The following is a 144,179-nucleotide window of genomic DNA, read 5'->3' as shown; positions in this document are numbered from 1 at the left end:
ACTGAGACCAGAGGTTTAGTCTTCCAAACTTTCAGACTCATGCTGGAGCCCCTCCTAGGGGAACTTATCTGTCTCCAGAATGTGTGCTCTGGGCTGGCCATCAATACCCTAATTAACAACTAAAAGCCATCAATACCCTAATTAACAACTAAAAGCCACACATAACAAGGCACCACATAAAAGCTATGCATAGAATAGCCCAGTGCACACATTCTAGAAAAAGAGAGAGAGAGAGAAATTCCGTGAGAATGGACTCCATTGCTGCAGTTCCTAGAATAAAAATTAAAAATTAAAAAAATTATTGAGACATTTTAACAACGTTTGGCTATAAAAATGTGTTATTTCTTTAGCATATCTGAAATTACTACTATTTCTGTGGTATAGCATTTTATAACATATTAAACTTTCTTAAAAGATTTAGAAAACTTAAATAGTGCCTTTTTGAGACTTACATAACTAGGTAGATACATGTTGAAATGATATGCAAGTATTCTAATATTTGTGTGTGTGTGTGTGTGTGTTTCACGGGTAACACGGTTTCTAGGAGTTAATTTTGTATTATCTTTCCTTTTCATGTCACTGATTGTATAAACCATTTGAGGAATTACAGGATACAAATGTTTTAAATAAATAAAAGATTACATAATCTTGAATATTTAAATGAAAGAAAGCTACACATATTTCTACCCTATTTGGTGTATAATTTTGCATGCAATTATGGCTATATGAGTCCATTGCTATTATGATTTTTACTAATCTTAGAAGGACATGTATGTATGCAAAGGGTGTGGGCATTAAAAAAATCAAGATTGTGACTGCAACCATGCAATGAAAGCCTGGCCCCTTTGTAACATGTATTAAATACAAAATGCATTTTGAAAAAATATGGTTTTTTTTCTTGGTCATATCTGCCATCTTGACTCCAAAGATCCTTGCAAGACATGTACTATATCTTAAACCAACCCATTTCTGATAATCTTAGCAATTCTAGAACATTGACGTCTGAAATTATCTTTTTTGGGCTATTTGATCAAGTAGCTTTGCATTTTGCTTTGTTTTTGGTTTTTATTTGAAATCTTGAAACTTTGCTCTACTTACCTTAATTCATGACTTTTCATATAATGGAACACATTTTACAAAACAAACAGGTGAATGAATACTAAAGTCAATGTCATGGAAAGATAACCATGGAAAAACTGAAGGTAGATGAGGATGAATGAACTGAAACAAAGTATCACTTTGTGTGTGTGTGTGTGTGTGTGTGTATATATATATATATATATAGCAGTTCGAAAGCACGTAAAAAATGCAAGTAGAAAAATAGGGACCACCTTTGGTGGGAAGGTAACAGCATTGCGTGCGCCTTTGGTGTTGAGTCATGCTGGCCACATGACCACGGAGACGTCTTCTGACAGCGCTGGCTCTTCAGCTTTGAAATGGAGATGAGCACTGCCCCCCAGAGTCGGGAACGACTAGCACATATGTGTGAGGGGAACCTTTACCTCATATATATATTTATTTATTTTATGGGGCCGGACCCACCTGCATTTCCTAGACCAACACTAAGAATAGATGTGTATAAAATCATTGGCCATTAATAGTGTAATGGTTAATATACCAGGCTAGAAACTGGAAGACTATAAGTTCTAGTCCCATTTTAGGAACAAAGCCAGCTGGTTACTTTGCGTCAGTCCTTCTCTCTCATCCCTAGCAAACAGGCATTGGGAAAGAAGAACTTCTGAAATCTTGCCAAGAAAACTGCAGGAACTTCTCCAAACAGTCTCCAAGAATCAATCCTGACTCAGAGGAGGAGAGGAAAGGAAAGGAAAATTGAAAGTATCACCAATTATAATATCAGGCCAAATAAACACTTCAAAGAAGTAGCATCTGTAGATCTACAAGTAGTAGACTAACATTTCCTTAGGCTATAATGCAATGCTTTATCACCCTACTGGCATCTTCTTCTCATAACTCAGCAACAAAACCAAACTACAAAACCAAACCAAACTACATTTGAAAGTAGGACTTTTCCAACCAGGAAGAGAGCAGTATTACTAGTAATATTTCCTTTTCACATCTTCACTGTGGCTCTTTGGCTCTCTATTGTATTTGGATACAGAATGCATTTTCCAAGGTAGTGTAATTGATCTCTCAGTAATCAAGACAATTACAAAATTCACATCTCTTTATTCAATTTTACTTGTTAACCAAATTGCTTTTAATAATGGTTTTAACATAATCACTCAGCTTTATATCTCTACCCAAGGCCCCTTGAGTAATGCCATGGATGTCCTATCCTAGTGACTGAAGGTTGTTGGAATGGATGGGGCAAAACAGGTTCCAACTCAACCCAAGCAAGATGGAGTGGCTGTGGGTATGTTAGAGACAAGATGCTTCCCTCTCTGATTCTGGATGGGGTTGCACTGTTCCAAACTGATTTTGTTCACAATCTGGGGGTCCAGAGAAGGTGGCAGATGTGGTTAGGAGGGCCTTTGCATACCTCCAAGTGGTGTACCAGTTGTGCCTATACTTCAATTAGGAAGCCCTGCTCACAGTAACTCATACTCTTGTGACCTCCATATAAGGGTACTGTAACACACACTACATGGGACTGCTCTTGAAGACCATTCGGAAACTTCAACTGGTGCAGAATGTGGCCGTACAAGTAGTAAATAGTGCCAGATATATGACACATATAACACTACTTCTGCATGAGATGCATTTTCAGACGCAATTCAAGATGTTGGGAGTTAGTTATAAAGACCTACATGGCTTGGTACCGGGTACCTAAGGGATCCTTTTTTTTCTAGAGTCTCTCCTCCTGTCCACTTAGGTCAAGCAGAATGGGCATGCTGCAGATCCTGTCAACTGGTAAAGATCAAAAGTTGAACTACGTCTGCAGTGGGCCCTGCTCTTTGGAACATCCTCCCTTCAGAGATCAGAATGGCCCCAACTCTGTCAGCCTTTCATAAGGCCTTAAAAACTTGGCTATGTTTCTGATCCTGGTTTGCTGAATATGTCAAAGGCCCTGTTTCTGGACTATATTGCTAATGGGCCAAATACCTTGCTCTTGAGTATCTTGAATTAGATGTTTTTAATGTTTTTTTTACTGTTTTTATTGTTTTAAAATGTTTTTTTTTAAATTTTGTAATATTATCTGAATTGTAAGCTGTCCAGAGTCATTGACTGAAATGGGCGGCCCTGGAAATTGAACAAACAAATAAATAAATAGTGATTTTAATTTAATTGTATTTTTATTATATTTTACAACTCGTATTTTGTTATTTGTCTAAGATACCTTGAGTCCTGTATAGACAGATAAAATTCAAATTTAATTTATAAACAATAAATAACTGCTATAAGGAGGTGCTGCCACACTGAGGTTTAGGCAAGTCTGCAGTGAATGGGAAAGTTTTTCATTTTTATTTATTTGGATGCATATTGAAATTGTTTCTTAAGAGCAGAGGAAAAAGGGGGAGGGGAAAAACAATACTTTAAAAACAGAGGACAGATTTATATGTACACTAAAAATATTGCCTTAATACTGCTGCAAACAGGAAATGTTACATGCCAGGCAAGCAAACTACCAAATATCTCTGTGCAATTCTGTTCAAGCAATTTGTGTCCCCACATTTGCTATGAAACTGATTGGCCAAGAACTAGGTTTAGATAAGAATGCAACTCTCAGAGTCTTCAATACTTTCAATTTTAAAAACTACTCTAGAGAGAAAAAAGTAAACCCAACCATGTGCTACAATAGTAAAGTTGAGCCAGCTGTGCTTCACAGCTGGGAAATCACAGGGACCGCTACCTGTGGAGCAATGTTCATTAATAACTAATGTTATTACTGTGTTTCCCTGAAAATAAGACCCTGTCTTATATTTTTTGAACCCTGAAATAAGCTCTTGGCCTTATTGCCATGCGCTCAAAAGCCCAATTGGATGTCTTATTTGGGGGGAAACAGGGTAGTAATTCACATATTCTTGTTGAATATTTACTGTCAAATTGCAGGAGAGATGCTTGTGAGATTATTTTTTTTTAAATTGCCAATGCCAGAATAATTTACATGGTCTTTGGTGGATCACATCCAGCAGTGCTATAAGATTGCTTGGTCTGGCCCTGCCCATTGCTTTTGAGAAAAAAAATATTAAAATAAGTAAACAAAACCTTCATTATGAAAGTTCCAGACGGGCCGCCAAACACAGTAATATGAAAAGGGTGTGGCGATGAAAGACAATGGATAGTGTTTAATTGAGAGGCTCCCTTGCCTGGAAGGCCTGAATTCTTGACCATGGATGAAGGAAGTGAAGAGGAAAGACAAGTTATGGTTTCAGAATAAAGGCCCAGCTGGAATGTTGGGTGATGACAATGTTTCCTATTGAGGGAAAGAGGTGTTATGTGGGTGGCAGTCATGACATACATTTGGAAAAATTATTTACATGGGTGTGTCAGTTTGAAAGGAAGTTAGAGTGACTCCTTGTTCTTTACACCCAGATTTTCACATTTGCACTGAAATGCCTGTGGCAAGATGGCCACAAGGCCAATATCAAAGAATAGGATCCTTACACAGTCCTCACTTGATGACTGCCCTGTTTAGTAACCATTCCAAGTTATGGTGGTGCTCAAAAATAACTCTGCAACCAGTCCTCACATTTATGACCATGGCAGTGTCTCTGTGGTTATGCGATTGAGATTCAGGCACTTTGCAACTGGTGGGACATTATCATCATCACAGCATCCTTTGGTCACCATTTGCATGCTTCACAACTGGCTTCCAACAAACAAAGTGAATGGGGAAGCCAGCAGTAAAATTACAAGTCAAGGTCACGTGATGTCTTGCTTAACAAAGACAGTTGATTAACTTAATGACTAGTGGAAGTGAGGTAAGTCTTTCATGGTCACATGTCTTCTTTAATGATTGTCACTTAGCAACAGAATTGCTGGTCCCAATTGGCAAGGACTGCCTGTACTCATACATAAGGGAAAAAGGAGTGATGTTTGATCACATAATCACAATTTTTAAACTTTTTTTGATGTTAACTGCCACTGGAAATCCTTGCAGCAGTTCTTGACATGTAGGTGTTTTTTGGTGTTTTTTTTTTTGCAGACAATTGCACTAGTATTTGGCTATTGGAAAACAAAACTGTTTTATATTAAGAAACATGTTTTTAACTTCTATTTCAAGCTAATCATGGTTTAGCTTTATGTCTAAATCCTGACAAACTATGGCCTTGATTAGTTACCTTTAGGTAAAGGTAAAGGTTCCCCTCGCACATACGTGCTAGTCATTGCGAACTCTAGGGGGCGGTGCTCATCTCCATTTCAAAGCCGAAGAGCCAGCACTGTCCGAAGACATCTTCGTGATCATGTGGCTAGCATGACTCAATGCCAAAGGTGCCCGGAACGCTGTTACCTTCCCACCAGAGGTGGTCCCTATTTTTTCTACTTGCATTTTTACGTGCTTTCGAAACTGCTAGGTTGGCAGAAGTTGGGACAAATAACGGGAACTCACCCTGTTACTCGGCAGCACTAGGGATTCGAACCACTGAGTTACCGACCTTTCGATCGACAAGCTCAATGTCCTAGTGCCTGAGCCACCGCATCCCTTGGTTGCCTTTAAGCTATGGTTTATGAATCTGATTTGTTTCAATAAAAGACAGTAAAGAACAGCTATAATGGTAGGATTCAAATATGACACAACACTGCAATTTACAAAGCAGAATAAGAAACTTGTAGGTCTTTCATTTCTTGAAGCTCAAGACCATCACAGTATCAATAATTTATCATTCTTATGCTAAATCCAAACATTGCTTTAATTATTACTGGTGCTACAAAATTTTGCTAGCATTCTGCTAAGACAAAAGTAGCTGCCAAAATTGTGGAAACCTTTTGGAAAAATGTATTTTCTAAAACTAGCTAATAACACCACTTTTTTTGGAGTAGTACCATAAAATTATATATCAATGGAAAGATAATTTAATCAAGAATGTAATGTAATAACTTTTATTAAGGATTTGCAATTAGAATAGCAGTTACAGTATAACGAAGAAAAGTGAAACATGTAGAAAAAACAAGATATACAAAAATTATCACCGTAGAAAAAATAAGATATATAAAAATTATCACCATGTCAGTTAATACTTAGTTGGGTAACCTTTAGCATGAATTATGGCCTTACAATGTCTTCCCATGGTGTGAACCAAGTCTTTTAGTTCTGCAGTTGTTATAATGTGAAACCCAGATTGAATGATTGTTTCTATTAACTTCTATTAACTTTTTATTGCTGAGTCGCTTCTGACTAACAAGTTTCTTTAGTCAGCTCCATAGATTTTCAAGTGGATTAAAGTCTGGGCTATTCCCAGACCACTCCAGCAGTGGAATATGATTAACTTGAAACTCCAAAAAAAAGGGGGTGTTATTAGCCATCAAACCTCAAAAATACACTTTTCCCAAAAGGTGTCCACAGTTTTGGCCACTACTGTACATCAAGGCAATGTACTAAGCCAATCCAAACAATATTTTAAACTGATTTTGAATCCTGCAGTGTGGTTTTCTAAACAGTGATATATGGTTTAGTATATTGTGTAATCTTAACCCAATGTAATTTATCCTGCAAACCATGGATTAGTACAATGTGAAAACTAGATTTTGGTGTCCTTGCAGTTTGCTTAATGAAACACTATAGGCTTCCTCTGAAGAAAGACTTGTGAATCTGGAACTAGATTTTCAAGGCATGGAGTTACATGAGAACAAGCTCTGATTGCCCTGTTAAGCTACGTTAAGTGATGTATAGCTACCTGGAAGGCTTATTGGGTGGATCTGTGGGAAGGGCATCCCTTTGCACAGGTTAAAATGTGACTAATTCATCTTTCCTTCCTTCCCCTCTCTTATTTTTCATTACTTTTCTATGACTGCAAGCACACATCTTAAAACAGTAAAACCATAAAGACACATCCTAACTCTAATTAAGAACATAATAGGATTTAAACAACATCCTGCCAAACAGATGGCAGGCAAAGCAGAGATATTAACAGCATGTTGGAGCAGCTTTCTGAAAGATGATTACTGTATAGTAGAGGCCAATTGGATTTTTATTTTTTTTTGGTGGGGGACATTAATGATGGAGGAGAAGACCTGCTTCCAAGCTCCCAGCTCCTAAATTGAAAAGTACTTGGCAGGATGTTACAAAAGATAGGTTGAAAAAAGTCAGGATGGTGGGTGCAACAATGGAAATTGCCTTTTTTTTAACCTTCTTTGTACCCAGAGTACCATCTTTTGAGTAGAATTCACAGTCCAAATAGAATTGAAGACAGGAAGAAACCATCCCCATAGGTTCTGAGTCCTTCCCCTCTAGGACTTCTTCAGTTAAAATCAGCACCTTAAACCTATCAGAAGCCAAAGTAGCTTTTGCAGTGTAGGTGATCTGGTTTGTGTTGGTCAGAACAGGAGGCATGTCATTATTGTGTAACTTCCTCTCCACCGTGGCCTTGAGGAGAAAGGATGCTTTGGGACACGCCTTCATTTGCAGTAATTGAAGGTATCCTTCCTAGCTAAAAAGCTGGCCACAGTAGAAGCTTAGCCTAGTTCTAACCTAGCAACAATGCAGACTTGCCTCAGTTTTGGCCTCCTCTCAGCACTGATAGCCGGTGGTGAGTAGCTCCTTCATTGGTGGTAGTGGTATAAATTGGTGAGGAGGGGGGAACAGTGGTTCCTTCTATGGGTACACATACACAGATGCTTGGAAAGATTGACACAATATAATTTATTTATTTTTCTATAGAGATCTGATTGTTAGGATTGGACAAGAGAATACCGAGTGGGATTCATGTTCCTTGGTTTAGAACAGGGGTCTCCAATCTTGGTCCCTTTAAGACTTGTGGACTTTAACTCCCAGAATTCCTCAATGAGCTTTGCTGGCTGAGGGACTCTGGGAGTTGAAGTCCACAAGTCTTAAAGGGACCAAGATTGGAGACCCCTGGTTTAGAATACAGTGAAACCTCATATTAATGGACTAATTGGATGGGGGAGATGTTCCTTATTCCTTTAAACCTTGTAAATTGAAAAGTAAAGCATTGTAACCGTGCAAATGATGCAACTGAAGTAATGTAAACAGTCTGAGAAATGACATCATTACATAGATGATATAAATAAACAATCACATTATTTGGGCCACTTATTTAAGGATTTTTATTGTGCAAATGACCAGAAGATCTGGTCAGGATCTGATAAATCAGTTTTTCACAATGGAAAACCATTTTTGAAAACCTTGCTATGAAAATGCAGGGACTTGTCCAAGCAGTCTTTCAGAATCACACAAGATTGAACAGGAAAAAAAAATATTTACATGACTTGTAAGAGTAGAATTCTGTTGTTACAGTGTTTGCTGGCTCTCTGAAAATCTTGCCATTTGGTCAGGCATTCTTTTTTATTGAATGGCTAGGTTTTGATCTAATGCCTTGTTTTATCTGCTGTATCCCTTTCAGGTTTTATTATTTCAAATATGATTTCTTACTGCTTGTAATTCATACTTGTTTTCAATCATCTAGCTGCCTTCAGGGAGTACATTAATATTTAAAAGCTCAGATATAGGCATTTCTTAGCTACATCATTAACAAATAAAATAATTATATGTTCTTCATTTCTCTATATATCTCCTTCTGGCATCTCACTGAATGACAGATTTATTTGTGCAAATTTGCCTGATCTATATAAGGTTCTGAGGATTTCACTTTCTTGCAAATTTGTTTGTATTATTTGCAGGAAAGAGTATGTATAATGCAACAAGTTTGTGAAATGACATAGCATACAGAATAATTGTTTGATCTAAACCAGAGAAATGTTTTGCTAATGAGGCCAAGCTGGTTTATGAACAGGTTTATGAACAAGTAATACATCCTGGCAGTCATGTGCTTCCATTTATCCCTGATCTCTATCCAATCCAGAATAGCATTGCAGAATAATTAGTTCATCTGTAAGAAGTATGTGGGCTCATTTAATATTGCCCCAAATAATACAAACTTCTTGCGCTCTTTTTTTTTACGCATTGTTGGAAGAAATATCCATCTGGGTTCAGTTCCAAGTGGGGACAAAGACACTGGAAACATGGAGGCTGCTTGGAAAGATGGTTTAATGGTGGTCAGGATCACATGGCTTGAGTTCCTGAACAGAAAAGGGCTGAGATCCTGTGTGCTCCCTGGCTTTATGCTTTTTCTGAGCTTTGAACTTTCTGGGGCACAGGAAGATTATCCTGATTGGTTGTCAGACCCCCAGGTGGTCTAGGGGTCTTAGCTTACATTGTAGGTTGTCCCTCAAGCTTGCCTGAGCCTTGCCATGTGGTGAGTTTCTGTTCTATTGTGTTGCAAATGATGGTCCATTAACAAAGGTGGGGGGATGAGTTTCTACCTCTGACCCATTGACAAAGGTGGGGGGGAAATGAGTGAGCTTGGTTGAGGCTTTAATGGCCCATTGACAAAGGTGGGGGGGGGAGTCAGGAAGTTGCAGGGAGCTGCTTTGTCTTTAAAACATGTTTCTCCATTTCTCATCCAGGGAAATATATTCTGCCTTTTTAAATATTTTCTAAAATATTTCATTCTTCTAGGAGGGGGGTGGGTGCTAAATTCCTACAACGTCATATAAATAAATGATTATCTATATATATATACATTCATAGCTCATTTTAGTTAGCAATGGGAATTGGAAATAGTTTTGGTTATGAACCCTAAGGGGACATTTCAGACTTCAGAATTAAGTAAATGTAATAATTTCTCTTCCAAAAATTAAATAGGTATATATAATTGACCATATTTTTCTCTCTGCATTCTCCAGGTATTGCTCTGAAATGTGAAGTTTGCATCGGTCAAGGTCACAACTGTTCCGGTAATATAGAAGTATGTCCTCCAGAACATGATTTTTGTGGCATTACTGCATTTGAAAGTGTATTGGGTAAGTAACATTGGAAAGTGGGTTTTTGTAACCAAAATTATATGTTGATTTCAGTATATTCATATGTTTTGAGTGCTGTTCTGCTCTTGAAGGTTGATGAATAAACTTAAAAAAAGAACTTCCATGAAGAATTGTGTGTGGCTGGCTAATTTGGCACAACAAATACCAATTGCATGTTAGAAAAATAAATCCTATAAATAAAACAATAAAAGTTGTTTGAAAATGGAACCATCTTGAAAATTTAAAAAAAGAGAAGGTGTGGGTGACCCTTCAAACAGAAGCCACACAACCACTTACCATGGGATACATTCCTGCATGGAGAAGGGGGTTGGACTCATTGTTTGATGGACGACTCAAACTGCAAAAGTTCAGCTGGCCATCAGGCAATAAAACTTTAGCCATATTCTCACCATTAGGAGACCATCTACAGTTTTGCAGCCCTGATCCAATAATCCTACTGCATAACCCCTTCCCACTCTGATGCTATGAAACTACAATGGGACTTCTTGATGGAGACTTATCTTTCTCTTATGTGCTTTGACCGGGGAGAGTTGGGTATCCAAGAGGGTAAAGGTTCACTTGTAAAGGTTTAATAATACTTTATTTGTCCACCCATTTCATTTGTTTTAATGATTACTAAATTTATATGCCACATGACTCTGTGCAATTTTGCATGCTTGAGTTATTCTGCAATTTGTTTATTAGTAAACTTGGCTGGAAGGTGAAGAATAGCAATAGAAATAATTTATAATAGTATTTTTTACATTTGTTTATTAAACAAATTTATATAGCTGCCCATCTCACACACACGCTGACAGAAAACAATATTTAAAAATCCATAGTTAAAAATTCACAGTTTAAACCTCTACCCCATATCTCACCTCACCATCCACTTGATTGGCTCCAAATGGGATTCCCAAGCTTCCTGACAAAACTGTGTCTTTGGGCCCTGCAGAAAAGCAGGGTGGGAGCCAATCTTATCTCTGGGGAAATAATATTCCAAAATGAAGAGCCCTACAGAAGAGGCTCTTTTCCTGGGTCCTACTAGTTATACTTTCTTAATAGATGGGATCAGTGGTGGAATTCAAATTTTTTTACTATCGGTTCTGTGGCCATGATGTGGCTTGGTGGGCATGGCAGGGGAAGGCTACTGCAAAATCTCCATTCCCACCCAACTCTGGTGCCAGCCAGAGGCAGTATTTGTGTTGTGATTCATCAGCAGCCTTCGGAGCTGGCAATGGAGTCGGACAGCAATGAGGCTGAGGTGAGACCAGGGCCATGGGGTAGTGAGTGCTCCCCTCCCATAAGGCTTAAAACAGACCAGCACCAGTGTTTCAGCTTTGCTGGAAAACAACGTTGGAGCTGCGTCTTCTGTTTCATCTTCTGCTTCGTATACGTCTTTTTGTGGCTTCTGGACGGTTGCCAGGAAGGGCCTTTGGCAGTTTGCCTAATTGGACTAAGGTTTGTGAGATAACTGAGGAATTTGTGTTGGGAGGCATTTGTTTTACTTTGAGCTGAACGACGCTGGAAATGAAGTAATTCCCAGCTGTTCGAATAAAGTTTGTTTTTCCACGGACTAAGTTTATTACTACCTACTTGGGCCTGGGTCACAACAATTTGCCGGTTCTCTGAACTACTCAAAATTTCTGCTACTGGTTCTCCAGAACCTGTCAGAACCTGCTGAATTTCACCCCTGGTTGGGATCCACAATATATTTTGCCTTCCTACTCTGGTGGGCCAGGTAGATGTAGCTGGGGAGAGGCTGGGGAGAAGCAGTCCTTGACCTAAAGTTTAAATTGTTGATGCAGTCCAGCAGTGAGAAATCCTACAGGAGGGGAGTAATATGATGTGGGAACTCAAATAGGAGGCCCTTTAATCTAGCTAACTAATACTAGGAGACTAGATGTAGCCTTATTTATTTTATTTATTTATTTAATTAGATTTTTATACCGCCCTTCTCCCGAAGGACTCAGGGCAGTTGACAGCCATATAAAACCATAATAATAAATATAATAAAACAATAATTAAAAAACCTATCAAATACGGCCCTATATAAAATACATATAAAACAATAAAACCAATTGAATTAAAACCCCAATAACAAGAATTAAAATTCTAAAATTCTATGCCAGTCCTGCTTGATGAAATAGATATGTCTTCAGCTCACGGCGGAAGGTCCAAAGGTCGGGAAGTTGACGGCGTCCCGGGGGGAGTTCGTTCCAGAGGGTAGGAGCCCCCACAGAAAAGACCCTTCCCCTGGGGGTCGCCAGCCGGCATTGCTTGGCCGACAGCACCCTGAGGAGTCCCTCCCTGTGAGAACGCACGGGACGGTGGGAGGCAAACTGCGGCAGAAGGCGGTCCCGTAGATATCCCGGTCCTAAGCCATGGAGCGCTTTAAAGGTGGTAACCAATACCTTGAAGTGCACCCGATAGACCACAGGCAGCCAGTGCAGCTTGCGCAGGAGTGGTGTTACATGGGAGCCGCAAGCGGCTCCCTCTATCACCCGCGCAGCTGCATTCTGGACCAACTGGAGCCCTCAGGTGCTCTTCAAGGGGAGTCTCATGTAGAGAGCATTGCAATAGTCCAAGCGAGAGGTAACTAGAGCGTGAGTGACCATGCATAGGGCACCCCGATCAAGAAAGGGGCGCAACTGGTGGATCAGGTGAACCTGATGAAAAGCTCTCCTGGAGACGGCCGTCAAATGGTCTTCAAAAGATAGCCGTCCATCCAGGAGCACGCCTAAGTTGTGCACCCTCTCCATCGGGGTCAATGACTCGCCCCTGACAGTCAGCCGCAGTTGCAGCTGACTGTACCGGGGTGCCGGCATCCACAGCCACTCCATCTTGGAGGGGTTGAGCCTGAGCCTGTTTCTCCCCATCCAGACCCGTATGGCCTCCAAACACCGGGACAGCACTTCGACGGCTTCATTGGGGTGGCCTGGGGTGGAAAAGTACAGCTGCGTGTCATCAGCGTACAGTTGGTAACTCACCCCCAAACCACTGATGATTTCACCCAGCGGCTTCATATAGATGTTGAACAGGAGAGGCGAGAGAATCGACCCCTGCGGCACCCGACATGTGAGGCGCCTCGCAGTCGATCTCTGCCCCCCTGCCAACACCATCTGCGACCGGTCAGAGAGATAGGAGGACAACCACCGAAAAACGATGCCTCCCACTCCCAAACTCCCCAACCGGTGCAGCAGGATACCATGGTCGATGGTATCAAAAGCCGCTGAGAGGTCTAATAGGACCAGGGCAGAGGAATAACCGCTGTCCCGGGCCCTCCAGAGATCATCAACTAATGCGACCAAAGCCGTCTCAGTGCTATACCCAGGTCGGAAACTGGACTGGAACAGGTCTAGATAGACAGTTTCCTCCAGGTACTGGGGTAACTGACGTGCCACCACACTCTCTACAACCTTCGACACAAAACGAAGGTTGGAGACTGGACGATAATTTCCTAAAACAGCTGGATCCAGGGAAGGCTTCTTAAGGAGGGGTCTCACCACCACCTCTTTCAAGGCGGCAGGGACAACCCCCTCCAACAAAGAAGCATTAATAATCCCCCAGAGCCAGCCTCACGTCACCTCCTGTGTGGCCAGCACCAACCAGGAGGGGCATGGGTCCAATAAACAAGTGGTGGCATTCAGCCCTCCCAGCAACCTGTCCATGTCCTCAGGAGCCACAGGGTCAAACCCATCCCAAACCGTCTCAACAAGACGAGTCTCTGACGACTCGCCTGGATCTATCCAATCAGCCTTAAACTGATCCTGCTCATAAATCAGATTAAACTAATTGAATCCCCTTTTATTAGCCACAAGCATTTACAAAAGGGTTGAAGTTTGTGGCAACAATACTACAATACTGCTTTTAAGGAAAGTAGCAGGTTTCTGGGGATGCTCATGCCAACAGAACAGAAGAGAACAGAAGAGAACAACAGAACAGAACAGAACAACAGAGTTGGAAGGGACCTTGGAGGTCTTCTAGTCCAACTTTAGTTCTCCAAGAAAAAATCCTGAGAAGAAGAATGGCTAAGAATATAAGGGCTGCTTATAAAACACACATTTCAAACCTGGGATGGCTGCAGGGATCAAGCTTCGCCGACTGCTGCATCTCTGCCTGTAGTGGCAAATAGGCTACAGATATTATGAAATTGTGTCACTCTCGGTGCAATGATTAATGGGTGGTGGAGATTCTATTCCCAAATTGTGACAACTGAATTAGTTAATAATGGTTGTATGATGCACCAGTCACCAGTAAAGGTCTTTCCTGGTTAGTGATTTTCAAGGTCAAACCACATGTTATCCGAACAGGGTGCTACTCTTTGTATTTACTGTAATTTTAAATAGGCTTTGCTACTTTTAGTATCGGCATATTCTCATTATCTGCTAGAAATGTCAATTTATTTTCCTCCCTGCAGAAGAACTTCAGGCTCAGGGGATTATTAAAAGCTGTGTTCCATCAAGTATCTGTGAAGGTGGTTCTGCTCACATTAATCTGGGTAAAAAAGGAAGATCAAGGACGAGTGTTTTTTGCTGTAAGCACGATGCCTGCAATACAGATTTTCCAGTCAAATGTAAGTATCTATCCTGAGCTTCACTCCCTTGTGCTTTTGTACAAATGATTTCACTCAAGGAACATTTATGAAAAGCAGAATGACCAAGCTAAGAGTGGGCTAAAAAAGAAAAATTAAATATAACCAGATAGCCTGACAAGAAGGAAGAAGTCAGCAGGGAAGATTTCGACCTCCCACACTCTACAAGGAATGGCCCTGGTTCAAATTTGATTAAATAAATGTTAAAAAGAAATTGGGGAAATACATCATTTCCATATTATTCATTTTACGCCCAAGTGACCAGCAGACCCTGACACATGTTGTTAGCTTGTATTTAGAATAGAATAGAATAGAATAGAATAGAATAGAATAGAATAGAATAGAATAGAATAGAATAGAATAGAATTTTTTATTGGCCAAGTGTGATTGGACACACAAGGAATTTGTCTTGGTGCATATGCTCTCAGTGTACATAAAAGAAAAGATACGTTCATCAAGGTACAACATTTACAACATAATTGATGGTCAGTATATCAATATAAATCATAAGGAGTGCCAGCAACAAGTTATAGTCATACAGTCATAAGTGGAAAGAGATTGGTGCTGGGAACTATGAAACGATTAATAGTAGTGCAGATTCAGTAAATAGTCTGACAGTGTTGATGGAATTATTTGTTTAGCAGAGTGATGGCCTTCGGGAAAAAACTGTTCTTGTGTCTAGTTGTTCTGGTGTGCAGTGCTCTATAGCGTCGTTTTGAGGGTAGGAGTTGAAACAGTTTATGTCCAGGATGCGAGTGATCTGCAAATATTTTCACGGCCCTCTTCTTGATTCGTGCAGTATACAGGTCCTCAATGGAAGGCAAGTTGGTAGCAATTATTTTTTATAAACTTAAACTTAATTGTACACTTTTGGAAGGATCATTGCACAATCTTAAACCTGTACATAATCTAAAAAGTGAACTTGTTGCTCTCAAGGTGGCATGTCTTTCCATTTCCACATTAACAGATGGAGCAGAGGAATGAGATGTAAAATGTTTTAAACTGGAAATGGCTATTCCCACCTCTTTGGAAGAGTTAGGACAACATTGTTTTGAATTGGAAACCCGTCTTCAGGGATCCTGTCCTTCTGGCAAGGTTGGAACAAGGAAGACGAATATTGACATGACAGTGAAGTAAACAAAAGAGAGGGAAGCATCCCAAGGCCATTAAAAATTTCAGAAAATGCATTTCTTTTTTTAAGATCATAGTGAAAGCAGAGACAGCATAAAAAGGACATTAAAAATGACTCACTAGATATATGTAACAATATATAAATGGGTAATACGCCCTGTGCACATTTATAACAATTCAATGAACAATCTAAAATGAAATAGCCTAAAGTTATCAATAAAAGCAGTCAAAGGAATCCTTTATAAGAAGCATTCTTTCATTCACTGGGCTCATTTCTTAGGGACAAAAAAATTGCTAGAATAAACATAAGAATTATGATTGATGAGGAACATGAATCTTAAAATGCTTAGTTTATGTTTACTTCTATTGTGAGTGGGGGGGGGGAGATCCTGATAAAGATAGACCAAGGTACAAAATTGTTTAATCTTCTGTAATATTGCATCAACTGATTAATTGAAACAATTCATCTTGAGCTCAAAACAAAGAATTCCCTCACCCAAATATTTAACCCATAGAGATGTCATTGTCTTATTTAATTATGCTGTTTGATATACTGTAGTTTCCACAATTTTTCTATTTATTCAGTGCCAGAACTAGATACCAAGGTCAATGGTCTTCGGTGCCCAGCCTGCTATGCTTCATTTCCTGATTCTTGTAAGGATGACATTGTTGATTGTGTTGGATCCGAGTCTCAGTGCATTGATTTGGCTGGATACATATATTTTGGTAATTCATTCAGCATTTTATATGGGTTCTTATGGGATTTGATAAAGGCTGCATCTTAGAAAACATCCATTTCTTTTAAATAAAACGTATACAGCATGGAGAACCTTATGTAAGGCATGGAAGATTAGATAATAATAATTGTTTGTGTCTAATGAAACATATCCAAATATTTATCCTATGACAATTTTATGCAAAAAGTTTTCAAGTAATTAAAGAGTTTACTGAATTTCACTAAATTTCCTCCTAGTATCTTGGCTATGTCAGTTAGCCACTATGGCCAATAGTATTAAAAGTCACCAAGAGATTTTGTTATGCAGAACATCTATCAGGGCAATGAGGTGGTCTCTGAGCAAACTCCATCTCTCAACCCAGACTTGTGACTATCTAGATCAGGGGAGTCAAACTTGCGACCTGCAGCCTGGATGCGTCATGCGCTGCCCACGCCTGGTTTAGCGAATGGGAAAAAATCACGATACGTCACGTGATGACAACATGATGCCGCGAGTTTGACAATCCTGATCTAGAAAATCAATTTCCAGTAAGAATTCTGAGGTTGCAGTACCATTGCCTTGACTATTCATGTGATAATAAATATTAGCCAATCAGATGCAGGGATGTTGTGAAACTCGGAACTCTGGCTTTCACGGTGTTAATCTCAGGAATTCTTTGGCAGGACATAGTCCTTGAAGGCTCTTATATACCAAGCCAAGGACAGGTCCAACAAGAAAATAATGGCATGGACTAATTCAGGCACTGTCAATTTCCTTGAAAGATTAGTAGTAAAACTTGTTTGGAGACATTATTAGAAGATGCATGAAACACCTTGGATGTTTTTTAAGTATATTGCCAAAAGGAACATGAAGTCCAACATGAATCTAGGAAGTTAGAGGTAAAGAACCACATCAGCAGCTAATGACATTATGCAGGCATCTGAAATCTTGAGCTGGAATGTAGTCTTTAGCCAGTGTTTCTCAACCATGGCTCTTGAAGACATATGGACTTCAACTCCCAGAATTCCCTGGCCAGTATGCTGGCCAGGGAATTCTGGAAGTTGAAGTTCATACTTCAAGTTGCCAAGGTTGAGAAACATTGTTTTAAGCTATTTATCTGGTATTTGGAATCTGAACTATGAACTCTGCAAAATACTCATAGGAACATGACAGGCAGAAATGAATGTTGTGCTCATTCAGAGATACAGATGCATTCAGGTCTTGTTCTTGCATTAAGATCCAATAACATGACCAATTGAATGTTGCCAATCAAATGTCATCAGTAAAATAGATGAGAAAGCTTTCAGCAGATATGGAATTTACATTTATAAAGAAGAGGTCTTAGATCTTTAAACAATTGGGGCATTTCTTTCTAGTGCAATATTTGTAAAGTATTTTGTATCTTTGAATCTTCTCATTTTTCAGATAGATACTTGGCAGCGCTTAGCTAACTTTGGCTTGTCTTCACAAGATGAGCAAGCTCACACATGGATAGTACCTAGATTAGATACCTTCAGAATATCCCAGGGTTATAAAATATATGGGACAGGGATCAAAACAATCTCAGGAAGCTATGGCAAACGGCTTCCATGATGCTGCCAGGAAAACAACGTAAGTCAAACTTGAAAGAAACTTTGCTTTGGACATGTTGCTGTAGATGAAACTTTCATTCAACATGCCAGGACTGCATTTAAAATGCAGGGCAAGGAATCAATTTTTTTGAGTAGCTAAGTGTGGAAGTTGGCATGATGGATTAGAACGATGAGACCCTAATTGGTATCTCTACTCAGTCTTAAAGTTCACTAGCTTATTTTAACCACAGACCATGTCACAGCCCAAACTTACCTGGGAAAATAAGATAGGAAAGGGGAAAATATTAATTCTACCTTAAGACACTGGGAAAAAGGCAAGATAAACTGTGTTAGACAAATTGCCCAGCCTAGTTTGAGCTCTCCTGACCTGACAATCTAAGCAATGCCCTCTAAACAATGTCAATATTAAGTGATCCCACTTCTGAAGGAGCTGGCAGACCTGATCTCATAACCATTGAACCATATTTTTCAAAGATCCTGAAGCACTGGGGAACTACAAGATGAGTGTAAAAGATCAGATGTAATTCCCATCTTCAAAAAAGGGAAAAAATCAGTTTATCGGCCTGACATCAATATCTGGGAAGATTCTGGAAAAGATAATCAAGCAACAAATCTGTGAACACCTAGAGGCAAACAAAGTCATAATGAGAAGCCAACATAGGTTTGTCAAAAATAGATCATGGCAGACAAATCTTATTGCATTTTTTGACAATGTGACAAAATTAGTGAAGCAATGAAATACTGTGGATATAATTTACCTGGACTTCAGTAAATTTGATAAAGTAGACCACAACCTACTACTTGAAAAGATAGAAAAATGTGGATTAGACAGTATCATCACCAGATGTATTCGTAACTGGCTGACCAACCACACGTAATGTGTACTTCTCAATGGAACTGTATCTACGTGGAAGGAAGGATGCAGTGGGGTACACAAGGCTCTGTCTTAAGCCCAGTACTCTTCAATATTTTCATCAATGATTTAGACAAGGGGATGGAAGTGGACCTAATCAAATTTGCAGACAACATTAAATTGGCAGGGATAGCCTACACTCCAGAAGATAGGCTCAAGGTGCAGAAGGACCTTGACAAACTTGACTAGGGGGCTTTATCTAACAAAATGAAAATCTATGGGGAGAAAAGTAAGGCATTTAGGCAAGAGGAACCAAAAGCAAAGGTATAGAATAGGTTGTACCTGGTTCAATAATACATAGTATCTGTGAGAGGGATCTTGGCGTCCTAGTGGATAATCATTTAAATATGAGCCAGCAGAGTGTTGCAGCTGTCAAAAAAACCAGCACAGTCCTATTTCCCGGCAGTTAAAAATTTCCTGCTTCAGCAGGAGGTTGGACTAGAAGACCTCAAAGGTCCCTTCCAACTCTGTTAAACATCTTTCTGATGATCCTTTCTATTTCCCATAGCATTTCAGATCAATATTAGGTGTGGAATAAAAACTTATTTTTCTGCAACTATTCTGGACAGTCTTGCTATTTACTCCAAAATATGTCAATGCTCATCATAAGAGGTCCAAAATCTGTGGGAGCAAAAAAGTCCCAATATTTCAGGCAAATGGCTGGCAAGTTTCAAAGTATGTTTTAGGCCCACTACGCCATTCAGCTAATTTATGGGAAATATTCTGAGTTTATAGAAGCAAAATGAGTTAGCTGAGGCAATACGGTTGATACTGGGTGTTGATCTGTTGTCTGTCAAAAGTTTTATGTTATTGTCCTCCTTTATTACACTGCTCTCTGTTTATTAGGTTGCACAGGATTTGACTGTTGACTATATTTAATTTAAAGGAAAGGATATGAATCATTCTCTCAAAATACAAGTTATAAATGCAGCAACTTGGTTCCTTCAGAGAAGGAAAGTCGTCTGGAAGAAGTGGGTGTAGATTACAGTATTTCTTTGGTCTTGAAGAAATGGATTGATGTGTATCTGTTGCCCCCTTGTGGTTAACATGCATTTTGTAATTTTCTGTCTTTCTAAACACCAGAAGAAACATCTACAAAAGTTGCCATGAAGGGCTGCACTACCCATGCTGTCTGCGATGCTACCATTGGAGGTGCAGCAACATTTAGCCAGGCCAGTTCAGCAATCACCAGCCTTGTATGCATGCCAGCCAGTAGCAAGGCCAGCAGCTCTCCTGGACCAATGGGACTCTTCTTTTTAGTCATGATGGGCTTCCTGAGGCTGCAGCTCGGATCCTAACGAGCCAAGGGTGTTTATGAGCAAACGATGCAGATGCTAAACCAAAGATGTTAATCTTTGGGTCTCTGGTATCACTGATGGAAAAATTCTGGATGAGCTGAGCATAAGTTATTAAGGCCTAATCCATTATCATGCTGGTTGTTTATATTTTATAGCATCTATTAAGGAAAGCGGTTATTTAACCACCGGTTCTGATTTGAATTGATCGTTATCATGGTCATAGCAGTTGGTGTAATACTGACATATTGATGTGATGGTCAAAGACTGAACTCATTGTTCATCTCTTAGGATCATATTTGATACAGCATTTTTAGCCTTCTCATTCAATTTGATGGGACTTGAAAGGGCATGTGAAAAAAAAATGATGGGCTGTTTTTTCAGGCAAGGTTGAAAAATTGGAATCCTTGATCTTAATTCTCAAACAGTTGCGAGGGTCCCGTTCTGCACTGTACAATAATCTCCCAAGCTGTATGCAGCTACTTAAGCCCTCAATAAAATCCCAAGGGAAAATGTAATATAACAAGTGAAGTCTCCAGAGCCTTTCTCAGCTCTGGAAAAAGCAGGGGCACTTAAAGGGAATGTCATCTTGCAGTGATATATGTTTGAAGATTCTTCTACTGTAAGATCGTTTCCTCACTGACACTGGCCCCATGTTATTTACTGCTGCTGTACCTTCGTGATATTTCATAAATATCCTCATGGCTGCACCCTAGAGTTGTAATTGATGAAGGGAGAGACATGTGAAAGGACCATCTGACTGATGGAGGGAAATTGGTCCTCCAGCTTCTTCCCTCCACCCTCTTTGCTTCTTCCACAATATGGGGGTGGGGTGGGGAGATACTAACCTTCTGGGTATTCCTGAAGGTACTCAGGGAAAGAAGAATATAAACCAAGGAATTTGAGGACTTTGACTTCAGATGGCAATGGAACAATCCAAGGAAAAGTGAGATGAGATGAAGCAGAGGCTCTCCAAAGAGAAGTTCTCTTCTTTGCTACTGTCCTTGAAGCATTTTGACTGAAGCAGGAACTGAGCTGAAAGTTAAACTTTCCAAAGCTTTTGACATCATAAGAATAAAGGGGTGCACTGCTCTGAAGCCGATGATGGCCCACGTGTGGAAGGAGCTGGGGGAAAAAAAAGAGAGAACGTTGTATAAAAACAGATGCCTTTTTGAGGGAAGAACAGATTTTACTTCAGAATTAGTATAAAGTTTTCTCCTTTCACACCAATGTTAGAATCTTTTCTGTGGCAAATGTGAATTTTGAAGAAATTTGAGTTGCTAGATGCAGAAGTGGTCTTCTGGCTATTGATACTAAGCCATAAACCCGACTCTCCATCATGTTCCCCTACTTATTGTAATGAATGAATATGTATAGTCATTGACATTAAACAAGAACAACCATTTGATTAAATCCTTGATTGAATTTGGCTTCTAACCAGTTTTTTTTAATTCATTAAAGATTAAAATCAATGAAAGAAACAAAACACAGGACATTGATTTATTTGTTTCTTAAACTTAGAGGAAGATTTTATTTATTCTGGATGTACTTTGCCACCTTGTTTTAAACCTTTGATCAATGCTTAGCTTGATAGATGAGAATAATAATGATTTTTAGTTCTGTTTCACATATTACCTCTTCTTTGCTAACACTTGGGCAAAAGTATTAACCTGAATGTCACGAGTTTTAGATGCAGAATAGTTATAGTTGGCATTTAGGAAACAAATACAAGGTATCTAATCCCAAAGTCTCGATGGGTCTTGATGTAAAATGTCTGACTCTTTTTAGCGGAATCTTTTTTTTTAGAATTCATATTTTTACCTGAAATGAAGGTAAAATGAATTCCGGGGCTGATTTAAGTTCACATTGCAAAATCTTTCTCAGGACAAGGACAGTATTGCTGCAATATAGATCTGGATCTATTTTCCAGATCTAGCTAATTAAGTTATCCAATTATCAGTTTTCAATTAGAGATTATTATGGTTTCATTCATTTTAGCATTGGAATCATGGGTACATGTGGGATCAAGATAGCGATCATGTTGGTGCAATCAAAACTCTGTTATTTACAAAAGAAAAAATGGCTGAAATTTCAAGCACACCAATCTTGATGTTTTTTACCATACATGCTGGGTGTCTCCCACTTACCAATAATCAAAATTTTGGGATTCACCAGTATTTAATTAATGCTGGTTTCCATAGAAGTCAGTCACTAAAATTTAATCACAGGCTGGGTTCTATTGGATATACATAGTGCTCCAAAGTGTCAGGTACATGTGAAAAACACCATGAACTCTGTTTTGCATGACAGCCAACAAGCCTCCAATGTGCTGGAGAGAGACAGAGACAAACCCATATGATTATTTTAATTTCAGAAGTCTATATTTTTATTTTGTTAGTCACAACAGTACATGTGCTTTTAGTAAATAATGGCATTCTTGTGGAGATCCTTATCTGAGGTCTTTCTCATTTATTAATACTTTTGTTTATATTTTTATTCTTAAAAAAAAACTTTTCCAAGTTGGATATTTCCTATTCTTTATACATGCATAGCACTTTAAGCCCAGGTGTGTGTGTGTGGGGGGGGGAAGTCTTAGTGTTGTCAAGTCTAGGGTGAGGAACCAAGAAATTCTAGAATTGAAGGCTAATCTGAGAAACCAAAGCAACATGCTAGAGAAGATGGTGATAAAGCACTGGGGAACTGCAGCCAAGAAACCCCCACAGCAGTGGTGAAATCCATTTTTTTTTACTACCAGTTCTGTGGGTGTGGCTTGGTGGGCATGGTGTGGAGTGGTGGGTGTGGCAGGGGAAGCATACTGCAAAATCTCCATTCCCACCCCACCCCAGGGGAAGGATACTGCAAAATCTCTCAGCGGCTTTTGATACCATCGACCATGGTATCCTGCTGCACCTGTTGGAGAGTTTGGGAGGCACCGTTTATCGGTGGTTCTCCTCCTATCTCTCTGACCGGTCGCAGACGGTGTTGACAGGAGGGCAGAGATCGACCGCGAGGCGCCTTACTTGTGGGGTGCCTCAGGGGTCGATTCTCTAGCCTCTCCTGTTCAACATCTATATGAAGCCGTTGGGCGAGGTCATCAGTGGCTTTGGAGTGAGTTACCAGCTGTACGCTGACGATACGCAGCTGTACTTTTCCACCCCAGGCCACCCCAACGAAGCTGTCGAAGTGCTATATAGCCTGGAAGCCATACAGGTCTGGATGGGGAGAAACAGACTCAAGCTCAATCCCTCCAAGACGGAGTGGCTGTGGATGCCGGCACCCCGGTAAAGTCAGCTGCAACTGCAGTTGACTGTTGGGGGCGAGTCATTGGCCCCAATAGAAAGGGTGCGCAACTTGGGCGTTCTCCTGGATGGACGGCTGTCGTTTGAAGACCATTTGGCGGCCGTCTCCAGGAGAGCTTTTTACCAAGTCCGCCTGGTTCGCCAGTTGCGCCCCTTCCTTGACCGGGATGCCTTATGCACGGTCACTCACGCTCTTGTCACTTTTCGTCTGGATTATTGCAATGCTCTCTACATGGGGCTATCCCTGAAGTGCACTCGGAGGCTTCAGTTAGTTCAGAATGCAGCTGTACGGGTGATTGAGGGAGCCACACGTTGCTCCTGTGTAACACCGTTCCTGCGCAGTCTGCACTGGCTACCTGTGGTCTTTCGGGTGCGCTTCAAGGTGTTGGTTACCACGCTCCATGGCTTAGGGCCCAGGTACTTACGGGACCGCCTGCTGTTACCTTATGCCTCCCACCGACCCGTACGCTCACACAGAGAGGGTCTTCTCAGGGTGCCATCCGCCAAGCAATGTCGGCTGGCGGCCCCCAGGGGAAGGGCCTTCTCTGTTGGAGCACCTACCCTCTGGAACGAACTTCCCCCTGGTTTGCGTCAATTACCTGACCTTCGGACCTTTCGCCGTGAATTGAAAACACACTTGTTTATCCAAGCGGGACTGGCTTAATTTTTTAAACTTTTGAATTTTAATAATTTTAATTGGGGTATTTTATGAATTTTATGGGTCAAATTTGATAGTTTTAAATTTTCGGCCATTTATAGAATATGTTATTTAAATTTTTGTTTTAAGCTGGCTGTACACTGCCCTGAGTCCTTCGGGAGAAGGGCGGTATAAAAATCTAAATAATAAAATAAATAAATAATAAAATAAAATCCCCATTCCCACCCCACTCCTGGGGGAAGGATATTGCAAAATCTCCATTCCCACCCCACTCTAGGGCCAGCCAGAGGTGGTATTTGCCGGTTCTCTGAACTATTCAAATTTCCCGCTACCGGTTTTCCAGAACCTGTCAGAACCTGCTGAATTTCACCCCTGCTCCATGGACATGTCCAAGTAGTCACTAGGATTGTGATCTCCATTAAAAGTAAATTTCTTTACAATAACACTAGATGAGCCAACATTCCACCGTCCTTTGAAGGTAAGAGGCACCATTGCAATTCAATGTTTCTGCTTCAACATTTGACTGTAAAGCCTCGGACCCTCAGTTATCTTCAAACCACCTTTCACATGAAGTATCTTAAAGGAGATGCCCATAATGAGTAGCAAATTTATATAAAACAGGGAAAGGAAAGTGACTCCTGGTGGAATGAAATATCTGTGCATACCATAACCAGCAATTGTTGGACGAATGATGATCGTTGCAACTGTGTGAGTATAACAAACCATTAATGCTGGTTCAATTTTTATATATTTTGTAATAAACGTATAAACCAGAACTTAAGCCACCTTTATCAAATATCACATATTTATTTAGACTTCCATACAAATATTAAATGTAAATACAATTTGAGCATCATATTAGAACTATGAAGACATAAGTTTACATACTGGTTAGTCCTTGACTGACAAGCAAAGTTGGGACCAGAATTTCCATTGCTAAGCAAGGCAGTTAAGTGACTTGGGTCCATTTCTTGCAGGGTTGTTGCATAGTTAAAATGGAGTCAGAGGGTTTTTATCTCTAGGGCAGGGGTCGGCAACCTTAAACACTCAAAGAGCCACAAAGGTCCTAACTGGAAGCCCCCATTCAATTCTGGAGCCGACCAGAAGTCCAGTTCCCCCATCATAGTCTCCTGCTAGCGCGGCATCCTTTTTCCTCTGCCTGTCCTAACCGAAAGCCCTATCAATTGTGGAGCCGACCAGTAACAGGGAGCTGCAGCAGAGGGATGAAAGAGCCACATGCGGCTCCAGAGTCGCAGGTTGCTGACCCCTGCCCTAGGGCATCCTTGTGGCTTCTTCTCCATACACAAGTTGCTCTGCAGTAAGGATGCCCAGGGTGGCAGTAACTATACTAGACGTTGTAGAGGTGAAAAATATTGGTCTGTTGAAAGCAGCGTCCAAATGAGAACATGCTTAAATGATACTAAATTATTGAGATGATTAACTGAGAATACACACATATTCAAATGATGTTTTGAAATAAACAACAGCGACCGAAGGAAGTGCAATAGAACAGGGGTCTCTCCAACCTTGGCAACTTTAAGACTTGTGGACTTCAACTCCCAGAATTCCTCAGCAAAGCAAAGCTGGCTGAGGAATTCTGGGAGTTGAAGTCCACAATTCTTAAAGTTGGCAAGGTTGGAGACCTCTGCAATAGATGATGAGGGAAGCTGAGAACGTACATAGCCACAGCTGGGCTCTATGGAAAACAAAGTCAGCGAAGCATGAACTATATAGAAAACCAGGAATGGATTCCACAAGAAATTGGAAAGCGCCAAAGTAAAGAAAATGACCTCCCACCAACACCCCGGTTATATTATTCGTAATGTCTTCTACACCAGGGGTCTCCAACCTTGGCAATTTAAGCCTGGTGGACTTCAACTCCCAGAATTCCCTAGCCAGCTTTGCTGGCTGGGGGATTCTGGGAGTTGAAGTCCACCAGGCTTAAATTGCCAAGGTTGGAGACCCCTGTTCTACACACACGTTATTTAGTAATGAATGAAATGCAGCACATTCCTCTTAAGCCACTTCCGCCCACGGAACTAACATAACAAAGAATCGTATGTTGCACCACGCACTTGTTTCCAGATTCAGTACACGCACCAGTCCAAACTTTATTCGATTAAAGTCACAGCGCGCCACGTATTTCTCGTGCTTTCCCCTCAATCTCTTCTATGTGCTATTATTGGCAAAGAGCCGTCCGATTATCCAATCAGAGATGGAAAGGCGTGGACAAGGGCGGGAATTGAACAGTTGTGTGGCTGGTTGCTTCTCCCCCGCCTTCTTTGCACTGCTTTTCCCGATTGGTCCGACTCGACGTTCTGTGTACACATTCAAGCCAATAAGACGTTGTAGATTGTCTTCTCCTTCCTCCAAGCACTTTGATTCCCTACCCCCCTTGCGCCGAGTGGTAGAGTTTAACAGAAGCTGTAATTTTTTTTTATTTTTTATTTTTATTTTGTCACAACATTATATACAGGAACATATATTGAAAGGAAACAATAGGACAGGAACGGTAGGCACTTTTGTGCACTTATGCACACCCCTTAATTCGAGTAGGAAAGTTTTTATCTAAATACCGTTTGACGTTTTTCTTGCAATATGAGGCTGAATTGTTGCTCTAGAAGTGAGGCTTCCCGTAGGCTAAAATAAAATTCGGAATAATATTATTGCAAAGAAGAGATGCTTTTAAGATCTTCCTTGCCAACTCCCATTGCCTAATTTCAGATGTTTTGAAGTGACTGTGCTTTCTTTGGGGAACTGGAATTGCTTTCTGCACATGGTCAGAGGAGCAGATTTTTTAAAATTGCTTTTTTTAGAATAGAATAGATTTTTTTTTCTTTGCACATTCCGAGCTTAATCTTACTAGAGACATAGGTCTCCCCCTCCCTTTTTTAATGTTACATTTTACACCCTTTTTTTGGAGATAGTACACAAAATTTGCAGCGTTTTTCATTTTAAATGAAAATTGATTATCTAAATTTATTCAGACCAGTATTTTTCAACTCTTTGGCAACTCTTACAGTGTGAGGACTCCCAGAATTCCCCAGCCAGCTAGAGAATGGTATCTAAATCTCTTCCAGCTGGATAGGAACATTCTCAAATTCATTGTTTTTCGAACTTGGCAGCTTCAAGATGGTCATGCTGCCTAGGGGATTTCTGGGAGTTGGAGTCCACAGCATGCTCAGAGTTTTATCTTATTCTTGCTAGATCCTTCAACACTGATCCAGAAATTATTTTCTTCAGCAGGATTTTCTGGATTGCACCTAACAGGTAAGAGAGCCCTGGATTGCATCCAGCAGGTAAGAGAATGATGTTAAGGGCAGCATTGGGTGGTATTTCAAGAAAATTGTTTTTCTGTGCTTATTCAAGTCTAAAGAATTTGAAGATTAAAGAATCTAAAATTAAGACCTTCCATTATTAAAATATTCTCACAAATTGCTGTAACTTCACATGTCCATGGATAAGTTCTGACTACTGTTTGCCATAAGAAGGAGAGTCAATAGGTAGAGAAGTGGTTAATTCTAACTAATTCTAACAGAGACTTGGGTTCCGGACTGTGATCCCAGAGATCATTGGATTGCAGCACTTTGGACCAACCTTTCTCTCTTAACTCAGTGTTTCTCAGCTTCAGTAATGTTAAGATGTGTGGACTTCAACCCTCGGAAATTCCCTAGCCAGTTTGAAAATAACCTCTACAGTAAATGTCTTCCAGCTGGATGGGAACATGCTCAAATTCAGTGTTTTTACAGCTTGGCAGTTTCAAGATGGTCAAGATAGCTGAGGAATTCTGAGAGTTTGAAGTTCACACATCCTGAAGTTAGCATTCAGCAACTTTCTTTAGTTCCAGTTCAGAAACGTATGCAATTATTGGGAAATATGGTTGTTTTAACCAATGAACTATAGCAAAACAAACTAGAGTTGGAAATAGTGGTTGGATTTTGCCTTACTTTGGTAAATCACAGGTGATCGTTTATCCTTGTCAAACTAACAATTGTGAGCAGTTTGGATTTGAAAGAAGATGCTTTTAGTTTCTTCCTCTGGAATGGTCTTGATGACTGGAAGAAGTTGTACTCTGTCTGAAGCTTAAATAGGCTTGTTCACATAGTGCTCAGCTACAGTTTAATGTTAAACTGAACCAGGATGATGATTGCTCTATTAAAGTTTGTGAGCTGTAGCATCACTTCAGGCTGTCCTAAGCAAAATAACAATTGATGTCTTGATCCTGCTGGCTCCCTTCTTGATGCATGTTTTGTTTCTTTAATGAACCACATACCAGATATTTGCATTGTGTTTTCAAACAAAACGATGGCAGCTGGAACAGCCTTGGTTTATGATGGTGAAATGATGAACCATACGCTACTTTGGGAAGAGTAAGTACAGCTTTTGTTGTTGTTTCATTTAAGAAACCTCTACTTTGCAATAAAAGGGAATTACAGGTACAGGTTTTCCTTGAGTTACAATGGTAATTAGAACCAGGACTGCCTGGGTAGGTGAGGCCTGGTACAGGATGTGCAGAAATTGGGGGAGAAGATGCAGATGTGTGTGAGTGAGTGAGTGCAGCAAGGCCCAGGGAAGGAAGGCATAGCACAGTGTGCTTAAAAGCTAGGAGATGGGGACACGCCAGAGTGACTTGTGATATTCCTTCTGACTTTCCTTGTGGGAGGCTGGCAGGGAAGGTTACAAATGATGATCACATGCTTGCTGGACAGTGCAATCATTCAAGTAAGCCAATTGCACTCAGCCAGAGCTTCAATTATAAGTATCCCTCATTGAGTATAGTTTCAACTTTGAACAGTTGCTGAGTGAGTGGTCTATAAGTGAGGATTACCTGCATGCGTGTTTGATTCAGGGAAAAGAAAGAATGCCAACCTATTACAGAAAGGATATTTGAGTCCTGGGAAAGTAGAACAAAACTTAAAACAATTCCAACTTGATACTGTTAGGTATAAATTGTAAAAGAGTTTTGACAGACTGGAGATTCTGTTATAGTATTCTAACCACATTAAGATACATTCCAAGATTCCTAGCAATTTCTATTTCCTGAACTTTACAGATTACACAATCTTGAAAACCTGTCAGACCCTCTACTTCAATTTATACATATCCTAATTAATATGAAATTGTTTTGTGTTTCTTTCTCCTAACTTTATACTTTCCCAACATTTATATATTATCTGCAGTTGCATGTACATAAAGAATGGAGCCTTTTGCATTCTTTTAAAGTATTTGAGACAAAATAACCAGAGCAAGTAAAATTTATGTTACTTTTGGTAGTTAAGTGTATGCGATGATTTGAACATGGCTTATTTCATCTGCATTAAAATAAGATGCCCTGACATGCACTGCCTGCCTGTCCTTGACAAAAAAAAGTTCCTTAACTTGGGCTACAAGGACCCAGTCATGGTTTTTTTTCTTGGCAGGAATACAGACGTGGCTTGTCATTGCCTCCTTCTGGATTCTCTTTTTGACATCTCGGTCTACTTTAGGATTTCCTGGTCCCATCCAAATTCAAACTAGATCTTATATTTCCTTCCTTAGCCTTGTAAATATCACTTTCTGAAGTAACATCGCTGGAGGAAGTTGAAGAATAGCTCACCTGAGATCCTGACACTTAGTTTTCTTCTTGCGGAAGGACACAATGATGCCTTTTCTGCTGTTAGAAGAAACCAAGAATAATGGTTTATTCTGACAGAACGTAATAGACAGTTCTGAGACTTTTTCCCAATAATATTTTTTTAGGCACATTGATCAGTAAACTATCAATTCCAAAGTTTCACAGAACTTTATTAATCGTGCATCTCAGTGTGGTCCCCACAGCTGTGCTCCAGGAAAGATTTAATACCCTGTTTCCCCCCCAATAAGACATCCCCTGATAATAAGTGCAATCGGGCTTTTAAGAGCATGGCAATAAAGCCAAGCGCTTATTTCAGGATTCAAAAAAATATAAGACAGGGTCTTATTTTGGGGGAAACACAGTAATATACCTGTGGTTCTGAGGAGATGAGACATTCTCACTTCTTTTTTTTATCTATGCCAGGATCTAAAGACTGAAAATCTTTTTATAAATAAACCCAGAGAATCAGATCTCTCTTCCTTGATTCTGCGGCTAGCTAATAAAGACCAGGCCAGGTTCTGTGCTGCAGCCTATAAGATTAGACCAAAAGGCAATATGGGAACATTATTGATTACAATCTGTTCTTTTGTCCTGTTGCTGACTGGTGTGGTTTCATGATTTATGTTTGTTGCACCACTGGAATATTTTGTTTTTTCAGCAATTATTGATAAGGCTTTATTGTACTCTGTTTATGATGCATGTTGTTGATGTACACACTCCTACAAAAAATGCTCATTTGTTTTATGCTGGTTTTTGCTTCTGATAAACATTAACAAAGGAACTCTTAATTCCAACCAGATGTGACTCTGCTTAGCTTTCTTCAAGGTCAATTAGGTGTTGTGTCACCTATAATGACATTTGATCCTTATATGATGTTGATTTCCCTACAATTTGGGATGTTCTGCTCACTTATAAAAGCACTGGTGCCTTGGTCCCTACTTAGCCTTTTTTTTAGGTCAACCAGGCTGGCTAGATGATGCTAGTGTGTTATGATGCATGTGCAGATTTTTTACATGCATGAAATATGCTAATGACCAATACGGCTTTTTATTTCTATTTATTCAATTTCTATAGCAGCCCCTATATCTGCTATTGACTATCAGTCAGTGGAGCATCATGATCAGAAACCTGCATCGTTTGTATGCTTGTGCATTGTTGCGGGGAGGGGCTTTGATACTGATACATGCACCCTTGCTCTGGATACTATTGCATGCTTCAAAAAGAAAATCTGGTTTTGATTCTGCTTAATCCATTGCAGGGCTTCTCAACCTTGACAACTTTAACATGTGTTGACATCATAGCTGGGGAATTCTGGGAGTTGAAGTCCACACAACTTCAAGTTGCCAAGGCTTAGAAATACTGGTCCATTGTTATCATAGAATCGTATAGTTGGAAGGGACTTTGAAAGTCTTTTAGTCCAAACCCCTGTCTAAGGCAGGAGTATCATGACAAAGTTAATTGCCTTGCTCTTAACAACCAAGGTAGGACTCTTAATGGGGGGCTCTTTTGCATCATTCCAACCTCCAGTTTAAAAGGGTTTTAGTTAATATCTGAGTTATTTCATTATCAATACTATACTAAAGGTCACATTCCTTCCTTCACCAGTTTTTTTTCTTTCTAGTAATCAAAAATATCTTCTTTCTTAGCTGCAACATAGATTTCTAATGATTTCACTAGGAACCTAAATCTTGGTCTCATTTTTAGCCCAACCTGTGAGGTGGAGGTCCCCGAACGCCTTTCTTCCTGCCATGGCCGCCTTCAGCACTATAACCTGATTGAAAGATGCATTTCGGTCTCTGCCAGAGAAGGAACTGAGAGTGAAATCATGCTGATTCACAGGTATGCTCCGAGTAATTAGATAGTTGCCAAAAGCTAGGAGTATTTTAATTTCAGGAAAATTTCCCAGTATGGAATAGATTGCAGGGAAAGAATCAGGCAAAAAAGCAGCAAACAAAATATCAACCTATAGATAAAGAAGCTATTACACTCCAGTGTAAAACTTTTACACACTACTTCTACTGTATATAAACCTCTCCCAGCATATGCACAAAGAGATTCTCTTTATGTTTTGTTTTGTAATCTGGAATTTTTTTTTATTTATTTAGTTTGTCAAACATGTATAAGATAACAGATACGAGTGTAAACATAATTATGAATATATAAAATGGATATGAATAAAAGGAAACATTAAGACAGGGATGGTAGGCACACTGGTGCGCTTATGCATGCCCCTTACAGACCTCTAAGGAATGGGGTGAGGTCTACAGTAGACAGTCTAAGGTTAAAGTTATGGGGGTTTGGGGTTTTTGTTTTTGTTGAGCGTATGGGTCATTAAGCTCATTATCCTGATAACTAGAAAAGGTCATTTGCTGGACAAGCTGCAAAGAGGTAACATTCCATTCAGAAGTGGATTGTGTTGAGATCTTAGAAAGAATGTAGAGTAGAGCAACAACATGATAAGTGAACTGAAGGCTAAACCATATGATGAATGATTGAGGGAACTAAGGATGATGATATGGTAGCAGTCTTCCAGTACTTGAGCTGCTGTCAAAGAGAAGAGTCAATTTATTCTCCAAAGTACTTGAGATCAGGACAAGAAGTAACCAGAGGAAATTCATTAAAAAGAAATCCAATCTAGAATTAAGGAGAAATTTCCTTGACAATGAAAACAATAAGTGGAACGGCTTGCTTCTGGAAGTTGTGGTGCTCCATTACTGGAGGTTTTCAAGAAGAGACTGGACAGCTATTTGTCTAGAATGGTATAGGATCTCCTGCCATGGACGGGTTAAACTAGAAGACCTCTAAGGTTCCTTTCAACCCTATTATTCTAGATTCTATGTTCTTTAGCTAAACCTTGATTTCTGAATATTTAAATTACTCTTCCAATGAGTTTTCTCTTGACTTCTAGGAGCTCTCTCCTGCTTCCCTTAGCTATGACACCAGACCATCATCCCCTCTCTAACGGCTCCCAGCTTTTCCACTCCCCACAGTTTCTTAGCATCAACACTGATGTAAATATCATTATTCAGATTAATCCACAAAAAAAGGGAAAAAGGGAATATATGTTGGGATGAGTTCAAGGCTGACATTAATTCTCTGTCTCTTAAACTTGGGAGATTTATTGTTGCGCTGAACTGAGCCACAGTAAGGAATGAAGCATCAGTAAGAAATGTTATTTTGCATTACTAAATTCAATGCATCCTAGATGTCCCAAAGATGCTTTTTTCTGGAGGCAACTGAACTTTCTTGTTTTTTGTTTTGAAGACATTTTGCTTCTCATCCAAAAAGCTTCTTCAATTCTGACAAGACAGTGGGGAATGGAAGGATTTATATTCCTTGCAGACAGCTGGTCATCTGCATTCATTTAGCGGGTGGTTGAAGCACTTGTAGGTTTATTTGTGTCCTCAGGATTTTCCCAACACAGATGACCCTGAGGACACAGATAAACCTCCAAGTGCTTCAACCACCCGCTAAATGGATGCAGATGACCAGTTGTCTTCCATTCCCCACTATCCTGTCAGAGCTGAAGAAGCTTCTTGGATGAGAAGCAAAATGTCTTCAAAAGAAAAAACAAGGAAGTCCAGTTGCCTCCTGAAAAAGCACCTTTGGGACAACCATGACCTGGATGACTAAGAATCTTTACAGACTAATGCATCCTAGACTTAGTGTTCTAATCTTTTTTTTAAAAAAAATCCCTCCCCCCAAAATGGCCACTTTTTACATGGCCACTCCTGATAAGAGAAATGGTTCCAATATAGTTTTTGGCTCGGGGCAAAATCAGTAATCAGCCCAGTTTATATACATATTGGTTCAGCATCTTGTCTCAGATCTCAGTTGGCTTACTATAGATAGCTGTCCTATCACTTTATCTGCAACCAGATTCCTGATTAGCAGAGTAATAGAGACAGCAGCATTTGAAACTGGCTCGCACCCCCTATGTTATGTCAATGGGTGACACCATATTTCTTTTTCTTTTCCAGTATGGATTATCTGGAAATTGTGAAGAGCACTGAGAAAATGAAAAAAGAAGAGCTCCAAAAAGTCTCTGCTGAATATGATGCTGTTTATTTTCATCCAGTATGGAGCCTAATCGAGAATTCTTCCTAGATATAATATTCCTTAGTCATAAACTTTCTCCAAATCCAACTTCTCCAAAGTATTCTTCAAAGTTTTCCCCAAATCCTGCTATCCACCCAAAGAGTTGTGGAGCGGCTGTTCTTCAAAATTAAATTAAAACATATTGTTCTTAACTCATAAATATTTCTAAAGGATCCAGGGACATTTTGGAGGAGATGGAGAGTCTTTGATGACATGGTTGCAGCTGTCATTTTGACTTTTTACCTTTCCAATGGAAGGCCTGAAAAGGATCTATTGCTTTTGCTACCACCACTAAATCCTTTCCTGATTTAGAGATGTTTTTCCCTCTATTTTTTAAAATCTCTACCCAAACTTATGTAACTGGAGTAAGATGCTGAACACCACAGTGATTTTGTTAATGTTTGCAGAAGGAACCAAATTTAGCCGTTGTTAAATAATTTAAAATGGGTTTCCAATGGCCACCCTTAACTTTAAACTGTTCCCAGAGGCGCACGCTTTTACCTTCCCTGGAATATATGTTCATAAACTTGTCCCTTTGAACAGGTGGAGCTTTTCTTATGGCCAAAACTCCAAGCTTCCTCCAGACCTATCCTTCTACCCATCTCCCCAAATTCCTATTTTCTTAGTCCTCCTACTCCTGGGAATATAAATTGGGAGGAGGTGACTGCTGAGTGATTCTTTGAATTACAGTTTTAATACCCAATGCCTGAATGAGGGGAAATTCAGTGTTGTCGAGTGCCAACCTGTTCCCATCGCTCCAGCCTTCATTCATTCTTCTCAGAAACTGCAGTAGAGTCTTTGAATCATGAACTTGTTCTGTTCTTTAGACAACATATCGTTGTGCCAAAGTGGCTGTAGGAGCAACACTGCAACTGGTAGACGCGGTGATGTCAGGAAAGACCCGTAATGGCTTGACTCTAATAAGGTAACCAAATTGAAATGTTCTCTAGGTCAGGGGTCTCCAACCTTGGGAACTTTAAGACTTGTGGACTTCAACTCCCAGAATTCCTCAGCCAGCTTGGCTGAGGTATTCTGGGAGTTGAAGTCCACAAATCTTAAAGTTGCCAAGGTTGGAGACCCCTGCTCTAGGTGAATGTTCTTTGGTACAGTTTATATGGTTAACTGACGCAATCATGCTTGGTTGCAGGCCTCCAGGTCATCATAGTCAAAGGAGTGCAGCCAATGGATTTTGTATCTTCAATAATGTTGCTATTGCAGCAAAATATGCTCAAAGAAAATTCGGCTTGCAAAGGTGGAGTATATCTATTTAAAATCACAAATCCTTGAAGGTCTTACCTTTTTAATGAATGTTGTTGGTTCATGCAGGATCCTCATTGTTGACTGGGATATACATCATGGACAAGGAATTCAATATGCATTTGATGATGACCCGAGGTTTGTCAATTACTTGTTCTTGGAGATGTTGCAGCAAACCTGAGTACTGCATGAGTTTCAGAATTTGGAAATGAATTACCAATGAACTTCAGTAACAGATAGCAGGCGTCAAGATATTTTGATAGCTTTTAGTACACAATTATGTATCATTTTGGTTTTAGGCAAATTGTATTAATTTTGCTATAACCTATACCTTATAGTAAAAGGTGGCTCAGGGGCTAGGATGTTGAGCTTGTCGATCAAAAGGTTGGCAGCTCGGCGGTTCGAATCCCTAGTGCTGCTGTGTAACGGGGTGAGCTCCCGTTACTTGTCCCAGCTTCTGCCAACCTAGAAGTTTCGAAAGCACGTAAAAATGCAAGTAGAAAAAATAGGGACCACCTTTAGTGGGAAGGTAACAGTGTTCCGTGCACCTTTGGCGTTGAATCATGCCAGCCACATGACCACGGAGACGTCTTTGGACAGCGCTGGCTCTTTGGCTTTGAAACGGAGATGAGCACTGCCACCTAGAGTCAGCAACGACTAGCACGTATGTGCGAGGGGAACCTTTACCTTTTTATACCTTACAGTCTGTGTGTTTAATGTTGTAAAACTCCCTTCGGTGTTGAACTAAAATGATAGATAAGGTCCTATTCAAAGATAAATAAAAATGAAAACAACTGATTAAAAGTATACGTGTTATTGTGAGATAGATTTACAAAATGGATGGCACTCATACCAACACCCACATTTTTGCGGGAAACTTTAGTTTAGCGACATCTTAAAAATTACTCTGACTCTATAACTATGTAAAATTAAACTCTTTGAGAACACTTTATATTTAGTGAAAATTCATAGATTTCAGACTTAGTTCAGCTGTTCTGTCCTGGGATAAGCACTGCTGAGGGTAGTTTGGTGTATCAGCAACTTCATTAAATACTACTTTGTTTTAGTGTTCTCTATTTTTCCTGGCATCGGTTCGAACACCAGAACTTTTGGCCTTGGCTCAGCGAGTCTAATTATGATGCGATTGGTCAGGGGAAGGGAAAAGGATTCACCATAAATGTCCCTTGGAATCAGGTAAATGTTGTTTAATAGCACTATAATATAAATAGATGTTAAACTCTAGCAGTCATGCATTTGATGCAGTTGTGTTTTTAATTCCATTTAAACACCTAATATACATATTTACAGCCAGCTCAGAACTCATTTTGTAATTAGAATAGATTTGTGTTCTCATATGCAGCTGATGAATTATGCACAGGGAAGCATGGTTTCCGCTGAAATACCGTAATTTAACAAAAACACTCATTTTCCTACTCTACTGTTTATAAAAAAATTATTTGTAGCACGGAATTTTAAGAAAAATAACAGTTTTATTACTGCGGTAATATTAATGAGGGCAGCATTTGAGGCAAAAAGAAAAAAGTAAAATGCAGATTTTATATTGTCAGATGGAACGGAATACAAATTTTAAAATGGCCATATAATTTTCCTTCCTGGGGATTTGGAAAACTGTTTGCTGAATACATTTTAGAATTTGTTGGAGAAGCACAATGCTCCCCAGAGACAATTTCCACTAAGATATTTGTGGACTAATAGACCTATAATATAATGGCAGTTTGCGTTTGTTTGGGGGTTTTTTTCTTTTCTGTTTTAAAAGAACTGTTATTTTATATTATGCTTGGCTTTGCAGATTGGAATGGGAAATTCAGATTATTTGGCTGCATTTCTTCATGTCTTGCTTCCGATAGCTTTTGAGGTAACTTGAATTCTGCGCCTTCCCCCCGTCCCCCTAATTGCAGATGCTATTTCAAAGTAGAATAGTAAAATACTTTTGTATAGTATCAGAAATAATCTTCAACTATTTAAAAGCGACAATTTCTTTTTTTTTAAAAAAAATTACGTTTAGGATCATCTGCAGGAAGAAGGCCCAAAAACCAAGACAGCAACTGTACTACACTCCCCAGATTTGTTGTTGTGCTACAATTATCTCTGCATAACGAAAGCTGCTAGTTTTTTTTTTAAAGAGACTATGAGCCCCTTCACAAATGTTACAACTCCTGAATGTTATTGTACAATTGTGTAACAGAGCCAATTCTCTGACATCTCTGTAGTGGTGTGAAAGGAATAGCTCCAGAGATGCTACAGGTAGCCCTCAATTTACAATTGCAACTGGGCCCAGAAGTTCCATTAGTAAGCAAGGAGGTTGTTCGGTGAGCTGCACTTCATTTCAAGGGCTGTTAAGGGATTCACATGATCATTAAGCAAATCCTGCTTCCCCCATTGACTTTGCTTGTCAGAGGAAGATTGGGAACATTGCCAATAGTAATCTGCATGACCCCAGGATGGTACGACTATTTTAATTTTTATTTAAAATACAAATATTTTTATTTTAAAATTTATTTGTAAAATAAAATATTTTATTTTACAACCAAAATTTTAACCTTAGACTGGCCACTGTTGACCTCACCCCATTCCTAAGAGGCCTGTAAGGGGCGTGCATAAGAGCACCAGTGTGCCTACCGTCCCTGTCCTAATGTTCCCTTTAATTGTATTCATTTTATGTATTCAATTCATGCTTATACTTATATATATTATCTAATACTTACTCGACAAATAATTAAAAAATGAAAAAAAAAATGAAAAAAATCATCTGATCAAGGCAGGAGCCTTACACCATCCCAATGAAATTGTTGCCTAATCTATGTCAAGCATTAAACTTAGATCAGACAAAACAACAAGAACAACAACAAACTATTGTAAACACATGCTGGTTGCCAAATTTTGATCACATAACCATGGGGATGACTGTAGGAGCATAAATCACTTTTTTTAAACTGCTGCTGCAACTTCAGTCACTAAACAAATGGTTGTAACTCAAGCTCGTTATCTGTAACGAGAATGCCCTTGGTCTTCACTTTTCCTTGTCCATTTGAGATCCATGGTTTTAAAATGAATGGAAAATCTAGCAGCTCAAACTGCTATTGGGACCGAATTGGACAAGAAACAAATGAGCAAGGAATGAAGAAGATGTGAGGTCTGATTCGACAATTTTGGTCCTGCATATTCTACAATAGTTAACCGGAGGGATGATTTGCATGCAAATTCTTCCTAGCCAAAAGGCAGCAATGCAGGGAACGTTTGTGGGTTGCTTTTAGTCAGCGTTTTTCAATTGTCTGGGGAATTCTGAGAATTCCACGCATTTTCAAGTAGCTGAGGTTGAGGAAAAACTGCTCAAAGGTTTTATGAAAAGTTGGAAAGGGAGCAGTAGATCAGAAATCAAATCTTGATTAATTTAAGAAAGTAGGTGGTTGGACAGGCCTTGAAATGCGTATTGAAGAACCTGTGACTTTCCAGATCTTGATGAATTACAACTCACATCTTTATGCTATGCACATTATATTATAATATAAACTCTGTATTGATTTTTTTCCCCCCTAACTGTAGTTTGATCCAGAACTTGTTTTGATTTCTGCTGGATATGACTCTGGAATAGGCGATCCAGAGGTAAGCTCTTTTCTAGATACTGTTTTTCTTTCTTTTTTCTCGTGAAAACAGGCCACATTTAAAAACAAAAAAACCCAACCCTTTGTTTCTGCTTGTTTTGTTTTTAGGGGCAGATGAAAGCAACTCCAGAATGCTTTTCCCATCTTACCCATTTTCTAATGAATTTAGCTAATGGAAAGTTGTGTGCAGTTTTAGAGGTATGGATTTTGTTATAATCTGGTTTCCAATGTAATAAATGCTATCCACTTTTTAATTAGAGGTACTGTTCAAATTTTTCTAGGATTATGAATATTCACACATTGACACAAATCTCAGATGCTCACTGGTCTATGAATACAGGTAGTCCTCGACTTATGACATATCACTTAGCAATCAATCGAAGTTCCAGTGGACCTACCTGAGGGATACTTACAACCTGAATTTGAAGTTCCAGTGGCCACCCTTCCTCTCACAGTCATGTGACCTCACTTTGTGTACTTGGCAACCAGGCCACCTAGGCTATTCCAGAGATCATAAAAACATTTGAGGTTTTGGAATATTGAGATAATACTATTACCTCTTACAATTATATCATTTATTTCTTTATGAAATGAGATTTTAATATTTTTTGGTACTTTTTTCCTAATATTTTTTATTTCCAAAGTTGAAATACAAAATTAGAAAAAAAGGAAAAAAAGATTATATAGCAACAATAAAGACAAGAACGGTGCATAAAGCAGAATGTCAAATATACACATAAAATATCCCTTCTCACTGAATACTGATAAATAAGTTTCAACAATAATAATTTCCCTCCCCTTGCAAAGCAAGTCCACAATTTATAACCTTCTACCTCTTTATTTGCAAAATTACTATATAACATTAAAAATATTAAAGTATAGAAATCTAGTAATCAGCCAATTTGATCTACCATCTATTATATAAAAAAGCAATTAACAGTAACTCTAACAACAAAGCTAAACTTCAAAGCACTCTGTTAACAATCTATTATTGTTTTTAACTCACAGAAAATCCAGAAGCGTCTTCTAATCTCCCATAAATGCATTACAACCATTGTCTCTGAACCTTCCAGGATCAAATACCATAGGTTTATTTTTAATGGGAAAAACAATTCCTTCCAGCTTATCATCTTTACTTTTCTTTATAAATGAAAATTTTTCAAACAACTGCTTCTCATTCCTCAAAAACATAGATCTCTACTGAAAATATTTCCATAACACTTGTTCAGTAAATTTTCCTACACATTGGAATGCAATGTTTCTTGGCAGCTGTCTTCTGTTTCATATGTAATATTCAAAATCTTTACTCTATTGTTACTTTGATTTTAATATAGTCCAGATCTGTCTTATTCTCAAGCTTTCACAGCAGGATGCAAAGTTTCTTTCCCAGGAGAAAAAAAGTAAATGTTCCATAATAAAGTAACCGTAGAAGAAGCCAAGATAAGAATTTCCACAGTAGAGAATAAATGAAAAAAGAAAAAAAGGGGGGAAAGTTCCCATCTTTTTAAGATAAATAAAACCAAGGATAAATGCAAAAATAAAATGAAGTAACAGAGTTCTTTTGGTGTTAGGCCTTTAGTAAAATACAATATCTGGTATAAATCAAATCAAGTCACTTCACCGTGAAGAGGAAACCCCTCACACTGCTGACTTCCTTGCAGTGAAAGAGAAAGTATTTTAAAATTCCAAAATATAACAAAGAAAGTACACATTTGTATACCAACAAGAAAGTGTAAAGCACATCAGCATTCAGCCAGGCTGTTAACAATTAAACTTCAAAGCTTCAAAAAGTGATATTAAAAACAGGCACATCTAAAAGATACAGTGACAAGAAAAGATGGTGACCTGAACCTCTGGCTGCTCTTAACAAGAATTGCAATCCTGTGGATTTTCTTCCAGAGCAAGTACATAGTCGTCCAAGGGTCATTGTGAGTCATTCCTAGTTGCTCCCCTTCAAATCTGGCAAGCTGCTGCCGAAAAAACTGGCTTTGGCAGCAAAATCGGCTGTTTGTCAGCAAGGAGAAAAAAGCACTCTGCCGCTCAGCACACAATTTTCTCAGGTTCTCATTCCCCCCCCCCCACATCATAATTGAAGAGATTTAGGTTGGCTTACAGCTAGTCCTCAGTAACTGGACTGGAATTTCTGTCAATAAGCAATGGCAATCATAAAGCAAGATGTCACATGGCCGTACTGCTTCTCCTTCCTAGTATATTCTTGCAGGTGCAGGGTCTGCTTTTCGGATAATTGAACACCACTTTGCACGATCAGCTGCATCTCCAGGGCACAGGCCCACGGCTTGCATATCTTTGTTGATGGTCTCTTGCCATCTTTGTTTTGGACACCTGCGGGGGCACCAGCCATTAACTTCTAACTGGTAGGCAGTCTTGGCCACGGTGGAAGGTGCTGTTCTCTGGACATGTCCATATCAGCGGAGCCGGCTTTCTCTCACCTTCTCTGTAATTGGTGCCACACCAAAATGTTATCAAATGGTTGTCATTTGTGATGTGATCAAGAAGGGAGATGCCTGATATCCAACGGAGCATGACTGTACTGCTTAACAATTGCAATTCTGGCACTTCTGGTTGCCATTGTTAAGCAAATCCTGTGCCACTGTTAAGCCCAATGTCATGTGGTTGCCATTTGCAACCTGCTGCCGGCTTCCCCATTGACTTGGTTTGTAGGAAGCCAGCAGTGAAGATTGCAAATTGTGATCATAACTTCAGGACACTGTAACATCATAATTGCAAGCTGATTCCTAATTTCCTAAATCACAATCATGTAACGGCATGGATGCTGTGACAGCTGGAACTTTGAAGACTGGATTTAAGTCTCATTTGTTGAGGGCCATCATTAATTTGAATTATCACTGAACAAGCAGTCCTTAAGTGAAGAAGGTGATTGCATCAGGTGTTTGGAAACCAGCACACGCTGGTGCCTTATAAATACCACTTGTTTTATTTTCTAATAATTTAACGTACGGATGTTGTTTGCTTAATCTTTGCTTGGAATTTTGTATACCTTTATATTGTACATCTGTTTGTTTTTATTTAGGGTGGATATCACTTACGGTCACTCTCTGAATCAGTCTGCATGACTCTAAAAGCTTTGCTTGGAGATCCTTTACCTCCTCTGTCTGGTGAAATGATGCCATGTTTAAGGTACATGTATGACAATGTTCATGTGTGTAGGCCAGTAGTGGGATTAAAATCCCATCGTTATCAGTTCACTCATGGCCGTGTGTGCACTCATGCACGCGTGACACTTCTGCACAAGCGCAGAAACTTCTGCGCATGCACAAATACGTCTGGGCAGGTGGGCGGAGCCTCCTGCCGCCATTGCTACCAGTTCGCCCGATCCAGGGGGAACCGGTAGCAACCCACCACTGGTATAGGCATGTAATAACTAAAAAGATAGATCTGCATTGAAAAAAGGCCAGTTCTAAACAAGCATGTGGCCGGGACAATCTTATAAAATTATTTCCATTAAGGGATTGTCAAAAAAGCCAAAATGGTGATCACGCAATTGAAACCACTATCAGAACTTTTTTTTATTCCCGTGTGAGCATTTCTGAACATAGGATTCCACTATTTTGATCTTTTGAGTCAGGCAACAGTGCAAAGTCCAGCATGTATTTAGTTTTTTACTAGTCTACCCAAGCCCTGCATTTAAATGCAGCTTGTAACAGTTTTATGTATGCTAATTTCTAGTAGACAAACCTGTGAAGATTTTACAGTGGAAAGATTGGATGTTCATTTGGTATGTACCTGTTCTTTTGGTGTTAGGTCTATAAACCATATTGCATTGTTCCATCATAAAATCATTACTCAGTGAGGAAGGTATGTTTTTAATCTGTTCTCCTTAATTGGATGAAATACCATGGATGAAATTGGATGAAATACCATGGCTAGGTATATAATCTTTTTAATTTGAAGATTTCATATGGTCCACCGTATCTTTAAACTAGTGTTTGTTAATCTTGGCAGCTTGAAGATGTGTAGGTTTCAATTTCCAGAATTCCCCGACCAGCATGCTTTAAACTTTGGATGACAAAGACAGAAGCTCATATAGAAATGCTACCCTAAAGAATGGGAATTTCTAGTGACCTTCACTCTCTCTCTTGATAAATGGCATAAAATATAGGCAGTATTGGATGAGATCTCTGAAACTGGTGCAGGAAGCATCTATCCACAAGGTATTTACTTGTGCAGTGGATTACTCCTCACTGTTTGGAGGTGGTTATAGGTAATTTGAAAAAAAGTAAAGGTTTCCTTTCCAGTCGTGTCCGATTCTGGGGTGCAGTGCTGAACTCTGCTTCTTGGCTGAGGGAGCCAGTGTTGTCCAAAAACATTTTCTATGGTCATGTGACTAGCATGGCTATACACCAAAAGCACAAAGAACGCTGTTACCTACATGCTTTTGAACTGCTATTTCAGGAGTGAAATCGAGCAGGTTCTGACAGGTTCTGGAGAACCGGTAGCAGAAATTTTGAGTAGTTTGGAGAACCGGCAAATACCACCTCTGTGTTCTGTTTCCCTCCCCCAATACTCCCAACAAAGAGTCAGTCAAAGGTCTCCTTTTCTAATTTATTTACATAGATAAATGTCCTGGCCACGTCTACCCCCGGGCCTGCCAAGTTTCTGGAGATAACGAGGAAATTATAGATAAGGCCAGAATTACTCACGAATATATTCTTCCCTCCATTGAGACAGTTTGCCCGCGCCAATTCATTGCTTTGTCCAAGACAAAAAACCAGGAAGTCCCGCCTCCTATTTATAGTCTCTGCAGATGTTACTGCATGACAATCATTCCTTGGCTTTATCCCAACGCTTCCTCTGCTGCGCGCGCCGGTCACGTCTGCGCAGTCTTGCATCACTCCAAAACTGTTCTTGGGGCGTTGCCAAATCAGAAGAAGGCTCGAGAGAATCAGGCCTTGCCGGCCCCTCCTCCTCCTTTTGAGTGGGTGCCAGGGAGGGAGAGGGCCCAGGAGAAGCAGGGCTTGCCAGGTCTTCTCCCTCACTTTCTGAATCATCCGAGTCCAGGAGTCCGGGTCCAGAAACCTGGGTCACAACCCTCTGGCTGGCCCTAGAGTGGGGGTGGGAATGGAGATTTTGCAATATCCTTCCCCCAGGAATGGGGAGGGAATGGGGATTTTGCAGAATCCTTCCCCTGGAGTGGGGTGGGAATGGAGATTTTGCAGTATCCTTCCTCTGCCACGCCCACCAAACCACACCACACCTACCAAGCCACGCCCACAGAACCAGTAGTAAAAAAAATAGAATTTCATCACTGTGCTAGTTAGGTAGGAATGGGAATTCACTCTGTTGTTGAATGAAACCAAAAGTGTAGAATTACCGTATATACTCGAGTATAAGCCGAGTTTTTCAGCACGTTTTTTGTGCTGAAAAGCGCCCCCTCGGCTTATACTCGAGTCTACGTCTCGATGTACTTCGGGAACCCCGCACAGGAGACGCCAAAGAGGCGGCGAGATCGTCCGGCGGGATTTGCCCAAGGCTGAGCAGTTCGCCGCGCGGACCCGAGCCAAGCCGGTCCCAGTCCAGCCCCTTCCTCTTGCAGCGAGTCCTTTCTACCGCAGGCAGCTAGCTCTCGTTAGTGCGCGCGCACGCGTACTTATTCCTATGTGGACACACACGCGCACACCCCCTCACGCACAATTACCCACGCCTCCTTTTCGCAGAACCAAAAATAGCCTCGCGTGCTTATTGCGCCCCCAGCCACCCACTCCCTACTCCATTCTCTTTCTCTTCCGAGCCTGCCAAGAGCATCTTGCGAGCGGGCAGGAAAGGCCTTTTTGTGTGTGTGCGTGTGTGTGCGCGCCTGTGTGCCCTAGTCCCCTTCCTTCTCTTCGGCGGCGCTGGAAGAGAGAGAGAGAAAGGAGGGGCCGTTCCTCCCCTTCTTTCATTCTTTCATTCTCTCTCTCTCTCTCTTTCTTTCTTTCTTTCGCCTGGCCGAACTGCTTTTGACGGCGCTGCGCGGAGGCGCTTGGCCGTCTGTGGAGAGAGAGAGAGAAAGCCGGGTGAGGGGCGGCTACAAGCCGGTCCCGGGAAAGCGGGATGGTTCCTGTTCACCCTGGCCTCCGTCCTCCGATCTTCTGCGCTGGGAGCGAGCGAACGGCTTCGGGCACCGCCGACTTTGGCCCTTTAGCAAGGAGGAAGGTGGGAGGGAAGCGGAGCTGCCGGCTGTGGCGCTCCGCTCGGGGCCGCCGCCGCCGCTGCCGCCTGGAAGAGGGGGGAGGTGGCCTTCACGCTGGAGAGGGTGGGGATGGGGGGGTTGAGGGGCGTGCAAGAGGAGCGAGCGTGGAGGAAGAGGAGGAGGCGACGGCCCCGCCGGGACAGCGCGGCTTCTAAGACCAGCCCACGCTCCGAAGAGGGAAAGGGAGCGAGTGGGTGGGTGGCTGGGACGAGACCCCCACCACAAACACACACACACACGCCCCGTGAGACGTCTTGCTTGCATGTCACACACACGCACCGCTCGCTGGGAAAAAAAAAAGGATGGATGGATGGATGGAAGGAAGGAAGGAAGGATGGATTGATGGATGGGCGACCGCTTTGAAGCGCAACCCTCCTCCCGCAACTAAGGGGGGGGTCAATGTTTTCCCCAATCCTAGGGTGTGGGGAAACAGTCATTCTTTCTTCCCCCCTAGTCTCTCCCGAGATCGCACTGCAGCGCCCATCATCCCCAGCCGGCAATCTGAGCTCGTGCCATCGATGTGGTCCTTGAACTTCCCCCTTCTTGTTTCTAACCCCGCCTAGGATGGCCGGGCGTGGAGGTGTGGTGGTGGTAAACGGCCAGGAGAAAGCTTTCGCTCTTTTCGAGAGGTCCTCTTGGAAGGCTGCCTTGGAAAGGGAAAGTGGGAGGGGCAGAGATTTCTCCCTCAAAGGTCCCCTTGGAAGGCTGGGTTGGAAAGGGAAAGTGGGGAGGGGGCAGAGATTTCTTCCTCGGGTCCTTCTAGAGTCCTTGAGAAACTGATATCATACAAGGTTAATAAATTATACTCCTCCTCCTCATTGATGAGTTTTTCATCCTGAAATTGATTGAAACATTGTACCATCATATGCTGCCATAGTATAGTGTTAACAACATCTGTAAAGATGATATATGAGCATGACACTAAGTTTTTTCTATATTTCCCCCTTTATTGAAAAACTTCCATCATGCTTCTTTCTGAAAACAAAGGTCATTATAATATACCTCATTATATATTTGATTTGATGATATTTCAGTTAATAAATACCATTTAAGGTGTTAAGCTTCTTTTCTTTTTCAGCAGCAAAGTGAATTACAACTTTAAAGAACTTTATTACTTTATATTCATTTATTTTAAGTATAGATTTTAGATTTTTAAACAAATATGTTTAGAGCTTTTATATCTTTCAAGTTATTCAAATTATCCCCTCAGCAGGTATATAATGGCATCCAATTCCAATATCATGTTGGGGTTTTTGAGCAAGGGAGGAGGAACGCGAGCACCGCCTTTTGCGCTGGCATTCCGGGATTTCCCTTTGTTTAGAGCTGGGAATCCTCCTTCCCCCTTTTGCACTTTTATTGTTTTTCGTTCAAATAAATATTCATGTTATTTTACTTGGCTCTATCTTTATTTTTTACATTGACCAGTAGCTGCCTCATTTCCCACCCTAGGCTTATACTCGAGTCAATAGTTTTTCCCAGTTTTTTGTGGTAAAATTAGGTACCTCGGCTTATATTCGGGTCGGCTTATACTCGCGTATATACGGTACATTTGTTCTATTCCAATAATTCAAGTGTCTCTGTAGGTTTGCTTAATTGCCTACAAATATGCCAATCTATATATCCAAAAGAATCTCTTATATGCTTATATGAAAGAATTTTTTCAACAAAATAGGTAGAGTTGAGCTCTTTTTTTTTTTTGAAGTGTCTACTTATTGGAAAATCCTGGGAATTACAAAGAATGGTAGAAAAATTCCATATACAGCCAAATGGGATATTGAATATTGATATATCTACCTTATTATGCTTTAATAATTTTATTTCATACAAGTTTATTTTAGATACAATAGCCTCACATTTTTGTGGCATTTATCATTACAAACAACACTTATACAGATTCTTAGTATTAAAAAATATAGAGGTTTAAAAAACATTTTTTAAAGAGAATGTGTATTCCATTTTATCTTTTTTAGTGCAAGGGAATCCATTCAGAATGTGAGGGCTGCACATAAGCCATATTGGAAGTGTTTGACACATGAAGGTAATGGCAGGAATTGCCTTTTTTTCTGATATACTGCTGCAGATATTGAAACATTTCTGGATTTAGTTTACTGTCTTTTTCTTAATTTACAGAAATCTCACTCATCAAGTTTAAATATTCCAAAACAGATTCTTAAATAAAACAAGTCATCAAATTCCTATTTCAATTTAGAAACAGCATTAGAAACTAGGTTGGCTAGATTTTAACATCGTTGGGTGATAAAGTCACATAAATGGACAATACGTTGACTAAATTAATTTAGTCAATATAAATTAACAACTTGTCCTAAAGTTATTTCTTCTTCTTCTTTCTGAATTGTCAAATGAAAGATTGACGATATAAAGGATGGCAGTGGCAAATTTAGCATGAATAACTATGACAGTATACTTGGTTGAAATAATCGGAGCTAAATTAATTTAAAAGAATATGAGTGTACTTAAAAATATGCTGCATGTACTGAAAGTGTATACTTAAAAATATCAACCAAAAGAAGTGTTTTTCAGAATGTGGGATCATAAACACAATGAGTTGCAGTAAGGACATGATGGTTTGATTCATTAATGCAGGGCTGTCAAACTCCCAGCCTGCAGGCCAGATGCGCCACGCCAACGCCCAGTTTAGCAAAGGGGGGGGAAAAAATCCCGATATGTCACGTGACACAACTGTGACAACGTGAGTTTGACACCCCTGCATTACTGGAACTACAGCTTCTTTCTTGTAGCAGTTGGGAAAATCCCAGCTGCTTTAATCAAGTACTGTGCTCCCTCGACTTTGAAACATTTCTTCCAACTCATTTTCAAAGTAGTCACAACCCATCTATCTGACTTGTAGATCATAGTACGTAGCTCCAGCAATAAGAGGATTGTTAAATATTATACACGAGGCAACAAAAATGTAAAAACTGTCTATTTTTAATATGTTTTCTACTAAAAACAATAATGTTAAAATTTTGAATCATTTCAAAATGATTCAAAATCATTAAATGATTTCAAATCATTAAACAAATCATTTCTGAACTAAATGCTCCCCCCCAAAAAAATCTGTTCAGAGATTTGAAAATGTGGCAATACCCAAGCCCCAAGTATAACTAGCATAATCAACTTTCCATAAATTGGCTAGAATTTTGAGGGTTGTAATCCCAACAGATCTGGAGGCCACCCTGTTGGAGGAAAACAAGCATAATTTGTCTTCAGTATGGAGACAGGCTGTCTTCTCTTGTTGTTTCCAGATGTAACTCCAGTGCAAGATCTCAGTACTATATCCTGTCAAGCAGAGAAAGCTGAGCTTACACAGACCAATGTGGAACTCCCAAGTCCTCAAGAAGCTGGAAAGGGAGATGTCAACGAAGTCATCAGAACAGATAGGTTTTTGGAGACGCATATGAAAAGCATTTTGTCTTTGAAACCTCCTATGAAAACAGCAGCCGCTGTTGATGAGAGTGGCACACACCTGCTCCCACCAAGTGTTCACATTCCAAAGGGACTGGATCTGAAAGAGTTCAAAACTACTATTAGGTTAGCCATACTGTTCACCAGCTCAGAACAGGGTGTATCATGATACAACCAAATATTTAGTGTTCAGCTTGCGATGAAAAAGAATGTTCAGCCTCTCCAGTTAAAAGGATTGGTAGCGAAAGCTTGTCTGTGTAAAGTACAGGAAGTCCTCTACTTACAACAATTCGTTTAGTGACCATTCAAAGTTACAGTGAGTAACTTTTGAAAAAAGTGAGTTATGACCATTTTTCACACTTGCCGCATTCTCCATGATCATGTGATCAAAATTTGGATGCTTGGCAACTGGTTCATATTTATGACAGTAACAGTGTCCTGGGGGTCATGCGATCAGCCTTTGTGACTTTCTGACAAGCAAAGTCAATGGAGAGGCCAAATTCACTTAACAACTGTGTTGTTAACTTAACAACTGCAATGATTCTCATAACAACTGTGGGAAGAAAGATTGCAAAATGAGGCAAAACTTACTTAACAAATGGTTCACTCAGCAACATAATTTTGGGCCCAACTGTGGTCGTAAATCAAGGATTACCTATAGAAGATCAAGTAGAAGTGGCCTGGGATTATTTATTTACTTCGCAAAATTGTAAGGCTGCCAAACTCACATAGAGTTGTTTCCGGGTGTCTTATAACATTTAAAAATCCCCCATAACAACAACAACAACAACAACGACAAACCGTCCCTCCCCACAGTGATAATCTGTTTTTCCACACTTCAAAAGTCCTTCTATTATGTTGCAAGAATAAATTGCTATGGATTAATTAATGTTGCAGTTAACATAAGATTCCTCCTGAATAATAGGGACAACACTTTTAGTGTACAGTACACAGAGTAATTTATAATTTGGGCAACTTTTAGATGTCCATTAAGAGGTCATAAATTCAAACCTCAGCATGTTGTTCAAGCAGTACAATTGTTCCAAATGTTGGTGTATAACCATCATTCAAATATATGTATTTCACAGTGCATTTGATGTGAAAAATATGAAAGAAGCAGCTCTAAACTCACTCTTGAACATGCTGGCTGTCCTTAACAAAATCATTGAAAAGGAGGTAATGTTAATCATTTGGAAAACTGGGTTAATTCGAAATGACATATTTTCTTCTAGTTAGTTTTGAGGAGAACTAAGCATTTTAGTCCAGTTGCCTTTTTTTTTTCCAAAATAAAAAAACACTTTTGATATGTTTCTTTTTTGGTCATTTTCCTGGTAGCATAGCATCTTAGATGTAGAGTGGTGGATATCACATTATGTCTCTCAAGCAATTAGGATGTAAATTCATTCTCTTTAAAGAGATATATCACAAGTTCCATCTGCATGCTTAACTACCCAATTATTATATGGATGGTTAACTCTTTATATTCTCCTAGAACAATGTGTTATTATCCCATTACACTAATTGCTGCATAATTTCTCTATTACTGCTAAGGTAAAGGCTGCATATATTCCCACCTTGGGCATCATGCTGTAATGTAAATGCTAATGCTAGTAATAATAACACATTTCAATTAACTCAGTAAACCTGTCAACTGTGTAGAGAAAAGACTAACCTGGGTTACAGAGGTGTGAATTATTTTTTTTGAAACCAGTAAATCACATCTTATGAATAAATATTAAACCTTTTTGCTAGAGCTGGAAAAGCTTGCTTGATGTCAAGCCAGGCTGTGTGCCTACAGTAGATGTCCTCAGGTAACCACAATGACAAAGAAACAATAATGCAGATCTTGGCTTTTGTACTTAAGTTCCAGTGTGGAATATATTGTAAGTCCCAAAGCCAGCTGGGTGACTTTGGGTCAGTCATTCTCTCTCAGCCCAATTCACCTCATAGGTTGGAAAAATTTGTTGTTGGAAAATAGGAGGCGAAGGGAGTATTAAGTGTGTTTACTGCCTTGAGTTACTTTATAAAAACAGTTAAAGGCAGGATAAAATATTTAAATAATATTTGTGGCATCATATGTATTTCATTATTTGCCTCCATTTTCTCTATACTGTATAGCTGTGGCCATATGACTTGTATACTTTTGTTTGTTTGTTTGTTTGTCAAACATATACAACATAACAAGAATAGGTATGAACATAAACATAAACAAAGGAAGTAAATACAAATAAATGGGGACAGTAAGACAGGGATGTTAGGCACGCTGGTGTGCTTATGCACGCCCCCTTTACGGACCTCTTAAGAAGGGAGTGATGTCCACTGTAAACAGTTTGAAGTTGAAACAGGGTTTGAGGCTGTAACAGTGGAGTCAGGTAGATCATTCCAGGCGTTGACCACTCTGTTGCTGAAATCGTATTTCCTGCAATTGAGTTTGAAGCAGTTTACCTTGAGTTTGTATCAATTGTTTGCCTGTGTACTATTGTGGTTAAAACTGAAGAAGTGGTTGACAGGAAAGACATTGTAGCAGACAATTTTGTGTACTATGCTTAAATCAGACTGCAGGTGGTACAATTCCAGATTGTCTTTTGTAAATTAAATGACAATAAATTCTCTCTTTGCACAGTTAATATGCCCAAATGAATAGTAGAGAGGTGCTGCTAAATTATTAAGGTAAAGGTTCCCCTCACACATACGTGCTAGTCGTTGCCGACTCTAGGGGGCGGTGCTCATCTCCGTTTCAAAGCCGAAGAGCCAGCGCTGTCCAAAGATGTCTCCGTAGTCAGGTGGCTGGCATGACTCAACGCCAAAGGCACATGGAACACTGTTACCTTCCCACCAAAGGTGGTCCCTATTTTTTCTACTTGCATTTTTACGTGCTTTTGAAACTGCTAGGTTGGCAGAAGCTGGGACAAGTAATGGGAGCTCACCCCGTTACACGGCAGCACTAGGGTTTCAAACCACTGAGCTGCTGACCTTTCGATCGACAAGCTCAACGTCCTAGCCCCTGAGCCACTGCATCCCCTGTCAAATTATTAGTGTTTAGCTAATTAGTTAATCAAATTTCTTTGTGCTAGCAATATGCTTTTTAGAATTGGAATCCTTCCGTTTATACTTGGAGAAGCCTAAGTTTCTTTCTATTTGTCCTTTATCAAAATGTTTTCTTAATATTGGTTGATTGAAATCAGAACACGAATGTATCCTGTAAATAGACTATACATTCCTATTTGGTGCATTACTAAGATTTAACTGACTGTTTAATTTAGGGAAAATATGTCATCAGACACTGGTGTTTGCTGGTAGCCCTTCAAATAGAGAGCCTTCTCTAAATGTAATAATGTAATAAAGTTATTCTTTTTGTGGCAGAATAGGAACATATCCAGACTTAATAACATATATGCTTTTAAATGTCCAAATATTTTGGTTTGATATAAATTTTACGGTATTTGCAGAGACTTTATTTGTTCTTATAACTACACCAATCTAGACAGTCATATGCAATGAATGTATACATATAAGGCAATACAGCTATATAATCTTGACTTTAAGTAACATTAAATAAAATAGTAACATTTTAATTATTATCACGTTATTTAGGTGACCAATGGGCTTGCAGTTTCTTCTACGCCTTCATTTTCTTCTGCCATTGCGGTAGCACATTGTAGAAACCTGAAGGTACAAAAGTAGGTATAAGAATGTTGTGCCTAATACTTTCTTGCACAGTTATGTATTTAAAGGACAACGTAATAAATTATTATTCAAAAATGATTCAAAGATATACTTTGAATGTCACATAAAGGCAACACCTCCCTACTATTCATTGAAATTGTTAATTTTTTTTAGCCATCTGCCTGAGCCTGAAAAGAAGTATTAATGTTTTTAGGAATCATACTAACTTTAATTAGCCATCTTCTGCAAACCAAGCATATTTTTTCAATGGGATCCTTGGTGTTCTCTGAACTTAGTGGTTTTCTTGCAGAGTTTTCATTACCAAATAGATGTTAGCTAGTTTGGGAGTGAAATGTCTGCAAGAAAACCACCAAACTCAGAGAGCACCGATATTCTCTTTTAGCAACACCTTTTCAAAGCGTGCACAACGGAGGTGGTATTCAACAGGTACTGACCAGTTCTGGAGAATTGGTAGCGGAAATTTTGACTAGTTCAGAGAACCAGTAAATACCACCTCTGACTGGCCCCACCCCCATCCATTCTCTGCCTCCTGAGTCCCAGCTGATTGGGAGGAAATGGGGATTTTGCAGTAACCTTCCCCTGGAGTGGGGAGGGAATGGAGATTTTACAGGATCCTTCCCCTGCCACCAAGCCACGGGCACAGAACTTCTTTGACAGGAAGGACATTACAATAGATGATTCTGTGAGTTAAACTTAGGAACTCCGTCGCCTTCGACAAGACCTAAGTTTAACTCACAGAATCATCTATTGTAATGTCCTTCCTGTCAAAGACTACTTCAGCTCTAATTGCAATAATACAAGGGCAACCAATAGATTTAAACTTAATGTAACGTAAACCGCTTTAATCTAGATTGCAGAAAATATGACTTCTGCAACAGAATCATCAGTGCTTGGAATACTTTACCTGACTCTGTGGTCTCTTCCCATAATCCTAAAAGCTTTAACCAAAAACTTTCTACTATTGACCTCACCCCATTCCTAAGAGGACCATAAGGGGCGTGCATAAGCGCACAAACGTGCCTACCGTTCCTGTCCTATTGTTTTTCTTTTCTTCTTCCTATATATGTTTATATGTGTATATACTATATAATCTTTTTGTATGATGTTGTGACAAAATAAATAAATAAATAAATAAATAACTGGTAGTAAAAAAATTTGAATTCCACCCCTAGTGCATACCTCTAAATATTGTCCCTTTTTTGGCTAGTGCTTTCAGTTCTTCTTAACGTTGTCTACTACTTAGGGACGTGGGGAAATTCTTGACAGATTTTGAAAAGCAACGACTCTGTCATGACCTGGACCATTTTGTATACATATGCACTCCAACGAGTGAACAGTACTCATTTCTATATGAATAAATTCCATTTAACATAGTGTGATATTTTTTTCTGAGTAGTTTATTCAGAATTGCACTGTGTGCAATTTGATCCATTTTAAGAGTACTATGAATGTATATGATAAGGAAGATGCAAAAGACTATATAGTTGTGGTGGTAGAAAGGGACTATATAGATATACCTAGGAGTTGGATGGGCTATGGTAAAAAGCAGAGGTTTGCTGGTACTGAATGAATACAGATTATATTACTTTGATAGAAATAAATTAGACTGCATGTCCATTGTTCATAATGCATCATATTAATGTAGGAAACTTTTGTCATATATGCTATAATCCTTAAATTGTTTTTTATAGTTAGCATATTGTCAGAATTATACATATAGAATTATAAAAGAACTCTTAAATTTAGAGGTTTAGATTACCAGTTCCTTCACTGAATTTTCAGGATTTGTTTTTTATACTGCAATTATAATGGTAGCTGGCTATACATGGTTAATTTTGTTGGACTGTCAACTATGCCAGTTATTTTATGTAATCCATTATCAGATTACCTTACATAGACAAAGCTATTTATCATAAAGTTTTGTCTACTGGTTAAGCAGGGTTCTACTTAGTTTTCTACTGGTTTATAATGGGAGTGCAGGTGCGCACTCCTGTAGCATGCGCAGCTCATCCATGATGACATCCGGGTGGGTGGGCAGAGCCTCCCACTGCTTTTACTACCAGTTCACAAGAACTGGACCGAACCGGGAGCAACCCACCACTGTGGTTAAGGCACCGGGCTAGTTCTAGTCACGCCTTAGGCCAGTCAGTCTCTCTCAGCCCAACATACCTCACAGGGTTGTTATTGAAAGAAAAAGAAAGAGGAAGATGTATTTGGTAAATTTGCCACCTTGAGTTATTTATAAAATAATAAAGGTGGGATATAAATGAATAAATATTATATATATGCAGAACAGATCTTGAAATATTTTGTTTTGCAGAGTCCTGTGTGTATTTGTTGGTGACATGGACATGAAAATGGAGTTGGATGATGAGTAAGCCTCAGTATTTCAACCAGTTTATTTAAATTTGTGCAGTTGGTTCTGAAAATGAAATTCTACTAATATCAGTGGGGCTTCATAAGAAAATAATGGAACTTTGAATCTGTTTTTTTTATTAGAATAATTTTACATCTAAAACATGTACTTGACTATAGTAGTTCTTTACAGCTTGTATATTTCCAAGATATGTATATTTGCTTTATTTTATTATTACCAGGGTGGCAACCATTTTATAAGATAATATTTATAGAACCTATTTCTTTAATATTTTACAGCAAAGTCCTCTTGATCAATATTTGTGCTAAACATTTTGAACAAGTTAATACCAAACACAATATCTCTCTCAACTGGAAAGAAGTAGGTGTGGCATTTTATGGTGTTGGTTGTTGTTTTTTGTCACCCAAGTATGATTTAGTGAGAATGCAAGGACATAAATTTTGAGTTGAACTATATATACAGCAATTTTCACTGTGAAAATTTAGAGCGTGGATGACATGCAAATGTTTGAATATTGTGGTCTAACTGAGAATTCTGCCTGCTGGAAATGTACAGTTTGCTACCTAGAGTCATGCTTTGAGTTGGGTGGGCTATAAATTTAACAACCAATCAATCAGTCTTGTAGCAAATGCTATAAATATATTTGGGATAAACTGAAGAACTGCTAAGATGGAAGAAATTGGCACAACATCTTTAGAAACTCTGAAACTTTAGCACAATCTTTAACCCTTCTCTTCCCTGCATGAATTGGAAAGGACTGAGAAAAAGCACAATTGTAAAATAGATGAATGGTTTTTCCCACTACTGACTTCCACATAGTTTTTATGGACATCTGAATCAAGGAAGTCTGATTATATTAATCACACATGAAAAGAGTTGTGTGTTTGATCCAGGGGTAAAATGCTCCCGGGTTGAAGTGGCTCGCGCGGTCCGGTAGCGATGGCGGCTGCTGGTTCGGAGGACCAGTAGCAAAAATCCCTGGCCCCGCCCCCCCTGCCTCTGCTGAGCCGCACCATCTGCAGAGGTTTTTTTTTTTACTTTTAAAAGCCGGTTTTGCTTCAGCCGAAACATGCCTTTAAAAGTAAAAAAAAAAAACCTTTGAGGATCCTGCCCCTCAGCTGAGATTGGCAGAGCCTTTAAACTTACAATATTTTTTTTTAAGTCTCCTCTGGCGATCTCACCTGAGTTCCTCATCAGCAGAACCTAACTTGTACTCTTACTTGTAGAAAACATGTTTTCTACAAGTAAGAGTAGAGATTCTAAGACACTTACCTGATTACTGATGAACGCATGGCTCTTTTTCCAGCCCGAAAGCAGTTTCACTTTCAGCCAGACAGAATCAATTGCTTAGCTAATCTATTTCCTCAGTAATCAACTGGCTGGCTTTGCTGGCTGAGGAACTCTGGGATTTGAAGTCCACAATAAAATAATAAAATAAAATATTTGTGCAGCTTTCTGAGATTTGATGTGTTTCTGTAGTGTTTCACTCTAACTACACAAACACACAAAATCTCAGAAAGCTGTATGTGGCATTTTGTGTGTGTGTGTGTGTGTGTCAGTTGTGTGTGTGTAAAGTGTGAAAGTTGGTTTTTGAGCTTTTTGTGGCTCTGTGAAGTGTGAAGTGCAGCTGCTTTTACATTGTGTGTCAGTTTAGTTGTGTTGTGTGTGTGTAAAGTGTGAAAGTTGTTTTTGGTACCTCTTATTGTTTTTTATACTTTGTTAATTATTTTTATTATTTATTGTTATTGGCCACGCCCACCCAGTCATCTGACCACCAAGCCATGCCCACCAATTAAGCCACGCCCACAGAACTGGTAGGGAAAATTTTTAGATTTCACCCCTGGTTTGATCACTCTGGGTTCCAGGAACAACAAAAGTGTGTTCATGCAGACCTATTCAACCTATTCAGTTTATCACAGCCATAGACCATAGACCAGAACAAATAAAAACACTCCAAGATTTTACTAATGAAGTTCAGCAGCAAAACAGCCAAATTTCAGCAGCATAACTTTGGGGGTTTTTTTACAGCATGAATCAGGGGTGGGATTCAGCAGGTTCTGACCAGTTCTGGAGAACTGGTAACGGAAATTTTGTGTAGTTTGGAGAACCGGTAGTAAAAATTCTGACTGGCCCCGCCCCCATCTATTCTCTGCCTCCTGATTCCCAGCTGATCGGGAGGAAATGGGGATTTTGCAGTGTCCTTCTGGATTGGGGAGGGAATGGAGATTTTACAGTTTCCTTCCCATGCCACACCCACCAAGCCACGCCCACCAAGCCACACCCAAAGAACCAGTAGTAAAAAATTTTGAAACCCATTACTGGTATGAATGCACATAATTTAAATGTAGGAAGCCTCCAATGTTTAAAGCAAGAGACTAAACCCACTCCCCATCCCCCCTCCAAAATCCAAAACCCCTCTTCTGGTGAAGTCATAGTCAGCAGAAGGTGAACAGTTTCCTACCCCTACCTCACCCCACATAGATGAAAGTAAACCTCAAGCTTCTGAGCATTCATATACTTAATTATTGGGCTGGAAAGAACTGCATGTTAGTGTTATGGTTGGATAGATCTCTCAGTTTTTTATCCCTTTACACAAGTAATATGTCAATATACCATAGTTTCTATATTGAGAAATTAAGAAATTTAATTTTGGATATTTTTAATATGCTAACATTTCTTACTAAATATAGAATGGAATGGAATGGAATGGAATAAATAGAATGGAATGGAATGGAATGGAATGGAATAGAATAGAATAGAATAGAATAGAATAGAATAGAATAGAATAGAACAGAACAGAACAGAACAGAACAGAACAGAACAGAACAGAACAGAATTTTTATTGGCCAAGTGTGATTGGACACACAAGGAATTTGTTTTGGTGCTTATGCTCTCAGTGTACATAAAAGCTAAAATATTTTAAATTTTGTTTATTTTTGGAAGGATCCTAAAACCAACAACTTCTTCTCTGCTACCTTTGGATTTATTCTTCCAGTTGCATACAGCTATCAGCCTAATTTAATCATTGTAATTGTTGGACCCAACCAGAACCTTGGCAAAAATAGAATTTCCTTGCTTATTAGCTTATTGCAAGGATTAGCAGAATCTCAGATTCTTGCTGTAATTCAGGTAAGGAGTAGGTAAGTGGTTTTACAACAAAATAGCTTATTTTTTTAGAATAAAGGATCCAGGGGAAATGCACCCCATGCATGCATGTGCCCCCACACAAATGCGCTCTGCCCCTTGAGCATGTGTGGCAGACAAATGACCAGCTGGCCGGCGGGAAACGCAGGTGCATGCACAGTGGAATTGAGCTGGGGTGATGGCTTGCGTGCCACCTCTGGAACACGTGCCATAGGTTCATCATCACGGATATAGACAGATACTTATGTAAGGATTCTGATCTCACAAATTGCTGAGAGATTTCTTGGGAGTTCCACCTCACAGTTGAAGAAGCCTGATTTATAGTATTAAAGATAACTGACTCTTAAATGGATATATTCAACACATTGCACTAAGCATGGTGTTTCATTGTGTCTTACCAAATAAAACCAATTTGTTTGGGTTTGCAGAACATGCAAAGCTATAAACCAAGATTTACCAACCACAGAAGTCTAGTTATACAATTCACGCAACCAAAACCAAGCAAGCTGTATTATGGCTTACTCAGTAATTCAACACAGCCATTCAATAGAGTACAAATTCTCAGAAATGACACTGCAAGCAATAAAATGTTTCTTTTTCTTTTTTGGAAATCAGTACACATTTATGCAACTGTTTTACTTTATTTTTAAAGGATACTGAAGAAAAAATAATGCAAGATATAGCCAACATCTTAACAGGTGACTTTATACCCAACTTTGAGAACTTTGCACCAGATTTACAGGAGAATGTGGAAGTGATAAAAGAATTAAGAGCACAATTTCAACAGGAATGGAAATTGCTTCAGTGTTCAGGTAACCAATCAGAGATGAATTAAAACAAAATGTAAATCTTCATTATATTTAAATATCTTACTGCCTAGATTTGAATTACTTGAGGTTAGAGATTCTCAAGAGGAAAAAAAGATGCATTTTTGTTACAAAATCTGACTACTTTGTCTTTCTGTTTTGTGTAGCAAAGAACTTCAAAGTTGAAAAGTAACCTTGATTTCAACAATCTCTTTTCTTCCACAAGAAAACAAAATCAAAAAACAGAGCAAGATATGCTTTATGAATAAAAGGGCACAAAATTTTTCTGAACTGATTTTTATATAATTTTTATATTGAAAACTATTTTTCAGCCTGTTAACTTCAGAAATGCTGTTGGTTTTTGCTATAAAGACTTTTAAAAATTTTATACAATAAAATGTATAAATATTTTATATGTTCTGTATAAATGTATGAATATTACATGAATACTGAATGAATGTATGAATAGAAGGGAAACTCATCAAATTTGCAGATGACAATAAACTGGCAGGAATAGACAGCCCTACAGAAAATAGACTCGAGATCCAGATAGATCTTGACAGATTTGAACACTAGGACCTATCTAACAAAATGAAAAATAAGGAAAATAATAAATTTTATACTTAGGCAAGAAAAATCAAATGTACAGATATAGATTAGGTAAAACCTGGCTCAATAGCAGTAACAGAGAGAGATATTGAAGTCCTAGTGGACAATCACTTAAATATGAGCCAGTAATGGGCAATGGCAGCCAAAAAAAGCCAACACAGTCCTAGGTTGCATTAAGAGGGTTAAAATCAAGATCACGTGAGATATTAATACCATTTATAAAGCCTTAGTAAGACCACCCTTAGAATACTGCATCCAGGTTTGATCACCCTATTATAAAAAAGATGTGGAGACTCTGGAAAGAGTGCAGAAAGGAACAACAAAGATGATTAGGGGCTGAAGGCTAAAACACAGGGGTGAAATCCAGCAGGTTCTGACAGGTTTTGGAGAACCGGTACTGAAAATTTTGACCAGTTTGGAGAACCGGTAGCGGAAATTTTGAGTAGTTCAGACAACTGGCAAATACCACCTTTGGCTGGCTCCAGAGTGGGGTGGGAATGGAGATTTTGCAATATCCTTTCCCTAGAGTGGGGTGGGAATGGAGATTTTGCAATATCCTTCCCCTAGAGTGGGGTGGGAATGGAGATTTTGCAGTATCCTTCCCCTGCCACGCCCACAAAGCCACGCCCACAGAACCAGTAGTAGAAAAATTTGGATTTCACCACTGCTAAAACAAGAATGGTTGTAGGCATTTGGTTTGTCTAGTCTAGTGAAAAGAAAGTGACATGATAGCAGTGTTCCAATATTTGAGGACCTGCCACAAAGAAGAGGGTATCAACCTATTTTCCAAAGAAGGGAAGACAAGAAACAATGGATGGAAACTAATCACGGACAGAAGCAACCTAGAACTAAGAAATTTCCTAACAGTGAGAGAACAATTAACCAGTGGAACGGCTTGCTTTCAGAAGTTGTGGGTGCTCCCATCACTGAAGGCTTAAAGTTACCAAGATTGAAGACCCCTGCTGAAGTTCGGTTTTCGTGGTCCTGAGTTAAATGGCTTGTGTATGTTTCCAACAATACGCACCCGCTCCCCCGCCCCAATCGAACAACCTCCCATCGCGCGTTGGCTATAGCAGGAGTCTCCAACCTTGGTCCCTTTAAGACTTGTGGACTTCAACTCCCAGAGTTCCTCAGCCAGCTTTGCTGGCTGAGGGAGTCTGGGAGTTGAAGTCCACAAGTCTTAAAGGGACCATGGTTGGAGACCCCTGCTATAGCAATTGACATGAACGTGCTCCACGGGTGGGTCTCCGATATCGAAGGGATGGAACTGCAGGCAGGAGGTTTAAGATTTTCAAGTTTCACTGAGAAGACAGCAGTCCGCGGACAAGAAAGGGGATTTGAGGAATTCTGGGACTTGAAGTCCACAAGTCTTAAAGTTTACCCAGGTTGGAGACCCCTGTCATACAGGGTAGCATCCCAACATAGGACAGCGATAATTGCTGCTTCAGGCCTGCGCGCCTTGCTTAAGCTCCGCCCGCCGCCTCCCAGCCAGCCAATCGCCTCCTTTCGCCCTTCACGCTCCGCCTTGTTGAGCGGCGGAGCCCCACTTTCCTCCCTGGCTGTCGGGGTGAGATCATCGATCCCAGCCCCCCCCCCGCCTATTACGTCCCTCCCTTCTCTACCAGGCGGCCCTTCTGCGCCTGCCTGGCTCCTCCCTCCTGCGGTAGCTCCGCCTCAATCCTGCTGTTTCCTTCGTGCCCCGCGGTAGGTCGGCTTTTCTTTGAATTTTCAGCGTTGGAGACGGAAGGTCTCCCTGACTGACGACCGGGGTAGGAGTGGGGAGGGGAAAGGTTTTTATTATTATTATTATTTTATTTATTTTTTTGGGAGAAGAGGGAAAACGGCGCCTTCTCGACTCGGCTACTCCAGGCTCGTCAAGGGCGGACTCCCCGGTATCCATTGCCCAGTTAGCAGCTCCGGTTTTCTCGCCTGCCTAAGTTTTCAGTCAGCTCGGCCCGCCGGCGCCGTTGGTTAACCCACCAAAAGACCCGGACGACCACCCTTCCTGGAGACCGCAACCGGGCCCGTGGTCCGCCAACGCCGGCTTTGCTTTTTTCCCTCCGACGCCATAGAACCGTCCGCGTTTTGTGTCTCCCCGCCCCTTCCCTCCACTTTTTTCCAAATTGGTGGTTTCTAGGATACCGAACTATAAGACCCATCATCCCCAGCCAGCCTTGGGGCGTGCCGATGGCGGAGAGGAGGCGTTGTACATCGCTACTTACCTAGGGACTCCTACCCGTCGCCAGGCTACGGTAGTCCCTTCTCTGCAGGGGAAGATAATCTGCGAGGTAGCGGTTGTAAATCAACTGAAAACAATTATAAATAATAAAATAATGTCCTCCTGAACGTCAGGCACATCCTTTCCATTTCGGATCTTTTTTTTTAAAGCCGTATTTAGCCTTTATTTGTCAAATTTCAAATTGGCAAAAATACTAGAGCAAGGAGATAAATCTGTGCATTGTAGAATGTTTACCATTTTTTTTCCAGGTTTTGTTTTATTTATGTAACACTCAATTTTCATCAAACATTTCTGTTTCTGATTTCTGACCATTCTTAACAGTATTTATTATTTACCGTTATTTAGAGACTAATTTTTTTTAGTATTTGTTTCAGTATCATTCTTGGTTGTATCTTCATCCCATGCAAATCTCTCTGAAAATGTTCCTCATAATTCCCTCTGTTACCTCTTCATTCTAAATCATTTTGTCATTTTTACTTTTAATTCCTTTGGACAGTGCTGGAGGCTCTGTGTTTCGGCCGCTCTATCCATTTACAAAACATCTTTAATTTTCATCAAAAATGCTTCTGCAGCTTTTGTTCTGACATTCCTTGTTGTCTTTGACTGCCTTCTTTGCAGTGTTCAGTGTAGACCCTAATTCAAAGCATTTCAATTTTTTGCTACAGTTCAATTTCTTTTCCACGGTCTCTTTTAGTTCATCATTGTACCAAGTCATCTAATTTGCATTTGTGCTGGGCAGAAGCTGGCATCTAATACTTTTTATTATTGCATATTTTTTTCATTCTAGTTTTGTTCACTTCTTTATCGTGAGAAAACTTTTATCTAAACTAATATTTCACCTTTTTCACTCATTCTTAAGGCTCTGAAATGACCCAGCCTCTTTTCTGATATTCCCTTGACTTTTTTCCCGCCCATCCAATCATATAATTTAATAAAATTCTCCTAGATTGTATTCATTCATAATGTTGCACAAATCTCTGATTCTACGATGGAATGTAATAGGCAACTATCACCATGGATTTCTACTTTCATAGATGCCATTGATTCATGCCTTCAGAAAGACCTGTCTGTCATGCATTTTAGCCTTATGATTCATAATAATCTGTTGATGGCTTCTTTGTTGGGGTCCAGGCTTCCAGGAATTCTATGGCTCCTCTGTTTGCATGGTCAGCTATTTCTTAGCGTTTCCAGTTAAATGTGTAGCCTGGGTAGCTGTTGAATACTTCCCAGTTCTTCTTCGCAGTTATGTATACTTCATTTTTTTTGCTGTAGTTGGCACCCCATCTGCCCTAGGTAGTGTGCGATATAAGCCCAACAGTTGATTCTATATAAAGAGTGTGTGTGTGTGTGTGTGTGTGTGTGTGCGCGCACGCGCACGCTTTCTTGGTAGGTTATGCATTTAGTTTACGCTGGATTCTTTACTATCATACTCGCCCCTTTTTCTCTTGCATTGTTGTTATAGTTAATGTTTTGCCTAGAGTAATAAAGTAAATAAGTGTAATCTTGAAAGAAATTACAAAAAATAGTGTCATAGCCTAATTAAAATAAGCAGAGACTTGTCCAGGCTGTCACCAGGAGTCAAAAACTAACCCCCAACGTGCACACATATAATTCACACACACATAACAAAATGTGCCTAGGGTCTTCTGAAAAAAGAGTAGAAAGTTTTAATTAAAGATTTGTGTATTAATTAGACTAAAAGATTTAAAATAGATTATTACTCTGACAAAAACCTTAATAGTTACCTGAGCTGCTATGACAGTGTTATGTTTGCAACATTCTTGCTACTTGCTATCTAGTAGTGGGACATTGCCAAAGTCTTGGCTGTTAATTTTATAATGCAGAGAAAATCAATAGAGACAGCATTAATTATGTTAATAATTTTTCTTTCTTTCATTTTTTTTAGGAACACAAATCTATGCTTGTTTGACTATTAGTGCTGGATTCATTCTGAGTTGATTGTGGATATCCATAACTGATGGGACCATGGAGGGTATTACAAAACTATTTGGTGACTTGTGTGAGGCTCACATAGTATCTGTGTCAACAAAGGTCCATTTGAACAAAAGAAAGAGCAGCAAAAAAATTTCAAGGAAAAGTCTCCAAAAGATTGTATATAATACTTTGTTTGCTAAGCTTTTTCTGGATGAAACCCACAAAGTTTCTCAATCAAATTTTTCTAAACTCCCTGTGAAAAACAAAATATTAATGCTGTCTTTCAATTTGAGAGTTGCTGGACTGAGCTTAGAAGCAGACAGGCTGGAGCAACTAGTAGAGGAATTAGAAAAGTCTACTTGCTTACCATTTACTGAAATTACTTCTATTTTGGATTTTCTGGTACAGCTTGCAGGAACTGGGCCTCCTCATTGTTCACCTCTCAAAAAGGATTATTTCGTGAATAACAAATATGTAGGAAGAAACACTAAATATCAAGGTTATGATTATTATGATGTTAGCATATTTGAAGCAGATGTGCAAGCTTTTATTGCAAATGAAGAACTTCAATGTAATGATACAATTCAAAAGACCTTGCAAATTATGGAGGCAGCACCTGGTACAGGTCTTCCTATGGTAGAACTGTTTTCACAGAATTGTTCAATGGGGGACAGATATGAGAGAGAAACTCGGGTCTCGCTCTTTGGTGCTCTCATTCATAGTCGTACATATGATATGGACATCAAGTTGGATTTGCCACCAGTGCCTGACAATGCAGATCTGTCTGGACTTGCAATCAAGGTATAAGATTATTTTGTCTATGCCAATATTGGTCTTAATGAACTCATGGATAGTTATACTTCCTCCATAGAATACAGGTGACATTGGCTAAGAAGCACCACTGTCTCCATTCACTCTAGCTCTGCAATAAAATTATTAGCTTATTGGAAGGATAAACAAAGACAAAAATGTAGATTTTCATTTTCATGCATCTCTGATCTGATGCTGGATGTTTCCATCTTGAAGTATAATGTGATTTACATAAATATACTCAAGAAAATCAGTATACCTTGTCCCTGTCTCAACATTACAAAATGTTTCTTGACCAGTAATATGTTTCTGACACACAAACCAATATTTCACAACAACGTAGGGTTCTAAAATGTTTTATTGCTTTCTTTTATTGATACTATTTATTCCTGTTTGAATGTTATAGTATAGCAATATTGTCTCATACGAGGTATTTTTTATAAAAAGTTGGATACAAACCAAATCTAATTATTAAACAATTTGTTATAAGCTCTACTTTTATTAGAACAATCCCAAAGCACAATTGTTAAAAGTAATAATGTAGGAACAGTAAAGGAGTATGTTTATATTTGCAGGTTCCCCAAAGTATTGATCCTTCTGAAGATGAAGGATTCCAGTCAGCATCCAATCTTACTCCAGACTCTCAATCAGAACCCAGTGTGACACCAGATCTTGATCTCTGGGAAGCAGCACTTACTTATGGACCTAGTAAACGACGGTGCTGGGAAAGAATTGGATTGTAAGTATTTTGCTTTATATTTTAAAAAAGTGCTTGTTGTAATGAGCTATTTTGCAGCAGCAGGATGCTGCAATTAGTACAATGTTCCATTGTTGTCTTTTCATTAGATTTCATACTATAGTTCAATTTCCAGAGTTACCTTGCTGATAAACAACTAAAATCTATTTGTTTGCAGTAAATGGAAAACTGGAGAATGGCAGTCTTTGGATCCAAAATATCACATTCATATCTAAGTTGTTCAGTTATGTTTTCTTCCTCTTTACATTTTTGGTAGGGGCAAAACAGAGGAAATGTGTGGAGTTGCACACCTAATAGTGTGGAGGCTATAGTAGTAAAGAAAAACTGATAAACAACATGCACATTTGCATTCCTTTGGATGATACATAATTGTTGATGAAAAGGAATGCATAGTAACAGGATTCAGAATATAATGTATCTTATCTGACATTTTCCAAAAGTATAACTAAAAAAAAAGTAGAAAATTGTTAAACTAATCACCAATTTTTTGATTATCATAATTACTAGTGCAGTTCTGAAGAAAATTGTCCAATGTTTTATAAATGAACAGAACATTTGAATCCAAATCCTTTAAAAGGTATTTTATATACTGGTAAATGAGTTGACTTTCAACCTCCTCCACACACACAAAAAGCAGAGGTTGACTGACATACAAATAAAGTAAGACGTCACCCTCCTGCTGGGTGCTCAAACAGAGCACTCCGTGTTAGAAGATTGTAAAAGTCAGTGAAACAGAAAATAAATCACTGTTCACTGAGCTTAGCATAATCTCTGGGTGAAAGAGATTATCAGAATTGTGGAAGAGTGGCAGGTCTGACAGGGGGTTTGCTCTTAAGAGCGAATTTTCCTGGATTTATGACCCCACCGAATTCCACTCCTTCCAACTTCAGCACGCCCTGTTTTATCAGGAAAAGGAGAGGAATGTTGCTTCTGCTCTAGAGAACTTATTAAATTGATTGATATTCCAAGCAGACGGGAATTTCACAAGCGTTCGAACTTTGATGTAGAATCAGCACGGCAAGTACCGACTCCCTTTTTGAAATTTGAAACCTTTCTTTGTCTTTGATTAATTGACTTTTAAAATGGCGTCTAAAAGTGAAAGTAAAATTTTTAGTACGATGAAGCAGCGTTACTTGTGGATTGTTACAAACGGAGTTTTTTATACTGAAAGGAGGGAAGGAGAGTTATTAAGTTTGAATTCCTGATTCTTTTGAAGACAGAATGGCAGCTAAACCTTTAAAGCCTTCTGGAAGAAGGGATCTGAACCAAGTCTTGAGGAAATATTGAAAGAACAATTAAAACTTTCTGAAGATAGGCAAAAGAGATGATGGAGAATTTTAATGCAAAAATAAGAGAAGATATTCTTATGGCAGTTCAAGGACTGAGTAAAAAATTGAAGGATTGGAAGTGGAAATGCAACAGATCTCTCAGTCAAATAAGTATTTAGAAGATGAAATGAAAGGTGTTCAGAAAAAAGTGGATCAAAATGAAGATCAGGTTGTGATATTACAATATAAACTTATGGAAGGAGCTCTTAGAATTCGTGGTATGCGAGAAGAGCGTGAGAAGACTTAAGAAAAATTATATCAGAAGCATTGGCTGAATTTATTGAAGCGGACCCCAAGAGGTAGCTTACCAAATTGATAAAATATATAGAGTTAATTCTTGGATTGCAAGACAGAGAAAGCTTCCTCGGGACATTGTGGTTTATTTTGTGAAAAGGACTATGAGAAATCAAATTCTGCAAGTTTCATATCAGACAACTTTAAAAATTGGAGAACAGGAGTTGAAGGTGTTGAAAGAGATTCCTTCAAAGATGTTAAGAGACAGGAAGGAATTTGCTTTTTTTACACAAGAACTTAAAAAACATCAGATTCAATTCAGATGGGAGGTGCCAGTTGGACTGACACTATTCTATCAAGGAAGGAGATATAGAATTGACACGGTTTTAAAGGCAAAGGATTTTCTTTCTACAGTTTTGAAAGTCGAAATAGAAGTGATAGAAAAACTTCAAGAGACTCAAGAAGGCGTGGTGACCCAAGAGCCTTTATTGCTGCCAGTATTAGAGGAACCACAAGAGCAAAGGGTGACAAGAGGAGCCCTTAAGCGTAAAGAAGAGCAACAGTCTCAAAGTAAAAGTCAGGATCCCATTATGGAAGCTGTGGGAGGAGCTAGACGGAAGATACCGGAGGAGGAGCTTCCGTTGTCTGCTTCAAAGCTTCAGGAGGCCAGTAATGGCAAATAGAATCTTGTCATGGAATGTTAATGGCTTGAATTCAGCTCAGAAAAGAAGGAAAATATTTCACTACTTGAAACAATTTAAAAATGATGTGATTTGTTTGCAAGAGACACATATAAAATTATCAGACCAAAAATATTTAATTAATTCAAAATTGGGTAACCATTTTGTTGCATCAGCTTTGGAAAAGAAGCATGGAATTGTTGTATATATCAGGAAGGATATACCAGCTAAGCTAATTGAGGCAGATATTCAAGGAAGATTTATTGCTATTGAACTGGTGATAGATGCAAAAAAGACTTTGTTGATAGGTATTTATGCACCTAATCAGCAACAAGAAAAGTTTTACAAAATGTTACATGAGAGGTTGACCCTCTGGGATTATAGTTCGTTTATTTTATTAGGAGACTGGAATGGAGTAATTGATACAAGAAGGATAAGAGAACTTCCTCCAAGAAGATACCTATACATGCAAAATTACCAAAATCTTTTTTTGAAATGATGGAAGACTTTGAGTTTAGAGATATATGGAGGTTACGGAATCCAGATGAGAGAGATTTTACTTTTTTTCTGATAGGCATCAATCTTTTTCACGCATTGATTTTATTTTAATTTCTAATGACTTGCTTTCTAGGGTGAAGAAAACGAAGATATTTCGAGGTGTTTAACTGACCATAGCCCAGTATGGATGGAATTATTACAAGGGAAAAAAGGTGGTAGAACATGGAGGTTGAATGAAAATCTGTTTAGATATGAGGATAATGTAACTTATTGTAAGAAACAGTTAAAAGAATTTTTTGATTTTAATATGTACAAAGGGACACCTATAGGAACTGTGTGGGAAGCGAGCAAAGCGTGTATTAGAGGGATATTGATTTATTTGGACAACAGGCAAAGGAATAATAAACAAAAGCAGCGTAGATATTTGGAAGAAGAAATTCAAAGGAAGCAACAGTTATTAATTCAAAACCCACAAGATCATAAACTTAAAGAGGCTATAAAAATATTACAGAGTCAATTTAATATGTTAATGGCAGACCAGGTGGCAACGAATATACAATATGCTAAACATAATACTTTTTGTAATGCAAATAAACCTGGGAGATGGTTGGCATATAATTTAAGGAAGAAACAGAAAGCACGTGTCATACAAAAAATAGAATATAAAGGTAAAGAGATATACCAACAGGATAAAATTAAAAAGGCATTCTCAGAATTTTATACTGCACTATATGCAAAAGACAAAATATTGAATAGGGACATTTATGATTATTTGAAAGATTATAAGGTTAATATTCTAACATTAGAACAGAGGGAGGAGCTGAATCGGCCGATAGCTATTGGAGAAATAGTGGAGGCAATTAAACAATTAAAAATGGGAAAAACCCCTGGTACAGATGGTCTTACAGCAATTTATTATAAAAAAACACAGGATGAAATATTAGGCCCACTTAAAGAATTATTTAATCAGATACAATTAGGAGTGGGAATACCCCCGTCATGGAAAACGTCTTTTATTTCACTGATACCGAAAGAGGAGCAAGACTGCTCTAAACCTGGTAACTATAGGCCGATTTCACTTTTAAATAATGATTATAAGATTTTTGTAAAAATAATAGCAAATAGATTAATGTTAGTTTTACAACAAAGAATTCATACTGATCAATCTGGTTTTATAAAAGGGAGGCAGATGAGGAATAATGTTAGACAGATTATTAATATATTGGAATATTTGGAAAAGAAGAATACTTCAGCGGCACTTATTTTTTTGGATGCAGAGAAAGCCTTTGATCGATTGCATTGGGATTTTTTATTTAAATTAATAGAGAAAATGCAATTTGGAGACTGTTTTATTAGAATAATTAAAGCGATTTATGGAGAGCAAACAGCACAGATTATAGTAAATGGTAGTTTGACAGAAGTTATTAAGATTGCGAAAGGAACAAGACAGGGATGTCCCTTATCACCATTATTGTTTGTTTTGACTCTGGAACCATTATTAGATAAAATACGAGAATTAATGAAAATAGAGGAATTAAGATTAGACAATATGAGTACAAAGTTAGAGCTTTTGCAGATGATGTAGTGGTTACGTTAATGAATCCTATAAATTCAAGTAGATTTTTGTTGGAAGTAATTGATAAATATGGAAAGGTATCAGGATTTAAAATAAATCAGAAAAAAACAAAAGTGATAATTAAAAATATGTCTATACAACAGAAACAAAAACTAGAGGAAATGACAGGATTTGAGGTAGTAAAAAAGGTTAAATATTTAGGGGTCTATATTAGCTCATCGAACAAGAAACTTTATAAGAATAATTATGACTTGCTATGGCAAAAAGTTCAGAATGATATGAATGGCTGGAAGAAATTGCAGTTATCCCTATTGGGAAGGATTGCGGCTATTAAAATGAATGTGTTACCTAGATTTTTGTTTCTGTTCCAGATGATACCTATAATTAAAAAGGATAAAAATTTGGAAGATTGGCAGAGTGGGATTAATAAATTTATATGGCAGGGTAAAAGGCGAGGTTAAAATGAAAATAATACAGGATTCACGGGAAAGAGGTGGTTTAAGAATGCCTAATTTTAAACTATATTATGAAGCAGTAACCCTTTCAGTAATAAGTGACTGGTTTAACTTAACAGAGGAAAGAATTTTGAATATAGAAGGTTATGACTTGTTATATGGATGGCATGCGTACTTATTTTATGGAAAAAAGTGGATAGGGCTTTTAAGAATCATGTGTTGAGAAGTGCTCTTTATGGTCTGGAATAAATATTCCTATAAATTAGATTATAAGATTCCTATATGGGCGAGCCCTAGACATGCAATAGAGAATATAAATATAGAACAGAAACAGGAAATGATTACATATAAAGAACTTTTGTATGCTGAAGGAGGTAGATTGCAATTAAAATCATTACAGGTATTAAATGAAGAAGGGAGGAATTATACTTGGTTTCAATATGGGCAAATAAGTGCTAGATGGAAAGAAGATCAAAAAATTGGTATAATGCAAAGGGAGGAAAATTTAATAAAGCAAATTAGAAATCAGACCCAGGAGCATATAAAGAGATTGTATAATGTGTTGCTTGAAATAGATTCGGAAAAGGATTTGGTAAAGGATTGTATGATAAAATGGGCACAGAATATTCAGGAACCAATAATGTTGGAAACATGGGAGAAAATTTGGGTTAGAAATGTTAAGTTTACACAAGCACAGAATTTAAGGGAAAATTTTTATAAGATGTTTTATAGATGGCATTTAGATCCCAAAAAATTATCATGTATGTATCCTAATATCCAAGCGAAATGTTGGAGGTGTGATTGTGATGATGCTACATATTTTCATATTTGGTGGACTTGCAAGAAAATTAAGGTCTTTTGGATAAGAATTTGGTGGATTATTCAAAATGTACTGAAGAAGAAGATAAAGTTCCTGCCACAATTTTTCCTTTTGGGAATTATAATGGATTGTACAGGGATTGAGACTAAACTGATTTTGAACTTAATAACAGCAGCAAGACTGTTGATTGGACAATACTGGAAGAAGAAGAGATACCTACAATAGAAGAATGGATATTGAAAGTTATTAACTTGGCTGAGATGGCTAAAATCTCAGCGTTTTTAAAAGACAATACGCAGGAAAGATATTTAATTGAATGGAAAAAATGGATTGATTATCTACAAAACAGATATCAGATTAAGAAATATCAGATTGCCTTTGAATAATTAGAAAGTTATTTTATGTAATGGGGGGGGGGTGGGGAGACGAAAGGCTTGGGTGGTGGTTATTTGGATTGGACTTTACCTTGTGATTGACCCGGGAAGCCGGGGGTGGGGGAGGGAGGGGGATGTTTTGTTTTTGTTTTTTTTTGGGAGGGAGGGGGAAAAAAGGGGGAAAATGTTTTTGTTTTTTTTAAAACTCTTTCAATAAAAAAAAAAAAAAAAAAATAAAGTAAGATAATTTGCCAAAGAAATTAAAATTAATTTATTTGTTCTTTTTTGTTAGACTATATTTAATGCCACAGGTATTAAATAATATTTAATAAAAAGGTCTTCTCAAAAAGAATTGTGGGCCATAATGCTTAGATGCTAGTAAGTTGGAAACAGCTTGTAATCTACATCTCTTTATAACATGGTGGATACTTATGCATGATTCATAGCTTAGCTATACTGAAGGTCAAACAGAAAAGGAAAACCGTATATGTTATGTATTATGTATATACATATACATGATTTTGTCAATAATAGTTTTCTTGAGACAAACTGGGTCTCAGTTTCAAAGGTAATTCAGACTTCTAGTTTTAACATTTTTGTGATTTTTCCTGACAGTCCACCTGGGAAAAAAGAGGAACCATATCTTTCAGAAGCTGGAAGAGAAGCCTTTGACAAATTTTGCAGACTTCGAGAACAAGAACTGCAACTTTTCAGCAATACTAAATTTCAGTTACTACAGCGTGTATTAGTAAAAGAACCAGAAATTGTTAAAGATGTGTTAAATGTTCTTATTGGAGTTGTATCCACTTCTTTCTCATTTAATCAGGTATAATATTTCAGTAGGGTATATAATAGCTTTATTTTTAATAGAAAAATCTTTGTATGCATTTTTGCATTATATTATACTGGACAAAGTTGCCTAAAAAAAGTATACATTTCTCAATTTTGAAAAATCTATCAATGGTATTGTTTAATGCAAGTGTTGTGTCTGCGCCCCCCGAGCTGGGCCCCCTGCCAGAAAGTGATTTGGAAAGTGAGGGGGAAGGGCCATCAGGACTTAACTCTGGAGCACTGGCTTCCCTGGCTCAGCTCCAGGAGCCAGAGGCAGGCCAGGTGGAGGAGATAACGAGGCCTCCGTCCCCTGACTCTTCCCCCCCCAGGTCACGCCTCCAGACCCGGCTGATGGCAATCAGGCCTGGCTGGACCCTAGGTTTCGTAGGCAGGAGAGGCGGGAACAACAGAAGCAGGGGTGGGCAGGCCTAGGAAGTGCTGAGTCACGGAGCCACACCCCACAGAGTATAAAAGCAGTCCTGGCTGCTCTGCTGCTCCGTGGCAAGCAAAAATTGAGCTGAACTCTTTGACTCGGAGAAGTGAGTTGAACATTCGGCCTGGACTGCTGGCTTCCTGGTTGCTGGCAGCCCCAAGATAAAAGGGAGACTTTGGCAAGCAGCTGCAGATTCCCTGCCAGGAATGATAGCAGCCGTGAACTCAATTACTGGCTCGTTTAGCCAGCTTGCGTGGCTGAGGCCAGGAGGGGACTGAACAGCAAGGGTCCCCAACCCATGGCCCACTACTGGGCTGTGTGCCATTTTGAACTGGGCTGTGGAAGCGGGCGAGTGAACGGGTGGGCATCCCCATTTGCGTGAGCAGTAGATGACTGTGTGTGCTATTCCCTACCGCTTGCTTGGAACCATGCTCTCTTCCCCCCCAACCCCCCCAGTCCACAAAGCTGGAAAGGTTGGATTTGGTTTAATGCCACTGATTTAGGAACAGCACCATATTGTGAGCAGAGAGACTAGTTCACAAAATGGACCTTATTTTCCCCCTCTCTTTTGCAATACTTGTCCTCCCTCCCTCCAAAATATTTCTAAGGTGATTCAAAAGAGTCCTCTATCCGGAAATAAATTTTGATTGCTGTTGGTGAGGAGGTTTAGCGAAAGGAGAATGGTTCTTCTCAAGCGAGATGTTTCCATAAATGGAAATGGACATTGGACTGCTCCTACGTTTTGCATATTCTTGGAAGACATGATTATTAAAAAAAACCACTAAGTAAAAGAAGTGAATTATGTAAGTACCCAGTTTTATACTGTGGAAAAGAATACATTAGTTGCCGATTTTAAATGCCCACATTATTAAATTAATTTGTTGCTACTTACTAATGTTTTAAATTGCTCTACCTTTTAACTATTACAAGTAATTTCATAAACTGTCCAGATTTTTTTTGAATGATTTAAAAATATATTATCAAATATTAATGGCCATAAGTTTGATTTAACTTTAAGACATGAACTGTGTATTCAGTAAAATTTAACTTTTTGTTGCTACAAAAGAATATTTACCATATATTTACTGATTAATTATCAATACCCTAGGTCAGTGGTCCCAACCTTTGTGACACCAAGGACCAGTTTTGTGTAAGACAATTGATTCATGGATCCGGGAGAGGAGGAGTGTGCAACCTAGATCCCTCAAATGCGCAGCTTGCAGTAGGGTTCTCACTCCTATGAGAATCTAATGTCTGATGATCTGAGGTGGAGCTGAGACAGTGATGCTTGCACTGGGGAGCAGCTTGCAAATACAGATGAAACTTCTCTCACTTGCCTTCAGCTATGTGGCCTGGTTCCTAACAGGCCATGGACTGGAACCCTCCATGGCTCAGGAATTGGGGATTCCTGTCCTATATAATCAAGTTCAGGCTATAATTTATTTATTATAAAGACATTTCACAGAAACATATAGAAAATAAATGTTCTAGTGCTCAACGGTCTCCAACCTTTCCGACTTGACAGACTGGATGTGAGGGGAATGGTTTCATATGTGTGCACATCACTTTCACAAATGCAGCATCCACCAGTTCCGAACAGGTTGCGGGCCCCTGCCCTAGATAGTAAAACCTTCCTATTGAATTAAAATACAGATTTAAATTACTTAAAGTGTTGTATTTAATTTTACTAGAAGCTTATATATTCTTACAATGTCAAATTAGTATTTAGCATTGAGGTAATATTTTCTTAAAATTATTAACAGTATTCAGTAGTTTTTTATTTTAAAAATTAATATAAAAATAGTACATTTAAATATTCACAGTTGGATTTATGAGGACCTGCATTTGTTTAGTAAATCTTTCTACGCTGTGCATTTTAGTAATTTCCTGTTATTTTCCCAACTTTATAGGCAGTTCAGATATTTGTAGTGAAACAAGGCATTTATGTCTCTGGAACTTCACCTGAAAGTATGAACTGTCTATTGTCAGAAGTGGCTGAATATGGAACATATTACACACGGCTGAGCCGTTTTTCTGTTCAACCAGTTCTAGACTCCTCATACAAAAAAGGGCTTGTATTTCAGGTAATTCACTTGCAGTTTTTATTATTAATTTGGTTGAATATAGTCTTCTCTTTACCTAATATCCATTAGTAAAGTCTGGTATGTTCTCTGTTTTGGAAGAAAAAATTGCCTTTTATTCTTATGCTGTTCAATTAAATCCCGGTTGTACAAAACTCTTCTTCACAAAGTGCAGAGAGAATGAGGTGTTGAGAGTAAGCAGAACCTTATTCATGCATAAGCTTAACTGTTACATTTCACTTGGGATTCAACCTGGTTATGAGATTCTTTATAGAGTCTCTTGAGATCATAATACATTGGATGGGACAAAGCAAGCTGCTATTGTGTCCCAGAGGATAGTGCTGCTGTCTCTACAGAAACCATTAGATCTCTAACAAGGCCTAAGCTAGCTTTTCTTGGATTTGCACTTCCCTGAAGAAACAGGTTCATTATTCAGGAGTTGTTCTGGATTCTTAGCTTCCTGCTTGATAATCAGGCAGAGTACTTGGCTAGTGGAAGGCTTTGCCAAGCTTTGGTGTAACATTTAAGGCAGTTTTTGGATAGGAGGTACTGGTAACAGTGTCTCATGCCTTCATTAACTTATTAACCTCATTAACAATGTAGCATTGTCTCTGCATACAAAAACACATGTAGATTCCTGTCTTAAACTTAGCCCAAAATACCAAATAACTGAAATAAATATTCCTTACACTGTATATCTACACATAAAGACACAAAATAGCCAAGGGAGCATTCACATGTCTTTGTCTTAGCATTGTACCATTTGTTTTGCATTCTGTTTATTCTCACAAATGCCTTCTATGATATGCTGTTCTTGATTTATTCAGCAACCAACATTCAGATTCATATTTGTGCCAAAATTCTATAATGTAACCTAAGACTAGAACCAGTCAATTTTGGCACATTTTGGTGGATATATCACAAGGAATGCAAAAGCCCAGTTCCATTCCATACTGCTTATGCTATTGTATAAATTCAGGGATCCCCAAGGCTAGAGTTTGCCTTAGAATTCAACATACTGTTGTCCATATCCCACAAAATTGTAGGTATATGTAGTGTACAGAATATATTGTTGACTATGTTAGGTAGAAATCTTTCTGATTGCCCACTGCTATATATTTGTAAGTGGATATAAATTAAACCAAGTTTTTTTAGCTGCCATTATTTGGTTTTGACTCAGTGTATTGTAGCCCTCATGGTTTATACTGTAAGAATTGGTAGTAATTCAATTGTGTCTCAATTATCAACTGTGATTAAGTAAGCCATAACTTAACATGATATAAAAATTCATTTGTTCATGCAGAGAATGTGTGCTACTACTGAACAATGGTTTTATGTTTCAAAAGATTGGTGTCTTAAGCTGTAGTGTGTGAAAAGACCCTTATCCTCTGAAAAAAATCAATGTATCCTATCGCCATTTTCCAGTTTAGTAAACTATGAGATACGGTGTACTTAATATTTTTAAGTTTAAAAAACCCTTTCTTTTTACTGTTGTTAGGCATTCACAAGTGGACTGAGGAAATACTTACAGTACTACCGAGCGTGTGTTTTGTCCACACCCCCAACTTTAACTCTTCTAACAATCAGCTTTCTCTTCCGAAAACTAGGACGACAGTTAAGGTAACATTCTAGGATTAATGTAATAGGACAGAAATGGAAGACTGAACACTTTTCAACAGTGTCCCAGAAATAGTGGTGTGAAAGGTGCTGCCTTTATTTTAACACAGGGGTCCTGAACCCCACCTGGCTGTGACCCACTACTGGGCTGGGAGACATTTGGAAGCAGGCTGCGGAAGCGGCATGCGCACATCCCCATTTGCACAAGCAGCAGGCAAGCACGTGTGTGCATGCTTCATTCACGCAAACGGCTGCTCATGTATAACTATCCGCTCTGCCCTCCCCCCGCTGGTTCACAAAACCAGAAAGGTTGGGGAACTCTGCTTTAACAGCTTACTGTAATTTAGTTGTAGCTGCTAAATAAGCTGCTAAAATAAGTTCCTGAATTAAACATATAATTTTTATGACTAAGAAGATGTTGTTATGACCCAGTTTGTCCTCAAGAAGTGTTCAACAAATGGCCCTCCAATGACCAGTAAGGCTCCACCCCTGGAGGCAGTCACCCTCAGTCCCCCAAACAACAGCCCATATATTACCAGGAAAGTCCAGTCATAAAACAAGTGGCAATCCTCAGGGCACGACAAGGTACACGACAAAGACAGTTCTGAAGGTAAAACAAAGCAGTCCACAAGACTAAGGCAAGACAAACAGCAGTCCTCAAAGCAAAAGCGAAAAGCAGTCCTTGAAGCAAGGCACGAGTCAAAGCCTGGTTTAGATTCTAGAAGGCAAGATCTCTCATCATTTGTTTGCCTTAACAACTCCATAAAAACTCCATTAAGAATGCAAGGTTCTAATCATCATCTTCAAATATCAGGGTATAGCTCAGAGCTTATCTTGTCTGCCCAGTACCTTAGACAGTTTTAATACTCTGCAAGTGATTGTGCAAGTGTAACTGCTTTGTCTTTTTGTTAAGGTATTTGGCTGAACTCTGTGGCATAGGAACGACTGCTGTGGGAGCTGGTGGAGGCACCAGTACTTCCTTTCCAACTGTGAGTACATGGGTTTGTTTCTGTCACAGCAATATTTATATATGTATGTATGTATGTATATGTGTGTGTGTGTATGTATTTATTTATTTATGGCTTGATTGGAATAAATAATTGGTCTCAACATGTTTAGTGGCCATGCATTTTAAATGGTTTGAAGGGATTTCTATACTATTCAACTTGTAATATTTGTACTCATCAATATTTGAAATAATATAACTGAGCAAAAAATACTGTGTACTTCCCCACCTGTTGAGAGCCTGAATATGTAACTACTAAAACAGGCTTACTTGAGGAAGGAAGCAGCTGTGAACAGTAGCTTTATCCTGTTGATTTCTTGGATAGAGCAGGCAAATGAGTCTGAACTGAAAAAAATGTAAGTTTTATGCTTTGTACACAAACTGGCTTGTATGTATTTCAGGGAGTTAAACTTCTTTCATATCTCTACCAAGAGACTCTTAATAACTGCAGCAGTGAGCATTACCCAGTTCTTCTGTCCCTACTGAAAACAAGTTGTGAACCGTACACAAGGTAGGAGCCATGCATTGTCACAGTGATCTGGCAAAATGATATAATGGATTTCTTAGAGCACACAGATTTTCCCAGTTACAATAACGGAATCATTTTAGTAATCCAATGTGATATCATATTAATCTTACATACAACAGCCATCCTAGAATATCATTTTTTAAAAGGACTTCCAATGTTTTCTGCTTTAGGTTTATCCACGACTGGGTGTATAGTGGTGTATTCAGAGATGTGTATGGTGAATTCATGATTCAGGTGAATGAAGATTATCTTGGCTTTAGAGGTAAGCTTTCTTTGACATAATGTTAGATTTATATCCCACGTTTTGTTCAGGAACTCAGGGCAACACAAATAAGGCTCCCTCCACTCATTTTTCTCCAACACAACAGTTATTTCTATAAGATTTGTTGGATTGAGAGAGAAATGGAACCTAATGAGTGAAAAATATTTGCAACACAAATGCCATTCAAAGGAAGTTGCCTTGCTTGTGAAGAACAAATGGATAATATTTGGGTTCTCACTGCATTTTATTGCTTTAAAACCGTGCCAAAATGATATATTTCGGAACTCTTCTTGATATGTCATACTTCTTTATACTTAGACAAGCATTACTGGACCCATGGATATGTTTTGATTTCTAAAGAAGTAGAAGATTGTGTTCCTGTATTCTTGAAACATATTGCTAATGATGTATATATTTGTGGGAAAACTATAAATTTACTGAAGCTGTGTTGTCCCAGGGTAGGTATGAGAAGTTAATTTATTATTTTGTTTAGTATATTTGAAACACTAACTCTAAGGCTATTGATATAATTTTAGAGGCTGTGTATACCCGCAGTTGTTACCATCAAATATGATATTCATTCTTTGAATCCATGGGCAAGAGGCATTATTTTTCTGCGATACTGAAATTGTCTAAGAGACTTGCTGAATTAGAAACTTTTCTTCTTTTTTCCAAAGTATATTAGCTGGAACCTAGCAATCATTAGGAGATTTTTTAGTTTTCTTTCTTTTGTACTCAAAGGATAGAGATTTTAGGGAATGCTTTTGATAGAATGATAGATTTCTAGAGTGAATATAGGGTCATTTTGTCCATATAATGCCAACTCCTACTCAGGGTGGGATTGGAAGTTACAGCCCTTTCAAACAGATGATAATCAAACTTCCACCCAAACAAATTCAACGAAGGGGAGTCAACCAACTTTCACTGATTTTATTGCTGGATTGTTCTTTCTGCTAAGATTTTTCCCTCCTTAGATTTATTTGAAATCTTATAATTTTAATCTTTTATTCTACAGCTTGTCCTCTTTTTTCATTCTGATTTTCTATGAAAATTTCCTTCCAGTATTTGAGAAATACTGTCATGCCTCCTCACTTCATATTTTATCACTGGTAACATGCCCAGCTCCCTTAGTCTCTCTTCCTAGGGCTTACTTTTGAACCTGCTAATCATCCTTGTAGCTGTTTTCTGAATCTGTTCCAAGTTTTCAGACTCTGTTAAAGTAGTGCCCAGAACTGGATCTAGGGCAGAAAGTACATCTGACTAAAGCAAAATAAACTAGAACAATAATTTACTGTCATTTAAAAATTAGACTTCTGTTGATACAACCTAAACCTGCCTTTGCAGCCTATCTCAATGCTGATGTAATTACAATCACCTTCTCTTTCAAAAATATATATATATATCTATGAATACAGTTTTATCCCTTATTGAGAGACATGCTTTCTTTTGGAAAGTACAGTACTATCCACATCTTTTCCTTGCTTCCTGTAGTCTCTAAGCAGGGTTAATATTTACAATTCCTTTTCCCTGCTTTGTATGTATTTATTTATTTATTTATTTATTTATTTATTTATTTATTTATTTATTTATTTATTTATTTTGTCATAACAATATATGTAGGTATCATACAAAAAGATTATATAATATATAAACACATATATGGGTAAATATAAGGAGGTATAAGCATATATGTATATAGGAAGAAGAAAAGAAAAACAATAGGACAGGAACGGTAGGCACGTTTGTGCGCTTATGCACGCCCCTTATGGTCCCCTTAGGAATGGGGTGAGGTCAATAGTAGACAGTTTTTGGTTGAAGATTTTAGGATTATGGGAAGAGACCACAGAGTCAGGTAAAGTATTCCAAGCACTGATGATTCTGTTACAGAAGTCATATTTTCTGCAATCTAGATTAAAGCGGTTGACATTAAGTTTAAATCTATTGGTTGCTCTAGTATTATTGCAATTGAAGCTGAAGTAGTCTTTAACAGGAAGGACATTACAATAGATGTGAGTTAAACTTAGGTCTTGTCGTAGGCGACGGAGTTCCAAGTTTTCTAAGCCTAGGATTTCAAGTCTGGCAGGATAAGGTATTTTGTTGTTTTCAGAGGAATGGAGAACTCTTCTTGTAAAATATTTCTGGACACGTTCAATTGTATTGATGTCAGAGATGTGGTGAGGGTTCCAAACAGGCGAGCTGTATTCTAGAATTGGTCTAGCAAATGTTTTATATGCTCTGGTTAGTAGTGTGGTGTTTTTGGAAAAGAAGCTACACAAGATTAGGTTTACAACTCTTAGAGCTTTTTTTGCTATGTAGTTGCAGTGGGCTTTGGCACTTAGATCATTTGACATGAAAACTCCGAGGTCTTTAACAGGAATGGGGTCATCTCTAAGGTAATGTCCATCTAGTATGTACTTAGTGTTTGGGTTCTTTTTTCCTATATGTAAGACTGAGCATTTGCTGGTTGAGATTTGGAGTTGCCAAGTTTTAGACCAAGCGGTTAGATGATCAAGGTCTTTTTGAATGATAGATGTATTGTCTGTGGTGTTAAATAGTTTGACATCGTCAGCAAAGAGAACACAATTACTTGAGATATGGTCACAAAGATCATTAATGAATAGTATGAAGAGTGTTGGTCCAAGGACGCTGCCTTGAGGGACGCCACTCTTGACAGGAACAGGATTTGATAAAGCATTGCCAATTTTGACCACTTGTTGTCTGTTAGACAGAAAAGCAGATATCCATTTGTGAAGGGGTCCTGAGATGCCATAGGATTTTAGTTTTAGGAGAAGTTTATCGTGTACTACTGAGTCAAAAGCTTTGCAGAAGTCTATGTAGATTGCATCTATTGTTTTGCCTTGATCAAGATTTGTAGTCCATATGTTTTTACAGTGGAGTATTGCTTCTGTTACCTTTTGAATAAATAGTATAATTCGCTTGCTGTGTTGCAGACATAGTCATTTCACTCAGCCTCTGTTGTACCTTCCATATTCTGTATTGAGAACTCAAGGTCATGTTTATTTCCATACTCCAAACATTAGTACTAACATTGAAGGGCATGAACGTGATGAACTAATGTTGTTTCTCAGTTTTCTTTGAGTGGCTTAAGAAGCACAATTTTTGCATTACACAAATCTCTTTCTGTGGTCCTTCAGCATTTTTATTTCCACTTTGCAGAGGATTTGGTTTCAAGCCTTTTGAACTTTGCCACACTTTGTCCAAATATTTTTTTTTACCAATCCTTGTTAGGTGCCAACAATCCATCATCTAGATAATTCAGATTGCGGTCCTAGAAAGCAGATTTCTCCCATTCACCCCAATTTATTTATTTATACCACTTTTGTTTGTGTGACCAATCATGTTCAACATAGGTGGAGGTCCTGGCTGTTTTTTTACAGTATTATTTATTCCCAAATGTATCAGAAGGAGGTTATAATTGGTATTGGATTTGATAAGTCTTGTAAATTGTTCTGTTCTATCCTTTATCTTTACTGCTTCAGGCTCTTATAGTAAGGAATTGCTAGCTTGCATGGCTGTTGTTTTTGTTTTCTTACAAGGTGCAGTTGCATAGTCCAAGCTAGGCAACTTTAAGACTTGTGGACTTCAACCTGAAGTTGACAAATCTAAAGTTGCAAAGTTTTGAGATCCCTGCTCTGTGTTTTAGGGGTTTCACGTCCTGTCTCCTTTTATGTCATGATTTCCATGAAATTCTAGAGTTCATTTTATTTGCAGGTTCCTAAAAACTATTTTTTTTAACGAGCGGTCAGAATATCTTCTATATTGCTTGCTTTAGATTATTTTTTTATCTTCTTCATAGTAGAAACACAGGAGGAATAAAGCCCATCAGATTCAGAAAGTATAGGATTGTGGCCTTTAAACAACGTAGGTAGCTAATGAAAAGTTAAAGGTGTATAATTTAAAAACAAAGTTGGTTTTAATCTTTCAATTTTTGCAGCACTACATATGCTGGTCTGATATTCCTGTTCCTCGGATTTCTGTAACTTTCTCCCTTGATGAGTTAAAAGAGATTGAAAAAGATTGTGCAGTCTATGTAGGTCGAATGGAAAGAATTGCTCGCTATAGTACCATCAGCAAGGAAGAAAAGGTAAATATATTTAACAGAATAATTTCACACTGGAAATTATTCCATTATATTGTCCAGGATCTAGGCAAAATCTAGACAAGATTTTGGTTTCTGAGTGATAACATTTTGAATTTCAAATTTACTAATTTATTTAATGTATGTCTCCTTTTACGATATAACATTTGGAAATTACAGTAAATCATATGGATTTTCTCCTAGGTTTTGCGCATGGAAATTGAGAAACAGGAGTTAAATGCTCATGCTCGAGAAACAGCTAGCAAAGCTCTCAAAGCCATTACTGGTAATTTATACTTGTCTTTGCAGTCTAGTTGAATTTCTTCTATGTTTTTTTCTTATAAAAATATGCATTTTATTTTTAGATCAACAGATATCAGAAAAAATGGCACTGGATGTAAAAAAACGTGAACAATTTCAGAAGTTGAAAGAACAATTTGTAAAAGATCAAGAGGTATGTTTTTATTCATCTGAAATGTACATTTTCACTAGCAGCTGTGTGTATGTGTGTGTGTGTGTGTTGTTTGGGTTTTCTCCCGTGTAAAATTGGAAGTGCCTTGGTGACGTTTCGACGAAGTCTCATTCGTCATCTTCAGGCTTCAGCTTCGTGCTTCTGGGAGCAATATATATATAATTTGCCTGAAAAAATATACAGCTCAGTATACAGTCTTGGAAAATTATTCTGAAAATCTTTCTGAATATTTTGATAGCGTCGACGTACTCTGAAACAGGAAGAAATTGATGATGATTTTAGTTATGCTCGGGAACTCAGAGAGAGGGAGAAGAGACTGAAAGCTTTAGAAGAAGATTTAGAGAAAAGGGCAAGGTAAGGAAATCACAGTATTTCATGTTCAGATTTTTTAGTGATCAAGAGCAGATTTAATTTAGCATTTTATTTATTTATTTATTTATTTATTCGCATTTTTATACCGCCCTATCTCCCGAGGGACTCAGGGCGGTTTACAGCCTGATAAAAAACATACATATAAATACAGAATAAAACATCAATTAAAAAACTTATTAAATAAGGCTGAATATTTAAAATAGCAATAAAAGTAATAAAAACCCCAATTAAAACCAAATTCAAAATTTAAAATTCTAGTCCACTCCTGCGCAAATAAACAGATGTGTCTTAAGCTCGCGGCGAAAGGTTCGAAGGTCAGGAAGTTGCGAAGTCCTGGGGGAAGTTCGTTCCAGAGGGTGGGAGCCCCCACAGAAAAGGCCCTTCCCCTGGGTGTCGCCAGTCGGCAGTGCCTGGCCGACGGCACCCTGAGGAGTCCTTCCCTGTGAGAGCGCACGGGTCAGTGAGAGGCAATCGGTGGCAGCAGACGGTCCCGTAAGCATTGACAAGAATGTTTATTTTTTATGCTAATACTGAAAATCTCTAAATCATGAATGCATAACTTAAAAAGAGATGGTTTGAAATACGCTGAAATACAAATGCAGCACCTCTCTGCAGCTCATTAAATGAAAACAGAAGCAGTTGCTTTCATGAGCTGGTAGAGAGAAGCTGCATTCCTGTTCCAAACTGTTCTGAAACACCTCGTCTAAATCACATCTGAAGCATTGCATGGTCCTAGTGTGCCATATTTTTGTCTGTCGAGTTGTCAAACGTAGTGATGAATTCAGCCAATCTAATGGATCATGCACCACTCATCAGAGTAAACTATTAAAAGAACACACGCTGACAGAAGTACCAACTGAAGTGTATTTTTACTTACAGTACAGAACTGTGATAGAGCAATATTAATCTTGCCATCTGACACAGCAACACATGGCAGTTAGCGTAGATTTTTTTGGTAATTATTTTGTAAGCTTTGAACACTATAATTACATTACAGGTAACTTCATTAAATTGAATTCCATGAATGTCTATCTTGCTCATTAATTTGGACCGTTAGGGCTGAATTTATTTTGGAAGTAATGCAATTTGTATTAATCAACTTTGCTAGTTTTGCTCTGCTTTAATAGTATCTTTGATCTAAGATACCAATGGTATTTTTTTTTCCTTTCCATTTAGACAAGAGTTAATTGACCATTATACTAAGCTGTCTGAAGATGCAGCTCGTAGAGAAAAAAAAGCTTTATGGAGAATACAGAGGCATAAACTGGAAGCAGCCCGTCTCAATTTTCTGTTAAAAGATCAACAACATATTGAGGTACTGATACTTTTCTTTCTTTTTTTAAAATCACATTGAACCTACTTATTACAAACATTAATATTTCTATTTTATATTTAGGACATGCTTGAAAAACTTCCTGGTGGAAAGTACAGGAAAAAAGTAAATATAATTCCAGAAGACCAAAGTCAACAGGTTATGCTGGCTGCAGGCCAAGGGAGAGATGCTGATCTTCAGGTTTGTACTTCTTCTTACATATATAGCTTGGGGCCAGAGTTTAAAAGCTAGTAAAATGTCTAGTAAAAAGAGACATTTTATCATAGACTGATACTTGACAATAGCCATTTTTACAACTACAAAAAGTATCATTTAACTCTGTGTTATTAAAAAGCCATAACTTTTCCTGTTCAAGAGTGTAAAAACGGGATAAAGTTTCAATATTAACAAAAGTTAATATTAGTTTGGTACAGAAAGCATAATGCTTTCAGGGTGTACTTTATTATATTGGTACATATTGCAATGTACCCCTTTCAATGCTTTGCTCCATCTCTAATGAGCAAATAGTGTGTAATAGTATAGTATGTATATCTACATCATTTCCTGGAATTCAGGAAAGTCATTTTTTATATTTTTTTTTAGCATGTTGGCCAATCAAAACTGATGCAGTTTTAAAATAAATATAAGGAACTATCTTACTTCAGACCATTTCTCCTTTTAGCCATGTTTATTCTATTCAGATTTGAAGTAGCCATCCTGATTTTTGTTTTAAGTTGCAGTCCATTTTCTTCATACATGTAGCCTACCATTAAATTGGCTGTTGGTTTAAAGATGAATATGCCCTTTGATTAGTGCTTATATGTTTGTGGTAACCCAGATGATTTCCATGGTATATGAAATACTGTTGAACCCTTTGAGAAATTTAGTGAAGACAATAAGATGAGCTGGTACAACTGTAAATTAAAATCGTATGTAAGTAATTTCAGAAACTTCAAATGAAAGAAAAGAATTGAATATAAGTCAGCTATGTAATTGAATTACATATATATTGTAATTATTTTCAATTTTTGCATTTAAGGTAACTTCTTTAGAGTCTGACCATCAAAAGGTTATGAACATGGGGAGAGATACAAAATCTGAACTGACAAATTACATTTCAAATGATCAGTCATTGGAATTAACACAGCCCCTAAATGTGCAGCCTACGGACTGCTCTGAATCGGAAGAAGCAGAAGTTGCTTCTCAAACAGTGTCTAGTGATCAGATGGCAACACTTTCAAAGGGTATGTCTGAGCTTGGTCTGAATTTTGAAGATTTTTTGCCAAAACCCCAAGAAGAAATACTCCAAACGACGCAACAGGCAAACCTGTTGGATGAAGCTTTGGAAAGTATCAATTCAGATCTTTCCTTAAGTGATCAAAGAAAGGAAAGTGATTCTCTGCCAAAAGAGGCTACAGAAGGAGAAGCAGTCTTCCATGCTTCTCTGGATAATGAATATGATTTTAACACTGTTCTCAGCCCTTTGGTTTCACAAAGCCACATTCAGGTTGGCGAAAATGTGTTCGATGTTGAAAGCAGGAGACCTCGGTGGAACATTCATGGCCACATATCTGATGCGAGTATTAAAATAGGAGGCTACGTTCCTCATACTGAACTCTCCCAACCACATTCAAATCCCCATGGGCATTCCTCAGATGCACACATCAAGGTTGGAGAATATACTTCTGGAGAAGGGCCTCGCCGGCCTCGCTGGAACATCCATGGGCATGTTTCCATAGCTCATATTCCTGTTGGAGAATATGCCTCTGAGGTAGAGCTCTCAAGACCCAGGTGGAACATTCATGGTCATGCTTCAGATGCTAATATAGAGATTGGTGAATATGTGCCAAAGGTAGAAGCCACAAGAGCTCGATGGAACACTCAGGGGGACATCTTGGATACCAATATCTGTACTGGGGAAAATGTTTCCGAAAGTCTATCTTCTCGACCTCGGTGGAATGTCCATGGCCATGCCTCTGAGTCACATTTTAAAGTTGGAGAGCTGGTTTCGGATTCGGAGAGTTCAAAGCCTCGATGGAGCGCCTTTGGTCATGCATCCCAGTCCAGTATTCAACTGGGGGAATGGACTCCTTCAACTGACAGTGATCCAATACCTCATCTTAAAGCAGGTTTTGGTCCTGCATCAAGTTGTACAGTACAGACATTTCTATACAATGGGGGATGTTCTGATGGGAAAGGAGAAGAACAAAAAACAAGACCACCTGACCTTGAGTTGGCTAACTTGGATAAAACGCAAGAAAAAAGCTTTGGGGAAGAAGAACAGGGTGAGTGACATATACCAATATCTAATGATATAGCTACTAAAGAAATCTGTTGAATTCAGAGCGGTGAAATAGCTGAGTGGAAATCATCTGGCTTTCCTAAGCACAACCCTTATTCCACTTGTTGCTCTTTAATATGGTGGGCTATAATCCCCAATTCTTTTCGTAATTGAAGGGAGCAGTCAGGAGGTCATGTTTGGGGAAGTTATGTAGCAAAATTAAAAATTTGTCAGGTGCATTAAAATAATTAAACTGGTCTGAATTAATACTTAAACAAAACTTAAGAATCCCTCCTTATATAAAAATAAATGGAAAATGAATGGCATTTAATCACTGAAAGCTGTTTATGCAACAAAAACAAGAGGTTCCAGGTTACAGAACAACTTTAAAAATGTTAAAATATTAAAATCCAAAATTACAATATTATTAAGAACTATGCTAAAACTGAACTAAGAGATATGACTCCAAAAATATATTATCCTGATGTTTCTTCTCTTTGATTATTGGGGGAGGTAGTTATATACAGTATGGCTAAAATATAAAATATTTATATGAAATATAAAAACTGAATACAAAAAGGACATTCAATTTATGTATATGAATTTTATGTGTTTTTTCTGTTCCCCCGCATAATATTTCTTTTTTCATATAGTGGTCATCCGAGATGATACTGAAGATCTTCAGCCTTTCCCGGTGAGAAGAATCACTATATGAATCACATCTTTTTGTACCGTTTCAAAATGCAAAGGACTGTTGACTTTCCAATCAGAGCTTGGCAGAGGCTTTTAAGGCTAAGCCAGCAAGGAAAAAATTATAGAGTAGGAGTATTCTGATACTTTTTTTATTATTATTTGCATTTATATCCCGCCCTTCTCTGAAGACTCAGGGCGGCTTACACTATGTTAGCAATAGTCTTCATTCTATTTGTATATTTATATACAAAGTCAACTTATTGCCCCCAACAATCTGGGTCCTCATTTTACCTACCTTATAAAGGATGGAAGGCTGAGTCAACCTTGGGCCTGGTGGGACTTGAACTTGCAGTAATTGCAGGCAGCTGCTGTTAATAACAGACTGCATTAGCAGTCTGAGCCACAGAGGCCCAGCTGCTTTGGCTATTGCTGCTTAGCATGCTTTGCTTCACTGAGCTGATTTTGCTTAGCAATGCCAGCATGAGTGTGTAGCTGTTGAGTCTGCTGTCTCCATAAGGAGCAGTTGACCAACAGAAAGAAACAGAGGTTTATATTATTATCGTCCACTATCTCTTTTAACATTAAAATGGGATTTTCTTCTTCTGCAACTAACTAGCTAGGGAGTTAGCAATTTTAAGGAATGATTCAGAGACCATGTGATGATATTAATGCGAATATGTAATTGAAATTAATTGTTGGTTTATATGGGAACAAACTAACTTTTTTGCACCAGGGAAACTGGAGAAATTTCTGTTTTTATTCCATTATATTTTTATGTCGATTTGAATATTTTAGAATTTAGAAAAATGAATGAGACTCCATAAATATACCAATTGAAGGGACATTACAATACCAACATTTCTTTTTCATCAGGTAGAAGAACCTGAAAAATCAACCTCATTGTGTGTTGTGACTCAGCAAATTTCTGTCTCTGAGGTTATTGTGTCTGAAAACCAGGAAGGAGGAAGCACCAGTGTTGCTATGTGGAAGAAAGAAGATGATTACCTGCAAGCCTTATCTAATCAATATTGCCTGGAAAAATATCAGGATCAATATGAATTTATGTGTGAGTAGTCTCAAAGTGAGATGCATTAAGACAATGTAATTGCTTGATAGGATGCAGCCTTTCAAAGACGATAATTATGAGTGTTGCTAACCTATAACTCAGTAGCTCAAGAGTGAGGAGTTTATGATCTTTGTTCTGACCAAGGCTTCCTGAGACAGTAACAATCACACGCTTAGTCCCCAAAACCCTCTTTTTATTTCAGTGACTGTGAATTATGTTCATTCACAGCCTGTAATGAGTCCCAAGCAGTTTGTGAATAGTCCGACAGAAGTCTGCCACAGTCTTTCGGGATAAGGCTGATAAGCACCCACCTTTATCTTCCTTGAAACGCTACCAAATACCTAATTGCCAATTCGCTTTGCAAGGCCAAACGGAGCACAAAGTCAAAATGGAGCTTCAGATTTTAAACCAACCAGAATGAACAAAGTTGCTTCCTAAAAAGGCTCATGTCCCTTTGCTCCACCTTTATGTCTTATGGGAGGGGCCAATCATCTCCAAGCCTTACTCCCGAGTCGCCCCTTTTGTCTTAACTGTTCTTGCCTTCTGGCAGCCCTGCATGTGCGCACTGGGAACAGGCTCCCCCTGTTCCTCTGCCTCACTGATGTCAGACTCTAGAGGCTGACATCAGCACATAACTCTGAGATGGCCCTGACCCCATCTCTGCCTCTGATGCAGAGTCCTTCCCCGAGCCTTCCCCAGACTCTAGGACTGGCCCATGTTCTTCCCCAGCCTCCTCACTGTCCGACTCTGCTACCAGCCCTGCAGGCCACCGGCGGACCACAACAATCTTTAGATCATGGGTATCCAAACATTTTGGTTTGCCTGATCTGCATTGATTGAAGAGTGAATTTGTCTTGGGCCACATATAAAATATATAATATAGTATCACTAAAAATATATATATCACATAATTGTATTGAAAGTTTGCAATCTTATGGGGCCGCATAACTAGCTGTTCAGGACTGCATGCTGCCTGTGGGTTGGTCACATTTGCTGTAGATATTCTACATAAGTTGACCACTAACTTTGTTTAGCCTAGGGATGGTGAGTTTTTATAACTTAAAATATTTTTTTTTATGCTAATTCTAAAGGCCGCGAGAAAAGAGAGGCTCAGTAATAAATCAAGATTTAATATGTTTCTTTTTTTCATTGCACGGCTACTATAGTACATAAAACTTGGGTGCATGACCTGTAAGTATTTTAGGGCCTGCAAAAATGTACAACTCTCTTAATCTCTGACAGTGGCTGTGCAGAGCTGAATGTTATGAGAAATGTACCTATTCTGGATGTTTTCCTGGAAGTTAATTATCCACTCTGGAAGCTCCATATAATGTTCCAAACATAGTCCACCCCAAATTTTGTCTGGAACATTTTAACTTCTGGGAATGATCCAGAAGAGAAAAGGGACAATCCTTGAAAATTTGATTTGGAGTATCTCTGTCTGACTGTTATTATATCTACCTCAAACTAATATATTTAATAACATGTTGAAGATCATATATTGTCACCTTTACTGTAAAACTTTGGGAAATCGTTTTTCTCAGTAATTTTGAACTCTAAATAAAAATACTTCTGTTGTGTAGAAATGGCAAATTTCCATTCTTGTACCTTCATGGGTCACTTGAGTTTCATAATTCAGGCACTAGAAATTGTTATCCAGAATTCCTAGGCAAAGATATGCATATATTATATACTAAGGCAATATTTTTTATTGGTGGTTAAAGCATGTGCTAAATTATGTTTATGTGTATCCCCCCCGGATTAATAATTTAATTTACTGTAAATCTTTCTACCCTTTGGCATTTGAGATTCCATTCAGTTTTCAACTTTTTGAACAGCATTTTATAAATACTTCATTGCTTTATGGTTGTTATCTTTATACTAAGTAGTTGGTGAGTGCAAACTACAGATCGTTATATATTGATTGTTCGATTTATTGTATTTTACATTTCGATAGTCTTTAAAAATAATAATGTTTCGCCTTACAAATTTTTGTTTTATCTGTAATGCAGCCGAGCTTCCAGTTTCCCATCTCTTACATCACATGATCCCCAGATCCTACACTTTCCCTGTGGATCCCTCAAAACAATCTGCAACAGATGAAACAGCTGTACAACTAAGTGAGCTCTTATCACTTCCAGTGCTGATGAAACGGTCAATCACCACCCCTTTAGTTTCTCAGTAAGTAGTATTGGAACTATTAAGTCAATACATAAGAATACTTTGTTCTGCTGCTCACATTGTTTTGTTAAGGACAAACAAATTATCATCTCCGTCCTTTTATTGAGTCAATAGTATAGACATTTTAGCGATTACTGCAGAAACAATTATATCATATATATCATATAATAACTTGTATTAGATCTATAAATATTTCCTCTTCAGTCTTTTCTTCATCAGGCCAAAGGAATTATATACAAATATGATGAAGAGTTAGGGTGAAAAACAAGATGTATTTAAAAGGAACTTTTTATTTTCAACACACATGGTACATCCTTACTTGAAAAGCAACCAAAGGATGTTGAACTATTCTAGTAAGTTCTTTTGTAGAAACTTATCATTAATTCTGAATACAGGATCAAAAGAGTCATTTTTTAAAATATACTTCACAGCTTGATTTATGATTCCGTTCATTTTATCTTAGTCTAGCTTATCATGGTTTTGTTTCTTCCCTTTTATAATGAGCAGAGAATTTTAATTATTCTACATTTTAAAATTTGGATCATCTATTTCTTTTTTCTAGTGTTTCCCTTGTGAACAAAGCCATTGTGGATTATTATTTTGTGGAACTGAATGTTGAGAAACATTTTGAAGCATTGAGGCATTTTTTGTTAATGGAAGATGGAGAATTTGCTCAATCACTCAGCGATTTGCTTTTTGAAAAGGTATTGAATTATATCTGTTTGCCAAGATGTAAACCGATGATAGGTCAGAAAATAGCCATTTCATGATTGTGTTTCCAATGATGGTCAAGGGCAAACAGCCACTCTTGGAACTTTGTATTATAGGAAGCTCTGGCACAAGGAGATTTTCTGGTAATAAACAGCATGCTTAACTTCTGCTTACATCCTGCCCAGTGAATTCTCAGCCTCTAATATGCTATTTTCTCATTCAAGCTGGGATCAGGACAGACACCTGGTGAACTTCTGAATCCATTAGTCCTCAATTCTATCTTGAATAAGGCACTTCAGTACAGTCTTCATGGAGACAGTCACTTGGCTTCTAACCTCTCTTTTGCACTGAAATACCTGCCGGACATGTTCAAACCCAATGCTCCTGATGCCCTAACCTGCTTGGACCTACGATACAAGGTGAGATGCCCATGGAACTTTTCGACTTGTATTCTAAAGCAGGGGTCCCAACCTGATCCACTGGACAGCAGCATGCCAGAAACCACAGAAACAAGTGAATCTGCGGGATGCAGGCAGCATACAAAACCATGCCCTCTCCGGTCCATGGAAAAACTTCTCTCCACGGAACCGGTTCCTGGTGCCCAAAAGGTTGGGGGCCATTGTTCTAAAGCCATGATTGATTTATTAAAATATTTCCTGATACTATTTATAAATGCATATTTGTGTTGTTTTTAAACTTTTATCTCAAAAGGTTGCAAAATATAGATTCGTATGCAGTGAGAATTATTTTCTTTTACTTTTAGGTTGACTGGCCCTTAAATATTGTAATTACTGAAAACTGTATGAATAAATATAACAAGATATTCTCCTTCCTGCTACAGCTAAAACATATGGTATGGACTCTTAAAGACGTTTGGTTCCACTTAAAGCGAACTGGTAAGACTGATTTGCATACTTCTGCCAAATATTTCTTTTTTCCCATTGATTAGAATGCAAAATTTTTGTAATTTTGCATTCTGTTGATCATGTAATATTTTATTCAACATTATTACATTTTAGCAGTAAGTCATTAACCTTAAATTATATTTATCCTTTTTTCTTTTAAATTTAGCTTCTAAGTTACTGTTTATCATTTTTAAATAAATAATTATATTTCCGACCCTGTGATTGAATGACTAAATGTAATTTTTTCCCCCAGCATTAGTAAAACATGCATCAAACTCAGTCCAGTTTCGACAACTGCAGCTTTATAAGCATGAAATGCAGCATTTTGTTAAAGTTATCCAAGGTTATATTGCCAATCAGATTTTGCATGTCACTTGGTGTGAATTTGGGAATAAATTGTCTTCTGTTGGGAATTTGGAAGAAATTTACAGAACACATGCAGAATATCTCAACAAAGCAATCTTTCGGTAAGGAAGGTGTATAACTTGTCTGCTTATGTTGATCAGTAGTGTTCATAGATGTAAAAGGTTGGGTAAACATGGATTTTCATTATACTGACTTGATTTGGGTTTGCTTCTATTATAAGGTAGCAGAACAGATGCATTGTGCATTGGTGGACCACAGAATGTATTTGCTTGCATTGCTTTGCAGAAATGAAGAGAATCTTATACAGTACTTCAACTAGCAGAAATTGTTCCTTTAAGATTGTTAAAAAATCAGTCTGTGAATGTTCTGAGGAGCAATCTGGACTATAGCCACCCAAGTAGAGAACCACTTGTGGCTTCTCTTGGTTTATAAATTTATACTTTGAATCCTAGAGCCTGTTAGATGATCGATGGATTACAATAATTTATATACTTTTAGGATAACAGGTCTCCCAAAATGGCTTATAGTAAATGATAAATAAAAATAAAGACAAATATAGTTAGGATCTTTCCCCAATCCAATTTGTAATTGGTTCCTTACGGTAATGATGACTCTATGCAGAGCAGGGAAGAGTCAACCCTTTAAGGCAGTTCAGGGTCACAATAGAATTCACCCAAGTTTGACTGCAACTAGAGTTTATTAAGAAAGGTTATAGCCGAACCTCTGGAAATCACCCCGGCCTTCTCTGGTTCACAAAAGCAATTTTTCCCCCCAGATATTGAAGATATTTACAAAATGTAAATCAGGGTTGTTAAACTGACATCATCATGTGACATATTGTGACTTTCCCCTTTGCTAAAATGGTGGTGGGCGTGGCCAGTGCATGACTCATCCGGGCTGCAGGCTGTGAGTTTGACACCCTGATGTAAATCAATTACTCTCTTACTATTTTTTATTTGTTAAAAATGTGGTGGTTTTCATGAACAAAAGGTTAGTATCTAATGGGGTTAGTATACTTTTTTACATGAATCAATAATAAATATTCTGTGAATCAATCAATTTTAATTCTGAATATGGTAAAAGATAAATATATACAAAAGCTTCTTTGGGGCTCTAATTTTTAAAAGTGGGGAAAGGTTCTGAGAGCAAAATGTTTAAGAAACAATGAGCCATTTTGAGTTTCTTTTTATTTTCTTTGTTTCCAGACTTAAAGCATGTTCCTATAACTGTTGATGCATAATTTTAAAATCTATTACAAAGTTAGAGGGATTGCATTGATGCCTGTCAGATAATTTCACATTGGTATATGTTTAAAAAGATCTTTGCTTTTTTCTTGACAGTGGATTATTGACGGAAAAGGCAGCCCCTGTGATGAATATAATTCACAGCATCTTTAGCCTCATTTTAAAGTTCCGTAGCCAGTTAATCTCTCAGTCATGGAATTTTGATAGCAGCAAACATGTGGCTGTTCACCCTAATTTTGGATTAATGCAGCAGTCCTATAATACATTCAAATATTACTCCCATTTTCTGTTCAACGGTAAGACTTGCCATGTAATTTTTCCCTAATGTTAATCTGAAAATCAAAATGAAACTCAAGCACAGCATAATTGACTAATCTATTTTTAAGATTATATTACATTTGAAATTAAGACTAGTTTAATTTATCAGTTTTCTTAGAGTAAACCTTCAGGGAAATGATAACATATTCTGTATTTTAAGGTGTAGAAGAAAAACTCACTTGCACTTCATTTCATATTAAATTAAAGCATCATTTAGTAACAAAGTGGTGAAACCTCCGTGAAGTCAGCTGCGCTTCTGCAGTCTGCAATGTCCTATCCACCTTATCTTGCTGTGTCATGTTGCAACAGTTTGCATAAAGATGGCAGATGGCACTAACACTATCTCTCTTTCCACAGTCCTCTGTAATTGATTGGTTCCTTACGATAAATATGCAGCAGGTTCACCCTGCCCTCACCCCTAAATTAAGGATTATCTTTTGCACAGCATGTATTTTTTCCTTCAGGCCTATATTCACCCCCTAATTTTAAGCCTTATTTCCGTTTTTATTCAGAATTTAAGTCCCACTGTTTACAACTGTTATAAGGAAAGCCAGCTAATTATTGCTATGCTTACCAATGTACTTGATAGCATCCCTCTTTATGCAGGACATCTAAAACACTCTTAGCAGAGCAAGATGCTGGACAAGATTCTCTGCAATTAAAATGAAATTGCTGGGAGAAATAATGAGAGTTTAGGATTTGATATGCATCATCCAATTGATGCTCATTATTGCAAGGATTCATTCCAGGGCCACTTTGCTTTTCCAGTAAGAACAGTTGGAAGAGACCCAGTAACATTTCTCTTGCCGTAAGCTGTTTCTGTGAAGATGCAGATTCAGTTGATTGATTGGCTTTTCTAAGTTTTCCCTTTTTTTCTCTCTTTCCCTGCAGTAGTAACAAAGCTTATCAACAGAGGATATCAGCCTCATCTGGAAGATTTCTTACTAAGAATTAACTTCAACAACTATTACAAAGATAATTGAGCCTTTACAATATAATACACTGACTGTTCTGTGTATTATAAGGAATCCAGGCCATTTGAAAGCCGCTGACCTCAAAAGCTTTGAAGAGTTTTCACTGAAAACAGTGAGAGTAGAATGGTTTCATTGATAGAGCAAGATGCTCCATTTTCCTCACATAGCATGGCACCGGTTCATACTGTCTTCTCACGGAAGCATGTTTCCCATGTTGGTGTGATATATCAAAGCGTGCATAACTGTAAATTTGTTAATGTGTAAATTCCTTTAGCATTGTAAAAGCTGATCATGTAAATGTGTAATAAAGAGCAAAGCATAAATTTATTATTTTGTAATCAATATGCAGATGTTCAGAGTAAAAAAAAAAACACCTTCCTGACAATTACCTCTTTGTGGATAAATTTAAAATGTACACAATTCAGAATCTGTTTAATTATGCTATAATGGCCTATGATTGTAGATGCTGTGAAGATTTTTTTAATAGATCTAATTAATCATTTCCCAATATAGCTCCTATACTCCTCACATGTCCTTCAGTGTTATTATATCCTTTATTATTTTTTAATTAGCATCAAGGCACACCAGAAGACATCCAGGATCATTGGGATTTGGGCAAGCATATAAATTTTACTATTTATTGCTTTGCAATGGGAGGGAGGAAATGTGAGGGATAGAAGAGAGAGATGACAGAGTGGCGCTGGATGCGAAAGTTTGTTACATTGCTTTAGTCTTTGACAAGTTGGCTAGCATATTGCCAAAGCTTTTAAGTTTACCTTATTCCATTGCACTTTGTAGGCTCAAGTATGTAGGTTATGTGTTGCATTCAGATTCTTTGCAAGCTTACTTTGTGCTCTTATAGGACAACTCTGAATGTGTTAATGGGCACCAAGATGGTAGAAATACTTGTTTAAGCAGTGTAAAGGTTCTTTGCTTTCCAAAGACAAATTCTGCCCTTTTCCAAAAATTCTTGCACTAGTTGGGAATTCATGTCATTTCACTGTAGTTGCTCCTTGTCTAGTTGCTTTCAAGATCCAGGCAGGAAATTCACCAGGATATGCTGCTTACCATAGTTTGTAGCCATGGCAGTTGACTGAAAGTCCTTTTCTCTACTTATAATAGCTATCAATCTCCAGACATAGCCTCTAATTCCCTAGTTTGCTTATCACCTTTCCTCCTTTACTGTCTCCTTTGTAAGCTAAGGGCCTGGGTGAGGTGAGGTGAGGCTGTTTCTGGACTACACATCCTTGAAAAACCTAAAAGTGCAACTAATCACAGTTGAATCACCATCTTGGATTTTTCTTATCCTAAAAAAATGGACATTTGCTATAAACATCATCAAATTCATTTATTTTCAATTAATATAGCTCATGGTGACAGGTTGCAGATTTTATGCACTATGATGAAAATAATAACACTCATTTAAAATACTTATATCATGATAACATTCACATGTATTTTTATTGCCTTGCAATACCCTGAAACCCAGAGCCAATAAAATAATTATTTTTTTTCACATCATTTGTCCTATTTTGTTTTATTTAAACAAGTACCAAAAGACCTAAAAACATAAGACCTTTTAATAGTATAACTTAGTGACTTAGTAATAGTTATAATATGACTTTAAATCTTATTAATATCTCAACACAGGTGGTCCTTAACTTAGACCAGTTGGTCAGCAACTATTCAAAGACGGATCCACAAAAGGAGACTTACAATCTGGATCTGAAGTTCTGAAGGTTGCCCCAACCTTGCTGTCATGACCTCACATTTGAGCACTCAAAGTATACACTCTGCTCAAATATACTAGTGTATTTACAGCTGCTTGCAGCATCCCACAGTCACTTGACTGCATTTTATGACAGTTTTGCCCCAAACTGGAGTTTCTAGATTTCAGCAAAACCATGCCATAATGAACAATGGGCTTGCTTAGCAACCACGGCATTTGCTTGCCAACTGTGGTGTTTGCTTAATGACTGCAGCAGAAAAGATCATCTAGTCAGGTTGGTCCTATGACTGACCTGTTTTACAACTGTCACAACTTACGACCATAAAAGGCAGGCTCCATAACTGTGGTAACTCAAAGACCACGTGTAGTCTAGTTTTTTATTTTTCAGAATTTCTCTATTTGTCAACTTCTCATCAACAGAAGCAAGATTTCATTATTAATGCAAAAAGAGCATCATAATCCAGCACCGATCAATGAAAACATGACAAAATATCTTTTAACTACCCATTGCCACCCACCCACTGAGACACATATTCTTCAGTAAAATACGATCTTCAACTGAAATATAAGCTGAATGCTATAGTCAAATGTAATCAAAATATAACTGGGCAATAAACCCCAGATAACAAAAAGTGGAAAAATGGAAGATTCTCCTGAGGTAGCAAATTTGAAACACAAAAATATATCAACCTACATAAAATGCAACACTGGAACGCAGAAGGCTTGTTCAAAATCATTAATTTGTATTTTTATCTACTACAGCAATATAGTTTAAAGATGTCGCTTTGAGGCTATATTCCTTAAGTAAGGGTGCGAATGAATCACCCCTTAAGGGCCCTTTGCTAGCCTTAAGGAGTAACAAAGCTAAATACAGTTTGTTCATCTATTCAACAAGTAATTGGTGCCATTAACTTAGAAAATCTATTTTGGGGGAGTAAAGTGTTAAGTATTCCTCATTCAGTGAAATGCATGCAGAGACCCAGAAAGCAGGATATAGCCTTGAACCAAAAAGAAAAATATAATTTGCTGTATGATTCCTAATTCATAAGGAAGTGGAGACAGTGATTCAGGTTTCTGGATGTACATCCATGTGTATATAGATTATCTTCAACTCCATGTAAAGTAGTTGTTGAAAATATTTGTCTGAATTTTACCTTTTTTCTTTTTTACAATGTGCAGTTTTACTATTTCCCTAAAGCCCAGTAATATTTTCATGATCAAGTCACAGAAGTTCACAATAAATGAACAATCTGCTTAAGTCAAACACATCTTCAAAATAAAAGCAACTCGCTTTCCAATGAAAGAATCAAAATATCCCTGCATAAGTAAAAATTAAAAACATAGCTCTGAAGTACTAGTAGTTCATTTTCAGACAAAAATACATCCAGCATCTGGTTTCATATTTTTGTCTTCAAAAACACAGATTTCATTTGGATGTTCACCAGCTAGTATGCATAAAAATATAATAGCATTTCCTGCTCAAGAAAGAAGATAAAACTTCAACCTACCGAGTTACCCCGCATATGATATTAAGTGGGTGCCCGGAGAATTGATTGTCACATCTGATAAAATAAATGTGGCTCAGGTGAGACAGGAAAACACCCAAATGGTCTGTTCAGACTTAATAGCACTTCTACAGCACCTTGCTACTCTTTCCACTCCCAAGAGTTTTGCAACCTCTTTGGGGAAAACTTTAGCAAGGCAGTTACGAAGATCATGTCACACAGAGCTCAGATGCCCAAAGGGGAGGCTTGCTGCTGTATGGAATTTTTTCCTGGGTTCCTGAGCTGCAGGTAGCAACAGCAGAAGCAGCTGCCATCACACTTTCTTCCTCCTCCCTCTCCTCAGATACCTCCAGGAAGCATTCTGACTCTTCATATGGCCTTTCTAGGAGTTTCAAGACTCTTCTCACCTGTAGAGAAAGGAAAGGAGAACAAGGAGAATTTGATTGGTTTTCTTTCTTTTTGTGGGAAATCTAGAATGATTTTTCTTGACCCTGGACTTGGGTATTGGGGATTAGTGGTTGTTCAATTTTATTCTTGCTTGGTTTTAAATACTGATACATCACCTAGAGTTCCTGCGATGAGATGGGTGGGCAAAGGAAATAACATATAAATATGGGAGAAACTGTTTACCTCTAGAAAGTCACCATTTTCTGCTGCTTCAATAGCCTTTTGAGCAATGTAGTTCCTCAATATATATTTTGGATTGCTAGCATTCATAATTTTCAGACGCTCATCATACCATGTGTCAGTATTGCTAATGTGTTCCATTTCTTTTTCCAGCCTAACTCTGAAAGCAGAATAAAAGCAAGTGCCTGGATCAATACAGTTTGTTAAATATCTGAAATGTTTCTTTTTAAAGAGACTGTTAAATAAAAGACATTAATTTGAATATATTTTAAAAGTACATAATTCAGGATAAATTTCATAGTGCTTATCTAAGTGTATAATATTAACAAATGAAAAACTAGAAGTTATGTAATAGCATTAGACCCAAACATTCATCTGCATTTCACGGGGCAATGATTGAATTGTTATTAGCTGACTTATAAATATATCTCAACAAAAGGAAACAAAGGTGCTAAAGCAAAGAGAATGTAAATAACCTCACCTGTAATTCTGCAGCCAATTTTTCCAGCTTTTCTTATTTCTATTGACTAAATCGGAGGCTGTTAATTGCTGCAGCTTAGAGAACTGTTCTATTCGTTCCAGTTCCTTATTGATATTAGACTTTGTCCCAATTAAGGCAAAAAGTTGTGGGTTAGACTGTGCTAACATCAGCATCATGGAAAGTTGTCTAGAAAAAAAACACTTATCAATTCCATATAATAACCTATGATTAGTCATAATACTTGTCAAGAGTTCTTTCTTATCCTTCTAAAGGAGTGTTTCTCAAACTTAATGACTAAGACGTGAACTTAAATCCCAGAATTCCCCAGACAGAGTGCTGCCTGAGGAAATCTGGAAGTTGAAGTCCACAGGTATTAAAGTCAACAAGTTTGAAAAAATACTGTTTTAAAGGCATGTTTAAAAGTGGGCAGACTTAGCTTTTCATATATCATCCGTGCTTTCAACTCTGTAACATAACAGGCAGTATCATTTCAGGCTTTTCTCCCAAAGATCCTTAAAATACGACAGGCAGCTTCCATCATGAATGGAACCACAAAGCAGGTTTTTCTTGCTATCCTCCTTGAATTGATTATTCTATTCCCTTCTCCCGTTGAACTACATGTATATTCCAGCCAGAAAAATGGGGTGGGGTGAAATTTACAGGCTGCCCAACTCCCAATTTCTCCAGGTATCTTACATTTTAAAAAGTGAAGAACAATTATAACTGAGGAAAAGAAGGTCATATATAGCCAGAAAAATAATGCTGAACACATCAAAAGGGTCAGAACCATCAGTTTTCAATAACTTCCAAAATACCACTGGAGGAGAGTTGTATGGATCTCTGAAAAGATACTGTTCTGGGGGGCATCTCTGAATTAGTTGTCTAATTCATCTTTCTGTTTTCCCTTCTCTATTGGTCTTTCACTTACAGCAATTTCTTAATCCTGATATGTGTAACAAAAAATGGAGATCTAGTACCAGAGCTATTCCACCACATCCCTGAACATGCATAGGAAAGGGCATGTACAGGAAAGGGTATAAATTTGTAATCTTATAATATTTTATAATTTGTAATATTATAAATGTGTAATTCTTAGGTCCAAGAACCCTTGAAGTTAAATGGTATGCTGAGCCTTATTTCTATAAGATGGATGGTTAGTAGGCAAACCATAGTATCTGCTAGTTTCAACTCATAATTACTTCTAGCAGCTAATAGTTTAAAATCTCCAGTTTAATTTAAATATAGAAGAAAATGTTATTTCAGCCCCCTAGCCAGAAGTATAAGAACACCATACAGCAACGTTGAACTTTAGTAGTCAATCTAAATATATAACTATTCCATAGCTATATTTTAATATATAAAATTTAATTTGTCAGCAATTATTCTCTCTCTCAAAAACAGACACAACATCGTTTGCTCTCACAGCACGGTCTCATGGCTCAATATACCTGGGATCCATCTGAGGCTTATAGGCAATTTTCAGTTCCTCCAAAGATGCACATTGCTTTGAGATCTGATCCAGAAACTCTTCTAGGTTTAAAGGATCAAAATCCACAGGGAAGGAGTTAAACAAGCGGAAAGTATTTGTAAAATCTGCACCTACAGAGCAGATTAAACAAGAACGTTAATGTCAGCCATATAACACAGTCTCGGCTTTTTCTTTCAACTTTCTGTAACTGAATTCCAAGTATTTTTATAACTGTAGTATATCATAATTATCCAAATGTTCAAACTGATTGTTTTTTAGTATTCTTAAAATGATTCATACTCACCTGTAATGTGCATAGTCTCCAAGAGATCAAAGACCAGCTTATTATCTTCATCTAGCTGAAGCTGAATTAAACCTAGTTTCCTTCTCATGATTTGCAAATAATGCTTTTCAAATTCTGCATCATATTCCTCCTCCAGAATGGGCATGCTGATTTCCAGTGGAAGTTCTGGGGCTAAGGCTTCAGCAAATTTGGTTAGATTCCACTTACAAATCTCTGGTTGCTTATTATAAGCATATCGTCCTGTGTTATCAGATCCATTGCAAATATGTTCAGGATCGTACCTAGAAAAGATACAAGATATAAAATGTAAAATGATACAGGATAATATTTAACTATACAGATACATGGCACAGAATCATTAAATACTGCAGGAAGCACTTAGATACTTGAAAATAGCATGCATCATTTTCTAAGATGAGTTAATCCAATCTAACACAGGTACAAACACATAGTTACAAACAACAGGTAAAGACGGGGGAAAATCAGAGTACATAAGCTTACATCACATTCATTTTAAACACTGTATCATATTCATCCAGATAGCATTGCTATTCTAAACAACAATTTCAACAATACTTATATATCATACAGTCTTTGAGTATGGTCTACCACTAGGGACAAGATCTTTTTGTAGCTCATCTCTTTCCAGTTTGAACTGGGTCTAGGACAACTTGCTGTGGCCAACTCACCACAGCCAATTCATTGTGGGACAACTCTCCATGGCCAGCTCACTGCAGGACAAGAGTTACACTAATATTGAAGAAATTGTGGAGTAGAATCATTAAAGAAAGGATCATAAAGGAGGGACAAAATGAAATGTGAATGACAAAAATGACAATACATTTTTAATTATTTTAAATAATTAAATTGAATTGTTGAATTGTCCCATGGCACGTTGTTCCGCATTGAGTTGGACATGGTGGGTTGTCCCATGGTGGGTTGGCCACAGCAAGTTGGCTGTGGTAAGTTGGCCGTGGCAAGTTGTAGGAGGGTAGTCTCATCTCTCCATCCTGTCTGAATGAGACTTCTATATGCAAAATTAATCATTTTGTACTAGCTCACAATTACTTAAACAAACTGCATGGCAAGAAGACAATTTATCTGCAATAATAATTTAACCTGCTTCAGTACTGGAATTAAATTATTGACCAAAATTGCAAAAGACTATCAATACATTGTAAGCACCTGAGCTACACTAACCTGTCCATAAATCCAAAAGGTCCATAGTCAATTGTAAGTCCAAGGATGCTCATATTATCCGTGTTGAGCACACCATGACAAAATCCAACACACTGCCATTCAGCAACCATCCTGGCTGTCCGTCTTGATACCTTAAAATATATACCAATTAATTGTCAAGCTCTTTTATTCTACAAATTGTATTTTAGAAGAACTTGTAGTAATAACATGGTAAACAAATGTGTATGTTGAAAGTTTTCTATTCTAGCATTCATACAATTTTAGATTTCAGTATCTGATACAGCTTTTAATTTGGAAGATACTCTTCATATAAGTATCGGAGTAGAAAATGGGGCAGTGGGATCTTAATTTTTCTGGCATGTGGAAGTTTAATTTCAGTGGCCTTAAATGATTTGTTCTTTTCACAGACAAACAAATACTTTAAAAGTACTTTGGAAAGTCTGAAATTATACAATTAATTATACAAAAAATAAACTTAACACAAATTTGAATCTCAGGAATCTGCAATAAAAGAAAAAATAGTAAACTAATATTTTCACAAAATAACACAATACATTTAGAGATTGAGAGATTGCATGATGCTATTTAAACAAGCTTGTGAACATGAATTTTCCATTCAGATTTCTACTCAAGAATAAGCAAATGAGAGAAATGAGCCTAAATTAACTATGGCATTAATAACGGGAATATTAAAAAGGCACCCTGAATGCCTTTGAAGGAGAAGTGTAGATTACCAATGAATACTTTAAATTGTCAGCTTTCACCTTACCTCTCGAAAGAAAGCAGCATTCCTCTGAACATTATTGTCAGGGTGTGTTTGTAGAATATCTGGATAGAAAGTGCTGATCACATAATCAAGCATTTGAACTCTAATATCATTTCTATCAACACTGGGACCTTTACGTCCTGTAAATTCATCAGCAGATTTAAAAATTTCAAATGATCCAAACCTGTTTAAAAATAGGGATTGCCAATTACCCCCATTCATTCATAAGATATTTTGACATTTCAGTAAGATCTTTTTTCTCTGTAACTATTTTTTTTAAAAGCACATTTAAGCATAAAATGAAACTAAAGTGCTGTCTAATATAATTAATAATAAACTAATATTAATAACATCTATCTCAGGACCTTGGAAAGGACTTGATAGATGGATAAAATGTCAAATCCAGTCTAAATATCTGGCTGACTGTGTGACCAAGCATATTCATCTCTAAATCTGCAGTCATACATATATATGAAGATAGCTAAATAATAATTCAGAAATGAAACTAGTCACTGAGTTACAAAAATGTATCTTCCAGATATTAGTCTAACAAACAAAAGCTAGTCATACTAGCTTTGTGATCCCAGAAACACGAAGCTGAACATTTACTATATAGCATGACGCTATGCAAAAAAACCTCTGGACCTAATAAGAATTTATCCACATTCTGTTATAAAGAATACCACATTTAATATTACATCCAACCAGAACAATTACCTAAGAAATGTTGGTGCTATTCTTAATACAATTGTACACTTTTCTTTTTTGGGATTTCCATCATAAAATATATCTCGAATAACTTCTGAATCAGATGTTACACATGTCCCTGCTCTGGTGGTTGGTATTCCTAGATGAAACATGGCTTCACTGCAAAGGAATTCTCTTATGCTCGATCTCAAAACTTTACGACCATCTGCTTGTCTGCAAATAATGAAAATAATATGTGTAAATATAAACGTAGCACATAAGGGCCAGAAATCATCTTACATGTTAAAGAATCCTTTAAGGCTCGAATAACCAAAATGAATTTGTTACTTTAAATATTTTTCAGCTCCAGTATTTCCAATCTAACAAGCAGGACTGAATGGCTTTAATACAATCCCAGCTTGAAACAACAGTAGCGTACAACTATAAAATGATCATTTCTAACATTTTAGAAACACAACTGAAAACAGAAAATGGGAGAAAAATATGGGAGAAAAAGGAGTGAAACTTGGCAGATTAGAATCATTCTTAAAAAAATTGGTTCCCATATCACACTATTTTATAATGTAATTTGTTAACTTTGATGTCGCATCAAATTATAGGTTTATCACTAAATATGACTAAACTCAATTTGGTTAAATGATTTATTTGGTAAGCAATGACTAAATAAACCATTATGTTTTAATATTTTATTTGTACATTACCCAGAATCTCTTTTTGAGGGAAATGAGTGGTTTCTAAATTAGACAAAAGGCTAGAAACTGGGAGACCGTGAGCCAGCAGGTTAACTCTATGCCAGTCTCTCTCACTCAGCCCTAGAAAGGAGGCAATGGCCAGCCACTTCCAAAATCTTGCCAAAAAAACAGGGACTTGAAGTGTGTATGTGTGTGTGTGTTGTGTAGGGAAGGGAAGGGAAGGGAATGCATCAGAAGTGGGTTTCAGCCGGTTCTGACCAGTTCTGCAGAACCGATAGCGGAAATTTTGAGTAGTTCGGAGAACCGGTAGTAAAAATTCTGACTGGCCCCGCTCCCATCTATTCTCTGCCTCCCAAGTCCCAGCTGATTGGGAGGAAATGGGGATTTTGCAGTAACTTTCCCCTGGAGTGGGGTAGGAATGGAGATTTTACAGTATCCTTCCCCTGCATGCCACCAAGCCACACTCATAGAACTGGTAGTAAAAAATTTTGAAACCCACTACTGGAATGCATGTAAATTAAATCTTGCCGCTTTGGGAAAAGAATTCTGAAGTTTGAATGTGAAACGATCACAAACCAGTTGGGGGAATTGGGAATAAATCCAGAAGTGGATTTACCTCCATAGAGACACATCGCCATCTAAGCCCAACTTTTGCTTTGCTCAGGAATCTAAATTAAAATATCCCTGAGAGAATAATTGCTTCAGCCCTTAATCAGCTTCCATGCACCTTTTTATGCACAGTCCAGATAATTGTACCTGACCAAAGGGCCTGGCTGAGACAAGGAACCAAGTCCTATACATTGATCGTAGAGCTGGAAGATATCTCAGAGGTCATCAAGCCCAACCCACAATAGAAAGCATCCTTATTTACTGCATCATGATATGGCATGCGGTATGGCATGCTGGCTGACAGCCGGGGATAGAAAAACATTAGAGGGTAGTAAGCACAACACAAAACATTGTGGACTGTCCCCCGATATCACTAGACAAGATCTCTAGGACTCGTTGTCTTAGAAGAGTGAGGAAAATCCTTAGGGACGACTCTCACCCTGATCATGACTTCTTTACCCTCCTACCGTTGGGGAAGGAGATATAAGGCATAGCCAGCCACACGAACAGGCTGAAGAACAGTTTTTATCCATGGGCTGTCAAGACCTCCTGAATGAGAAATTAACATCATAACTATGTAGTACGATGGACTTGCAAGACTTTGGCAATGGGTAACATGTCCACACTGGTGCAATAGGACCGGGTGTTTTGTTAATATGATTTATTGAGTTAGGGATTTTCTGTCTTCACTGTGGGTTGGATTGTGATGTGTGTGTGTGTGTGTGTGTGTGTGTGGGCGCGTGAGTGATGGGTTTCAAATTTTTTTACTACCGGTTCTGTGGGTGTGGCTTGGTGGGCGTGGCAGGGGAAGGATACTGTAAAATCTCCATTCCCACCCCACCCCACTCCAGGGGAAGGTTATTGCAAAATTCCCATTTCCTCCTGATCAGCTGGGACTTGGGTGGGGCCAGTCAGAATTTTTACTACCGGTTCTCCGAACTACTCAAAATTTCTGCTAACGGTTCTCCAGAACTGGTCAGAACCCGCTGAAACCCACCTCTGGGGTGTGTGTGTGTGTGTATGTGTGTGTGTGTGTGTGTGTGTGTGTGTGCATGTGTGTGCACTGAGGAAGCTCCACCAATCTCTTTGCACCTATGTTGTGCACTGACAATAAAGATAATTTGAATTTGAATTTGAACCCCCTGCATGCTGCACGGGTCACTGCCGCTCACCAAACCCCCAGGAGCTTCTCCCATTCAGCAGCTGGCAAATTCAGCTATCCCAGGGGTCTCCAACCTTGGCAACTTTAAGGCTTGTGGACTTCAACTCCCAGAGTTCCTCAGCCAGCTTTGCTGGCTGAGGAATTCTGGGAGTTGAAGTCCACAAGTCTTAAAGTTGCCAAGGTTGGAGACCCCTGGGCTATCCTATTCCTCCTCCCCCCAAAACACACACACACCCTCGGCCCCTCTTTACCTGGAGAAAGGGGTGAGTCCGGCGCCCTTGAGCTGGATCTCCCAGCGCTCCCCTGACGGGTTCAAGACCTCCCCCAGGTACATGGCGGCGCCGTCGCCCAGCTGCCCCGCGAAGCTGCCGAACTGGTGGCCGCAGTAGCAGTGGGCGGCCGGCTCCGCTCCCGGCAGCAGCCGGTTCCCGCTGAAGCAGAGCGCGGCCTCGTCTTCCTCCTCCGGCGTCTGCGGTTCCTTCAGGCCCAACAGAGCCAGCGCCGGCGCGGAGGCGGCCACCAGCCGCGGGCACCGCACCGGCGTGGGCCGCACCCGGGAGAAGCAGGCGCCCGACACGGCCCGAGGGACGTTCTCCTCGCTCGGATCCAGCGGCACAGCCCGCAGAGCCCGGTTGTCGAACCGCAAAGCGCCGAGCCACCGCGGGGCCGGCGTGGAGGGCGAGGCGGCCGCTTCCATGCTGACAAGGCGACTGGCCGCCAACCACGACGACCCCAAGCGACCGAAGCAGCGACGTTTACAGCGCAGAGCGGCGGCCATCCATTATTTGCGCCGTCTAGGCCACCGTCTGACAGATCGCCTGTCACCCAGCTCTTAATCCCGCCCTCGGCTTCTCCAGGCGGCCTATCGCAATTTGCTCGCCGAGACGCGCCTCCGCCGTTCACCCTATCACGGCACGGGAGAGACTTAGCCAATCTGAGGACGGGATATGTTGAGAAGCGCAACATAAAAAAACGTGCCCGTCGGATCTCGATTTAACACAAGGGTCTCCAACCTTTGCTGGCTAGGGAATTCTGGGAGTTGAAGTCCTCCAGGCTTAAAGTGGCCAAGGTTGGAAACCCCTGATTTAACAGATTAACCGAGTTGGAAGGGACTTTGTAGGTCATCTAGTCCAAACCCCCCACCCACCCAAGCAGGAGACCCTACACCATTTCTGACAGATGTCAATCAAGTCTCTTTTTTTTTTATTTAATTTTGTCACAACAGTATACATAAACATTGTCATAGTAAAAAAAGAAAAACATATCATGAAATATATATATGTGTGTGTGTGTGTGTGTGTAGGTCTTTGGTTATTCGGGTTTTCTCCCGCGTAAAATTGGAAGTGTCTTGGCGACGTTTCGACGAAGTCTCATTCGTCATCTTCAGGCTTCAGCTTCGTGCTTCTGGGAGCACGAAGCTGAAGCCTGAAAATGATGAATGAGACTTCGAAACGTCGCCAAGACACTTCCAATTTTACGCGAGAAAACCCAATAACCAAAGACCTACATACAAACACCAAAAACCTCAGAATATATATATATATATATATATATATATATATATATATATATATATATATATATATATATATATATATATATATATATATATATATATATATATATATATATATATATATATATATATATATATATATATATATATATATATATATAGGATATGCATAGCTATATTAATTAGATATAATAAAGAGAACAATAGGACAGGAACGGTAGGCACTTTTGTGCTCTTATGCACGCCCCTTATTTCTCTTCTTATTTCTCTTCTTGAAAGCCTTCAGTGATGAAGCTCCCACAACTTCTGACGGCAAAGCTGTTCCATTGGTGGATTGTTCTCGCTGTCAGAAAATTTCTCCTTAATTTACCTGTCAGTTTAGGTGTTTTCCGGGTTCTCACTGCTGATTCCGGACATCAACCCGCCAGGGCTAAGCCAAGATGCCAGCAAGGCAGAGAGTCTTAAGAGCCCTGCAATAGTGGCTAACCCAGGGTTTCTCAATCTTGGCAACTTTTAAAGATATGTGGATTTCAACTCCTAGAATTCCTCAGTCAACATGCTGGGTAAAAACTATGGGGAATGTAGGGTGGCCATGCGTGCATGCGCAGGGGTGTTGGGGTGCATTGAATTATGGGCGTGGGTCCACACATGCCCCCCCCGCTCCCCCAGCTTCTGGCTCACGACTGCAAAAAGGTTAGTCATCGCTGCTCTAGACTTTTCAGTTTCAGCTCTCCTCAGCCCCATCATATTAGCATCATTGATTGTCAGCAGTGAGAAAGCATGGAATGATAGTTCAAAATATCAAAAGGCAACTAACTGCGTTCCACAAGGATCTGCAGGTGGTGTCAAATGATGAAGGCAATATTGCACTGATATTGGGTATCATGACATTGCATGCATGTAGGAAAGAGTTAGAGCTTGTTGACAATAGCGCAACACTTTTTGTTGTTTTCATAGAATTGGATTCTGTGCACGCTGCTGCTCCTTGTTTAGTTCTGCATTAGAAAAATCAATTCCCAGTGTTTCTAAACCAGCCTTTATTTTCCTACAGTAACAGTAACAATTTTCTTCTTTTTCTATCTTCCCTGAATTTTATCAGAGACACTGCTATCAAAGCAGATAAGAATTCACATTGGCTGTTATGCAAATGACTAAGAGCATCTGCAAAAGACAATCATATTTGGTGATACCTTAAGGGTGTATTGAGCTTTCCTGTTTTTGCTACAAGTTTAATCCATCTCATCTCTGAGATCTAACTAGAAACAACCTCTCACTAATTGTAATCTAAGTTATGTCTATTGCTTATTTACAATACCCATATTAGTGATTGCTAGTATAAACCAAAAATCAGCAGTTATATAAAGCCTATTCACATTTGTGATATCACCATACTATGGTGATATCACAATGGTATGGATGGTCTCAGTATTCTATTGTGTTTTACAACATTATGATTGTGACTCAATTCTGAAATATGCCTAAAGGATAATAAAAATCTCCAGAAAGTTGGTCCATTGAAAAGGGTTAATTTTCATACTGTGCTGTAAGAATTCCAGATTACTAGCAACCTTTTTCCTACAGATACCTCTATTCTAGTTAATATCAGCAAAGGAAGACACTGTTATGAGAGCCTAAGAACAACTCTCTCCAGTAATAATGCAGTTGCAGAAACATGGCATTTGTGGAAGCTACACTCTCAAATTCAGAATAGCCATTTTAATGTTTTGTGGGATGCCAAAATCATTAAAGCCAACTCTAAAAGGTGGTTTTAGGTGGAAAAAAACTTTGATTCTATGCAGACACATAGAAAATCTGTTGCTTCTAAAACTTATGTAACAGCAACTCTGTCAAAAGGGAGTATTAAGTGCTGCAACACAAAGCTGAACAACCCTGACTTGTAATGACTTAAGGTCTCACTCTCTCTTTTAGCATGTATTTGTTCCCACACAGTGAAAAACTGGGAAAATGTATTGGTTTTATATATCAGTTATTTCTTCACTCCCTTATTTTGTTACACAGTTCTTTTACATTATTTTACAATGTACAAAACCAACATTTCTATAAATTTCCTTTATGCTGGATACATAGGATATATTTAACCAATATGGAAACAGCTAGGGATGAATGAGGAATTCAAGATAAAGACTATCCACGATATCCATTCATGCATATTGAATATACATCAACAAATAGCATTTTTAAAATAAAACACATACAATTTATTGGTAAAGATGAGATACCTGCATACAGGTAATTTTTATTTATTTTTGGCAAGTGGAAATACATACAGCACAGCGTGCCTCAAGTCCATCATTAAGCATGATTAATCCATTCAAGTTAAGGCATGTGTTTGCCATGAATCTTTTTTAAAAACCTTATGTAATAATTATCCAATTACAAATACTTCAAAGTAAACATTTAATTTGCCAGATGTGGAAAACACTGCATCCTATCCAAGTTTATTATGAACTAATTCCCACTAAACTTAATGGGAGTTATTTCCCAGTAAATAGAGAACTGTGCTTGAAGATTGAAAATACTATAAACTGTTCAATGAACTAAGATGTAAATGGTAATACTCTATAGTTCCTCAGTTCAGCTAATTCCTCAAAAAGTAGAATAATTTTCACAGAATTTCCTTGTAAACATTTGATTTAACTGAAGTGTTAAAAGTGAAAGGAAACTCTAAGAATTAACATAATCACTGTACTCTGGTTTATTAAACACTGCTTGTACATGATACGTTTAAGTGGAATTTCTTTCTAGCCATGATCCAAAAGCAATATGAAGAATAGTGACACTATCTTTGCACACATATTGATTAAATCCCCCATCATTTCATGAATCAGACTCTATGCTTGTTCTGACAGGTTTATCATGAGGGGGAATATATATAGTTAAGGCTGTTTCTCCCTCCCCCCTCCCCCCAATTGTACAACTACTTGTACAACTACTTTGATTCTTGAATTCAGATCCCATATTATGGATCCATATTCTTCAACCTTGTTGGTTGGGAATGTTGGGAGTAGAAATCTCACATCTCTGATGTCTACTACTAGACTGACTACAAGTGATTGGCACAATCCCAAAAACAAATGGTTTCTAACGCAATTAACTAGCAAGATCAGGTTGTTGTTTTTGTAGATCTAATAGCAGCGCACAATGCCATTAAAAAAAAAGAAATTAAGCTGCAATTAGCAATATTTGTCCCCCTTGCTGCTAGGGAACACAGCCCATTGGACTTTGATTGGTATACTAATTGATTTCAAGAAAAGTGTCTTGAAGTCCATCTCGACCTATGATGACATTTCTCTATTACAAGACCAGCAGTAAAAAAACTAAGGCCATTGCCTCCAAGGCAAGCATTAAGCATAGACCTGACCCTTACAGCCAATGGTGCTTAAGTCCTAGTTTTTCAGTGGGACCTAAGCACATTTTTCTGTTCCAGATTATGCTAAGGAACAGAGATGAGCCCAAGAACCTTTCAAAAGCAGGTTTCCAATAGCCCTCAGTTAAAGGTTTTGATTCCCATGTTTGCTGTGCTAAATATGCAATCAGAGCACAACTGTTACAGGTAGTCCTCGTTTAGCGACCACAATTGCTAGATATGCAATCAGAGCAACTTGTTTGTTAAGGAAAGCAGTTGCTAAGTGAAACTACAACTGTGCTTATGATCTTACTGCAGCTCTTCTTTACTTTATGGTCATAAGTGCAAGAGTAAGGACCATCGTAATTACTATCACTAAATAAGACAGTCACTAAATGAGATCCACTTGTAATTTCAATTACTAATGTTCCACTTTTATCCATCTTATCCATCTTCAAAAAATGAGACGAGAAGAAATAAGGTGTTTGGGTTTTTTTGCCAATTCAACACAAGTTATAATCCTAAGCTTCTGTTTTCAGTGGGTTGAATATTACAGTTATTATGATCTATAGGGAGACAGAAATACACAATCCTAATTCTAATGGCATTTAAATATACATGACAGTTTTTTTTAAAAAAACATGATGTTAAAAAGTTCAATTAGTTGAAAAGTACCCATAATGTAATGTTAGCAAAATCCAGACAATTTAAAAACACTAATATCTGTTAAAATAACATTCCATTTAGTCTTTTAATCGGTATTTTAATTACATTCACATGGAATTGTGTAATAGCTCACATGGTATTCAAGAAATGAAGGATAAATTCTAAATAAAGAGCTGTTCCAGATTTTTTTCCCAAAAAGGAAGAATGAAAGGAATGAAAAAGTCTACAGTATAAATGTATAATTTTCTCAGTAATTTTGAAACACTGACATTCACGCCAATAGGAACTGAGAGACCTTATAAACACAGGTTTTCTAACAGAAACTGAAATAAAGAAAAAAAAAAGCAGATAGGCTGCAGCTAAACTTTTCATTTAAGGGGAGGGGCAGATTGTTATAGAGGCCTAAAAGCAAACGCATGATCCAACCAAGGTTCTGCACTCCTGAATGGGAATTGTATAAGCTGTCTGCCTTATACAATTTGAATTTTAAAGTGCTTAATTTTGGCTGGATCACGTCTGCTTAGTAATGCTAAAGGCAACTTTTAAAGCAAGTAAGGCTTTCAAAAGATAATGATTTTATCAACAATAGCCAGCATATTTGTGATATTCCAAAGTTTGTTCAGGGTTTTTTTTTTTTTGTCTTTTAAAAAAGCCACCATGTATAAAAGATTTTCAGTAAGAAGGGATCCTTCTAAAGATTGAATTGCTTGGCTCCAGGAAATATAACTCAATATTACTGATAATGAAAACACACACCATATGGGCCACTGTGCTTTCTAATTAGAACACAATTCACACAATTGTTTTTCTGTTCCTTTGACAGACAAATCAAGGGTCACATCAAACTCAGCATTTCTCCTGTGCAAGGTACAGTGATGAGAAGAACTGTATAGGTTCTTGCAAAAGTTTCATTCATTTTTAGGGTACTTGTTGGAAGTTATCAGTGGATCATATTGGGCTTATTGTATCATTTCATCATTATAAATATGCTATATACACATATTAATATAATATATGTGTACATATTCTAGGTACCTTATATTGGCATACACGTTTATGCCACACATTTTATTAGACTGATATGAAAACACTTAATTGTATAGATCGCGGCTGGTGTAGCACTTAATACCAATCCAATGCTTATGCAGTAACTCGGCATCAGAACAGAATGTGGAACAAAAACTCTCTTGCCCTGTTTTCCAGTTTCCTTGTGCATTCCATTTTGTCCCAACCAGATGAAGAGTCTCCCAAATCAATGCTGAGATTTTGCGTCTGTCAGTTTCTGAAGATACTTCTGTGCAATGGGCACAGAAAGAATAAACCGAACTGTCCTGTGTCCCATCCGATAGCAGCCGTAACCCACCAGTCCACATATTGTAGCCTTTATAACAAACTTTAGGATTTTACTGGACGTGGATGGAGGAGGCACACTAAAAGGAGACAGGGAGAAAACAAAGTTACTATCCAAACAGGTCATCAGAAAAAGTACCAATCGTTATTCACACCAAATAGTATCATTTGTTGTTGTTAGTTGAGAAGTCGTGTCCGACCCATTGTGACCCCAGGGACAACGTTCCTCCAGGCCTTCCTATCCTCTACCATCCTCTAGAGTCCATTTAAATTCATGACTACTGCAGTGACTCCATCCAGCCACCTTGTTCTCTGGCGTCCCATTCTTCTTTTGGCCTCAATCTTTCCCAGTATTAGGCTCTTTTCCAGTGAGTCCTTAGAAAATCTTTACAACATTGGACTTTCCTTTCACCACCAGATACATCCACAGCTGAGCGTCCTTTCGGCTTTGGACCAGTCACTTCATTCTTTCTGGCGCTACTAGTACTAGTCCTCCGCTCTTCCCCAGTAGCATATTGGACACCTTCCGACCTGAGGGGCTCATCTTCCAGCATCATATCTTTTTTCCTTTTTGTACTGTCCATGGGGTTTTCATGGCAAAGATACTGGAGTGGGTTGCCATTTCCTTCTCCAGTGAATCAAATTTTGTCAGAAGTCTCTGCTATGACCTGTCCGTCTTGGGTGTCCCTGCACGGCATAGCTCATAATTTCATTGAGCTATGCAAGCCCCTTCGCCACGACAAGGCAGTAATCCATGAAGGGAAATAGTATCATAGCTGCCATTAATTTCATAGGCTTTCATATACTGAATCCTCTGTGTCGGTAGTTCTCAACCTTTTCTTCACCACGGACTCCCTTTAAATACCTTTTGTGGCCACAGACCATGGCCAGGGACTCCTAGGACTTAACTCAAGATTAAATAATGACGTCTCTTCAAGCCTTTATGGACTCCCCGTGCTGAGTTCGCAGCCTCCCCCAGGGTCCACAAAGAAGTTGAGAACCACTGCCCTATGTATTGTCATTTTGGTTCAGTCAATAAGATGTACAATTATCTCAAAGCTACGTACTCACCAAACAGCTGGTAAGATTGCAGCAGAAAAGGTTATTTTGTCTGTTTTTTAAAAATATGCTGGATAGCAGCAGATAAAATGAACTTCAAACTCTTCCATGTATCTCTACTAAGAAGTTCCTTTGAGTTTAAGATACTTTGCAGCCTTACTTACTACAGGTGAAAATGATCCATGACAGATTAGACTGGGAAGAATAGTGTTCATCATCCCCCCGCTCCCCCCCACCAGCTAAATGATAAGAAACCATGCAAGCATTTGTTGAACTCCAATGTACATCCGAGTCCAATGCCAATTGGTAAGGCAAAATAAGGACAGTAGTTCAATATATGTAGCTTATTTGCAATGGTTTGATTTCTGATGCCATTTTCAGCCTTAGAGTGTTCTTCAAGTTTAAAGGGACAGTAAGTATACTTTCAGTTGAATTTTATTAAGGATTTTTTCCATTTTTTTCCTGCAATTGTGGATAGAGGAAAAGAGAGAAACCACAGCTGTCTGAAGCTCAGATGGCAACAATTACACATTCTCTTTGTTGTTCACCTTAATGGCAGCTTGTGGAAGCCTTCGGCCTAGAATGACACTCATCTCACTCCCATTGGTTGCAATGGGGAGAAATTAATCCATTACAATGCCAAGACTGACACAGATCATTAAAGGTATTTCAAAGCTTCAGTGGGTGCAGAATGCAGTGGCGCTTATTTGTGCTCTTAGGAGGGTCATATTCCACCTCTGCTCTGCAGCTGGTTCCCAGTTGCAAGGTGTTGGTTTTAACCTTTAAATCCCTGCATGGCATGTAGGCGGGGGGCATTTGAGGGACTGTTTCTCCTCAATTATATCAGCCTGGCCCATTAGATCTGGAAAAGGGAGGATGCTACAGAGACCATCTGCCAGGGATCAACATATGGTCCCAAGAGGTAAACTTTGTCTGCTGTGTCATCCACCTTATTGAACATTACCTCCACCCAACTGTATGTTAGGTTAAGCTCTTTAGTGTTCCAGAAGTCCATAAAGAGCTGGTTATGTATTATAGATGTTATGTCTGCCTTTTATGCAGCTTTATTCCTCTCTAGCATTCATCTCCATTGTTCTGTGATGCATTTTTTCTGCCACTCTAGGAGTATAGCGTTTTAACTGCATTTCACTACTTGGAAACCTAATGTTTAGTTTTAATTTTCTCCATTTTAAAATCCTGAATTGATTGGGATCATTACTCAGAACCATGACATCTGATTTTTCTATTTTTAAAAGTATGCTTTTATATACGGTATGTATGCTTTTTTACTGACTATTGTATGCCAGCCAGAGTCACTTCTCGTGAGATGGGCGGCTATATGGATTTGATTAATAAATAAAGAGATCTGCAAATCTACAAGCATGGGCCCTTCTAACAAATTCAGAGAATCCTTCTCGGGAATTCTGGGACCTCAGCTTAACTTTTCACTAAATGATTGAATTGGCTTCTGATTTAGTCATATTATGTATAGACCAGTCAACATCAGTGGGCCCCCCAAGTTAAATTTCCACTCAATTCAATTAAACGACCACAATTGAACCCAAAATTTCCATTCCTAAGCAAGACAGTTGTTAAATGTGTTTTGTCTTATTTTATGACCTTCCTTGCCACAGTTGTTAAATAAATCACTGCGGTTGTTAAGTTAGTAACATGGTTTTTTTAAAATAAATCTGGCTCCCCTGTTAACGTTGCTTGTCAGAAGTTTGCAAAAAGTGATCACATGACCCTGGGTCACTGCCACCGTCATAAATACATGCCATTGGCTAAGCACCTGAATTTTGGTCATGTGACCACAGGGGTGCTACAACAGTCATAAGTGTGAAAAATGTTCATAAATCACTTTTTTCAATCCTGTTATAACTTTGAACAGTCACTAAACGAATGATTGTAAGTCAAGGACTATTTGTACCATAATTTATGTCTCAATATCTACAGGTCACATATATTTTTGTCAGCGAAGAGCTCTTCTGTTTCGAGATCTCATTCCTACTGCTGTTTTCACCATTTGTTTCATGTAGGAAATTGTTTAATAGGCAGTGTAACAAATACTGGTTTTTGAGATATATCCTATCTAATCAAAGCCATTTTAGCAAAAGATAGTGTGATAACTACACCTGTAATATTATAGTTTGAACCTATACTTATTCATCTGCTTTTTTGTTTTTATTCTTGCCTCAAAGTAACCGCAGCCATTGTAACTTATAAGAAAAATAACTAAACCTACCCGAGAGAGAATTACCTCATTATTTCCTGAATATTCAAATCGGTGTTCCAGTTCTTTTCAATCCCGGGTACATGACCCATGCCGACCACCCCAACTACAACAGAAGGGACGCATCTTCTAGGTTCAGCTAAGATGGAGAGCAAAAGAAACAATAATTGGCAATATCAATGTTAAATAATGTACAGTATTGTTTTAGGGATTCAAACAAATGCATTGTTTAGCACAAGTCAATAGGACCAGCAGCAAAGTATCTTGGGAGTTGTAGTTGAGCAACAGGAGAGCCAGAGGACTTCCATCCTTAATTTACAGAGAATGAAAGCAAGTCTCCCTGATACCAGTTTTGAAGGACAGATCATCAGCCTGCAAAGCACAAGCTGTAGCATTTAGCTTCTATTCTTTTCCTCCGTCTATGATAAGCATTTCAAAATAGAAGAAGGAAAAAAGAAGGGGAAGAAGTTATGGAGGAATATGGCTGTCACCTATGAATGCATCTGATTATGATCTTGCTTGAAGAAGTAAGCAATAACTGGGTAGTAAATTTTTGGATCACTGGATTAATTTACTGTCCTAAGTCCCGAGTCACGGTTTGTTCAACCAAGGTGTCTAAGCTAGATATATAAAACATTAAGCTCAAACTTGATATGGGTTGATTCATTAGACTAAGCTAGAATGTCAACTGATTATTTGTATTTAGTGCAATATATGAATCCAACCACTGTAAACAATGGTTCATGACTTAGCAATGGTTCATGACTTAGCAATGTATGGTTTGAAAATCATAGTTTAGCATGATACACAAAACTACTCATTGACACATCCATGAAAAGAGATGCAGCTTTGGGGTTCCTAGATCATATATAGACATCGGCATGCTCTCTGAGTTGCTTCCGATCTGACTGTCCAATTATGATCCTTAATGTGATAAAAGTTATTAAATACGTGAATAATCACATAATGATTTTAAATTTAAAAACTTAAGCTTATTGCTTTTTGGCCTTTTTGGCTTAGATCAAGAATGTAAACGTAAGTTGCATATTGATTTAATCAACTCTGACAATCTTGACAAAGACCAAAATTGCTAGCTAAGGACATTTTTAAGGCACTCCATAATTTAACCTCTGCTTAAGCTGATTCAACGGTTATCTATGCAGATTGGTTAGCTTTCTTGAGAAACAACACAGCATAAGAGCTGCTGCCCCTGTATAATGTATATAATATATATTTTGGGCTCATGCACTTCAGCATACCTTCAGAAGCACGAGGTAGTTCTGTCCTTTTTGCAGCTTGTTTCAGCATGTAGGTCAAATAAATATCTCTTTCTGAAACAATTGTTCGGTGAAGATCTGGAAATTCTCCAATCATTTCTGCCATCATTTGCTCTAGTAAATCCTTTTGTTTGCATTTCTCCACATCATCTTTACTGAAACAAAAATGTCTCAATGTCTTCATTATGTTCTCAGAGGGGGAAAAAAAGAGACTGGAAACTAAAACAGTAACAATGAAATGATAGCTAATTGAGAAATTAATGACAAGTGTACAAGTAGGAATCAATCACACATTAGAACAGGTAGAGATGATGTATTAATAATCTTACTTTTTTAAAGGGTTACTGCTACATTGCAAATTCACTTTCCTTAGACAATAGAAGATATTCATTTAATAAGTAATAATTAACCATCTGGAATGGAACACAATGAAAGTGTTTTCCCTTTACTACAAAGCAGTTTTGAAAAAAAAATAACCCTGCAAAACTAATGTCAAAAAGAAATGAGTAAGCTGCTTTGGATGTTACCTAAAAAGAGACTTCGGGGGGGGGGGGAATCTATGGATTATGATGGAACTTATATCAAATGAAAAATTTATGTTTGAGGTCAGAAATATGACATTTTTGTTTATTAATCATTAAAAATAATTTCAGGTACAAACCTTAAATACCTTGACAAAACAGGTTTCTACAATGTTTTATATACACACATACATAATTTTGATATTAAACATATTTAATATAAAATATATTAAATCTAAAAGTATCAAAATCATACTATTTTGCACCAATAACTGTTTTCTCACTGATGCAACTAAGCTATTTATTTTTTTGGAAAAGAGGAGTTTAGGGTTCATTTCCTATTAATGACAAAATACTGTTTTATAAAATATTGGGGGAAAGGTGTGGTGTTCTGTATTATAACATACAGGGAAAAAGATCTGGTGTTCTAACTATAGTTAGTACAATATCAACTTGAATCCCCAAATATTCCAACTGTACGCTTTTTTAAAGGATTCATCATCTACCACAGGATGTAAAAGATAATGAATGACTTCTATAACACTCAATTCAAGAAAAATTGTAAACTGCCCAGTCACTTATGTGAAATGGATGGTGTAGAAATTTGATAGATAGATCATATTTATTAGCAGTTGGATTTATATACCACTCCACAGTGCTTTAAAGCAGGGGTCTCCAACCGTGGCAACTTTAAGACTTGTGGACTTCAACTCCCAGAATACCTCAACCAGTAAAGCTGAGGAATTCTGGGAATTGAAGTCCACAAGTCTTAAAGTTGCCAAGGTTGGAGACTCCTGCTTTAAAGCATTCTGAGTGGTTTACAAATCTGAGCATATTTCCCTCAACAATCTGGCTTCCTCATTGACTGTGCTTGTTAGAAGGTGGCAAAAGGTGATCACATGACCCCCAGACGTTGCAACTGTCATAAATATGAACCAGTTGTCAGCCGTCCAAATTTTAAGCAAGTGACCATGGGCATGCAGAAACTGCTGTAAGTATGAAAAATGATCATAAGTCACTTTTGCTGTAACTTTGGAATGGTCATAAAGGACTGCGGGACTCCTTGTAGTAATTAAGGGGTAATGCAATAACCAGATGATGAAAGAAACATTGAATGTTTTGTCATTTGTTTTTGAAGGTTTGCTCTTGCAAGATTCCTCCCCTTTCAACTAGTGTCCAATACAATCTGGGCATCATAAAGGTAGAAAAATGTTCTTTAACTGTGATGGTAGTAATATAACCTAAATTTATGTAATATCTTCCTGCAAGGGAAACAACCCTTTGAATAACCATTGTGTCAGGGTTGAAATTAAATTTTTTTGCTACCTACTCTGTGGATGTGGCTTGGTGGGTGGGTGTGTCCTGTGACTGATTGGGCGTAGCCAACTCAATGTTACTCACAGCCATGCCCACTCAGTCACAACCCCCCCACCAAGCCACGCCCACAGAACCCAGTAGGGAAAAAAAATTATTTTCCCTTTCCCTCACCACCTGTTCTCCCTTCACCTAGGCCCCGGAGCTGCCACCTGCCTTAACGGGGTCTGAGACTGTACCATTCCCCAACTCCGGCCTTTCTCCAGAGCTGCCGCCCAATCACCACCCGCTCGCTGCCTGCTCACCCTTTGCCTTTGGTCAGGGGCCGGGGCCCAGGGACGCCCCATTCCCTGAGGCCCCGGAGTCGCCCCCTGCTCACCGCTTCCTCAACTGGGTCGGGGAATGCACCATTCCCCGACACCAGCCTTGTTTCATTAGGTGCCACCATCTAATGTATTTTATAAGATCTTTTGAGTAACTAAGCTAAAACTTCCCATACTCTCCCGATCCGGTCCGATCCGGTAGCATTTCACCCCTGCATTGCATGTATTCTTTGCATCAGTGGGAATCTGGCTCAGGAGCAAGTTAGACCAGAACTGTTGGCAACAACATAGTTGTAAACAAACTTAGTAGGCATTTCTATTGCCAAGAACGGGCAACAGAAAATTAATAAAACAGCTGTTACCTTACTATGCTCACAGAGTGAGTGGGAGGTGTGGATGACTAAAAGTACACAAAGCACATTCTAATTATAAGATGTCATTTCTTTCGAGAGATTTTCAGCCTTGCTTGGCTGTTACGTTTATGTCGCATATGCTACAAGAGAAGACTTGGTACAGCTGAGATACCAAGAAGGAGGCCACTAGGCACAACTCCTTAGTCATTAGACTTTATTTCACATTATTCCCATATCAGCACAGCCAAGATAGTATCCAAATGGGCCTGGTTTGCTGTTTATGCTAAGTGTGGACAGAAGAATTTCATTACCATCTGATTCAGCGTTACAAAGCCACGGTAAGAAACAAGATGAAATTTTTGGATGACAGAGCAGTAACAGGAAAAAAAAAAAGATGTGCCATGAGTTAAATACTGCAATTTAGGGAATTGCATCAGATGTCAGCCCACAAACAGGCAAGGGTGCCCCTCTCATCCTTTTGACTTTGCTGCAGAGGCTACTCATTCAGCATACCTCTTACTTTGCCTCCCCCCAAAGCAGTTTTTAAGACTCCTCTGGAGCATCGTGTCAAATCTTACCTCAACTCTGTTTCCAGATTAAAACATTTGATTCTGGTTGCTTTACTTTAAGAGCAATAAGGAGAAATTGCTCAATAAGAGCATGAATGGTGCTTAGCCTTTTTTATTCCCTCATTTAACACCATTTTTTAACATTGCTGATACTGTCCAAAGGTAATTAAAATGATTGTATAGGCATTATCGGTTAAAAGTCACCAGCCTTAATCCTTAACTCCGCTCATTCTCATCCTTGGGACAGATCGATATAGTTCAGATTTAAATTAGCCCAATGCGCTTATTCAACTAAACCGACAAAAGCAGATATAAAAAATTTGGGAGATATTTTCATCCATAAACTACAGCTCCTTCCATGTTCTTCTAAAAAGGAATTCACTGAAATTAAATTATTCATTAGGTGCCACCATCTAATATATTTTATAAGATCTTTTGAGCAACTAAGCTAAAACCTACCATTTTTTCTACTCTGCCTGCACAGGAGGGCTCTCTGGAAGCCCTGGAGAACACCGGTTTACATAAAATCTCATTCATCTCAGGTACACTGTAGACTTTTTCCTCCATTCCGTGCGCAATGCCAGCAAAAAAAATAGGGATTTGTTTGGGGCTCAGTATTTATGTGTAACCATTTACCAACTGATGCTTATGAACTAGATCAAACAGCCTAGATAACACTCTCGCACAAGCAGCTAATAAGACTTAAATTATAAAAACAGAGTAAAAAAAGTAAAAGCAAATCTATTTTTAAAAGCATTAGAAGTCCATGAGGGACGCTTTGTCCACAGGGAAGTAAGAGCTCCATCTAAGTCAGAGGTCTCCAACCATGGCAACTTGAAGACTTGTGGACTTCAACTCCCAGAATTCCTCAGCAAAGCTGGCTGAGGAACTCTGGGAGTTGAAGTCCACAAGTCTTAAAGTTGCCAAGGTTGGAGACCCCTGATCTAAATGATATGGTAGTTGTCATTCTGAAAATATTTGAAGGCTAACGATTTTTCTGAGACTCTGATTTTAGTTTAACTTCTATGTATTGCATTCCCCTTTCGAGTTCAATCTACCCTTTTAATTTCAAGGAGCTACATAAAATGAATAAAATAAAACTGTTCTAAATCTGAAATTTTGGCTGAAATTCTTGCTTTCTCAAATACGTTTTATATAATTAGATCACACAAATTGGCTATTTGTGCCTTTTACTGCAGAATATTTTGAAATGCTTAAATAATATTGTACTGCTTTGATTTACATTTTAAATGCAGATTTTTTTTTCCGGGAAGTAAAGACAAGAAAGGCAACTTTTTAATCTCTGCAAATGATCTCCACGATTAGTTAAAAGATAATTCAGGCATACAGTAGCTTCTATTCGTCTAGCAGCATTCCACTACTTCAACTTTCCTTAAGATTGTGGTAGAATACCATGTTTCCCAGAAAATAAGACCCTGTCTTATATTTTTTTAAACCCCGAAATAAGCACTTGGCCTTATTTTCAGGGAGGTCTAATTATTTTGGGGCATGTGGAGCAAGATGGGGCTCCTCTTGCCGTCTTACCCAATTTCCAGCTCTGCGTTTAAATATTTTCAGGGAGGGCTTATTTTTGGTGGGAGGCTTATTTTAGTGCATGCGCTCAAAAGTCTAATTTTCGACTTTCCTCAAAGTCTTATTTTCGGGGAAACAGGGTAGTAATCCACAGACAGTTTCTCTCTAAAAAAACATTTTCTCTGAATGCAACATTCTGTCACATGCTTATTTCTTAATAATGCTGTCATCCACCATAGCAATTCTTTATTTATGTTCCGAAGTTCTGCTTACTGGGTGAACTTTGCTATTCATGTGGGAATAAATATTTTGTATATGTCCTTTTCAATGCGGTGAAACAATTCTACCCTCGGAAATGTTATATTTTTCCTGTGAGTTGCTATATAAATACTGTTTTCTAAGCTACAGATTTATATCCTACTCGGGAGCTATTTAGCAAACCTTAGCCTGCCTGCCTCAATGCTTGCTCTGATTTTGCTACAGAACTAGCACTAAAGACATGTTATCTTCATCCACTTTTTCAATGCATTTACAAAGGTTTGCACAAGCCATCTAGTACCCTTTGAGAACAATACAATATGTTCGCTAATCATCACACTTATGCCTACCTGATTGGATCAGACAGGAAACAGAGGCCCCAAGCAAGCTTTATTTTTTGCCAGACAGAAAGTGCAGCAATGGCTCTCTTGAATGTGACTGGAATAGGTCTATCTCCAAGATGAAACTTGCAGAAAGGCACTTTACTCGCCTAGAACAGGAGTCAGATTAGCGCTGCATAAGTTTCTAACAGCAAGGATACACAATAATACTGTCATCAATGTCTTTGTTCATGTTTATCTTCGTTTATCAGTAAAGACAAGCTGCCCATTGGAAGATACGGTCATGGTTCAATAACAACAACAACAACAATATTAATAATGGTTGTACTTTTGGTTCTACTGAATACCCAAGCCAACCACAACCCAAGTTCAAGAGAAAGCTTTTGATATATGAGGCTTCCTGGCAGTAAAATAACAACCAGATTTTATGTGGTATAAATTGAAAAGAAGCAACTGGAGGTTTAAGGCCCAGGGCAAATGAAAAGACTGAATGGGTATTGTGGGGAATGGGGAATGGGGGGGGAGGATTGTTGCAATTAAAAACTGCTTTTTGCAAGTAAAATCATTTCTGACGTTCCAAATTGCTGACATGTTTTAGATTTGAGTCAGCAGAAGGCGAGTAAAAAAAATGCACATATATTTTGTTTTTATACTATACAGACCGAAGGAGCAGCTAGACTGGGAACTTAAATATATACACCGGGAGGATTCATTTCATCAATCAAACAACTAGAGAACACTTTTTGGATTCTGGATGCCAATATTATACCTGAGAATTTAGTAAGCCAACACCACTGTTCAAATTAAATTGAACGTTGGCTATATTTGTCTCTTTCATTTTAGTTATAATCCATCAGATAGGCTCAAGGGTTCAATTTTCACCAACATTTTAGACCAATTCCCATTAAGCTTAAATGTTCGAGAAAGGTTTAATCATCAAATACCCAGAAGTAATATTGGCAGGAAGAGAAACATGTCTTCAGAGCAAACAAGAGCCCAGCTGTGGTCTAACAACAGTGCTTCTCAATCTTAGCAACTTTAAGATGGATAGATAGTTATAGACTTACAACCATTTGTTTAATGACGGTTCAAAGTTATGAAAGAAATAACCTATGATCCATCCTCAGAGTTATGACCATGACACCATCTACATGGTCATGTGATTGATGTTAGGGAGCTTGTAACTGGCTCACATTTACACTGGGGTTGTGATTGTGACTTGTGACTTTCCAAGTTGGCTTCGGACAAGCAAAATCAATTGGGAAAGCTTAATTCATTTAATGACTGCGTGATTCATTTAACAACTGCATAATTTGTTTAATAGCTGAGTGCTTTGCTTAATGACTGTGTTAAAAATGGTGATAAAATCAGGTCCACATGATGACTCACTTTGTTACCCCATCAATTTATGATGGAAGTTCCAATTCTGGTTGTAAATCAAGGACTACCTATAGGGATTTCAATTCCCAGAATTCCCCAGAAAAGCACCATTGCTAGAGGTGGGACTTTGCCAACATTGAAATACTTTTGAGCACCGCAGTTATATGCTAATAAATGCCAGAATTTCTCATCTTATGACCACAATTGAGCCCAAAATTTCTAATGCTAAATGAAACATTTGTTAAGTGAGTTTTGCCCCACTTTATGATTTTTCTTGCCACAGTTGTTAAGTGAATCACTGCAGTTGTTAAGTTAGTAACACGGTTTATTTATTCATTTATTTATTTGATTTGATTTTTATACCGCCCTTCTCCCGAAGGACTCAGGGCGGTGTACAGGCATAATAAAACCGACAATACAATATACAAGTTTAAAATACGATTTAAAAAACTTATTTTAAATTAGCCCAGTGATTAAAATTTACCATACTAAAAAACCCCGTTTAAAATTAATAAATTTAACATTAAAATCCCAATTTAAGCCAGCCCCGCGCGGATAAAAAGATGAGTCTTGAGTTCGCGACGAAATGTCCGAAGGTCAGGTATTTGGCGTAAACCCGGGGGAAGCTCGTTCCAGAGTGTGGGAGCCCCACAGAAGGCCCTTCCTGGGGCCGCCAGCCAGCATTGTTTGGCGGACGGCACCCTGAGAAGTCCCTCTCTATGGGAGCGTACGGGTCGGTGGGAGGCGTGTGGTAACAGCAGGCGGTCCCGTAAGTACCCAGGTCCTAAGCCATGGAGCGATTTAAAGGTCATAACCAACACCTTAAAGTGCACCCGGAAGGCCACAGGCAGCCAGTGCAGTCTGCGCAGGAGGCGGTGTTACATGGGAGCTACGCGTAGCTCCTCTATAACCAGCGCAGCTGCATTCTGGACTAACTGAAGCCTCCGGCGCACTTCAAGGGAGCCCCATGTGAGAGCATTACAGTAATCCAAGCGAGAGGTAGCAGGCGCATGAGTGACTGTGCATAAGGCATCCCGATCAAGGAAGGCGCAACTGCGAACCAGGCGAACGTGGTGGAAGGCCCTCCTGGAGACGGCCGTCAAATGGTCTTCAAACGACAGCCGATCATCCAGGAGGACACCTAAGTTGCGCACCCTATCCTTTGGGGCCAGTAACTCGCCTCCAACAGCCAGCCGCGGCTGCAGCTGACTGAATTGGGGTGCCGGCATCCACAGCCACTCCGTCTTGGAGGGATTAAGCTTGAGCCTGTTTCTCCCCATCCAGACCCGTACAGCTTCCAAACACCGGGACAGCACTTCAACAACTTCATTGGGGTGGCCCGGGGTGGAAAAGTACAGCTGGGTGTCGTCAGCGTACTGCTGGTATCTCACCCCGAAACCACTGATGATCTCACCCAACGGCTTCATGTAGATGTTGAACAGCAGGGGCGAGAGAATCGTTGTTAAGTGAATCTGGCTTCCCCATTGATTTTACTTGTCAGAAAGTCACAAAAGGTGATTACACGACCCTGGGACATTGCAACTGTCATAAATATGAGTCATTTGCCAAGCGTCTGAATTTTGATCTCGTGACCACAAGAATTCTGCAATGGTCAGAAGTGTGAAAAACAGTCATAAGTCACTTTTTTCACAGCTGTTGTAACTTTGAATGGACGCTAAATGAACTGTTGTAAGTCGAGGACTACTTGTATTTTGAAATCTCTTTCAAATTTCGCTATGCACCAAAACAATCCTTATAGATCCTTGATATTAGCACTGAGATTGAAACCTACAATAGAGAAGCACAGACTTCAATGGAGGTCTAGAACAACTCGCCATGGGACTATTCAACGCTGTATTAATCATTTCATTTACATACTTATTATTGATGACCATGTTTTTGTTGAAATTATTGCAATTCTTATATTTCTGGATTGACTTTATTTTATTATTATTGGTTATAGTTTGGTTGAAATTAACTTTTGTATTTGTTGAATTGTCCTGCGGTGAATTGTTCCACGGTGAGTTGGACGCAGTGAGTTATCCCATTCTGTTCAATGGATATTTTTAAAGTTGTTTATTTTTTAAAGAATTTTTTCCCCTTTTTAAACAGTAGAAATTGGCCCAGGAGAATCTGATGAAACGAATGAATATCTCCATTTTTTTTAGCTGCTAGTCTTTTGCAATTCATAGTATTCCCTCAGGGGAAAAAAAGTATTGTTATTTTTATTTTAAACTCACCTCTTTGAAAGCTTCCCTGAATTCACCTCCGGGAGCCATTCCTAATTGTTCCGTGATATGTGCAGACACCTTCAGTAGCAGCATTTGCATCAATCCAGACATGAGCCCATTCTGACATGAGGGAGGAAGAGACATCATTAAAATGAATGTGTTTATCTTGAATTGAATAGAAGACAAATATAATTCAATTAACAGTCTTGTGAAAGCAGAAAAATAGCTATTCTACTATTTGGAGCTGGCTTACTAAATCTGCACTACTATTAATCTTTTCATCATTCCCATCACCCATCTCCTTCCACTTATGACTGTATGACTGTAACTTAGTTGCTTGTATCATTATGATTTATATTGATATTGATTGGTTTCTGATTGCTTATTGGTACCCTATGACTATCATTAAGTGTTGTACCTTAGAATTCTTGACGATCTTTTCTTTTATGTACACCGAGAGCATATGCACCAAGACAAATTCCTTGTGGGTCCAATCACACTTGGCCAATAAAAAATTCTATTCTATTCTACCAAATTTCCTACAAACATATAAAGTGTGCGTACAAACACATACACACACATATACACACAGAGAGTGCCATTGTGGTGGTAATGATGATGAGTGAGGAGCACAGTGACAAGTTCTAGTCCTACCTTAGGCATAGAAGTTGGCTCTTTCAGCCCTTAACAGAGAAGTCAAAAACCATCTATCTACCAGCCAGCACTAGGCTAAAATGAAAGCTTATGTTTTTTATTTGATTTCTATAGCTGCCCATCTCATCAAGTGGCTCTGGGCAGCAGCCATCATAAAACATAAAAATAGTTAAAAACAATTAAAACAGCACAAAATAAATACAAACGGTATCAAGAAAACGGTTACTGTACATGGCAATACAAGCAGGAAATGGGCCCCTTAACACAGGGGTCCTCAGCCCCTAGTCTGTGAACCGGCACCGGTCCGTGGCAGCCGGAAACACAGCTGCGCAAACAAGCAAAGCCCCATCCATGGGATGCAGGCAGCACGGAAAAGCACACCACAGAAAAACGTCTGAAAAGTCCACAGAAAAACGTCTCCAGGGAACTGGTCCCTGGTGCCCAAAAATGAGCATGTCCACCCCTAATGTAATGTGTGCGCAACTCCCCCATGCGCCCTGCCCCCGCAACCCCCTCATGCACACCCCACCCCATGCAGTTGCGGGCAACCCGCACGCGTGCACCCCACCCATGCACACATCTCCTGCATGCCCCCTGCCCCCCACGCATGCACGGCAGAAACCCGAAAACCAGCTGGCCGGCGGGAGGCGCGCATGCATGTGTGGTGAAGTTGAGCTGGGGTGACGGCTCACGTGCCCGCAGAGAGGGCTCTGCGTGCCACCTGTGGCACGCGTGCCATAGGTTCACCATCACGGGCCTAGGCAACCAAATATTCAAGTCTTGCAAAAGGCCAGCAGGATCGGGGTCGTCCTGATATCTGAAGGGAGAATATTCCAGAGGAGAGGGGCTATGGCAGAGAACGCAAGTCTCCAGGTTCTTACTACCTGACATTCCTTTGCTAACAGGACCTGTAACATGCCCAACCTACCTGACTAAATTGGACAGGTAGGAACAACCAGGAAGAGACAGTCCCTAAGGTAACATGGCCCCAAGCCATGAGGGCTTTCAAAGTGTCTAGACTATCCACGCCATGTGAGGTCATAATTTCTTCAGCTAAAAAGAACGACCATGAGTGGGGGGAAAAGCAGTGGGGGCAGTAGCAACTTCTAACTTCTCGCCAGCTTCCCCATTGACTTTGCTTGTGGAACTCAGGCAGAAACCTTCCTTCCTTCCCCTTCCCTTCCCCTTCACAGCAGGCAGGGGTTGAGAGACAGGCTGAGTAACTGTCACCAAACATTGAAACTGAAGATTATGACCGCAGCAACAGTGCAGCATCAGCCTGTAGTACTGAAACAATTTCCCCAAATTTCATTTCCTTGGAAGTCCCGAGTCATGGATTTTGGACACATTCTAGAAATTAGCCCGTTTGAGGTATCTTGATTAAAAAGTTGTTGCCCTATGACGTATCATTTTACCCAGTTAAAGCAGTGGTGGGTTTCAAATTTTTTAACTACCAGTTCTGTGGGTGTGGCTTGGTGGGTGTGGCATAGCTTGGTTGGCATGGCAGGGGAAGTTTATTGCAAAATCCCCATTTCCTCCCAATCAGCTGGGACTAGGGAGGCAGAGAATAGATGGGGCCAGTCAGAATTTTTACTACCAGTTCTCCGAACAACTCAAAATTTTTGCTACCTGTTCTCCAGAACTGGTCAGAACCTGCTGAAACTCACCTCTGAGTTAAAAGTTATAACAATGAGAATGTTGATAATATATAGATAACAGTACTCTAAATTGCATCTGGAAACACACTGGTAACCATTGCAGTTCAGAAAGCAATTGTCTTACAATGTGTCAAATATCCAACATCCTTCACTTCCTGTGAAGCTTCCCCATGTAGAACACATTGCAGTAGTCAATACAAGAGCTAACGAGATCATGAATAACTATGAACAAAGCTTCACAATATAAGAAAACCTCAACTGGCACATCACTCTAACGCAGGGGTCTCCAACCTTGGCAACTTTAAGCCTGGCGGACTTCAACTCCCAGAATCCCCCAGCCAGCTCTGCTGTACAAGTCCTGTACAAGTCCTCCTGTACATGATCCATAACATTCAGTGAAGAGGCCTGCAACCTTCACTGATTCAGACTAATGATAATTATATAGCTATAATCTAAAGGTTACTAAAATTCTTTAGTCATGTTAGAGAAATCAAAACGGAAGAAAATATTACTAAAATTATCTAACTCGTTCTAGCATAACAATGTTTATTGTTTCAACCTTCTTGTCAGGGCACAGTAAAAATAATTCCCTAAATAAATCAGCAATTGAATGGTCCAACACAACATCCACCTTATTTTCTTGCTACTTAAAACAAAAAAGGTTCGTTCATTTTTTAAAATTGCTGATTTTCTACTTTAACAACAATTACGTAGCATTCTGCTCCTTTGCTAATAACGGTAGACAGAATTTCTAAATGTCATTGATGCGTGTTGCTGTTGTTGTTATTGTATTGCTGTTGTTGTCTTCAATTCGATTCACAATCTGGGACTGATAAAAATGTAACAGTTCAAGTTGTTGTTGTTGTTATTGTTATTAGCATATGGCAGTGTTGGTGAATCTTTTCTGCACCGTGTGTGCATGCCAGAAACCGGAAAAGCAGCCTCCCGGTGCGCATGCATGCACTGGGAAGATGATCTTCCAGTTTCTGGCATTTGCATGTGCCCCAGCAAGCTAGTCTTCATGTGCACAGGTGTGCCAGAAACCGAAAGACCAGGTGGCCAGTGTGCATGCGCATGTCAGAAACCAGATCATCTTCCTGGCGCATGCATGCGCACCAGGCGGCTGCTCTTCCATGAAGACTACCTGGCTGGCGTGCGGGAACCTGGAAGAGCAATGGGTGATGGCTCACGTGCCCAGAGAGATGGCTCTGCGTGCCACTTCTGGCACACGTGCCACAGATGATCACAATGCAATTGCAGAGTAGTAGTTTGGCTTGCCAAGATACCAGCCCTGTTGTAGGACACGCTTCTGCACTTCCCAAGGTGCTCCACAGGAGAGCAAGCTGGCTTCACACCAGAGAGAAAGATGAGTAGCCCTTCCTGCAGTGTCACCCAAGGCCCCCTCCCTTTCCGGAGCTGCCTCACAAACGGGCACTGTAAATTGGAAGGTTCAGACCTGTCATCCGACTGACTGCACAGAGCACCAATTCGTCTCCCCACCGAAGTGGTACTTATCTATCTACTTGTATAGGAAATGCTTTCAAATTGTTAGGTGAACAGACACTGAAGCAAGTGACAGGAGCTTACCCTGCCACGCAGTGCTAGGGCTTGAAATGCCAGAACTGAGACCACCTGTAGAGTCATTAAATCACCAAACCACTGCACCTCCCATTGCTGCATGTTAGTATACATACACAAAGACTGAACAAAGTTCTACATTGCCAGTTTGTATGAACTAAAATATTCAGAGAACAGCACTGTAGACCATACTAACACGTCAAACAGTTTCCCCTAAAATCATTTCATTGTTATATATTTTATCAGGTTATTTTTTAACTAGAGTTCTTTATTGACAGAAAAACTCTACCCGGCTCCCAAAAAAGAAAAAAAGGATTACATTTTTTTGTTTCCAAATGTAGATTAGAACAGGGGTCTCCAACCTTGGCAACTTTAAGATTTGTGGACTTCAACTCCCAGAATTTGGCTGGCTAAGGAAATTGAACTCTGGGAGTTGAAGTCCACAAGTCTTAAAGTTGCCACGGTTGGATACCCCTGGTATAGACAGCTTTTGTTGGATTAGAAAATCATTCGGCTTTAGGTACATCATGTTGTAGGCATTGTTGTAACTTCTACATGTTGCAATATTTGCAACATGTAACAGGAAACAGAAACTATTTCTTTAGGGTGAGTCACAGGTTACTTGATCACCCATTCTCTGCCCATACTCAATAAGGAACAAATAGAAATGTTCAGAATGTGAAGTCCAGTCTGCCAAGGATATCGAAAACTTATTACATGTCTTGGTTCTCTATCTGCACATTGTTTCACCAAATAATCCCATTTCAAAATGTTGATTTATTAGATTGTCCTGCCAAAAAGATTTGACACAACTGAAATTTTCATTTTTTAAAATCTTCTAGAATTGCATTTGGGGCTTTCTCCCTCAAATTATTTTGAGCCATGGTGGCGCAGTGGTTAGAATGCAGTACTGGAGACTACTTCTGCTGACTGACTGCAATTTGGCAGTTCAAATCTCACCAGGCTCAAGGTTGACTCAGCCTTCCATCCTTCTGAGGTCAGTAAAATGTGGACCCAGATTGTTGGGGGCAATATGCTAACTATGTAAACCACTTAGAGAGGGCTGTAAAGCACTGTGAAGTGCTTTACAAGTCTAAGTGCTATTGCTACTTATGTTATGTATTTTAAGGCTATGTGAACTGTTAAGAGTCAAAGGTGCTTCAGAGGGTTTGAGGGTACAAGCATAGCTTCTGTGTGCAACTCCTTTAAAGCAGCAGCATTTTTCTCCCAGGATCAAATGGCTGCTGAGCAATTCTGGAGGAGCCTTGTTTATACGTACCCCTGCATACTCCGGAGAGCATTTCCTTCTCCACCATTAGAAACTGGTCTTTCCTCTTCTCTCTGTTCCTTGTTTTACTTCCAACCTACATGCAACAGCTCACTTCAACTTTAAACAATAAAAACGGACGCAATGTCCAGAGCGTGGCTGAACAGAGGAAAAGGGACCAAATCACATTAGCCCTTCACACAACACTGCAATTCACCTCCATACACCTTCTAAAAAGCGGTGAACAAGAAGTGATCGTTAGATGATAGCTCTTGGGTTAATCCCAGACTTACGGTTAGAAACAGCTAGGTCAGGGGTACCCAACCTTGGCAACTTTAAGATCTGTGGACTTCAACTCCCTGATTATGGGAGTTGAAATCCAGAAGTCTTAAAAGTTGCCAAGGTTGGATAGCCCTGACTTACATAAAAGAAATGGCTTTGACTCGGAGTGTGAAAAAGCAATGGAACCTCAAAAACAATCCTTTTCTGAAGGAATTTCAGAAAAAGTTGGAAAATTTAAACATACACAAGTTTAGGCTTGTATTCACAGCTGTGCTCTAATGCTGTGCATACTTATTTTAAAAGACACCTCTGGAAAAACGCTGATGTCGCATAATACACTCAACATCAGCCTCAGTCGCAGCTGATTACAGAAGTAGAAAAGTTACAATTTGAATCTCTTTGTGATGAAGTATCTCACACACCCAAAACAAGTGGACTTTATCACCGAGGAATACCTACCTGCTTTATAGCTTGCTGAAGCTTCTCCAGGTTGATTTCTTTGGCTTCCTTTAGCAAAGTTCTTTCATCCATTTTTAACATAGAAACTCTATACTGGCACAGCTCGACCACAACCACATCAGGCTGTACCTCCTGTATTGTCTGCAAGAGATGGATTCAGGCTCAAACCTACAGACAAAATTAAAAAGAACCAACCTGCAACCTTCTATACTAGAGTGCCAAATAGCCTCATCAGAGACCTCTTTAAAAACGCAGTAAAGTATAATAAATGTTTGGGTTCTGTTTTGAAAACTTTACAAGTTTAGAATAGCTAAATGCAACTAGGTTATTAAAATGACTTAAATTATCTTTTTTTTAAAAAAAGAACTTTTTTTAAATACTAAGTTTTTCTAGAATTCTTATAGAAGTCAACAAAAGAGGTAAAAGACAACCTTTCTTTTTATGTTAAGAAAGGAATTCTATTTTTTTCACATCAGGAATTTTGTCCTAAAATGGTTTTCACACACTCCATTCTTCCTTTAAAGCTTTAAAGTTGCATTAAAGCCACAAAGAGATCCTCTTACATCTCCTGTAAATTCTCTTCAACCATAAAGGAATTCCTTTTCTTGTATTTTACAAAAATATGCAAGATTTCATAGAAGACTATCTACCGGTATTTTTATTTTTATTTTTTTTAAAAAACCACTTCAAATATCAATAATTACCTTTACTACATCTTTTTTGCTGCTATCGCTGAAGTGGGCCGTGCCAACGACATAAACTTTGGAGCCCTCTTCCGTTGCAAATTCCGTCACGGTGCTTGGAAGGCTGGGCTTCTTTTGTCTCTTCTTCATCTTCATCTCCAGAAGTATCTTTAAGGCATCTGCATCAGCTTTGTGTGTGAAAACAGTGACATTCATTATTCATTAGCTACCCTTCAAAATCCTACCATCTATGCAATGGAAGTGACTAGACTAGACTAAGTTTACTAGAGTACTTTTACTAGATTAACCTCCATTTTGGGTTGTGAACTGTGGGGACAAAAACAGGAAGGCTTCAGCATGTATACCTAAAATCTTCCACCATTCACTCTTTTTGTGCGCCATTTTGACTCTTTTGTTTGCAAAAGCCTTAGCATCCTCAACTGTTGCTTCAATGCCATCAAAAAAAAAAAAAAAAGCTGTGTTAAGGGATTCCAGCTGATTCTTTGAAGGCATAAACAGTTCACAAATGTAATATGGTTCTATACAATCCAATTTTGTTGCATGTCAACAATAAAGTCAAACCAAGACAAGATGATTCACATTTGTCACTCTCTATTCCAAATCACTGAATTGGAGAGAGTTGTTGTTTGCACAGGCAGTTTTTCATAGAACACTTACAATTTAAATATCGTCACAAGCTAAGCAGCCTGCCCACGAGAATTAACTTGTTTTACTCTAGCCATTAAATCAGAAAGCAGAATACCAGAGTTGTCTGTATTATAAGATCTCTGTTCAGGAGGACATTATAACTATAAAAGTCCTATTTACATTAGCTTTCCTGTAAATGCCAAAACTTTGCAAATAATTGCCAACCTGTCATCCTCTGAGCTACCTGGCTCTTAAACCACCAGTGCTCCATCACAACTCTAACACAATTTTGGAATTAACCCTTACAGTCATTACTATACTAGACCAACCAGTTTAAGAATTCATTGTTGATGAAACATTATTTCATTTAGGGTTTTTTTTAGATACAAATATTCTATTTCCTCAAAATATGGTAGATTAAAAAGCCAGATTACCAAAAGCAACAGTTCGAAGGACAAAACAAAATTAATGGGAATCACTATCTATTAAATCCTATTTTTCTAGTAGCTTCCTGCTAAGACATTATTCTAAGTGGCTCTGCCTTTAAATTACCATATTTTTCGGGGTATAAGATGTACTTTCCCCCCCACAAAAGGAGTGGAAAGTCTGTGTGTCTTATACAGCAAATATTGCGGGGGTGTGTGTGTGTTGGTGAGGTGTCAATCAGCTGTTCTAGAATGGGCTGTGGTGGTGAATGGGCCGTGCCAAACAGGCAGCGGCAAATGGGCCACGCCAAATGGGCTGCGGTAGCATGGAACGAGCCACGGCGAATGGCCTGCACCAAATGGGCGGCGGCAAACAGGCCAAATGAATACTGGATGGATGCCTGGAGGCAGAGGCAGATTTTTTTTCTTGTCTTCCTCCCCAAAAGCTAGATGCGTCTTATAGTCTGAAAAATATGGAATTTTAAGCAAATAATAAATTATAAAGGTCTCAGCCAATCCTGCAATAACAGGTTCATTTTTTTTAACCAATGGAAGTTATAAAAATGTATCAGTAATATGTTGTGCACACATAGCTTTACAAGAACAAAATGTGGTTCATTCTACCTTGTCTAATATGCCATCAGTTCTGATACATGTGTAGGTTGAAAACTAGAAGTGTTTCTAACTGAGAGGTATCAAACTCACGTCGTCGTCACATGACATATCGGGACTTTCCCCTCTTTTGCTAAACCGAGCGTGGCCAGCATGTGATGCATGTGGCCCATGGGCCGCGAGTTTCACAGCCCCATTCTAACACATCAAACTCTGACTCTTTAGGCTACAGCAGTTGTAAACAAGACTTAACTTTCTCTGAGAAGCCCTAACTCTAATAAAAATGGCTTTGAAAGAAAACCATGAAGCAAACTGGCTTTCCAACAGGATAAAACATACAAATATTTGATGCAATGTCTGAAGCATCTTCTGGCCCATCGCCTTCTGCATTAGGTAATGGTTCTGGTTCGGCAGCAGTCTGCATGGAATAAAAATAACGAATGCAGAATGAATTTTTTTAAAATTATTTTTTACATTCCAGTTTATATCAAATTCATTCACTATTGGTATTGGTTTTAGGTTAAGAAATAAGTCAACTTACAACTTCAATTATTTCACTGCTTGGAAACAGGCTGTAATTGAAAAAGCCAGGTAATTCCAAGCGTACAGTATACGGATAGTTTACAACGAACTTACAAGTCACAATGAACTGACCAAGAATTACGGTTGTGGTGATTATTAAGGGATCACCATGTGATTGTGCCTGATTTGGTTGTTAAATGAACGCAGTGGTTGTTAGGTGAACCCATTGTGTACAGTGGGTATTTTTTGCCAGAAACTAGAAGTAAATGCTAATATCTGGCGAAAAAATGCCGTAAATCGTGGTCATATGGCCAACGGGACTCTGTCAATGGCTATAAATATTAGCTGATTGCCAAGCGCCATAAATGTGGGGGGGGGGAAGGAACAGCCATTGGATCTTTGAAAATAAGTCATACATCCCTCTGAGGAGGTTAACTGAAAATTTGAACAGTTGTACGTGACTAGTTGTAAGTTGAGGACTACCTGTACAGTACCTACCCTGTTTCCCCCAAATAAGACATCCCCTGATAATAAGCCCAATTGGACTTTTGAGCACATGGCAATAAGGCCAAGCACTTATTTCAAGATTAAAAAAAAAAAAAAAGACAGGGTCCTATTTTTGGAGAAACACGGTATCTGAAACAACAATACTGTAACATATTTATTTATTTATTTATTTATTTATTTATTTATTATTCACACTTTTATACTGCCCTATCTCCCTAGGGACTCAGGGCGGTTTACAGCCACTTAAAAAACATATATATATATATATATACAGGATAAAACATTAATTTAAAAAACTTATTACATAGGCTGAATATTTAAAATAGAGATATAACTAATAAAACCCCATTTAAAACCAGATTTAAAATTTAAACATTTAAAAATTTAAAATTCTAGTCCAGTCCTGCGCAGATAAATAGATGTGTCTTATTAATTAATTAATTAATTAACAGTTAGCCATAAATGTACTGAGCATATAGCAATGGAGGCAGGTGAGTTTTCTTCCTTTTAGAGATGAATGGCTTTAAAGGGATGGTTCTCAACCTTCCATGTAAATACATTTAGGGCTATTTGCCACCAAAAGATTCGTTCGATGGAAATCAAACACACCCTGCCCTCGCCATTTGAAACAACAGGCAAGATATAATCCTATTTTTTTTCTTTTTTCCATAAAAAAGTTTTATTTTTACGATCATGTCGAACAACTCATTCAATGTACAGTTATATACAATTAGTCGGGCCTGCCCAGTCACCACCCCCCTTTTTAACACTCTTCCCTCTTCTACCTTCTTTTACTTTCCAAACCTTCCTCTCCTTCTCTTATCTACATCCTCTCCTCCCTCCACCCTCCACCTTCCTTCTCCCTCTTCTACCCCTCTTCCTTCCTCTTCTCCTCTTTCGATATAATCCTATTTTTTTAAGGCAAGTCAATGATAAATAAAGTAAGCTGTATTAAGGGAGTTCTGTTAAAAAAAAATAAGATTTATACCCATCTTTTTATTCAAATGAATGCTCAAGGCTTAATAAAAAACAAAAAACAAAACCAGAGTGGCAGTATATAATGCTATAGCTCTCCGGGTGGAAGGAAGATCTATTGGGGATTTCACTGTCACAGTGGGTACTTTGTTAATTTATAGTGCCCTGCAGGGCAAGTATACACAAGAGCGTAGCCTCTGATACCAATTTTCAAGGCCTAGCAGATGGAAAACCTTATCTTTAGATCAGTCAATCTATCCAACCTAGCCTTCCCCAATTTAGCGCCTTTGACTCTGCCTGCTGGGAGCTATGAAAGTTTAAGTTCAACACATCTGGAGCTTATCAGGTTAGCTTTCATCTTCTGCTTGCACACTGCAAACAACTGCTAAATATACCAGAAGTACTTCTCCCACCTACATACCATATTGTAATTTACAAATTTACCTCTTGCTGTTGATCCCCCTCCATCGCCGGAACGTCCCTTATTCTTACCAATCAAATAAGACCTACGGAAGAGAAAAGAGAAGCTCTCAGGACACTGTATTGACAAAGTTTAAAGTATCCAATCAAAAAGTACCAGCTCAAGACACTAATCAGGGCTAATCATAATTGTCTGCTTAAACTCCAGTATCCTGCCAAAGCTGAAATCCTTCGGCAGGCAGTTCTTTCAGCCAGCTCCCAGAAATGAGAGGGAGCCTAAATCCAAGCAGAAAGGCAGCACATTAAGGTAAAGAGCACAGGGTATCTCAGCCATGTAGGGGAGGGCATGCACACATTTCTCTTGGCTCAGGGGCTGAAAATCCTGTTTGGATTTCAGCAGGGAAGCCCCTGAATAGAAAGGAGCAAGGTAAGGAGCACAAGGTGGTCAGAGGAGTGAGAGATACCCTTGGAAACTCAGTAAAGGCTGCACATGAGTGTCTCTTCACTCTCCACTGAGAAATTCTGCCTGGGTTTTGGCAGGGAGGATTTGTAGCTCCTGATTTGAAACTCCCAGGGTTTTCCTTCCCCCAGAGTCTCCTTACCTGGGATTCTGTCCACTTAATGAGCTATGAGATCACTTAACAAGTATAACCTGGAGTGCTGGGTTTGCAATCATTGAACAAAGCAGTCATGTGGGCATCTTGTTTAATCACTTTGCTCAATGTCCAAGATTCTGGTCTCAGTTGTGGTTATAAAAAAGGGCCACCTATATTATCATTACCATCAGGGGGGAGTAGCATTCATGAATGGAAGAAAAAGAATGGATATAGACTATGACAGCAAATCCACGATTTCAACTCCCATTGTATTCAATACAATGCTACTTCCAGCTCTTTTGTTTGGGTGACTTAACAGTGCATTGGGAGTTGAGGATAGTTAGCCTAGCAAACACTAAAGTTGTACACACTCCTTCTATTTTGGTTTTTTTTGGCATATGGGCCAAAAAGTGTGAATCTGATTGAATTACAGATAGCTGCAATGTAAAGTCATTAGAATGGAGTTTAGAACATGGATAAAAATGTATCCTTCAAGGATAATTATACCTTAAAGATGGTGTATGAAAGTTGCATCACGAAGAAACCTTTTCCAAGATTAAAAAAAGTATCATATTTACCTCTAGCACTAATTGCACACAACAAATTTTAAAAATATCACTGATAGCACATCAAACGTCCAAACTCATTTGTAAGATGGTGCCTTAGAGTAGAAATTAACAATATAGAAGAAACAGACACAGCTCTTCTTCTTAGAGATACACATTTAATTTTCTCATTTAATTACTGAGTTAACATTTATACTCATACTTAAATCAGAAATGTTATTGAATACCCCTTTGCTGAAAGACGCAACATTATGAATAATACTATTTTTAGATCTGCTCTGTTCCAAATGTTAATTTCTAATGTCCCGGAACTTACTAAACAAATCTGTACGAAGAAACCCAATAATCCTTAAATTGTAAACAATAAATTACAAACCATAATTTGCAAATGTGAGTTAAGTGTAACTAGGACCCTGCTAAGGAAGAAGCCTAAATTTTCATTACAGATTTGACTAATTTCAGCTCTCTGAATTCCACTTGGTTCATATTTGCTCCCCCCTCCCTCTTTTATTTATTTGGCCTTTATGGAACCAAAAAGTAGAATTTAATAAGTATTTGATGGAAGAAGTTAAGTTATTAACCGTGGGTTACAAATCTGACAGGCTGAAGTATAATTTTAGCTAAATGATTCACATTTATACAGGTAAGTCCTCAACTTACTACCACAACTGAGCCCAAAATTTCTGTTATTGAGAGTTAAGTGAGTTTTGCCTCCATTTTACGATCTTTCTTGCTACAGTTAAGTGAATCATTGCAGTTGGTAAGTTAATAACATAGTTTTTCCCATTTTTTATTTTTTTTGCTTGCCAAAAAGTTGCAAAAGGTGATCATCATTTTGCAACCTTTCAGCAAAAAAAAAATTAGGACACAATAACGGTCATAACTATGAACTAGTTGCCAAGCATCTGAATTTTGATCACATGATCACAGGGATGCTATAAAGATTGCAAGTTTGAAAAATTGTCATAAATCAATTTTTTAGTGCCGTTGTAATTTTGAACAGTCACTAAATAAACCGTTGTAAGTAGAGGACTACCTGTACTGTGACCTTCAACTGCACTCCGTTGCAGCTATAGAGAATCAGTCAATACTTGGTCATCCACCACTGGCTTTCTAAGGCTGGACATCTTTGAAAGTCGCAATCTGTTCTTCTGTCTATTTATAAATATATTCTTAACTCCCTAACTGTACGTAGTTCTGAATAAACTATGTAATAAAATCAAACTTAACTCATGCCTCTTCAATAAAAAAATTCAATCAAACAATTTTTATGAATCATTACATCACACTCCTAAAAAGCAGAAAACTACTGCAAAAGTCAGTTAAACTTGATCAATTTCCAGGAGTTCATCCTACCATTTGCATATTTGCCATTCTAATACAATATGTTATTTTTATTTTAACACCACAATCCCACATGATCTGTCTATCTGCAAGTTTGGCTTTAGCACCGTTTCTCTTTGCATAAAACATCCATGCTACAGTTACCATATGTTTGCTCTTTATGAAATAGGACTCTTTCCAATTGTTAATTATCTCCCAGTATTTCTTTGTCAACAACTTTTCTTATTTGTTACTGACATTTTCAACCATAAGCAGAATACTTCTCATTCATTTTACTTAGTTATAATTTTAATGTCTGACCAAGTGTATCACCCTTTTTTTGAGTATATGAAACCAGCGAAAATCTCCAGAGAAATATCTGAATCTACTTAAAATTATTTTTAATGTATTCACATTTGATTTTTTGTTTTAAAACAAGCTATACAAATTTGTTATTACTTTTTCAGATTCTGCCCTAGCCCAGTACAGCTGATTAGTTTTAACCAGAGGTGGGTTTCAGCAGGTTTTGACCAGTTCTGGAGAACCAATAGTGGAAATTTTGAGTAGTTCGAAGAACCAGTAGTAAAAATTCTGACTGGCCACGCTCCCATCTATTCTCTGCCTCCCAAGTTCCAGCTGATTGGGAGGAAGTGGGGATTTTGCAGTATCCTTCTCCTGCCACGCCCACCAAGCCATGTCACTCCCACCAAGCCACACCCACAGAACTGGTAGTAAAAAAAATTGAAACCCACCACTGGTTTTAACATATTTCAGTTGAGTTTGAAAGTTTTCAAACCATGGATGAGATATATAACTTTCTCTAAGCTACCACATTGATCCATCTAGAAAAGGATTGTTTTGTTTTAAATTTTCAAATGTTAAAAAGAAACAGTCTGGTATAAGGGTAAAGGCACTGGTTTAGGAACATATTCAAGTTTACCCTCAGACACTGAAACTCACCTTTGGGACAATCACAGTTGTTTTGGGAGGTTGTGTTTTCAGACTGCTTTAAGCTCCAAGAGGAAATACACGTCCAACAAATGAATGGGTAAATAAATGCGATCCCCACTGATAAAGGTGATAATAATTGGCATAACATATTTCTATAAAAATCTCAAATTCCCAATCAATTTGAAATCAGTTTGATACTTGAGATTATATTTGCTCTCTTTCACCAACCACTGAAATAGAGGACTATTTGAAAACAAGGGTTTTCAAAACAAATGAAGTGAAATATTCTTCCAGATAATTATTTTTTAAATAAACTTAGTAGTATACTATTCTCAGAGATGGAGACTCTTTGAGAGCAGTATGCAACAGAATTTCATTGTAATGTATGCCGATTAGTGTCTGTCCATTCAAAGTGACAAAGATACTCTAAGTCTAAGCCAGGGGTAGTCAACCTTTTTATACCTACCGCCCACTTTTGTATCTCTGTTAGTAGTAAAATTTTCTAACCGCCCACCGGGGAATTTTATGAAAATCTAATGAAAATGTTTTTAAATAATGCTATGAATTTTTTTTTAAAAAGTCAATTAAATTAAAAAAAAGGAAAATGCTTCAGTATCGGACAAAGCCCCTACTGCCCACCATGAAAGCTGGAACGCCCACTAGTGGGCGGTACGGACCAGGTTGATTACCACTGGTCTAAGCTTTCTACAAAAATAATCACATTGCTTCGGAATTGATCGAGTTAAATCAAATAAAACAGAAGCAGATTGGTATTTTTGATCAAATGAAAGCAATAATGGTATACTCTTTTATTATTATAGGCTGCTAAATACTAGCCTTTGACTTTCTTTTATTTTATTATATAGCCAAAGGATAAGATCTCAGTGCACTTTCCACTTCATTGACAGGAACATTCAGCTTTTAAATCAATTTTTTGAAGCATTAAGTCATCCCAAAGCATTAAAAAAAATCCTTGATCGCTACACCATTCATTCTGAAGTCAAGACAGTGAATAGTCATCAGTCCAAAGTTCACTTCCAGGACCAAGAAATAATTGATGCTGGAATTTGTACCCTGTCAAACTAGCTCATCTTCCAGCAGTTTATGCAATCATCTGCTGTGTTTCACCATGAAACCTGTTAGACTACAATTCAATTTAAGTAACTTTTAAGTTAACTTTTAAATTACTTAAGGAAAGAACTGTTACTTCATAAAATACAGATGTAATAAGCTCACCAGATGCACAAGAGGGAACTAAATACTTCATTTTGATAATGCATAGTTAGTCATAAGAGTCAATTCTGGTTCCTTAAATGCAGGAGGGGAAAAACATATATATTTCATGTGTTAAAGTAATCTTCCCCAACTTGGTGTTGTTCAGGTATTTGGGATTACGTGTCCCCTTAATGCCAAGATCTGGTCAGACAGATGGCAGCTGTAGTTCTCACAAATCTGGAGAACGTAAGATTGGAGAAAGAACATTGCAATATACTCCATACAACATACATGAATTTCCAGGAGGTGGTAATAGGCTAACAAAATAAGCACCCCTTTCTCCCAAATCTAAGCCAAGGACGTTGATACCTCTTTTATAAATTTGGAGTCTTAAATCTACTTAAACAGGCAGGCCAACTGCGAACTATATACTTCCAGGTAAATTTCCAGTGGTTATAGTTGACTCACATCCCTGCAATGAGGGAATAAATGTGTTTCCCGTCTTTTAGTAACTTCTACTGACAAGTCAAAAACGGTTATTACAGCCACTTTCACAGACTGTAAGTGACTATTACAATCACTTCACAATTACAGGACATGTTTAGCAAGTATCTCTGTAAAATATTCTTCCCATAGCAACATTTTCTAATTAACTGAACATTTAAATGAGTTTCATGTATCAACCCTTTCCAAATATAGTCAATTACGTGGTGACCTATTAATAATGTTCAGTAATTTACACTGGACAATATACTAGATACTGTATTATGAATCACTGCATATAAATTTAGCCACAAAGAAAGCAAAGGTTGCAGTATATAAGTTTGGAGCACAACAAAGGAAAGTCAAACTCTAGAACTAGATCACATAGGACTGCCATCTAGTCCTGTATTTAACATTGTTTTAAGCTACTGTATCTTACTTTTAGTATACCATTCATGAAATAGACCATGGGCATTGTCTGTCTGTCTGTCTGTCTCTCTCTCTATACATATCTATACATACACACACACACACACATATATATACACCTACATACACATACACACACAGACATATGCATACACTATATACATATATTAAAATGCCACATTAAAAATGATATAGTATTTATATATTATCATGCCACTGCATCAATTAACCAAATAATTCCAAACAATCCCCTGTTATTACAAATGGAAAAATCATTTTAATAAGGGGGTGAGATCTTGTATTTTTTGGAACATACTAGTAGCAATATGAATTTAAATGCATACTGCTCTCTTAAAAACTGATTTTTTTTCTCCAATTCAATTTCTGGAGGAATGGTGTCTTTCTCCATTAAAAGAGCTATTACTCCAGGGCAAAAGGAATACACACATCATTCTACCGACCAAAACTACAAATGTGTGCTGCAAACCTATCATTAGGGAGCAAATCTAAAAACTGCTTTTCCAGGTTCTACAAAATAACACACCTTTGGGGAGAGCTAAGAAACAGACAGGTCAGGTCCCTTTTTATACACCATCACACATTATAATATTTGTCATTTTCTATCTTTGGAAGCAAAAAAGAAAGAAAGAAAAGTTTTATTCGATCAAAACTCCCCAACGCCATATGCCACCGCCGGGTTCCTTTGCACAACTTTCCAATTAGGCTGCCTCGTGGGGTAAAAAAAAAACCCTGAAGAGCCTTTTTACCTAGATAAGTTGGGAGATGCTAGAAAGGAGAGGGGGGAAAAAAAAGTTTAAAGCTCCAAACAAAGCAAGACATCCCATCCCAAATAATACACGATAAAGCAAAAAGCCCCGCTTGCTCAGAAACTTCCACCAGGATTAATAATAATAATTATAATAATTATTTCACACCTCTTCCCCTCCCTTGGCATTTGGCCATTTTGGAGAAAGGAAGACGGGGAGGGGGGTTGGGATTGGGGAAGGGGGTGCCTGAAAATTAAAGCGATATTGATCCCCTATTGCACAGCCAACGACGGTGCCGTAGACACACCAGGAGAGACTCGGCCAACTCCGTACAGCTCCAGGCAAAAATTAAGCAGGAAATACTAACTACCTCGCCCCTTACTTACTTTCCAAGCTATGCTGCTCCCCGACAGGGAGAAACCTTGTGCGGACGAGCCACCAGCTGAAACTCGAAGCGGTTCCGGGACCAAACTTAGAGAAGAAGAAGAAAAAGTCCCCAAAGGGAAAACCGAGTCCTCCGGAGGACTCGCGGCAGATTAGCCTGACAACACGTTGTATTAGTCATTCATATGGGAGGTGGAGAGGTGTGGGGGGGAGGAGCTTGTGAGGGAAGTGCGCCGCCGTGCATTCTGGTAGCTGTAGTTCGGCCTCGCTTCCTGCTCCTGTCCCTTGCACGGCCGAGGGCGGAGATGAGAAACGGCAACTACAACTCCCGAGGTGCAGAGCAAAGGCGCATGGGCGCTGGCTCTCGGGGCGGAGAGTGGTCGGGCTTTGGCGTTGGGGGTTTCACTGCATGGGTGGGGAGGCGTTCTGCGAGCTTATCCGTTGAAATTCAATGTATAGAGCCGCCCATCTCTGGTTTTAGGAACTTTTCTCGGCTATCATGTAACTTACAACTACTCCATTGTAAAACATATGGACTACAAATCTTGATCAAGGCAAAACAATAGATGCAATCTACATAGACTTCTGCAAAGCTTTTGACTCAGTAGTACACGATAAACTTCTCCTAAAACTAAAATCCTATGGCATCTCAGGACCCCTTCACAAATGGATATCTGCTTTTCTGTCTAACAGACAACAAGTGGTCAAAATTGGCAATGCTTTATCAAATCCTGTTCCTGTCAAGAGTGGCGTCCCTCAAGGCAGCGTCCTTGGACCAACAC

The 144,179-nt window shown here is 38.6% G+C and overlaps 5 protein-coding genes and 1 long non-coding RNA gene across 18 annotated transcripts; 3 read left to right on the top strand and 3 right to left on the bottom strand.

The window, feature by feature from the left end:
- The first annotated feature begins 7,544 nt into the window (after positions 1–7,544).
- Positions 7,545–21,636, top strand: LOC131201875 (phospholipase A2 inhibitor and Ly6/PLAUR domain-containing protein-like). The gene is made up of 5 exons (XM_058190211.1): positions 7,545–7,649; positions 9,826–9,942; positions 14,363–14,518; positions 16,253–16,393; positions 19,972–21,636. The coding sequence occupies exons 1-5, from the start codon at positions 7,601–7,603 to the stop codon at positions 20,184–20,186; spliced, it is 678 nt and encodes a 225-aa protein (XP_058046194.1). The 5' UTR covers positions 7,545–7,600; the 3' UTR covers positions 20,187–21,636.
- Positions 21,175–26,342, bottom strand: LOC131201876 (uncharacterized). The gene is made up of 3 exons (XR_009156021.1): positions 26,216–26,342; positions 22,331–22,512; positions 21,175–21,308 (listed from the first exon to the last, which is right to left on the bottom strand). It is a non-coding gene; the product is annotated as an uncharacterized LOC131201876 (long non-coding RNA).
- Positions 26,343–26,516: 174 nt separating this feature from the next.
- HDAC10 (histone deacetylase 10) lies at positions 26,517–58,787 on the top strand. Of its 8 annotated transcripts, none has more exons than XM_058190939.1 (22): positions 26,517–26,652; positions 27,348–27,439; positions 28,417–28,510; positions 31,459–31,593; positions 33,735–33,831; positions 34,680–34,777; positions 35,000–35,104; positions 35,179–35,247; positions 36,177–36,303; positions 36,920–36,985; positions 38,674–38,733; positions 38,841–38,930; positions 41,785–41,891; positions 46,914–46,981; positions 48,210–48,495; positions 49,458–49,545; positions 51,964–52,049; positions 54,377–54,430; positions 54,712–54,793; positions 57,377–57,562; positions 58,230–58,389; positions 58,551–58,787. In XM_058190939.1, the coding sequence occupies exons 3-22, from the start codon at positions 28,446–28,448 to the stop codon at positions 58,574–58,576; spliced, it is 2,055 nt and encodes a 684-aa protein (XP_058046922.1). In that variant the 5' UTR covers positions 26,517–26,652; positions 27,348–27,439; positions 28,417–28,445; the 3' UTR covers positions 58,577–58,787. The 8 variants fall into 8 exon arrangements, with proteins under 8 accessions (XP_058046922.1, XP_058046917.1, XP_058046924.1 ...); XM_058190934.1 differs by having other exon boundaries at positions 27,348–27,410; positions 58,551–58,786; XM_058190935.1 differs by having other exon boundaries at positions 26,534–26,652; positions 27,387–27,410; positions 58,551–58,786.
- Positions 58,788–60,647: 1,860 nt separating this feature from the next.
- TUBGCP6 (tubulin gamma complex component 6) lies at positions 60,648–94,778 on the top strand. 4 transcript variants are annotated; one of them, XM_058190168.1, is made up of 26 exons: positions 60,648–60,696; positions 63,138–63,967; positions 64,552–64,715; positions 71,314–71,524; positions 73,873–74,046; positions 75,542–75,663; positions 76,574–76,649; positions 77,068–77,177; positions 77,366–77,457; positions 77,776–77,915; positions 81,413–81,562; positions 81,761–81,842; positions 81,922–82,010; positions 82,267–82,382; positions 83,577–83,715; positions 83,797–83,913; positions 84,752–85,997; positions 86,647–86,687; positions 87,560–87,752; positions 89,765–89,933; positions 90,496–90,637; positions 90,869–91,063; positions 91,408–91,540; positions 91,803–92,016; positions 93,256–93,455; positions 94,369–94,778. In XM_058190168.1, the coding sequence occupies exons 2-26, from the start codon at positions 63,218–63,220 to the stop codon at positions 94,458–94,460; spliced, it is 5,157 nt and encodes a 1,718-aa protein (XP_058046151.1). In that variant the 5' UTR covers positions 60,648–60,696; positions 63,138–63,217; the 3' UTR covers positions 94,461–94,778. The 4 variants fall into 4 exon arrangements, with proteins under 4 accessions (XP_058046151.1, XP_058046152.1, XP_058046153.1 ...); XM_058190169.1 differs by lacking the exon at positions 60,648–60,696 and adding an exon at positions 60,714–60,761; XM_058190170.1 differs by lacking the exon at positions 60,648–60,696 and adding an exon at positions 60,794–61,280 and having other exon boundaries at positions 91,486–91,540.
- Positions 94,779–95,784: 1,006 nt separating this feature from the next.
- Positions 95,785–106,528, bottom strand: SELENOO (selenoprotein O). The gene is made up of 9 exons (XM_058190171.1): positions 105,954–106,528; positions 103,249–103,452; positions 102,535–102,715; positions 101,766–101,896; positions 100,566–100,846; positions 100,242–100,392; positions 98,794–98,979; positions 98,316–98,472; positions 95,785–98,092 (listed from the first exon to the last, which is right to left on the bottom strand). The coding sequence occupies exons 1-9, from the start codon at positions 106,478–106,480 to the stop codon at positions 97,886–97,888; spliced, it is 2,025 nt and encodes a 674-aa protein (XP_058046154.1). The 5' UTR covers positions 106,481–106,528; the 3' UTR covers positions 95,785–97,885.
- Positions 106,529–109,436: 2,908 nt separating this feature from the next.
- On the bottom strand, positions 109,437–143,562 carry TRABD (TraB domain containing). 3 transcript variants are annotated; one of them, XM_058190875.1, is made up of 10 exons: positions 143,400–143,562; positions 136,708–136,769; positions 134,599–134,677; positions 132,596–132,762; positions 131,892–132,032; positions 126,003–126,113; positions 122,392–122,531; positions 117,153–117,325; positions 115,921–116,032; positions 109,437–112,681 (listed from the first exon to the last, which is right to left on the bottom strand). In XM_058190875.1, exons 2-10 carry the CDS (start codon positions 136,729–136,731, stop codon positions 112,504–112,506), a joined length of 1,125 nt encoding a protein of 374 aa, XP_058046858.1. In that variant the 5' UTR covers positions 136,732–136,769; positions 143,400–143,562; the 3' UTR covers positions 109,437–112,503. The 3 variants fall into 3 exon arrangements, with proteins under 3 accessions (XP_058046858.1, XP_058046860.1, XP_058046861.1); XM_058190878.1 differs by having other exon boundaries at positions 112,543–112,681; positions 115,906–116,032; XM_058190877.1 differs by lacking the exon at positions 131,892–132,032.
- Between the last annotated feature and the right edge of the window lie 617 nt (positions 143,563–144,179).

The sequence above is a fragment of the Ahaetulla prasina genome, chromosome 7 (genome assembly GCF_028640845.1).
Source record: "Ahaetulla prasina isolate Xishuangbanna chromosome 7, ASM2864084v1, whole genome shotgun sequence".
Taxonomy (NCBI): Eukaryota; Metazoa; Chordata; class Lepidosauria; order Squamata; family Colubridae; genus Ahaetulla; species Ahaetulla prasina.
This window is presented reverse-complemented; position numbering and strand designations above follow the sequence as displayed.

Coding starts and splice junctions, on each gene's coding strand:
- LOC131201875 (XM_058190211.1), top strand. CDS start 7,601: ATGCAGACTTGCCTCAGTTTTGGCCTCCTCTCAGCACTGATAGCCGGT. Junction 9,943..14,362: donor TGCATTTGAAAGTGTATTGG/GTAAGTAACATT, acceptor TCCTCCCTGCAG/AAGAACTTCAGGCTCAGGGG. Junction 16,394..19,971: donor GGCTGGATACATATATTTTG/GTAATTCATTCA, acceptor TCTAAACACCAG/AAGAAACATCTACAAAAGTT.
- HDAC10 (XM_058190939.1), top strand. CDS start 28,446: ATGGCAGCTGGAACAGCCTTGGTTTATGATGGTGAAATGATGAACCAT. Junction 54,794..57,376: donor TCTCTCTCAACTGGAAAGAA/GTAGGTGTGGCA, acceptor TATTTTTGGAAG/GATCCTAAAACCAACAACTT. Junction 58,390..58,550: donor GAAATTGCTTCAGTGTTCAG/GTAACCAATCAG, acceptor TGTTTTGTGTAG/CAAAGAACTTCAAAGTTGAA.
- TUBGCP6 (XM_058190168.1), top strand. CDS start 63,218: ATGGAGGGTATTACAAAACTATTTGGTGACTTGTGTGAGGCTCACATA. Junction 89,934..90,495: donor ACCACCCCTTTAGTTTCTCA/GTAAGTAGTATT, acceptor TCTTTTTTCTAG/TGTTTCCCTTGTGAACAAAG. Junction 91,541..91,802: donor GTTCCACTTAAAGCGAACTG/GTAAGACTGATT, acceptor TTTTTCCCCCAG/CATTAGTAAAACATGCATCA.
- TRABD (XM_058190875.1), bottom strand. CDS start 136,731: ATGGAGGGGGATCAACAGCAAGAG. Junction 134,678..136,707: donor AGGGGGATCAACAGCAAGAG/GTAAATTTGTAA, acceptor TATTCCATGCAG/ACTGCTGCCGAACCAGAACC. Junction 126,114..131,891: donor TTCAGCAAGCTATAAAGCAG/GTAGGTATTCCT, acceptor CCCTCATGTCAG/AATGGGCTCATGTCTGGATT.